Genomic DNA, 144179 nt, shown 5'->3' on the forward strand with positions numbered 1-144179 from the left:
AGCTACAAAGTGAATGGTGTGGCAGGACTTATGCAGAATTGGGTGATGACATGGAATAGGCTTTATACACTTTGAGGAAACATGCCAGGGAAAGTCAGTGTGTTTTACTGATTTCACTTCATTATTCTCCTGCGGGGATTTGGAGCCCATGGCCTAGTGACACTTTCCTAATGCCTACAAATTCCAGACATGCACTAAAGTCCACTGTAACGTGTGTGAAAAGAAGTATTCTGCAGAGTCCAAAGTCATATTTGTACTGCTTTTGGGTCATCACAAAATGTTATATTTCAGCTCATAACCAGGGCCAGGCTGGGGCAAACTCTGCCAGGCTGATTTAATGACCTTCCTCTCCAAGCCGTGGCCTCAGGTGCCCAGCCCAGCACAACAAGTATTCCAAGGGCGAGAGTCTCCACTCCGAAAGGAGAAGATGGGTAGACCTACAGGTTCATCCATAAGTAGCTGACACCTGGTACCAGGCATCAGCCCACTCTGGAGGGAAGGCAGCCTGTGGGGAAGGGGCTCTCAGACACCATGTGGCAGGAGACCCTGGACGACAATATTTTGAACAAACCCAGAGGCCTGGGCAGGAAGGAGGGAGCATGGGCAGTGAAGTGATGTGTCACTGTTTGATAGGACAGAGACTTCCTGCCAGCCCCTTCCCCAAACTTTAAAAAGTGTTTTCACAGGAAGAGACGCTCTCTCTGGGGTGTGGTCTGCTGAGGCAGAGGGCGCTGGAGCCTGACGCAATGGACAGTTGGAAGGAGGAACCCCCTGACTGTCCCAGGATCTTGAACAGCGCCAGGAGAAGAGACCAGGACCAGTGGACTGACACAGGGGTCTCTGCGCAGGGAAAAGAGAAGCCCAAGAGGAGAGTCCAGAGAAAGGCTGGTGCAGGGAGCCAGTGAAGACAGCTCCCTGCTGATTGCACACTTCTGGAGACCAGGAGGGCAAAGGAAAGTGCTCCCAGTGGCTGGGGAGTGCCACCAGGAGCAAGAAGAGGCCAGAATGAAGCCGATCTGGTGCCTAGGGGCCGAGATAAGCCCCCAGAATGTAGGCAACCTTTGACCTCTGCCAGGACCGACAACGAAGCGATTGGGGCTCCGCCGCCGTTCCAAGATGAGCCCCAGGGTGGGTCAGATCCCAGGGGCTGCCCCCACCAGAAGATAAGCCAGGGAGCACCACGGCACTCTCCGTTTAGCTGCCCACAAGGGGTGCCAGGAACCCACCCTGGCCCGACAAGACTGGATGGAGGGGAGCTCTGTTGCGCCCCCCCCCGAGAAGAAATCATGCTGGGGAGCACCATCGTGCCCGCCATGACGAATTCCCCAGGAGCCCTACTCCGGGCCCTATCTATCCAAAATCCTGCCGGGAGCACCGTCACACTCCCCGTGAAGGTTCTCAGGGGCCTGGGACCCCTTCCCGGGCCCTGATGTGCTGGCGGAGGAGGGTGTAGTGCCGTCGCACTCCCCCGAGGGCCCACTGGGCCAAAGTAAAGTCAGGGAGAGCAGTCGTGCTTCCTGTGAAAACGTGCCCAGGGGCTCGGGACCCCATCCCGGGCCCCGAAGAAGAGAGAAGGAGGGGAGCACCATTGCGCCCTCTGTGAAGGGAAGCAAGGACCACATACCCGAGCCCCGAAGAGAAGGAGATGGGAGAGTGTCGCCGCGGCCTCGAAACAGCAGAGGGAGTGCAGTCACACTCCATTGAAGAACCGCCAGGAGGTAAGCCGGCACCGTGTCTGCCCGCCAGAGCGGGCATACTGGAATGGCTTCACCGGCTTCCGTGGCCCCTCCAGAGGGTACGGACCGAACGGTGAGCCGGCCGGAGCAGCCAGAGGTGGGCTCCCGGGCTGCCCTCCAGCATGGAGAGCCTGCGGGTGTCCAGGGTGGGACCGGGACCCCGGACACGAAGAGAGGAGGTCCTAGGGGCCTGGGTGGGACAGGGCCCTCAAAGACTTACTTGGGGTCCGGGTGGGACCAGACCCTCCACCGGCAGGCAGATGCAGCCGGAGGCCCTCATCACGGCTCTCCCTGGAGCAGCGGGGGAGCCGCCGCTCTAATATGCAGAAGCGCCCATAATGCCTTGCAGGCCCGGACCGGCCTACAAGGAAAAGTCAGTCTTTTCTTTGCTTGTGGTGGCCACAGGAGTCACCACCACTTGTATACCAAGGTGCAGGGGGGAGCTGCTGTTGCAACGCAGTCTCCCCCAGCATGAAATTTGGAAGTCCCTCCCTAAGTCTCATGGGGACTTAAAAAGAATAACCTCTCAAGGACTCAGCCAAAATGTTAACTCCCTTTGGCCTGGAACCTTTGTTCTACAGCTGGAAGAGGAATGAGAAGTGTGCCAAGGGATGAAGGGCTGAATTGGGAATGTCCAGAGAAGGGCATCCCCTGGAGGTGAAGAGGTGTAATTGTACCAGAGAAATGCATTTACTAACGTTATTTCTTTTAGAGGGACTGAAGGTTACATGTGTAATGTGAAGTACCTGTGTAAGGTGATGTCATAAGCAAGGTGGGGTTATGTTGTCAGACAAGTGATGCTTAAACGTTTTCTTGCTGCTGCGCGTAGGTGAAGAACCCAGACTGCTAGCCCTTAAGACATAGGGGTCTATACTCCATTGTCAGTAAGAAATGCATAGCCAGGGTTGTGTGTCACCAGGGCAGGTGTACCTATTTTAAAATGCTTGCTAAGGTAACGGGGTGGATTGCCGCTGGGATGATTCCAGTGCGCAAGGCCCTCGCTCCAGGTTAGGTTCAACTAACTGCATTTGGGGGCAAGATGATGTGCACACATTTGAGTGGTGGTACTCGACCCCACCCCCAGCAGGAGGGGTGGAAATGTAATGCATTGTCACATAGTAATTCCAACACCTCATGTATATTTGTAAATTGGTGCATAGTATTGAGTAGTGTGTGTGTTTAATAAATGTACTCTTACTTTTATAAAGCAAAGTACAGACTGGACAATCAATTATTGAGTGTTATTGCTGTGCATCGGTAAAGGCTGTTACTAGCCACACCACCTCCCTTGAGTAAGCCTCAGACTGCTCTGCAACGCTACCCTCTGAGAGTCAGGCGCTACAATTGGGTGTTTGGTTCCCAGTGAAGAACAAATGTAGTCATGTTATTTGTGCAGGCCTCACACATACTGCCTCGTTTTCCAACAGACGCCAAGTCTACAGCAAAGCCAGGGCCGCAGTAAGAAACCAACGCATCACTTACCCATACAGTACGAAACCAATGCATCACCTCCCCACATAGTAAGAAACCGATGCATCACCTCCCCTGGAGCAAGGAACCGACCCATCACCTTCCCCGAACGTAAGGAACTGAACCATCACCTTCCCAGTGGCTGGTTGTGCTTATGATTTTGATGCATTCAAGGTACTTTGTGTTACAAGTGTTTATCTATAGTTTGCTATGGGCAGAACTGTTTTTACCTTTTAAAAGTCATATCTAGATAAATGTATGTTGGATTTTTGTCGTTTTGGTAGAGATTACTTACTTTTTTTAACTGGTTAGTGTTCATTTGTAGAGTTTCCACTGTATTACTGTATGTGTGCATAAATGCTTTACACACTGCCTCTAAGATAATCCTGTCTGCTTGTGCCAAGCTAATAGAGGGTGAGCAGGGGTTGTCTAAGGGCTTAACTCCCTTACCCTGTCTAGAAGCAAGCTCCCTACTTGGACAAAGGTGCAAACCATTGTCAATGAGAGACACCCATTTCTAACACAGAATTACACCAAGGTTTGCAAAAAGCGAAATTGTGGTCCATGAAGCGTGTATTGCTTGTGATTTGGTGTAACTTTGTTCAGTATGTTTTAGAGAAATTAAGGTTTAAAATATTTGTATATTTCAATGCCACGGATTCACTGGGACTCCACCATGGAGTATGAACTGATCTTGCCATGCTGTGATTGGCTGACCACTTCTAGACCCTACGTCCAAATTTCTAACCGCTACTAGAGGCAGGGTTGGGTGCCCTGGGGGGTTGGGCGCAGGGCCTGGCCACAAACAAGGCCTTGTCCATAACCCCACTCCGTGCACAGTGATGGACATCTTACCTGATATTAAACAACCATAGAAATCCACTGAAGTAATCCAAGGTTAAAGGAACATTAAAGTTAGGCAAAAAGTTTAGTTAAAACATACCATTAAAAAAAAAAAACACTGAAGTTCACCAGTTATATTTATCCCAAGTATCCATAACTTGTGCCTTAAATTAACTATCTCTCATGCCCACGCCATGCACTGCTAATTATCTCACATACTATATTCTTCATTGCAACATCCAAAATGACATAATTGATAACAACATTGCATGGCAGGGCAGTGAGTTATAGTTAATTTAGGGCATGAGTTCCAGTGGTTTTGTTGGTTCAAAACAGAAAGTTTTAAGTGACATTTTCACCTATCTATAACGTTCCTTTAGTTTTATTTTTTTCAGTGAAAATCAATGAATATATTCATATATAAATATACAGATAGATATAAGGCCTTGGCACCTTTCATTTAATTCATACCAAGGAAGAATACATAACGTGTAATAAGGATAGTTCATTGGAAAAACAACATGTTCATTAGAATTTGTTACAAAATACATGCCAAATGTTTCAGTGACTCTCCTTTTCTATGCAGCTAATTTTATTCCATCTGTTTGCACGTTTGAAAAGGGAGCAATGGACTTCTGCAGCTTCTATACCATCTGCCTGTGGTTTCTTGCATGTTCCAGGTTAGTACAAATTTTATGCAATGGCTTTATAGCATCCTGTTGCCAAAGGCCTTGTGTGATAAAAGAGGAGATATATTGTATCGTGTAAAGTAGCATTTAGATCAAACAATTCCACAACATGAAGTAAATCCATGAACTAAAAACATCTTAGGGATTGGGTATGAAGCATCCATTTAATAATGCTCTCCATTACTGGACCGCCCGTTCTATACCCCAGCGGATGACAGGGACCACTTCACGCCTAACCTGCATCAAATCTCCAGTTCATTATACTCATGTACCCCTTAAGCTATAAACATTTGGTATCATGCATCCTGTAAAGCACACCTGACTGGTCCGAAAACCTGTGATTATATAAATTGCTGTTCTACCCCAGTTACCTGGACCAGTACAGACCTATAAAAATAACCCAATAAAATGAAATAAAAAACATGCTTAGTGATATTTCAAAGGAAGATACTGCAGGCTTTGCCTGGATTCAAACTATGAGCAAGAAACGTTAAGAATTCATGATTACAATATGCATACAGTGGAGAAGTGTGGCTCACTGGTTAGAGGAGGCAGACCTCGAAGCAGAGGTCAGCCTGGGACCAGGGTTCAATTCCTGGCTCGGCAGGGTCTTGAGTCCTAAAATGTCCATGGACTCAACAATTCTCGCTCAGGTGCCCACTTGATTCACGGGTTCACACTCTGCAACTCTGGGCAATAGCTTGCTTAATCTCCACAACGGCCCCTCGCGGCGGGATGCCTGGCTTTCACCTTGCGGATACCCTGCTGGGGTTATCTTACAGGGGAATACCTGGACGGGTTCCCTAAGCAAGCGCTTAGAAACCAGTGGTGATTTACGCTATATAAATTCCTTTACATTTACATTTACAGTCGATACAGTGCTTGAATATGTTATGTTAGGTATTTTTATATATAGCACAACAATTAGCCAGCAGCATCTAGGCACTCCAAAGATAAAGAGGAGAGGTTGGTAGTTGAGTGTAACTACCTTGCTCTGAACTCCAGTACATTTTCTGGACCCTGATAATTCAATTCCTCTGATGTCTGAAGTCAGTAGATACAAGCGAAATAACCAAACAGTGACCCAAATGGCACTCGACCTTGGAAGTTAGAAAAAGACAGAAGTCAGACGCCGTGCTTCCAAAAGAAGAACCAATCGTTACGGAGAGAAAAGTTATAATCTTCAAGAAAAATTCAATGGTTCCATGAACTGTCTTCTTGGTTGGACATGAAAGCAATGTAGAGGTTACATAGAAAGTGGAATGACCACCCATGGAGCAGAAAAAGAACTCTTTTGTGTTCTGAATCTTGAGGAGAACCCTTAAAGACATTTTTAAGGGTTCGAAACACGTCAACAGTTTTTTTCTTTCAGCCAAACAAGTGTCCTGTACAAGTGATACCTCTGTTGCTCACTTGTAATTAAGTCAGAAATGTATAATCATTTTTGATTGACCTCAGTAGGGTCACTGTTTGGTTATTGCCCTTGTAAGAAATATGTTAAATACTCCCTGGATGGTAGTTAACAAGGGTCATTTTTTGGATTGAATAATCTTTTTGTGTACAGAACCAAAGAGAAAAAACTATTGTTACGTACTATGAAGTTATACTTGTTGTTTTTATTGTCAATGTAATCTGTTCAGTGTCGGACATATGGTAAGTTATTTGTCTGTGTATGTTCTAATGCTATTGATTATGAAAATATTTGTATAAATTAACGATTATTGAACTTTTCTCACAAAAAAATTTAAAAACTTTTTTTTAAATTCAGTTTGAATAAATTCAAATGATCATAACAATTGAAGTGTGTGATCATCGGAGGTGAATGGTAGATTGAATGGTCAGCAGTACTGGCACATGTTTGTTGATTACCAAGTATATATGTGTAATAAGCTGCTTTAATGCGTAGAGGTGACACAGCAGATGTAGCCAAGTTCTGTCTTTCAAGTTATTTATTTAGTTCTTAATATCAAAGGTAACAGCCCCACCAGGAGCAGCCTGCTAGCTGCTCAGCCCATCTTCCAACTGTCTCACTAACACCAGGCACCAAAGCATTCCACTCATGTCCATCACACCAACATTCCATACTGAACACTCACACTGGCTGAGCAGCTAGTTACAAGGTAAAGGGGAACACTATTAACATAACATGAAGATACTACAATATGGCCTAGCTTTACTGATTAAGGGCCGAACTCTATATAGGTGCAAATGGATACAAAGTATGGCATTCCTGGGCAGTAACATCTAGTTGTGCTTGCCCCACCATAAATAGTGCAGCCCATCCTTCACTGTGATCAAGATGCCTGGTGGCAGATGGGCCAACAGGTCAAGCCAACTGATCTGAGAGGCGGGGTAATGGTTAGGTTAGCCAGCAAGGCATCTGCTGTATTTTTGGCAGATGCGACACATCCCTCTTTAATGATACCCTTGGTTTTTTTCTGACTTTTTATCTTTGAAGAAGCATTTTAAGGCACCCCACATGCATGTTTTTGCTGTACAATAATGTTTGAGGGGTTTTTATTCGCCTCAGCCACCATCCCCACCAATCCACTGCTTTTACTGTGCAAATCCCTTTTTAATACAGTCCAAAGAGAAAATCAAAAAGGAATCTTGGTGGTTTTTGTATTGCTGTTTTTGTTGATTCCCATTGTTAGACTTTCTTCTTGATTCTTGCGGCTACAGGAGAAACCAAGCAATATTAAAAGTGAAACAGCTGGTTGTCCGAATAATCATGACACTGGGTGTTCAGTCTGACAGGGAAGTTTGGCCTCATATGCCTATGAGTTTGTAAAAAAGCTGTTAAGAAGAGGATATGGCGATGAGTCAGAGTACAGTACAACAAATTTATCATAGTTGCAAGAAATATATGAATGCCTATCTTGACTTGTGAATTATATGTCACAATAAAACTCAATATGTAAATACAATGCATAGTAAAAAAAAGGTCAACAGCATAAAGGTCCATAAAGTAAGTACAGAATAAAACTGTACACCAATAATATTAGTGTGATAAAACCACCTCCTGTGAATATAAATAGTATATGAACTTCAAAAATTACTTCTTATTAAGATTTAGAAAATCAGTGTACACACTATAGTAGCTCTAAAGAAAAACAAACCAAACACTGTTCAATTCTGAGCAAAAAGCCCCCACCCACCAGTGGGTGGCATGCTTTATCATTAGGACCTTTTCTGGCCCCAGTCTTAGCGAGCCTGGTGCAAAGCTGCTACCCTCATGTACTGGAGCTCATGAAGTGTTTTGAAGGTTGATATTAGGATGCAAGCTGTTTGATAAGCACTAATGGGTGTTAGATGAGGGGATATAGTGCAGAGGGGAATGGGTTTTTCTGATCATAATATCCAAGCCAAAAGGACAGCACCAAACCACATGTGGGGAAAAACCGTTAGCAGAAAGGAAATGTGGCAGCAAAAGGGCGGCTCCTTAGACTGGTTAATTCATGGCCAGGAGGAAGCATGGAGGTGGGAGGGCACTTCCGCATGCCTCTCCAAGGTGCATGTGTCATCCGTGGTGTATTGATGAGAAGAGGAAGTCCATGCCTGCCTCATGAGTAAATTACCCTAGTCCGCTGATTCCGTGCCCAAACCACAGAATTCATAACAGTCCATAAAATATGAATCTTATCTAAGGCTACAGAATAAGGGCTGATCAGTCACATATCAATGTGATCCACATGGAAATGGTAACTGTGTAAAATGGGCTGAAATTGCAGACACTAGATCATTTTAGAGCACAGGTTAGTGCTGGGCCTCTGCACATTAAAGCAGGGGCAAGTAAGTAAAAATAAAAAAGGTGGTCTAGGTAGGCATTATGGTCAGTCGACAAAATCACCTTTCTGCTCATCATCAATCACTGATATATATTTCTTGAGGCAACCCTCTTCTGATATCTGGTGAGGAGGAGATTTTCTACGTATTGTATCCACATCGCTAGACTCTGGACTCCTTGGATGGCTTCTCACCAGAGAGAAAGTGGAAAGCACTTAGATCAACATTCTAAAATCATCACAACAGAGTCCACAGATGTGTGTAACAATATTAGAGAGAGGTTACTTGAGCTGATATGTCTAAGTCTGGGTAGCTGGGGAACCCTTTCCTATTTGAAAATTAAACCAACAAGTTTGGAGCAGATTTTCCTTCCTCTGAGGGGCTTGGAGGAAGGGTGCGTCTTGCCCTTGTCTCAGAACGCATTGTGGTGGGCAACATTCAGTTGGCCAACCACAACATCCATAGGCCGGCTCGGATGACAAGGCTCAGGGGCAAGTTGTACAATGATATTTGCACAGCTGTATACTAGAAGCAGTTTTTATCTTTCAAGTCTGCAATCAATTGATCCACAATTGTAATAATAGTTAACAATTACTTAAAACTGTCTTCAGACTGATTTCCTGAGGAAAGGCGGCAGTTAAGGTATAAGTCAGATTGGGTGGTCATATTTGGGAAATTAGCATTTTTCTTTCTGGTTTACCCTACACTATTAGCAACAGCATAACTAGGAAAAAGGTAACCATACAAAATTCATAAACTTACCATGGTTAGGTCGCAACACAGTTCGCAGTGAAACTCTGCTCAATCGATTGCCAGTTGAGTTCAAGCTAGTGCAATGGGTGAAGTGAGGAAGGTGCATACCAGAGTATGTGCCAATGGCTCTTCCTCCAAGATATGATTATTGATATTCATTTCAACAGCAATCAGAACTTCTTGATTACTATCTTCAAGGGTGCTGCCTTTAATAGATCAGTTGTTTTAAACTCTACAGAGATGCCTCTCCACAATTATCTAATAACCATCAATGAGTCTCTTTGTACAATCCAAACCTGATGGCCAAGATCTATAGTCGATTTGTCAGTTTTAATGCCAGCTATGTTGGATTCCATGAACTGAATATTCCTATAATGGAAATCCATTTTAAGTTATTTTCTAAGCTGCAGGAGCTGTTTTATAAAAATAAAGATCACACAGAACACTCTCCATCGTGCCAAAGCAAGATCATGGCTTAACCAAAAATGTGGCAAAGCCAAGAGTGAACTACATCAGGCCATTAGATCCCTTTCCTGCACAGAAGTTTAAAAAGCCAGACACTAGTATAAACAGATTCTAGAGAAGGCAAAGAGAGCTTGGGAAGATAATGTTTGGCAGGATTTAGCCCATGCCGCCAGGAAGAATAATAATAAAACATTCTGGCAAATCCTGGCCCATGGAAGACTTGATAAAATTACAGCAGGGTCACACCATATCTAGCTTGATAAATGGATTGTCCTTTCAACCTCTTTGTATGCTAAGGTGTCACATGGTCGCTAGAGTCATTGTCGACATCTTTAAGTTAGCATGAGCCTGGTAGTCATAATGCTGCTTTTGCTCATGACATTGCATGTCTTTATTTTTGCGGGACTCTGTTTATGCACATGAGCACTCTTTGCAGTGCTTGTTCTCTGCCGGTTCCTGGAGTTTGGTCTGAACATTGTGAGCAAGGTCGATAAACACTGACTCTTGTTATTATCTTCTGGTCAGGCCCTAGCACATAGACAAAACATACCAATACTGCTGTTTCTGCTGGAGAGTCATACTTTGACATTAGGGGGATTCATGTTTAAGGAAGACCCACTTGGAGAGGGACCTTTCCAGGGAGAGGAGCAACCCGTACCTGTGATGTAGAAATACAATATATGGCCTGAGGCATGGGGTCTGCTGACGAAGCCCAGAGATCTTCTATTATATAATAATACTTCTACTTACAAAGGGTGGTTAGGCCTTATAGTCCTTTATCCACTGTCTTTTCAAAATGACATCTCCCTTTATGATATATGGCCTTGCTGCAATGCTACCTGTATTGATATTATGCATTATGCTGCTGGTGGTGACTCTTATACTGCATTTTAGAGCACGGTAGTTGAAATAAATATTTTAAACTATTTTCGTGTCTTTGTCAGATTTTATTGTGGACAAGAACGAGTGTGTGAGCGAAAAGGTGTGTCTTGTTAACCAGGATTCCTGATAGATCTGGGAGTGTTGTGTTATGGGGTGTCTAATCATTGGTTTCTCCATTTGTGAGTAGGAGAGCGAGTGAGACACTATAGCTAGTCGGTCCTATGCTTGTGGGCACTAGGGTGGTAGGAAGGCTTAGCCCCTATACACCGAGGTCCCATAATCCTGTGCATAGTTCTGCGTATGTGCAGAATCCCTGCAACAAAGGCTGATATCCCTAATTCCTCTCTAGGTATATGTGATACAGTCTTGTGTTGCGATGATATTCCAACCACAAATCACCTAGTAACTTTTAGCCTCTCTGATGTTAGAGGAGCCATAGCTCGCCTTAAATCGGCAAAGGCTCCCGGCCTGATAAGATCCCTGGTGGTCTGTTTAAAGCAAGCTTATATTTTGGTCCTGCTATATTAATCTCCTATCTAATGCTGTCGCAGCTGGCTGTGAAATTCCTGATACATGGAAGGGGCAGAGATTATTCTAATTTATAAGAAAGGCGATGGTGGCAATCCTTCAAAATATCGCCCATCAGCCTCTTATATAATCTCCAAAAATTCTTTACCTGGCAGATATTAGATAAAATATTCGATTGGATGAATGATTGCCATATAATGACCCCGCTGCAGACAGGATTTTGTGCTAAAACCAGTACAATTGTTTCGGTTTGCGACCCTGTACTGTAAATATGTTTGGTTGAATAAACAAAATATCTATGTAGCATTTGTTGATCTTCGCATGTCCTTTGACCTTGTCCCTCGGGACAAGCTCTGGAGTGTGCTCATAGGTATGGTAACCCCATTAGAACTGGTTGATTTTATTTCCTGACTCCATGTAGGCAACTATGGCCAAGTACGGTGGGGTGTCAATGGTGAATTGACAGAACGTATTCCGATAAACCGAGGTGTTCGCCATGGGTGTGTGCTTGCGTCCACACTCCTTTGTTTATATATTAACAACCTGGCTACTTGTTTATTGGACTAAATGAATGACTCGAATGAATGATGCTAAGATACCTATTTTACTTTTTCGTATGACTAGCTACTAAGTTTGAAGACCCCAACTGGATTACAAAATCTTATAGATCGTTTTGTTAAGTGCTGCAAACAGTGAGGGCTAGAATTGACTCCCTGTAAAACAAAATGTATGGTTTTCAGGAATTGCCAACCCAAGAAGTGTTTCATGAGGGTTGGATCCAATAAGCTGGTGCAAATTTACAGTTTTGATTATCTGGGAATCAAACTATCCGATAAGTGTGAAACTTAACAAAAATGCCTTACTTATTTGGAATAGGTCCAAAGTTATTGCACAGATGCATTTAAAACCAGTTCACATGCAATTTCTCCAGCTCAGGAAGCATATAGGGCGAAGGCCCAGAATGTTGCCCTCTACGGAGCAAATTATGGAGCCATAATGCTACACATAAACTGGCTAGCGCGGAGAACAGTTTTATTAGATCTTTAGTCACAGTTCCAACAAGTACACCTATCGTACCTCAGTTTTACGACACCAGTCTAAAAAGAATATCCAACCTTGCAAGCCTGAAACCTTTGGTCTATTGGCTGAAAGTGTGGTCAACTTTGGAGCTTGTCCATTATGGGGATTGCCTTAAGCAAATATTAAGCACATCAAGTTCACTTAAAGATTCCTGGTTCAAGCACGTTTTTATGTGGTTTTTCAAATTAGGCCTTAAAAGGTTCTGGGTGAACCCTACAACTATAAAATGAATAGATGTAGATGTCTTAAAATCACACTACTGAACCTTTGTCTATTACCCTATGACCAATATACCCTAATGTAGACAATGGTCATATAACTAATAAATATTTCGAATTTAAACATGCCCTCCAGATTGAAACATTTCTGGATAACATCATGGAGCTTTTAGCAAAAAGTTTATACATAAGATTTCTATTTTAAAGCTTGCTTCTGAAATGGCACAATGGTGTGGCACACAACACATGCCCAGCTTGTGGCCCTGCCCCTAAAACTGAGGAACTTATATTGTTTTGTTGCCCAGAATACCGTTGCTTAAGGTCTAAGTGGATTAGACCAGTGTGTTTTTCCTTAGCAATAAGGGCCCCTTGTAGTGACTTTAGAATATTGTAATCTAATAGCTCTGACACTACAGTCTTTGATGTGAGTTGTTTTCTGAGCGGGGTTTGGTACAAGAGGAGTAGGATACTAACCCAATATGAGTTACCTACTCTGGACTAAAACTGGGGAATCACGTACCATGATTTGGTTTTGTCATCCTTAACATGTTGTTCCATCTCTGGTGCCTGTCCACATTGACTGTGGATTCTGCTGCCTGTCCTAGATAGTAGGTAGTAGCAATCAATTTTTAAACCTAAGCCAGGTGCACTCTTGCATCCAGTCCATTCACAATCCAACATTTTAAAGGTGATGTTCTGATGGAGTATATATAGCTTCATTACCCTGTTAAGCACTGGAGACGTTTGTGATATTGGACATTTATGGAATATTTTAATATTTGTGTTTTAGATTTATTTTCATTGTGCAATATATTCAATGCTGATATTTTATGTTGTAATGTACATTGTATATATGTGTGTATATTTATTTTACACTTATTTACATCTTGTTTTTAAATTGCTGTATGTTGCATTTGTACTTTGATGGTTTTCTAACAATATTGTATTTTTATATGTACGCGTGAGTTCAAGCAGTACCAACTACAGTCAGGAAAACAACAAAATAACATTTCAAAACCAACTTAAAAAACATGGAGGATAACCTAAAAAGCACAAGGACACTAAAAAGATCAAAATGGAAGAGGAGAACATTTAAATATTTTTAAGGCAAAACACACCTATGGAAAGCAAATGGCCAATGTAAAATATTAGTATACAAATGACCAGGCCTAAGGATATTATCAAGCTAACAGCAATTGAGTCAAGTTTTAGCTACATCAAGTGGTTTGTACTAGTCAAGGTCCAAAGCTGAAGCTGGCAAGGGTCCCCTGAATTCAGTTACTTGGTCATCAAGTTTCCACTGACCTCATTGGCTTTGCGACCAAATTCTCTGACCAGGACAAAGCTGGATTTCATGTCTGGCAAGGTTGCTTTGCCTCTGATTTGCTACCTCACCCTAGTCAAAAGTTTAACCTTCAGACTTAGTCACTTTTTTAGTTCTCAAAATTCACCAGGAGGACGAGACAGGAAGCTGTGCAGGGTTTCACAAGGCCGTATTTCTTTAGCAGGTGGTCTTGCTGAACCAGTTTTTGGAACAGCAAAAAACTACAAGTGGGAAAAAAATGGTTTTCTTTCTGACCTATAGTGCATCCATCATGGACAATACTCAGAGCTTTGTCCAGCTCTTCTGGTGGTGGATGAAATGACTAAGTGCCTGATTTGTATTTTGCAGAGAGGGTACTCTGTCACAACGGTGATGAAGTACCTTCTCTGCCAATATAATGATATGACAGTGATAGGATTTTTTATTTTATTTTCAAAAAGAAAATTTCGTTTCAGGATTATTTTTTTTTTTTTTAACCTTTATTGTACCTTTACAAAATTACACAGCCATTGGCCTACAACCCAGAGGGCCGGCCGCAATCATTCATTGTTGGATAAATTGCACCAGGTTAAGTCCACAAATTGGTTATATTGCTTAGAAGAAAAATGTTTACAATAAGGCAAAGTGAAAGGCACTTAACTAGCGATACGTTGCTAATCAATAGAGGTTTTAGTTTTCTATTTTTTATGAAAACAACAAAAAGAAATTCAACAAAGAAATCACATTGCGGTCATCAATGAGTAATTAGTGGTATTTTAGCAGAATTTAAGGGCGATCCCATAGTACGTGCCACTGTTTATGCCCGTTGAATCAGACATGTAATGAAAGGTCGACAACGCCTATGCTTTCCTGCACGTGACATTCCAGGAGTCCCGCCCTTGTCTACCCTCAATACCTATCCTCCGGGACTCAAGCCCCTTTCCCATTCCCGATGGCCTCTTCCCTCTGCAACACCCTCAGGGCACATCAGCCTTCCTCCCCCTCTTCATCAGACTCTAACGGGTCATCCTCTGGCAGAGGATCACAGATCTCTCCTCTATACACATTCCATGGGGTCCAGATTTTGTTCCATTTCCCTGGACAAGAGCGACTCAAGTATACTGCCCTCTCTGTCACCATCACCTTATCCATATTCATGCACCTCTGGGATTTCGTTGGTAGTTCTGCCGCCCCCCAGCGCTGTGCGATATCCCGCTTGGCCACTATCATGCCCAACGTAACCCAAAGTTGGACACATCTGGACAGGTCATTTGGTCCCCACACATTTAATAGACATTTTCGCGGCTCGGGGATTAGAGAGGTTTCCAGGGTCTGTGACACAGTACGCATTATTTGTCTCCAATAGTCTTGGATGCGTGGGCAGTCCCAGATTGTGTGAAAGAAGGTACCCTCCTCCCCACAGCCACAAAGACAGTAAGGGTGTTGTGCTCTGTGTATGCGGTGCAGGTTTGTTCTTGTATAGTATACTCTGTGTAGAACCTTGAGTTGTACGAGCCTCAGCCTCGCTGAGATGCCCGCCTCTCTTGGGGATGCAAGCGCCTCATTCCATTCGTGTTCGTCCAAGGCGTCTACGTCCCCTTCCCATTTATCTTTCAATGAGGTCAGTGAGTCAGGCAAGTTAATAATGAGCTTGCAGTATGTCAATGACGTCGCTCGCTCAATCATAAAGTCCGCGAGGAGACGATCCTCCATCGGGGATGATTCTGGTATTCCCTTCCCGGGGGGGGATGGCAGCGAGTAACGCGTGACGTATCTGGACGTAACGGTAGGATTCTTGTGGTCCCAGTTCGTACAGTTCCCTCAGGCGGTCAAATGTTATAACCTCTCCCCTTTCCCGCAGGTCTCCCACCGTGGATATCCCTATGGCGTCCCAGCGAGAGAAGCCCTTGCTGTGTCTCGAATTTCCCAAGGCACGTGAGTCCCAGAGCGGGGTGAGTTTGGTTATTTTCCCCTTCCAGCCAAACGCCGCCAGCGCCGTATGCCACAGCGCTACGGTGAGTCTAGTGGGTCCCACCAATTTTCGCACTCGCCGTTGGTCATAGAGCGTGGCTAGCATACTATTGGTACCTAGTTGTGCCCTATCTGCTTGGAAAGCTGGGTCAGTCTGCGAGACATAAATCCATTGATTAATGGGCTTAAGGTGAGCCACCCAGTAGTACAATTTAAGATTCGGCAGAGCGATTCCACCGTCGTACCAACCCCTGTGCAGTTTGGCTTGCACAATACGTGCCGGGCGGTTGCCCCACAGCAAACCAGATACCACTGCTGCCACCTTTTTGAAGTATCCTGGCGCCACTGGATACGGCGTGTTCCTCTAGTATGTATAAAAAGCGGGGCAAGGACATCATTTTGTACAGCGCTGCTTTACCCAGCATTGTTAAGGGCAACCCCGCCCAGAACTTGACGTCTTGTTTAAGCCGCTCCATGGGTGGCGCCAGATTCTTTTGTACAAATTCCGTTGGGTCCATTGTAACGTAGATCCCCAAATATTTAAAGGAGGAGCCAGCTAACCTTAAGGGGCAGTCTGAGCCCAGTGCCGGGACCGGGCCGTTCAAAACATACATCTCTGATTTATTCCAGTTTATCGTATATCCCGAGACTTTGCCATGATCATCACATAGGCCTAGGAGTGCCGGCACCCCACGCTCTGGGTCTGTTAAGTACACCAGCATGTCGTCTGCATAAAGGGATAGCCGGTCCTCCCAGCCCTCCTTCCAATGTATTCCTTTAAGTAATGGCGTTTGTCTTATCAAAATTGCTAGTGGTTCTAGGGCGAGTGCAAAGAGCAATGGCGAGAGGGGGCAGCACTGGCGGGTGCCTCTCCCCAAAGGGAATGTTTGTGAGATATGGCCGTTCGCCACCACATGTGCGACCGGTTTCATATATAGTAGTCTGATCCACGAAATAAATTTCGATCCGAAGCCCATCGGGTAGATGCGCCATCAGCCGGGTAGCAAGAAGTTTGGCTAAGATTTTAACCTCCGCATTCAGCAAAGAGATAGGGCGGTATGAGGAGCAGTCCTCTTGCGGCTTCCCAGGCTTGGGAATCGCTACTATGGTAGCCATTCTCTGATCGAGCGGAAGTTCGCCCCTCTCTAAACATTCTTCGTACATGGCTAGTAGATGTGCACTTAGCTCCTCCAATGTGGCCTGATACCACTCTACTGGAATGCCATTTGGTCCGAGCGCCTTGCCAGGCTTCAGCGCTCGTATAGCCATTTGTATTTCATCCCTAGTTATGGCCTCATCTAATTCGGCTGTTGCCTCTGGTTGCTGTATCAGAGATTCTATCCTGTCCAATGCTGCCCTTGCCATGTCAGTAGATATAGCCAGGGGTGTAGACTCCTTCAAAGTGCACCGCCAGTGCTTCCACTATCTGTTCAGGGCTTGTCTGAATTTCACTGTTGCTATCCCTCACCTGCTGGATGCCCCTTGAGCTTCTCCCTCTCTTATCTAGCCAGGCTAACATCTTTCCCGCCTTATCTCCCACATCATATATCCTGTTCTGCGTATCAGTTATGTGTCCCTTCATCGCTGCCGGACGTGCTCCGTATACAGTTGTTGTTGGAGTAAAAGTGTGTGCGCCGTGTCTGGTGTAGGGTTTGTCTCATGTGAAGTTGTCATGTCGCGAAGAGCCAATTCGAGCCTAGACTGTTCGGCAGCATGTTCCCTTTTGTGGCCCGTGATCGAGCTTATGGCTTGCCCTCGCAGTACCGTCTTGTAAGCTTCCCATATAACCTCCGAAGAAGTCACGTAGGCGACATTTTCCTCGAAGTACTGAGTTGTCACCTTCCAAAGGGCTTTCCTGACTTTCGGGATTTTGAAGTATGATGCTTGAATGGGATATATATGTTTGCGAGACATTTCTTGAGTAGAGACTGTCAGGGTGATTGGAGAGTGATCTGATATGCCTCTAGGGTGGATGTCTATGGTATCAACATGTTGTATGCCGTCACCTAGTGCTAAGAAGTAGTCAATTTGTGATAGGCTGTTATGAACCGTTGAATGAAATGTGTATTGCTTATCCTGGGGTGGACATGTCCCCAGATGTCTACCAAACCCATCGCTGTTAGGAATCATTGAAAGCGGGAAGGTCCCCCAATCGGGCCTGTCACTGGGAATTTGTCAAGCTGTGTGTCTATTGTGGCGTTGAAGTCTCCCCCAAGAAGTACATCACCCTCGGGAAGGGTCAGCAAAAAGTCACTGAGCGCTGGAAGCTTTATTGAGTGAAGGGATGGCAGGATATACACCGATACCACATTAAGGAGTCGTCCCTCCCATTGTCCCTGTATGGCTGCGAAGCAACCTTGCCCGTCAGTCTTCGTGCCCAGGGGGATGAATTGCGAGGACTTCTTAATCAAAATGCCGGGACCCCGGGAGCCCGAAGTAAACACTGAGTGAACCACCATCTTATATCCCCTCCTACCTTGGGCCTTGGATGCCCCCCCCCGTTAAATGTGTTTCTTGTAATAGTGCTAGGTGAGGCTTTTGTCTCTTCAATGCAGTCAATACCAGGCCACGTTTCACCTTATCCCCCAATCCTCTTACATTCCATGACAATATTCGTAGGGGGGAGCCACGTGTCCGTGACTCGGTCTCCCCTGCACTACGTATCAGACCATCTGCCATTTCTGGTCATGCAGACGTATACAAATGTATCCAGGTGGTGGACCCGGACCCTTAATTTTACCTTATCAGCTAGAGTATTCAAACATAAAACTCCATTTCTCGACCGACGTTGTGAATTTCTAACAAACAACCAACAACCCCCCCTCTCCCTCCCCCTCCCTGCCTCCCTGCCTAACGGACCTTCAACTGCCCGCCTCCCCAACTGAGCAGAGCGCTTAACCCATCCCAAAACCAGAGTACTTGCACGTTGGGGGAGAGCGTCTCCCCGGGCAGGCGGCATCCCTGCTCCCTTCAGGGCCACCCAGGCCAGCGTCCAACCATGACTCTTGTGCAACTGTAGTCAATAAAAGAAGTCAGCGTCCATTGTTTTTGTGGGTTTTTTGCGTTATTCACCTTGGCCAGCCTCAGAAAGTTCATGTGTCGGTGACTTGCTCGCGCCTCCTCTGCCTGATCTTTGTGATCCAGTTTGGCTGCCGTCTCGGTGTCCGTGGTTTGTTCTGTTGGACCTACGCGGAGGTCCCGCGGTGCGCCAGCCCTCGAGCCAATCTCTGGCCGCCTCCGGAGAGTCAAAGAACCAGACCTTTTTGTCGGCGACCACCCTAAGCCGGGCCGGAAACAGCATTGAGTAGGGCAGCTCTTTCTCTCGCAATGTCTTTTTCACTTCTAAGAATGTCCTCCTCCGTCGCGATACCTCAGCCGTGTAGTCCGGGAAGAAAGATATCCTTGAGTTTTGAATTTGGATAGCCGGCGCCACTCTGGCCGCCTGAAGGATGGTGTTTCGATCGCGAAAGTTAAAAAGTCTTGCCAAGATCGGTCTTGGCGAGGCCCCTGGTTTCGGTTTTCTTCCTGGCACTCTATGGGCCCTTTCCACAGTGAAAAAGTTTGAGAGGCCCTTGGGGGCAAGCTGGTTCTTGATAAGGTCCTCCACATAGAGATCCATAGCACCCGTAGTTTCCGATTCCGGAACTCCCAGGATACGGACGTTGTTCCTCCGGGAGCGTCCTTCATGGTCGTCCAGCTTCTCCTTGAGTAGTTTATTATCAGCTTGCAGTTTCTCCATTTCCACCTGCAGATCCGACACATCTTCCACCAGGGATTTGGCTACCACCTCCACTTGCTTCACCCTTTCACTCATTTTCTGGAGGTCTGCCCGAATGAGGGTTACTTCCGTTGCTGTCGCCCCCACCGTCGCTTGCACTTGGGCCAGGGTGCTTAGCACATCTTCCAACGTGGCTTTCTTTGCACCGTCTCCCTCCGCCCCTTTACCCAGGGACTTGCGTTGCAGGATTTTCTTTTTGAAAAGAAAAAAATAATAGTGTTTGCTACAAGGCTCCGTTCTGACTTGGCCGTGCAGCAAACGCTAAAATCCATTCTCAGGAACCGTCATGAAGATGTTTCCTGCCAATTCCTTTATAAATAACCGCCAGCTAGACGGTCATTTATAAATCTGGAAGGCGGAGTAGTCTGAGCCTGGTGGACGTAAAGTCCTCAGCCAGGACAGTAATTAAATTGAGCCCTCAGTCTTCAGCTACTAAGAAACTTCTTCTTAGGCATTCCTGAAGCCGTTAGGTCTGCAGTGCAAGCTTTTAGGCACAAGGTCTCTCCTGCAGAGATTCCCTTAGTTTCCAGTCCTCTATGGTCAATTTTTTTACCATTTTGTACGTGACGCAGACAGACAGGGTGCCAACCACCTAGCCCCTGGAGAGCAGTTCCAGTCCCTGGTTGCCAGCAGGAGTCAAGAGTTCTTGGGTCTTCCATCTACTAGTTGTCATGCAGAGTCATTTTCATTCCAAGTTTCTACTTCTCAAGTCCAGGGATTTACTGAGGAGGTGATGTAGATGGGCGAGTTTTATCCTGTGCACTAGCCAGTGGGAGGAGGCATTTTTACACATAACTCTGACTATTCTGTTGTAATTTCCCCACCTTTTTTGAGCATTTCCTCTTTGGATACTGCAAACATGATGCATAAGATGGCTATTCCTTTCTTCTATCTGAAGTGGCTCAGTCTTTCCTTCACTACTCCCCTCTTTATTTGAGATAGCCTCCCCTCTTTGAGGGTCCAATTGGTTTTCCCTTCTTCTTGGGTTAGTAAGTCTAGGTTGACCCCTGGTGGAAATGAAAGGAACCAGGTCCTGCTACCTGTATTTGCCATCACAAAGACCAAATAAGAACCTCTAGGACTGTATATTTTCATTTCAATAGCTCCCGCCCCTTCTCCTAGATGGACTAATCCCTATTAAGTGGCCAGTTGTTGACAACACCTTTGCCCTCTGGAGGCCCAGAGGTAATGCCTCTAGAAGCAGACTCCCAGTCAAAAATGTGTATTCGGTCTCTGGGGTAGGGCTGTGAGACAAACCATTTCTAAGCCAGTTTTCTTTAATTCAGCCCAAAGTACAATTTCTTGAAGTTCATTTTCAGCAAAGTTATGATAAATCTACTTTCATCACTCAATTATATTTTTGAAGCGAAGTGAAAAATAACATCGAAGTGAAAAATAACATTAAATTATCAATATAACATTTTCCCAAATAGAGATAGAAACCCCAAACCAAAGTTCCCAAACAATAGATTCATAGTCCTTATAGCTCGACCAGATTCACCTATGTCCATGAGACACAAGAGTTACTATGCTCTACGACTTACGGATTCGTATCTTTTGATCATCTGTGTGGGTTTTTCGAATTTTAAAGACTTCACCTATATAAAGACTATGACGCTACTGTTTGGGAACTTTGGTTTGGGATCCTAAAAGTTGGGAACTGCCACTACCTTGTTATCATGTTACTTTCAACTCAAGGATTTCTCTCCAGGAAACACCTTAGGTGTATATAGATTCTTGAATCAGTGCACCCTTTAGCACATTCTGTTGTTTGATGGGATTTATCAGCATAACTCCTACTCCTAGGAAACACACTGACCACGCCCTGAAGAATTCATATTGAAAGAAATGAGTTATCTAAAGCAAAATCAGAGAAGAAAAATAAATGTTTTTAAATATAAAAATAATGAATAAACAATTTCTTTTACCAAGAAAAAGATTCTGGGCGTCTGTGCATTTTGCTGCCAATTATGAATATACAATGCTTTCATTAACTAAAATATTGATTGGGTGTTGGTGCTGAGTCACATTTTTCTTTAACAATAAACTGTGTATGATTGCCCGCTGCTATAGTTAATTTTATTCTTTATTGAAAGCATATGCCTGACGTGTTTACACACCAGCATGTTTTCTATTTATCTTGCATATTCTTATTGAGTTTGTATGTGGGTGTTTTATTGTGGATGGGTGAGTGAATGCAGGAATGAGTAAGAAGGTGGATGAATGGATGCACGAGTGCAATAATGATTGAGTGATCAACTCATCAGTGATTAAAGAGGCAATTTCAATTATGAGCCAGACCGACTGGCATTGCAGATGTTCGCTTTTCAATCAGGTCTTACATATTATTCACCAATTTCAGTGTCTGGCAGCATGTTGACCTTTATAGATTGATACAAAATGTTAATAAAATTTTCTGAATAAAGGCTCGTATCATAAAGTATTACATATCAAATATCTACTCCGTGATATGCAAATGACAAAGCCATCATTTTAACATATGCCCTTATCTTCAGGAATACATTCGCCAGTGGGGATGGCTCTGATGCACTGCCAGGATTTCAGAACCTCACAAAAGGTTACAACAAGTACCTCAGACCCAATTTTGATGGTAAGTATTTCATATTTCAGCCGCTGAGGCAAGATGCTAAAATGGATAGCAATTCAGAAATTCAACATGTTTTCATAAATATTATTGCAATTTTGAACTCCAACAATTATGTAAAACTTCTATTAATAGAAATGCTACTTCTATTGTCATTATAGTTTTTATTGTTGGTGTTATTGGTGTAATTATTAATATATTATTTTTAGAAGTATTAATATTGATGCACACACAAGATGAGAGTATAAGGCTCAAAATGAATCACGCAGGGTCACTGCCGATCACAATTAAAACAATACACACTGGAGAAGTGTCATGACATTGCTGTCACCAATAACAGTTTTCTAGCAAATTTTCTATGCATAACATTCACTTCGTCACTCCTCTAGAGCACGTAAAGGGAAGTAAATGCCCCTTTGATATGCATATTGATTGCAGCCAGGGATCTTTTATAGCAACCTGTATGTGCTATAGCCAGCTGCAACATCAGGACCCCATAACAATCCAAAACGTTTCCATGTGTACTTCCAGGGCCTGTTAACACTATAATTTCATTACTGTTATTGTAATTAATTGCAAGTATTTATTTTGAACCTATAATGCTCATTCAATATTTTTTAAACTATACAATGGTGAGATGCGTTCTTGTATTGAACAGTTCGAAGACCACACCGCAAATAATTGCTCCTGTTTCTTTCATTTAAATGTCCTTATTTCACTATTAGAATTAGTGGAAGACAAAATGCACACTTGACCCCAGGAATGGGGAGAAGCAACAAGGAGACAGTTTTTCAAACAAGCGTTGTGGATATTTAAGCCGTACGGGCAGGTAGAACTCCAGAACATTTACCAGTGCATTGTACAGCACAAAGTGCCTGCAAAATAAATATTACGCAGTCTATGATATTTTATTGTGGGAACGTGGATCTGGTAACTCTGGGGCATATTATCAAGGGGGTTTATCTCCGCTTTTTTGGCTTTAAAAGCCAAGAAAGCAGAGATAAAATTATCTCCCTATTACCTAGCTGTCGCTAACACCAGTTAGCGAAAGCTAGTAGGAGATAGCGACCATCTTGGGCCCCACTTTGCATGTCAGTGATATTTATCACTAATGATATGCAAAGTGGGCGTGCCAAGATGTTAGCGACTGAAAACAGTCACTAACATCGCTATCTCTATTACCAACTTTTGGAAATATTCGCGCTAAGCGCGAATATCTCCAAAAGCTAACACCTGCCCTGAGCAGATCTTAGCCATGTTATCCAATGGGAGGTGGATAACATGGCTAAGAGCATTAGCTTGGTAATGCATGAATATCGCTGACTTTTCAGCGATATTCATGCATTGCGGCGATTTTTATCGCATTTGTGGTAAACCTTGGTAATACCAGGGTTTATTTGCGGTAAAAATCGCCGCAGCTCAGCGGAAATTTTTTGTCTCTAACCAAGCAATAGCGATAATTATCGCTATTGCTTGTTAATATGCCCCTCTGTCTTTTCAGACTTGGGCCTTATTAAGAGTTTGGTAGTGCAGGAGCCGGACCGCCCCACTCCCGCACCACCGACTGATGTACAAACTGCCCGCCAGATCAGGAGTTTTCTCCTGCCTGGTGGGCGGTTCTTTGGAGTTCCCAGGTCAGAGCCTATGAAACATCAATGGAAGTACCTGCACGGCATGGACTGCTGCAGTCCATACTGTGCAGGTACTGGTTTGCATGCACACAGGGTGCACATTTTGTGCACCCCTTTGCGCATCCACCTGGTATGAGGCATAAGTTGGGCCTGTAAGGCCCCCTTGTTTCCTTACTGCCACACTTTTCATGGCAGTCCCACTGTCATGAAAAGTGTGGCAGTGAACACCACAGCGCCACCGCCAGGGATCTCTGATCCCTGGTATTTGCAGTGATCCCAGGGCAGCCCAACCACCCTGGTCATAATTGGGTGGTTGGGAGACCACAACCACTGCACCCCTTTTTCTCATTGACATCATTCTCCATTTCCAGCATTTTTTATATGGGATATAGGCTTGTATTGTTTACATTTTATATAGACTGGACTGTCACCAAGGACATCTTGGTGCTGAGCAAAACCAAAGGGGATGATGGACGGAGTGTTGAACATTGCAAGCACTCACCCCCAGTCAACTGATCGGGTTTAATCCATCATCATTCTTTAGCTCACGCTACTACCTCAGTTCACACATGGCCATATGCAAATCAGTTTGACCCTGTGCCTCATGGGAACAGTCCAGCCCAAACTGCCAAGCCATGTCGTCCCTGGAATGGAAACAAGCATCCTGGGACCGGTTTCTGGCTAATCAGCCTTCATCAGCCAGGCTAGCTTTAATCCAGTGGCAAAATGAGCAACGGTATGCTCAGTTTGAGTCCTGTGCTCTCCATACCACTATAGTCAAGCTATCCTGGCTGATGAGGGCTGAAAGCCCAACACCGGTCCTAGGATGCTTGTTTCCAGTCCAGGGGGGACCTGGGCTGGCAGTTTGGGCTGGACTGTTTCCATTGGGCGCAGGGTCAAAGACTGATTTGCATATGGCTGGGTCCAGAGATTTAGGCCCCGATCTCTGTACTGGGGTGAATGTTTGACATTGTTCTGCATTCTGTCCATCAATTGTTCTTTTTGGCTTAGTCACCCCGAGTGGGACGGGTATGCTCAGACGTGAGTCCCGTGCTCTCCATGCCACTGGAGTCAAGCTATCCTGGCTGATGAGGGCTAAAAGCCAGAAACCAGTCCTAGGATGCTTGTTTCCAGTCCAGAGAGGACCTGGCCTGGCAGTTTGGGCTGGACTGTTCCCATTGGGCACAGGATCAAGACTGATTTGCATATGGCTGGGTCCAAACTGGAATGGCAGGGTGAGCAAAAAAACGCTGGATTTAGGCCCACATCTCTGTACTGGGGTGAATGTATAACATTTTTCTGCATTCTGTCCATCAATTGTTATTTTTGCATTAGTCACCCCGAGTGGGATTGGTATGCTCAGACGTGAGTCCCGTGCTCTCCATGCCACTGGCGTCAAGCTATCCTGGCTGATGAGGGCTGAAAGCCTGAAACCGGTCCTAGGATGCTTGTTTCCAGTCCAGGGAGGACCTGGCCTGGCCTGGCAGTTCGGGCTGGACTGTTCTCATTAGTCGCAGGGTCAAGACTGATTTGCATATGGCTGGGTCCAAACTGGAATGGCATGGTGTGCAAAAAAACGATGGATTTAGGCCCAGATCTCAGTACTGGGGTGAATGTATGACATTGTTCTGCATTCTGTCCATCAATTGTTCTTTTTGCTTCTTGGTGCTAAGAGCACTAAAAGCTAACTGACCAAGAAAAATACCTGCCAAACTGGTCAAAATTGGAATGGTGGCAGAGCTCCAAAGGCAATGAATTCCAGATTTGAGAGCGCAGCATTCTGAAGGATCGCCCATCCATGGAGCCTACTTAAATCATGGGATCCTGAGAAGACATTGGTCATCCAATCGTGAGGATCTGCCTCAACTAACAGAGTCACAACATTTGATAGAGAAAGGATTCCAGTAAGATAGCAGCCCTCTCTACTATGCAGAGTGCCTTCATTTGTGCATATTGTATTTATAATTTTATATTATATTCAATTTTCGATGGACAAAATGGTAGAGATCCTACAGTTGCCTGACTGACAGACTTCAGAGTCTATAAACTGTATCCATGACATCGGCCAGGTGCTCCAAGTAGATGGTGTTTAAATAATCCAAGTATGAAAACCATAAATCCCCACTGCAGAGTAATGCATTGTTGAGAGGTAAAAAATGTAGCATATTGTGCAAAAGGTTAAGTTAAAAGAAATCCTGCGATGCAGACATATTGCAGCATGAAATACAAGCTCTTGATGAAACACTCTGCCCAGTTTTTTCATGGAAGCTACTGTCACAGATTATGACTGGGGCAGTCGGACTACACATAGCTGAACACTAATACTTCTATTTTGCTCCCGATCAGAGTTAGGAAGTTGCCAGTCATCCATATCTGAATAGCACGTAATCATTCAGCTACCCAATGCAATTCATATAAGACTGATGACATTGGAGTAATAACTGAGTGTTGTAATGCAAGGCCTTGAAGAGTAAGTACCACCCTAATTCCTGCAAAGGTGAACGCAGAGATTGAACAGGACAGGAGAGGGGCCAGATCCTTGGAGCACCCAACATTTGAAGTTGTCATCTGCTGATTTACGATGGGACAATTAATCTATGTGGATTCTTTAAAGTAGAAAAAATAGATATTATTATTTTGAAACTTGAAAAAATAATTAGTGCTTTGATGGCAAAATATTTGCTTAAAGGTGTCCTCCATTCTTAAGATGGTTGACTGGAGAATACATGGATATCCACCCTACTCAGTAGTTGAATATGTTATCAAAGTAACTGAAACCGAACAGTTATGCACAGGAGGAAGAAATTAAATTAAATACATAGATATAGTATTTAATATTATTTAATCTGTATTACAGGGAAGATCTGATTCAAGAGCTCATTCTGGCAGACCACAGTCTATTGAAAGTCAAGCATGAAACAGTATCAATCAATCAATCACGGCATTTGTATAGCGCGCTACTCACCCGGGAGGGTCTCAAGGCGCTGGGGGAGGGGGTAAGTTACTGCTCGAACAGCCAGGTCTTGAGCTGCTTCCTGAAGGAGAGATGGTCCTGGGTTCGCCGAAGGTGGGTGGGGAGGGAGTTCCAAGTCTTGGCTGCCAGGTAGGAGAAGGATCTTCCTCCGGTGGTGGCTCTGCGGAAGCGTGGCACGGTGGCGAGGGCGTGGCTGGTCGATCGTAGCTGGCGGGTGGGCGTGTAGAAGGTCATGCGGTCGTTGAGGTACTTGGGGCCCAGGTCGTGGAAGGCCTTGTGTGCGTGGGTGAGGAGTCTGAACGTGATTCTCTTGCTGACGGGGAGCCAGTGCAGGTCTCTCAGGTGTCCGGTGATGTCGCTGTGTCGGGGGATGTTCAGGATGAGTCGTGCGGAGGCGTTCTGGATGCGTTGGAGTCTTTTTTGAAGTTTTAGCTGTGGTTTCCGCGTAGAGGGTGTTCCCGTAGTCCAATCGGCTGGTGATGAGTGCCTGGGTGACGGTCTTTCTGGTTTCAGTGGGGATCCATCTGAAGATCTTGCGGAGCATGCGCAGGGTGTTGAAGCACGATGACGAGACGGCATTGACTTGTCTGGTCATCGACAGGGAGGAGTCCAGGATGAAGCTCAGGTTTCGTGCGTGGTCCATAGGCTTAGGAGCGGTGCCCAGGGCCGGGGGCCACCAGGAGTCGACCCATGCGGAGGGTGATGATCCCAGGATGAGGACTTCCATCTTGTCTGAGTTCAGTTTAAGGCGGCTGTTCTTCATCTAGTCGGCAACGTCTTTCATCCCTTCGTGTAGTCTGGCTCTGGCGGTGGTGGGGTCGTTGGTGAGGGAGAGGATCAGCTGGGTGTCGTCGGCATATGAGATGATGTTGAGATTGTGTTAGCGTGCGATGGCAGCGAGGGGGCTCATGTAGACGTTGAAGAGGGTTGGGCTGAGTGAAGATCCTTGTGGTACGTCGCAGATGACTTCGGTGGCTTCGGATCTGAATGGGGGGAGGCGGACTCTCTGGGTTCTTCCGGCGAGGAACGAGATGATCCACTCTAGTGCTTTCTCTCGGATTCCGATGTTGCTGAGGCATTTCACTAGGGTGCGGTGGCAGACAGTGTCGAACGCCGCAGAGAGGTCCAGGAGGACGAGGGCCGCTGTCGATCAGGGTTCTGATGTCATCGTGGCTGCGATTAGGGTGGTCTCGGTGCTGTGGTTGGCCCGAAACCCGGACTGTGAGGGGTCGAGGGAACCGTTCGTCTCAAGGAAGGCGGCGAGCTGTCTGTTGACGGTCTTCTCGATGACTTTGGCCGGAAAAGGAAGGAGCGAGATGGGATGGTAGTTCTTGAGGTCGGTGGGGTCCGCCGTTGGTTTCTTCAGGAGGGCGGTAAGCTCGGCGTGCTTCCAGCTCTCCGGGAAGGTGGCGGTGTGGAAGGAGGAGTTGATGATGTCCCGGAGATGGGGTGCGATGACAGAATTGGCCTTGTTGAAGACGTGGTGGGGGCAGGGGTCGGTTGGTGATCCGGAGTGGATGGAGTTCATCGTGCGGGTGGTGTCTTCGGTGCTGATCGGGGTCCAGTTGCAGAGGGTGGTGGTGGCGGGCGTTGGTTCGGCGGTAGGGTGCGTGGACTGTGCGTCGAAGCTGTTGTGTATGTCAGCGATCTTGCGGTGGAAGAACGAGGCGAGTGAGTTGCAGAGGTCTTGCGAGGGAGTGATGTAGTTGTTTCCGGCGCTGGGGTTGAAGAACTCTTTGACGATGCTGAAGAGTTCCTTGCTGTCGTGGGCGTTGTTGTCCAGTCGTTCTTTGAGTGCTGACTTCTTGGTGCCATGGATCAGCTGATGGTGTTTGTGGGTGGCGTGCTTGAGGGCAGTCCTGTTGTCTGTGGTCTGGTCGAGCCGCCAGGCTTTCTCGCGGGTGTGGCAGTTCTTCTTGGATTCCTTGAGTTCCTCGGTGAACCAAGGGGTTTTCTTGCTGCCGGGTCTGCTGGGAGGGTTCTTTAGTGGTGCGAGGTCATCGGCGCAGGCGGTCAGCCACTTGGTGAGGTTGCTGGCTGCTTCGTTGGGGTCCGTTGTGCTGGTGGGAGTGTTCTGGCTGAGGGAGGCAGTGAGCTGCTCCGCGGTGATCTTGCTCCAGCACCGGCGGGGAACCTGTTGCAGGTGGTGGTGGGTCGTAGTTCTACTGAAGCTGAAGTGGACGCAGCTGTGGTCGGTCCAGTGGAGTCCGTGGAGTGGCTGAAGGAGACGTGCTTGCTGGATGAGAAGACGGGGTCAAGCGTGTGGCCGGCGTAGTGGGTGGGGGTGTTCACCAGTTGCTTGAGTCCGAGGTTGGCGAGGTTGTCCAGCAGGGCGGTGGTGTTTTTGTCATTGTTGTTCTCCAGGTGGAAGTTGAGGTCCCCTAGGAGGATGTAGTCGGCGGAGGGGAGGGCGTGCGGGCTGATGAAGTAGGCGATGTCTTCGCTGAATTGTGTGCGTGGTCCCGGGGGTCTGTAGATGAGGGTGCCTTGGAGGGTGGTCTTGGGGTCGGTGTGTATCTGGAAGTGGAGGTGTTCGGCGGCGGTGAAGGTGTCGTCGGAGTTAGTCGAGATGCGGATGGTGTTCTTGTGTACGATGGCGATGCCTCCTCCCGTCTGGTTGACGCGATCCTTCCGGGTAATCTTGTATCCGTCCGGGATGGCTATGGCGATGTTGGGCGCTGAGGAGGCGTTCATCCAGGTTTCGGTGAGGAAGGCGATGTCTGGTGCAGTTGCGTCGAGCAGGTCCCAGAGTTCCACGGCGTGCCTGTGGATGGAGCGGGTGTTGAGGAGGATGCACTTCAGGTGGTTGCTGCTGGTGCTCAACTTGGCGGGGGTGGTGCAGGTCCGGAGGCAGGTGAATCGGCAACCTTTGCAGGCGAAAGGTCCATGGGTGCGTCTCGGGTTGGCTCGGTAGCAGGCGGGGTTCCGGCCAGCGTTGAGTGCGTTGAGGGTTGTACGGTCGTAAGTCCGTCGTGTAGGCTGGCGTTCTCGGGGTCCAGGGGTCCTGGTGCTGGGCGAGGTCCAGACGCGGACGGGCGCAGACTGGCTTGCCTTCAGCACACAATCGGCGCGCTCGCTGCGTGTCAACGCTGCGCGTACGTGAGGGCAGCATAAGTAGGGAGCCGGGTGGGCGGATCAGCTGGTTGGCGGGAGCGGGGCGGCGAATGGGCTGGCTGGGCCGGGGCCGCAGGGAGGCAGCGGCGGGAAGAAGCTGGTGCGGGCGGGCGGCTCAGCGGCGGCTGGGTCGCCCGATCACGAACAGGAACCTGCAGCAAGGCAGCAAGGCAAAGGCAGGAGCAGCACAGGAGCGTGGGGGCGACCAGGCCTGAACACAGGCTCTGCAGTCGCTCCCGATCAGGTGGACGCGGTCCCCTTAAGTAGGGAGCCGGGTGGGCGGATCAGCTGGTTGGCGGGAGCAGGCGGCGAATGGGCTGGCGGGGGCGGGGCCGCAGGGAGGCAGCGGCGGGAAGAAGCTGGTGCGGGCGGGCGGCTCAGCGGCGGCTGGGTCGCCCGATCACGAACAGGAAGCGGCAGCAAGGCAGCAAGGCAAAGGCAGGACCAGCACAGGAGCGTGGGGGCGACCAGGCCTGAACACTGGCTCTGCAGTCGCAGTAGTGGTTCAACGATGTCTGCAGGTGGAGTGAAACACTTCTGGTACTTTTAAACTCATAATCAACAGAGTATTGATGAAACAGAACAAATGCAAAACACAGAAATCTATTTATTTATTTATGCTATTTATTTATCCTGGGTCTAGCCAGAGGCCAAAGGAGCTCTTTACACAGACCATAACAGGGACACAGAATAATTAGTCTCAGAACCTAAATAACAAACTAAAGTCAAACAGCAAAACCATGGTAGAGTATAACAGTAAAGGAGAAAGACCAGAGAAGGATTCATACGACTTTTTCAATCTGGTAAAGACATTTTAAGGTATTTCCTAAAAGGTTTTTTTTTTTCTTTTCTTATCCTCATTTCACCGTCAGTCATAGAACCTGTCTAGGCTAAGTTGTCTAACTGGATATGCGATGCCAGACTGATATACATATTACTGTACTGATGTTACCACCCTCAGTGCAACGTTGGGGTAATCATGGGATTGTTAATGCAAATACCAAATCAAGAGGTTCACCCAGTTATTTTTAGCTCTCCTCGGATCGGCCTCTACATCTATCTGAGCGACCTGATTTTCTGCTCTGACCCAGTGGGGCCCACGTTAAACTCCTGGAGATGTTCCACTTTTTGCAAATTTCCTTAAGTGTCAACAATATCAGGTAGAGAAGCAACCATTCCTCTGTTTTATTTAATTAGCTACTAAGCCCCGGATCAGTACCAAATAAACGTATTTCTTAGCTTGACATCATGTCTAAAGACCTCAGACAGATAATTAGTCACTTGTTGTCAAAATAGAGAAAGCTTTGGACATCAATTGAAGAGGTGCCTGTAATGTATATATCCTGCTGGTGATAGGAGTTAATAACAGTAGGCAGCAGTCTACGTTTCAACCCTAGAGGTATGTAGGGTGGATCGCCCTTACAACGCAGGTCTTCCTCAGGAGAAACGGGTGAAGGGAGGTCGGGGGATTAAAAGGTTGGGCAAACCTCCTAGGGTTAGAAAGAAAATAGGAAACTCATTAGTCTCAAAGGTCTGTTGGGGAGTCCCTATGCTAGCCGTAGCGGATAGGCCACTCGGCATTTACGTTAAAAACACAAATTACACATACACTGAGGGCTGACCAGCTAATTATGAGTCATATATCCAAGAGCGCAATAGATCAACCGAGTGCGATTACCTGCCATAATAGGAAATCAGAAGGCGTCAAATGTGGCCAAAGTAGCTCCGTAGAATATCTATGTGGAAGCAAGGACTGGGTAAGAATGAGTTTATAAATATTAGAATAATGTCGGACACGCAAAAATGGCAGTGATTTACCTTATTGTCAGGAGGGAAAGAGAGGGCTGAGAAATACCGTTCAGCTACCCGTGTCTGAAAAAAGTGAAAGCGAGGGCTAGTGAATATTCCAAAGCCTTTAAAACCATTAGGATTTAAACGTGACATAGAAATCACGTGTCACACGCTTACCTATTAAACGAAAATTCGAGGTTTGTACGAGGTCCCGAAGATATCAATCATCGCGTCTCTCGTAACCAGGGAGATGCATTTATAAATTATAGTTGTCTGCCGTTTTTACAGATCAGATGCCGTCGAGTAGGACCAAACTCGTTCCGTAGTTATTCTGTGGAAGCGAGGTGACTCGTTAAGAACGGATTTATTTTGTTGGAAAGGTGTCTATCTCATTTGACAGGGCAGTATTTTACTTTATGTTCCAGAGGAGAGAAGGGCTGGGGCGGATCATTCAACTGCCCGTATCTGGAAAGAAATAGGAGGACTAGTGAATATTTAAGGGGCCTTAGGAGTCAAAAGGATTATTAAATGACACGACGGTCTCGCCTAAAACGCTTACCTTTCCAACCAAATTTCGCGGCTTGTACGAGGTCTCGAGGCAATGGATTTACGCGTCTCCCGTAACCAGGAAGTCAGAGACGGGGGGCGTGATCTCGCTCTTATCTGGTTGTTTAGAAAGTGAAAAAAGACTGCCTTAAGGCGTTGCCAGGTAACCAGAAGCGTCCTATTTTATGAAGCATTCAAATTGAACAAGCACTGAACACCAGTGTGGAACAGTTGTAGGGTGGTCGGACCGCGTATAGAGCAACAACTTGATTCTATTTGTTCATTTGTACGTGGACTCCTACCCATGGTGGTTGACCGTACGATTTTAAAGAAAAGGGGTTTAGCATATTTCCTATCTCCCAATCAAGCGGAATATACCATTTAAAGATTTGTGCCACAAGGGAGCTGAACAGAAAAAATCTGGGTGCATGAACCAGCCCAGATGGTGGTTTAAACGCATGACATTAGATCCCAATTTGCGTGATGACATAGATAAGTTCTCGGTGCGTGAACCTGCCCACATGGTGGTTTAGACGCATTGCATTGACATAGATCACAGTATACAGGATGGCGTAGATAAGTACTCGGTGCATGAACCTGCCCACATGGTGGTTTAAGACGCATCACATAACATGGCATTAATTATCATTTTGGTGATAGTTTAAACATGGTACTACAGTTGAAAAAACAGAGTCAAAAAAATCAATCCATTTAAGTTCCCTAACGTTGAGAATGGGAAACCGCATTTTTACACGTTGCTGTGTTTGTCCAACATAGATCAAATCACAGGGACAGATTATACAGTACACCACGTCCGTGGTGTTGCAATTTGTGTGTGATTTAAGTGTTATACGTTGTTGCTTGTGAACGAACTCCTTGGTCTGGATAGTTGAAGGACACGCCTTGAAACTGCAAGTGTCGCGGTTTCTGCAACACAGTAGCCGTGTTAGGTGCAAGGTACAATGGGCCCCTCTTGTCGAACATTGTACGAAGGAAAACCATTCACCTGAAAGCCTCAAGTGGGTTGTACTCGAACAGGTAAAACTTGGCCCCAGAGGTGGCAACATAGTTCCCATTCTCAACGTTAGGGAACTTAAATGGATTGATTTTTTTGACTCTGTACACAATGGCCTAAATGAATCTGAAAACAGTTTTGCTCAACTGGCTATCCTCTGAACCTTTTCTACTCTGTTTCCAGTCCTTCTCCTTCCCAATACTGTTTGTTACTGGGCGGTAACTCCTTAGTTATGTTTTTTCAACTGTAGTACCCTGTTTAAACTATCACCAAAATGGTAATTAATGGCATGTTATGTGATGCGTCTTAAACCACCATGTGGGCAGGTTCACGCACCGAGAACTTATCTATGTCATCACGCAAATTGGGATCTAATGTCATGCGTTTAAACCACCATGTGGGCTGGTTCATGCACCCAGATTTTTTCTGTTCAGCTCCCTTGTGGCACAAATCTTTCAATGGTATATTCCTTTTGATTGGGAGATAGGAAATATGCTAAACCCCTTTTCTTTAAAATCGTACGATCAACCACCATGGGTAGGAGTCCACGTACAAATGAACAAATAGAATCAAGTTGTTGCTCTATACGCGGTCCGACCACCCTACAACTGTTCCACACTTGGGTGTTCAGTGCTTGTTCAATTTGAATGCTTCATAAAATAGGACGCTTCTGGTTACCTGGCAACGCCTTATGGCAGTCTTTTTTCACTTTCTAAACAGCCAGATAAGAGCGAGACCAGGCCCCCGTCTCTGACTTCCTGGTTACGGGAGACGCGTAAATCCATTGCCTCGAGACCTCGTACAAGCCGCGAAATTTGGTCGGAAAGGTAAGCGTTTTAGGCGAGACCGTTGTGTCATTTAATAATCCTTTTGACTCCTAAGGCCCCTTAAATATTCACTAGTCCTCCTATTTCTTTCCAGATAGGGGCAGTTGAATGATCCGCCCCAGCCCTTCTCTCCTCTGGAACATATGGTAAAATACCGCCCTGTCAAATGAGATAGACACCTTTCCAACAAAATAAATCCGTTCTTAACGAGTCACCTTGCTTTCACAGAATAACTACGGAACGAGTTTGGCCCTACTCGACGGCATCTGATCTGTAAACACGGCGGAAAACTATAATTTATAAATGTATCTCCCTGGTTACGAGAGACGCGATGATTGATATCTTCGGGACCTCGTACAAACCTCGAATTTTCGTTTAATAGGTAAGCGTGTGACACGTGATTTCTATGTCACGTTTAAATCCTAATGGTTTTAAAGGCTTTGGAATATTCACTAGCCCTCGCTTTCACTTTTTTCAGACCCGGGTAGCTGAACGGTATTTCTCAGCCCTCCCTTTCCCTCCTGACAATAAGGTAAATCACTGCCATTTTTGCGTGTCCGACATTATTCTAATATTTATAAACTCATTCTTACCCAGTCCTTGCTTCCACATAGATATTCTACGGAGCTACTTTGGCCACATTTGACGCCTTCTGATTTCCTATTATGGCAGGTAATCGCACTCGGTTGATCTATTGCGCTCTTGGATATATGACTCATAATTAGCTGATCAGCCCTCAGTGTATGTGTAATTTGTGTTTTTAATGTAAATGCCGAGTGGCCTATCCGCTACGGCTATCATAGGGACTCTCCAACAGACCTTTGAGACTAATGAGTTTCCTATTTTCTTTCTAACCCTAGGAGGTTTGCCCAACCTTTTAAGTCCCCGACCTCCCTTCACCCGTTTGTCCTGATGAAGACCCGCGTTGTAAGGGCGATCCACCCTACATACCTCTAGGGTCGAAACGTAGACTGCTGCCTACTGTTATCAACTCCTATCCTCGTTAGAAGAGGTCGCTCCCCCACGCTCTCGCTCTGGCTGCCGGTATCTCAGTGTGACTGCTTCGCATTTACCTGATCACAGAAGTATCAACTGCGCGCTCGCATTTGCATAATTTGAACTGCAGATTAGTTTACTTCAAATTGTGCGCTAGCATTTGCCTAATTGAATTGCTGAGTTGTTTTTTTACCATTATTGTGCACTCGCATTTGCCTAATTTGAATAGCTGAATATTTTTATATTGATTGTGCGCTCGCATTTGCTCTAGTGTTTTGCTGTACTGTTGCAGTACTGCTGACTGCATTGTAGATCGGACTGCCCGCCTGGTTAGCTATTTGTTTATCCTACCCGGCCATTTTGTTTGTTGTGCCTCGTAGCGAGGCTCCCCAGCACGCACCCGCCTCCCAGCTGACCCTCCCTCCCACGGACTGCCTTCAGGCTGCCTCGGTGTCCATTGCTCTGTGACCTCCCTATCCTCGTGAGAAGAGGTCGCTCCCCCACGCTCTCGCTCTGGCTGCCGGTATCTCAGTATGACTGCTTCGCATTTACCTGATCACAGAAGTATCAACTGCGCGCTCGCATTTGCATAATTTGAACTGCAGATTAGTTTACTTCAAATTGTGCACTAGCATTTGCCTAATTGAATTGCTGAGTTGTTTTTTTACCATTATTGTGCACTCGCATTTGCCTAATTTGAATAGCTGAATATTTTGATATTGATTGTGCGCTCGCATTTGCTCTAGTGTTTTGCTGTACTGTTGCAGTACTGCTGACTGCATTGTAGATCGGACTGCCCGCCTGCTTAGCTATTTGTTTATCCTACCCAGCCATTTTGTTTGTTGTGCCTCGTAGCGAGGCTCCCCAGCACGCACCCGCCTCCCAGCTGACCCTCCCTCGCCCCTCCCCCCCCACTATCCACATATGACAGATGCTTCTGCGCGCAGCGGTTGCGCCGAAGGTGCGCCAAAGGTAAGGCCGTCTACGCCCGTCCGCGCCAAGCCCGCGCCCAGCACCAGACTCCCTGGCCCCGTACCACTCACCCCACCCGCATTACATACAACGCCTCCACCCTCTTAGCTCTAAACCCCGGTCGACTCCCCAACTGCGCCCAAGCCGCTCCTGGACACACCCATGGACCCTTCACATGCTACTCCTGCAAGTATGACGGCACCAAGACCAACTCCTCATCCACTATCACCAAACAGAGATCTGACACCAATCACCTAAAATGCATCCTGCTCAACACCCTCTCGGTCCACAGACACGCCATCGACCTTTGGAATCTACTAGACACCATCTCTCCGGACGTCGCCTTCCTAACAGAAACATGGATGAACGCCTCCTCCGCCCCAGACATCACCATTGCCATCCCGGAAGACTACAAGATCATCCGAAAAGACCGCACCTTCCAAACAGGAGGAGGCATCGCTATCGTCCATAAGAATTCCATCCGCATCTCAACCAGCTCAGACGTCAACCTCACTAGCGCCGAACACCTTCACTTCCAGATCTACACCGACCCCAAGACCACACTCAGAGGCACCCTCCTCTACAGGCCACCAGGACCCCGTGCACAATTCAGTGAAGACATCACTGACTTTATCACCCCACACGCCCTCCCCTCCGAGGACTACATTCTATTGGGAGACCTCAATTTTCACCTGGAAAAGAGCAACGACAGCAAGGCCACCACCCTTCTGGACAATCTCGCCAACCTCGGACTCAATCAACTTGTCAATACCCCCACTCACTATGCAGGTCACACACTCGACCCTATCTTCACCTCCAGCAAACATATCTCCTTCAGTCACACCACAGTTCTCCATTGGACGGACCACAGCTGCGTTCACTTTATCTACAATAAGACCACAACCCACAACCATCCTCAACCTACTCTGCGAAGAAACTGGAACAAAATCACCATCGACCAGATCTCCTCATCGCTTCTTCAAAACCCCCCTGCCCACTCTTCGAACCCCAACCAAGCAGCCATTAACCTCACTCAATGGCTAACCAACAGCGCCGACAACCTAGCACCTTTGAAAAAACGGCAAATCAAACTAGGCAGCAAAAACGCACCCTGGTTCAACGATGATCTTAAGAAATCCAAGAAACTCTGTCGCTCCCTTGAGAAGGCATGGAAAAAAGACCCAAACACCAGCACCAGGGACGCTTTCAAAAAACGCCACCCGCATACACCACCAACTGATCCGGACTGCCAAGAAAGCCGCATTCAAAGACCGACTAGACAACAACGCCCACAACAGCAAGGAATTATTCAACATCGTCAAAGAGTTTACCAACCCCACTGCCAACTCCAACGACATCACTCCCTCTCAAACCCTTTGCGACTCCCTAGCTTCGTTCTTCCACGACAAAATCGCAGACATCCACAACAGCTTCGACAACCAACCCGGAGACCAACCCACCCAACCTTCTGCCGTACCTTCACCCCCCTTGAACATCCTTAATGACTGGAACCCAATCTCCACTGAGGACACCATCCGCCTGATGAACTCCATCCACTCAGGATCCCCCACAGACCCATACCCTCACCACATCTTCAACAAAGCAGATTCCATCATAGTACCACACCTCCGAGACGTCATCAACTGCTCCCTCAACTCCGCCACCTTCCCGGAAAGCTGGAAACACGCCGAACTCAGCGCCCTTCTGAAAAAACCCACAGCTGACCCCATCGAACTCAAAAACTACCGCCCATCTCGCTCCTTCCATTCCCGGCCAAAGTCATCGAGAAAGCTGTCAACAACCAGCTCGCCGCCTTCCTCGAAATCAACAAATCCCTCGACTCCTCACAGTCCGGCTTCCGAGCCAAACACAGCACTGAGACCGCACTCATCGCAGCAACAGACGACATTCGAACTCTACTGGACAATGGAGACACAGTCGCCCTCATCCTCCTCGACCTCTCCGCAGCCTTCGACACAGTCTGTCATAGCACCCTGTTACAAAGCCTCAGAAACATCGGAATCCAAGGAAAAGCACTGGAATGGATCACCCCGTTCCTTGCCGGAAGAACTCAGAGAGTCCGCCTCCCACCATTCAAGTCAGAGGCCACTGAAGTCATTTGCGGCGTGCCACAAGGATCTTCACTCAGCCCCACCCTCTTCAACGTATACATGAGCCCCCTCACGGCCATCGCACGCCAACACAACCTCAACATCATCTCCTACGCTGATGACACTCAACTGATCCTCTCACTCACCAAAGACCCTAACACCGCCAAAACCAACCTACATGAAGGAATGAAAGAAGTTGCCGAGTGGATGAAGCACAGCCGTCTGAAATTGAATTCAGACAAAACAGAAGTCCTTATCTTAGGTACCTCCCCCTCCGCCTGGTACGACTCTTGGTGGCCAGAGGTCCTTGGAAAAGCACCCATCCCGACGGACCACGCACGGAACCTGGGCGTCATCCTGGACTCCTCACTTTCGATGACCAGACAAGTCAACGCCGTTTCATCATCTTGCTTCAACATTCTTCGCATGCTCAAAAAAACATTTCGCTGGATCCCCACCGAAACTAGAAAAACGGTCACCCACGCACAGGTTACAAGCCGCCTGGACTACGGAAACACCCTATACGCCGGTACCACCGCAAAACTTCAGAAAAAACTCCAACGCATCCAGAACGCATCAGCCAGACTCATACTAGACATCCCGCGTAAAGACCACATTTCTGGTCACCTGAAAAACCTCCACTGGCTCCCCGTCAATAAGAGGATAACATTCCGCCTCCTAACCCACGCACACAAAGCACTTTACGAACTTGGACCCGAATGCCTCAACACACGACTTTCCTTCTACACCCCCTCCCGCCAGCTACGCTCTTCCAACCAAGCCCTTGCCACTGTACCTCGCATCAACAAAACCACCATGGGAGGAAGATCCTTCTCCTACCTGGCGGCTAAAACCTGGAACTCACTTCCCATTCACCTTCGCCTCACTCAGAACCACCTAGCATTCAGAAAGCAACTTAAAACCTGGATATTCGACAAGTAATTCCCCTCCCTTCTTAAAGCGCCTTGAGACCCTCTGGGTATGTAGCGCGCTATATAAATTATTTGACTTGACTTAACTTGACTTGACTATCACCAGCAGGATATATACAGCCTTTTAGGAGTTTGATTATGTAAAAAACTGATTGATTTTTGCATATGTTGTGTGACCCTGAACTTTGGGGACCATTCTAAAGAATATATACATGAACTAGAATGTATGGTGTCTATTTTGCATACTAGTGAATACTAAGTCACAATTTTCTCTTAACCCTCACCCAGCACTCCCCTCCCTCCCTCTTTCCTATATGGGCACAAAAAATCATTGAAAAATTAAAATAATGTCTCTTTTTGATATGTTTAACCATATAAAGGTTGATATAAGTGCATTGTGAATAAATAACATTGCATTTGTGATTTGTTCTTCCTCTTTATTTATTTAAAAAAAAATGTGTTATACTTCATGTTGTAACATGAGCAAGTCCTGTTCCATTATGTCTATGGCAGAGGATACAATGCTGTCCAAAGAGTAAAATTCTGGATGACAGAGTTGTTAAGCCATTGTCAACTACAGAGAGAGCTTTCTCTGAATTAATACGATCAATTTCTCGTATTTGTTCTACAGTTTCCATTTGCATGACTTTCCATGCTTCATTATAAGTAGCGTATATACCGGCGTATATGAAACGTTTATGACGTGGTTTACGAGGACCTAGTAAAAAGTCTCTCAAATCAATGTCATCTTTAAGTAAAGTTAAGTGTTGTTTTATTTCTGGAAGTGTGGATTTCTGTAGCCACTCAAGGCATAGTTTTCCTACACTGTAAGTTGTTATTATTCCTGGATGTTGTCTCTGGACATATTTTGGATCTGGCCTATTTCCTGTAAACCCTTTTTTCTTGTTCAGGAATCTATCTTGATAGTTATTCGTGTCTGCGGGCCAGATTAACCATTTTTCCCAATCAGGGTTAGTTCTGTTCTGTTGTAAAATATAGTTTATGTCTACCTCCTCATCTGTAGTTCCATTACTATCAGGTGTGGGCTTAGGTATGGATGGTTTGTTTAAATCTTTTATCTTAGCCAGGCCAAGACAAGATGTCTATTGAACAGTTTCATTTAAAAACATTACTTGTTCTGGGATGAGGCAGGCTCTGAATAAGGCTTCTAAACCTTGCACCTGCCAGTCTTTTGTGCCCCAGACAGTTTTTGTCTCAATGTTGTCTTTCTAAAAGTGGAAACCTAATGTGGACAATCGAGTATAAAAGGGCGCAGAAGAAATTTGCTTAGTATTAGTCAACATACTTTTCATGCCTGTCTTATTAACATTTTGTAAAGTAAAATGTTTCTGTATTTGTGACATTAAAACCTTAGAAGTATGGACATTTTTCATAAAATGTTTTAGAGCTACCTTTTGGTGGCATCCGACAATGTTCCCATTGATTATAAGTTAAAACATTTCTAGGGTTTGCAGATTTGTGCAAAAAATGACCAAAATGATTAAAGCAATACATTTCTCATAATCTGATGAACCTTCTAAGTATTCATGTTTTGCAAATTTAGCTGACGTTTCTAAGTCTGCCATCATGTTATTAACCACATCGCTGCTTGGGATATTCCTGTGCTGTGCATCCTTAAAAACGGGTGTTGTCATGACGAGCTCAGCTCGTCATAAGCACACAAGCACTGTTCTGCATGATGAGCTGAGCTCGTCATGAGCATGGAAGGGGTTAACAGTCTCAAAGTCCCAATCATCAGAAAATTTACTGGGTGAAACAAAATCACTCAAGGAAACCTTAAATTGGTGTGGAATCTTCAACAGCTCGACCGGACCATAAATGTCATAATCAGTTCTGTCCCATGCTATACCACCGGGTAGAGGAATGGCTGTGATGTTCACTGATGACAGGTCTCTTTTTTCACGATGAGAGGATTGGTGTGGCTTCAGGAGCAAGTTGATGTTCTTACTTGCTGTGTCCATTTTACTACATTTTCCATCTATCAGTTTTCCCAAACTTAAAACAAGAATGAGCCAAAGTAGGAGAAAAACCTAACGTACAACGTACAACCTACTACGTAGAACGTACAATGTACTACCTACAACACAACGTACAACGTAGTACAACGTTCTACAACGTACAACGTACTACCTACACCAAACACTTACATTAAGCCAGTACTACTGCCTTCCCGATTGTCTGAAATTAATACTATAACGTCTGTTGATGGAATTCCCAATGACAAAATGATTTGTACCAGCTCTTTAAAACATTTTAGGTCGGGCCTATAGCAGCAGCGCACATGCCCTGCCTGCTTTGCGAGGCATACAGTATTCAGTGTGGCGTGGAAGCTCCTTGGAAGCTCCGCCCACTCTCCTCCCATCTTTTTCATTGGCTTAGTTTCTAAATGCTGCCTTCCGATTCAGTTTAGACTGGTTAGTCCCTCCTCATGACAGCCATGTTGTCATTTGTATCCTTCTATGGTTACTGGCCCCTTTACTTCGAATACTATTTTCATCCAGTGCCTCCCCCCTTCCTGCAGTCCGCGCCTTCTCTGCCCCCCGGCCCCAACACTCCAGTTTCTAATGCAATAGGTCTTGCGTAAATGCGAGTCCTATTGCATTGCAAATGCTTGTTTCATTGGGTGGCGTGCCGATGAGTAGTGTATCCTGTTGCAGCCTAGTAACCACCCCTTTTCAAACAGTAAAGACAGACTAAAGGCAAGCGGTGCCGGAGCCAGGATATAGATGTATGCTAGCTTGGTGTCTATTTTCGAAATCTCTTTAGCGCGCACACTGAACATAGAAGTGAAAAATACTAAACAATAAACAAAGAAACAAAATGAAAAAAGTGTGCTTTACAAAATGTGAGTCCAGAATTGTATTTAAAGCATTCACTATGAAAAAGAAGTTATCTCAATATTGATATAGTTTTCTAGAAATAGAATTTAAATTATTAAATCCGACCTCAGTTTCCGTTCCAATATAGTAAAACATGCAAAATATATTTTAATTAACAATAATTTTCATGTCCTAGCCTTGCGAGCGTTGAAATTATTACTCTATTTAGACATGGGCGCCGTATTTCAGGCGTGATGAGCTCCTACGTCACATCTCGACTCTTTTCTTCTTTTCTATGTCTTAACTCGCTCTGCGTGAGACCACTCTGTTGCCCTTGACTCCACCCCTTATCTCGCCCCGTCTCCCATCCGAGGAGATGTAATTCCTTATTGGCAGAGCGGTTTGCTCCTTCTCCCCGGTCTCGCCCCCTTTACCCGGTGTGTGACGCTTACCGAGAACCGGAGGACTCCTAGTTGCAGCTGGAGAGAGAGCGCACAGCTATGACCATTGGAAGGGGCACAGTGAGCGTACGCGGGCCAGCAGCGGAGGGAAGCGGCTGGCACGCAACGGTGGGTCCAACTCCGCAGCCCCATGTTCAAGCATGGTGGAACAGGCGGCACTGGAGAGCCGCCTGCAAAAGGGAGCTGCCATCTCCAACTCCTCGGGCCGGGCCACCGGGGGCAGCTCCTCTTCCAGAGGGGCCCTGACCGTTGGGCTTTTGCAGCCGGCGGGCTGGCAGGCCTTCCTCTCCTTCCCCATCCTCTTCTTGGCCTGGCTGACCGGAGTCAGCTCCAGGCTCATCGCTGTCATATGCTTCAAGAGCATCATCCTTGAGTTCGACCCTTGGTGAGTGTGGGGATGGTCTGTCTGATGGAGTAGGGTTTGTGGAGCAAGAGAGAGGGGAGTTTTAAGGCCTCTAACTTTCTTGATAGAAAATGACCAACAGAGGTCAGTAAAATATGTAAGGGTCCAAGCGTCTTCTCCACAGGAGTGCCAGGAAGCGTCGACAAGCCCAGCCCTTTCCCCCCTACACCTATTGCATCTATCAAGCACTAGAACGCAATGGTGGTATGGAGGGAAAGGAGGGAACAAAACAAGGTAAGGAAGGGTAAACACAGGACTCCTCTGGCTGGTATCCCTCAAGGTGAAGACAGGCTCTACAAGGGAATGGGTATGTTATATGCACAGTAACCACTTTCAGACAAAACAATTATTAAGCAATGTGCAGATTCTTACCTACGTGTCAGTGATAGCTAATATGTACTTAGCGAACGTGATGTGCGTGGCTCTTCTATTCCAGCAACAGGATACAAGAAGTGTATCTTTATTTAACAAGTATGAGACATTAGCTACTAGGGACGTAGATAGTACTCCAGAATTGTAATGTAAGTTTCTCTTACCAATAGTAAGAACTCTGACTGTTCAGACGAGAGACAATTTGAATGATTTAAATCTCATCTGCAAAAGGCAACATGTTCAAAGTCAAAACATACTACACTGTTATAGTGTTGGAAGATTAAATGTGGCGCTGAATAGCGCCTTACCCGGTCTTCTTGCCCAAGTACTGTAACGTTTGCCAGTCTTCTCCGATAATACCAGGGAGTCCAAAAGAAAAGGAAAGAAAACAACAAAAGAAAAGAACCTGGTGGACTACATCTCCCACAATCCCTCTATGGTTTCCAGGCAGGCGCTCCACAAGTCCGGCCGGCCGGCGGAACTACTAAGTGTCCGGCCAACGAGTGGAACCGTGAATACCCCCGCCGAGAGTCCCACGAAGGTCAGGAAGATGGCCCTCCAACACAGGAGCTTGACAGCTCTCCACTGAGGAACAGCTTTGCAATAAAGGTAAAGGAACAAGGGGACCGCCGCGGACTCAAAGTAAACACTGGGCGGTGCAATCAGGGAGCAAAACAGGGAACTGGTAGAAAGCCGGGGACCGAGGAAACGGTGGCCGGCTGAACAGAATCAGGAACGGAGAGCAGAGAGAGTGGAATCCACTTGCGTAAAGGAAGCAAACAACGGATGCGGCTCGGACGGAAGTGACGTGCTCGCTAGGAACAACAAACACTAGAACGCGAAGCCACGTAGTGCGGGGAGGTCAGGCCTTTATTTCCGACTCGTTCCCTCGCGCATGCGTGCTTGAATGCAGCGCGATCTCCACGGAGGACTGGCAGGCGTGACAAATACCAGAATCACTTTAGCATTCTCTAGATTCCAGTCCATAGAAATGATCTTCCATGAGCACCCGTAGAAAATGATATCTTTTTCAAATCATGTATTTTCAGTGATATGACCATCGAAGGCCCTGATTTTATATTAAAAACAGAGCTTTGGACTACACCATTTCCTGCTGAAAGGCAATATTTCTCTCCATGTGTTCCCATACCTGGTGTGTCACACAGTTCTGTGCTTATTTTCCCTCCATGGTAAAGAACATTAGATGTTTCAGCTCACAGGCTAATGTGCTGCATAGCTAAATACATATAAGGTCCCAAAGGCGAGACCGATTGTATTGCAAATGCTTGTTTTATTAACTACCATCAACTGTGAAAGAAGAACAAGCATCCGATGAAAGTAGGAAAAATGAAGTTTGGAAATTTATAAGGACAGCAAATGGGGAAAGTAAAACAAACTGTTTTGTGTTTCTGAACAAAATCAAAGAGCAGCCCTTATTTTTGAACCTCAGGGCTTGTAATATATATCAAAATATTGCACTTCCTGTTCTCTTCTACTGTAATTTCCTGTTTAGACTTTTGGATGCAGCTCACAAAGCATAGGACAGTCTGCATGAGAAACATAAGTACAAAACAGTTAAAAATAGTGGAGTTGGAATTACAAAACATGGCTAAATTTAAAACATATGTATCAAAGAGGAGCATATTTAATTTTTTAAAAAGGTCCACGTCCTTTTATACATATGAGTACACTGACTGTGGCTGAATAGTTTTCTCACAGTAAATGATCAATTATGTGGTTTCAGGTGTGCTTGGATCTTCGATTTTAATGAACTGTAAATTAAGTTCACTTTTTTTCACAAAATCTTTTTCAGGCAAACCTGTTCTAGTAAAAGTGTCTCTCGAGGTTGCCAGCATTACAGCCATTTCTGAAGCCAACATGGTGAGTTGTTACTTGAATGCTATGAAAGCATTGTTGATTGAAAATTGTGATGCATGCGGTTACTGGGGAATAACTAGATTGCGTTCTTTCATTTGCATAGATTCTGAGTAACCTCGCTCTACAGCATGTGCTAGTAACTTATTATAAGTTAGAAATGGTAAATATTGTCCCGTGGTTGTAATAATTAGGTAGAGGTTTGTTGCAATACTTTTTGAAAAATAAAGTGAACTCCTTCACATCTGAATATCACAGAAGTATGGTGCCTTATGAAGGAATAAAATAAATATTTGGAAACCTTGTTCTATCATTGTTGGGAAGTGGTTTATTAGTAGGGGTAAGTCGGGATTTAGGACTAGTGATAAGACCACTTTCACAACAAAAGGTTCAGTCAAGATCTCAATAAATCATTCCTTTGCTCGACCCTTGGTAGCTGGCAACAAGCAGGCAGGCTTAAATTAGGAGACAGGTTTCTAAAGCATTTAAAAACACCAAAAGATTAAGTAAGTAGGATACAACCCACAATAAAAATCCAACATCATTTTTTAAACATAAATTATATTTGTATGAATAAATAGACATCAAAATGACAAAATGACAAAAATCCAATGTAGGCAACCAGAAATATGAATTTTTTAAAGATTAAAAGTAAAACTAGCGCTTAGAAGTAAATAACGCTCAAAGGATTAGAAAAGGTCACACTGGACTGGGACTAAGTTCAGAGTTCACACCACCCAAGATGTAATACTTTTAAACTTAATTCCAGAAGTGTTTCTTGATGCATGAAAGTGTTCCACAGCACCAGCCAAGAGTTCAGATGCTCTGGTTTGCCTCTTTGAGTCTGGGACTACAACTCTCACAATGCACCTGGGGAGCTTTTTACAATATTTATTTATTTATTTGTTTGGTTTATTTATTTATTTATTTATTGAGTTTTATATAGCGCTGGCTAGACCCGTAGGTATCAGAGCGCTTTGCATGAGGATCTGTGAATTACAGGTTACAAGTTACATTTGTTACAAAGCATAATCAAACATAGGATTAAAAAGCACTGTTAAGGTGAATTTGTCAGAGGACGGGGGACGATGGAGACAAAACAGGGAGACAGGGAGAAACTGTGTCCAATGTCCGGCTGGGTAGGTGACGGCCAAGAGGAAGAACCAGGGCCAATCTCCTCTATAGCTGTCTGGCAGCTCCACCGGGCGTTGGCCATAATGCTCGGACTCCGCTGTCAAAGGGAGGGGGAGGAAGGAGACAAAACAGGTAAAACGGGGAGAAACTGTGCTCATTAACTGGCTGGGTAGGTGACGGTCAAGGGGATGAACCAGTGCCGATCTCCTCTATAGCTGACTGGCACCTGGAATCAGCCATAATGCTCAGACCCCTCTCTCAGGGGGTGGGGTGGAAGGAAAACAAAACAGGGAGATGGGGAGAGGCTGAGCCGGATGTCCAGTATAGGAGTTGGAGGGATGAGAAACCCACTGTCCAAACAAAATCCAGATGGGATATTGTTTCGGTGATTATCAGGGCGCCATCAGCAGGAGGCTCAATAGCCGGGAGAGGCAGATGCCAGAGAGCTGGAGAAGACAGCGGGCTGAACAGGGGCAGGGGGTGGCTACCATCTAAGAGTCAGGCGTTTTCCTAGCCCGATCGTACAGTAGACATCATGTCCTTGAAATACCCCCAGGATGGAGTGTCTATGTAAAGGGGGATCAGAATAGTTGCTCCAAACTTCTGGAACCTCTTCCGGAAGTTCCTCTTGTGGGCTCAAAGTGTCCAAAACACCATTCCAAGGGTCTGGAAGCTCTGAGAAGGTCCTTGGGATGTTAGCACTACAATTCCCACAGTGCACCCGGCCAAATTCTTAAAAGTCCACTGGACGCACACCAGGCTGTGGACTTCTTGGGGGAGATGGTGCAGGTGAGCTCTGTTAACCTTTTGCTGTCAGGGAGTCAATTCCTTAATCCTTGTGAAACCAGGCAAAGTCCTTAGGGCTCTAGTTCCAAATTGTGCAGCCGGTGCAGTCCTTCAGAGTGCAATCCTTTGGGTGCAGATCAGGGTTCCATCAGGTCTTTCTCCTCCTTGTTGTTTCATGCAGTAGATCTGACTTGCTATGCAGCTCTCCCATATTAATTCAGTGTTCCTGGGCATCAAGCAGGGGGGCACCCCTGACCAATGGGATGCAAGGTGCCACCCAGATGTATGACCACTTCCTCCACAGTGTGGCATATTCTTGCCCCAGACAGCACTATTCTTCCAAAATCGAGAAAATCTCATCTGAAGAGCTAGATGTGGCTAAGCCAACACTCCCCTTCCAGCCCCTTCACTAATCTAATTACAGGGCTTCTTTGTGGCTAGGGGTGCAGGATGTGGGGGTGAGCCTGTGCTGTCCTAAAGTGTCCTTTGCTCTTTGAATAAAAGTTTGGCTACTGCGCCCTCATCCTGCCTTCTGCTTATGCAGTTTCAGTTCTCTTCCCACAGGAAATCCTGTCTCTCTAGCAGGCCACTTCACACCTCATTAAGACAGCTTGGCTCAGTCTGGCAGAGGCTGGCCAATCAGGAGAGAGCATCCGGAAGCTTGATTTTTGCTTAAAGAAAAGAAAGTTCTATAACTTCTTTTCTGTCATAATTATATCAAATCTAACAATGGCAAGTTGTTGGATTTATCATAACTATCCTTTTAGTCCTTGAATTATATTTTGAGTTCACTCCTATCAGTAGTTATACTTTATTAAAATATCCCCATGTTAGCCTATGGAGCCAATGCTTTACAATGGAGAAAAACGAAATTGGCAGTTTTACCCTCATCAGGGCACATAAAACATATTTTATAATGTACCTCTTATAGTTACAAGGCAATCTACCTCTTGGGCACCTAGAGTGACTTACATGAACAATGAAGGTAATTTACTACTTTGGAAGTACCTTTAATTCCAAAGTTAAGTCTGCATATAATTCCACTTTAAAAGCAGTCTACAAAGGCAGGGTTGGGTTTTCAAATGGCAGAGGCACCACAGCAGTGCACACTCAAGTGCATTAAATCTACTGGGCCTCCAGACCTACATGCCCTACCATATACTAGAGACTTATAGGTAGGTTGTCATTACCAATTGACAGTATTCCTAATTACCATATACATCTTGTCAGAGCACAGACTCTGAGTCTGGTTAGCAAAGCCCAGGGCACATTCAGAGTCAGAAAAACAGCATTTAGTTCAAATTGGGGCACAAATTGGGAGAGGAGGGGGGCCCCTGCACAAAGCCCTGATTTGTCACAATCATCCTTATCCTAGTTATTACAGAAAATATGATCATTGGCAGCTGGCACCGAGCATAGGGGAGGTTAGTTTGCGAATAAAGTGGCATGGACTGTGCAAATCACGTGCTAGTTTTCAGGGCTCCTACACGTTTTTCTGCCTCTTGCTATGTTGTGTTGCCCACAGTGTTCCCTCTTCATACGCGACGACAAACCCTACCTGCCTTCAGAAATGCTTACTAGTGTCTAGTACACCCCCATCAACTTATCAAAAGGATTATTTTCCTGGGTGCTTTTTAACAATGTAGAGGATTTCAGTAAAAATAATCATTAACTTGCTTGCACACAACATCAGAACTACTTGTGTTTGAATAATGGCAGCACACATGTGCTCTTTTAGCTTAGAAGCATTAAAAACTTGCCATTTATTGGGCACCGAAGGGTCTTATTCAGTGCTGAATTTGTAAAAGAAAGAGTGTCAGTGCCCAAAGCTCTGCTCAGAAGCATGTGAGCGCTGCTACTAAATATCAGTCTGCCTAAAACATGGCTGCAGTGATTTGAATTCACCACAGGCCTCCTTAATCCATTGCAAGACACCCCCCCAAAAAAGAGAGCTGGTGTCCCCCACCAGCAACCACCAGCTCAAATTAAGCACTGGTCTTATCAGAAAGCAGAAGATTCATTGGTGCATGAAACCACCTCTATGATTCAGTTATTGCTCAGCTCCATCAGTAATTGCACTAAGTGGATAGCATTCTTGTGGCTTCTTATCATTAGCACAAAATGTGATCAGAATTCATGCCATTTAACCAATAATGTTCAGCCTTAGATATGAATTTATGTGCAGAAAGTGTGATTTCAGAGGCACTGTTATTCCACTGGCATTTGAACCCTCCAAAGTGTTTTAAGACATAGCTGTCTAAAAGGCAATAGCTTTCAAGACCCATGCATGACCACTCATGGGCATCTGTAAACAACTCATATGCCATAGTTATGTAGCCCTTAATCTCTCAGCTGAGTTATTGTTTGTAGGTGTGGGTATCTGCAGGCTATCTCCTCAATAAACTCCAGGTGATCCAGAATGCAACAGCTAGATTGTTACGCTGCATCTCCATGATCTTCACTGGTTACCTGTGAAAGAAAGGATGACGTTCAAATCCCTGGTGATGGTACATTCCGCCTTATCTGGTTATGGCCCGTCCTATCTGAGATCTAGATGTAGCTTGTATACACCGTCCAGGCAATTACGATCCTCAAATAAGACAATGGTGTGCACCCCTAGGGTCCTCAAACAGAGGGCTAGTGGCAGACCTTTGTCCCGGTTGGGGCAATGGCTTGGAATCAGCTCCCGACTGAGTTACGTGCTGTGAGTAATCCAAGGTTACTTAGAAAGAAACTGAAAACCATGCTCATTAAGTAAACTTTTCTGGTCCTTCTAACAGCCTAGTGGGGTATGCGCTGGTACACTCACTTTTTAAATTTATTCCAGCACATACAAAATCATTCTTACTGGCCTTCTCAACTAATGGCATTTTAATAATGAGTTTAAATGGTTCACGCATGCGCACAGTCCTTTATGCTACTTGCGCTTAAATGGTTTCCCCAAGGTTTGGTATGTGATATTTGAGCTTGATTGGGCCATTTAAACATATGGCTCTTTAATGCAAATTTTTTAGACTTCGAACTGTCCTAAATCGAAACAACAAGTTAATTTATTCCTTACAGGCAGCAGGTAAAATCCGGAGATGCATCTTGATTATGCAAAATACATACCGATGTGTAATACCACTTAGGGTATACACAAACAGAGGCATCCGCATGAGTGCTCTAGTATACATTATGAACAAGGGTTTTCTGTTGCCCGATTTATCGTATCATTTTACATTTAAATACTTTTAAGTCAGGTTATTAGATTCATATTCCTTGATTTGTTAGATGATTTTAAACATTTTTATTCTAAGAGATGAAATTTTATGTTATGAATGTATTGGTTTTTATTAACCGAACAATAAACGTGATTTATCTTACTTACATGTGTCACAGTGGCATGTTAGCATGTTTCCAGGTCGCCCTGAAAACAGGAGGAATCTCCTTCAGCACAGTGCCAGTCATAATTGACCACCCCTCCAGAATGAAGAAAGGACAATCCTGGCCCTGACACCCATAGTAGGGAAATGTTCCCTAGTTCCCAGCAGGGTGGTATCAGTGGCTTGTTTGTTACAAAACCATGAATAGAGCTGGTTTAGCCATTGACCTTTGTTCTGTCTTAATATCATTTAAAACATATATTGTGGGTCGTAAATTTCATTGCAAAAATATGTGCTGTCTAGAATATTGTTGGGCATAATATTGCAAGTAAAAATATTGTTTTACACACTCTATTTAAAAAAAAACATTTTTATTTGCATTTTATCATATACCAACAATACAATCATATCATCTTTAGTCCGCACTCCCTCCCCCTTCACCCTCCACCCCCCCCAGCATTGCATCACTAATACCATCTTGGTCATCCCGTCCTACGTTCATGTGTAGTGTGCTGTGATAAGTCTGTTGTATTCAACTTCTTATACTGCTGTTGTTTGCATTCTAGTGCTCCTGTCCCTCCCAGGTTCTTGTATCCCTGCTCATAGTCCCCCATCCAGCCCATGGTACCTTCTCCACTTGCCCCAGACCTTGCGGAATTTCTTGTGCCAGCCCTTCGCTTTGTATGTGACCCTTTCAGCGGCCATGTAAAGATCTAATCCTCTCCTCCATTCTTCCAGCCCCGACTGTGCAGCTGCTCCCCAATACTTAGCTATATCTCTCTTTGCAATTACCAATGCCAAGACCAGGAAAATCAATGATGGGCGGGCCAAATCCACGTCGTTCGTCATGCCTAGGAGGGCCAACTTAGGCTCAAGTTGGAAGGGAGTTTCCAGCACCTCGCCCAGCTCACTAAACACTCCTTGCCAGTAGCTCTGAATCATGGCGCACGACCAGATGATGTGATAAAAATTCCCCCCTGTGGCACAACATCTGAGGCATCTCGTGTCGTCAGTCCTGCCCATCTTATGCAGTCTTTCTCTGTCATAATAGGTTATGTGGAGTACGTTAAATTGGATTAGTCGCAGCCTGGATTTAATAGCTACCTCCATAGGGTTCATTAAAACCGTGGCCCAGTCAACGTCATCCATGTTTCTAACCTCACTCTCCCATTTACCCTTGAGTTTGCCCAGTTCGTTAGTCATATTGTTCATTAATGTTTTATATGTGAGTGAGACTGCTTTTTCCTGTATCTGTTCTTGTAGTAGTCTGCCCTCTAGAGGTGCGTATTCCGGTAGCGTATCCAGTTGGACCTGTTCTGCTCTCCAAGCGTGCCGCAGATGTGCATATTTAAGAAACTGGGTATGATGCAGACCAAACTCCACCCTCAGTGCCGTGAATGGTTTCAGCGCCCCCTTAGCCACTATGTCTCCCAATGTTGATATCCCTCTGTCGTCCCATCTCTGGAAGCCCTTTAACTTATTTAGTTCCGTCAGCCACGTGCAGTTCCAAATCGGCATCTGTCAAGTGGATTTTTTCCCCTATCCGATGCTTGTAGTTGCTTTGTTCCACCACCATAGGGTAAGCCCAGTGTCCGGGAGAGGCTTCCTGCCCTCTTTACCCCCGTATAAATAATACATCAGAGGCCGCGCTGACATACGGTGCCGCTCAAGGGCAAATGTAGGGTGGTCTGCCTGTACATGTAGCCAGTCGTTGATTGGAGCTATTTGTTCCGCCCAATAATGCACCTCCGGGTTCGGGAGTGATATCCCTCCGCTGTACTGAAGGCGCTGAAGGGTGCTCAGTGCCACCCTTGGTTGTTTGCCCAGCCACAGAAAGGACCTAAGTTCTGCGTTTATCCTTTCGAACACTTTTCGTGGCAAAGGGTAGTACTCATTTTGCAGTGCATATAGAAATCTGGGTAGCATGATCATCTTAAACATTGCCACTCTCCCTAGTATGGTAAGGGGGAGCTGCCTCCATCGTGTTGCGTCCTCTATAAAGTTCAATATTATTCTTTCTATATTTTGCTCATACGACTGTTTCTTGTCTAAGGTCACGTATATCCCGAGGTATTTAAACCCCTCTACTGTCGTCAGCAACTTTCCAGGCAAATTCGTCCATTGCCCCCGTCCCTTGGGGTCGTAGAGGACCGACTTGTGCCAGTTTATCTGGTATCCAGCGTATGTTCCATAGCGTTCCAGATCCGAGAACAACTCCGGGATCGTTGTCTCCGGCTGTGTGATATATAGCAGGATGTCGTCCGCGTATAGCGATATTTTCTCCTCCGTAAGGTCCTCCTCCCCCGTTCTGAATCCCTTAATGGCCTCGTTTTGGCGTATCCTGGCCGCCAGCACCTCTATTGTAAGTGCGAAGAGGAGGGGGACAGTGGGCAGCCCTGTCTAGTTCCCCTCTGGACCGGGAAGTCCCGAGACACAGTCCCATTCACTCTCACCTTGGCTCTGGGTTCCGTATAGAGCAGCCGAACCCACTTTTGGAATTTCGGGCCAAAACCAAACTTAATTAGGGTGCCCTCAAGGAAGGGCCAATGGACCGCGTTGAAGGCCTTCTCGGCATCGAGGGACAGGAACCAACGTGATTCTTCTCTCCCTTGTACCTCTTGCAGCCAGTTGTGCATGTGCCTGAGGTTAAACCTGTTGGCCCTGTCTGGGAGGAAGCCCGTCTGGTCTAGGTGGACCAGCCCTACGATCATCGCCCGAAGTCGTAGTGCCAAGATAGTCGCCAACAGCTTCACCTCTATATTCAAGAGGGAGATGGGGCGGTATGACGTGCAATCTTCCTTCGGTTTTCCTTCTTTATGTATCGGAATTATTGTTGCCATACATAGGTCTGGTGGGAGGAGGGCGTGGCTTGGATGCCGAGGAGGTAGGCAGCGTGAGCCCGGAGCTCCGCGCCCGATCCCGCATATCATCCTGATTATCTGAACGGATTCCGGCAAAACTGGGATAATCCAAAATCTGAAGTCATCACGGAGGGTGCGGCGTTCACGGTGGACGACCTAGAGCTGTTCCTGGCCCTGAAATTGGACTTTGAAGACCGGCACCGGGTGTGATGCCGTCGATCTAAGATGGCGCCCTGAGTCCGGGGTAAGGAAACGTTGGGAGCACGAGGCCGGATTCTTCTGCTGCCCTATTACTGGAGGTGTTGGATGGACTGCAGGACCCCTCTTGACCTACTCGGCGGGCACGGGTGAATTTCCCTCTAGCTGATGCTAGCTGTTGGGAATCGTGGCCATAATTAAGATCGCCAACGAAGCACTAAAATGGCGGCGGCCCTGTGACGACGGTCCCGACTATCTGAGCACAGGCTGGCATCTGAAGGCTCAACGGCAGCAGTGGACCCTAGAGTACTATACTATCTAGTGTGATTGGAGCGAAGCCCACTGCGCTAAGCACATCCAGGAACACTGATCCTATTGCCCGGGGAGTTTTCTAGTGGCGGAGCTCTGCAGTGTGGAGACAGTGAGGGTGACGAAGGGTTCCTAGAGGCCGCTACCATTTGCAGCCAAGATGGTGAAACCGAAAGGGAAGGGAGAAGGAGCGACCGACACCGAGGCGGCAGATGGAGCAGATCGTGATCAGTCTGCTCTCCAGCGCATGCAGGACCGTATATTGGAGCCATCGCGACCATGAAAGACGCCCTGCAGCAGGACATCGCCCAGGTGGCGACGGGCTTGGGTCTCCTGAAAGCTAACCATGATAAACTTAAGGATAGAGTGAAATCCATGGAAATTACTGTTCAGGAATTGGCCCCGGACCACGCAGCTGTGAAAGTGCAGATGGCGAATGCCCTAGACAGGCTGAAGGTGCTGGAGAGGAGGGCCGAGGATGCGGAAAACAGGAGTAGGCGCAATAATGTTCGCCTCGTGGGCCTACCGGAGAAAATTGAGGGCGACGATATGGTGGGCTACCTCGACAACTGGCTACGCACTGAGGTGGCACCGGAGAGACTATCTCCTTTCTTCTCCCTGGAACGGTCTCACAGGGTACCGGCTCGGCCGCCGGCCCCGGGCCTTCCACCTCGCCCGGTGGTGTTCAAGTTGCTCCATTACAGGGACCGGGACTGGCTACTACAGAGGGCGAGGGAAGCGGGACCCTTTCAAGTGGACAATAACAGAGTTACTATGTTCCCGGACTATACGTTTGAGACTCAGAAACTCCGGGCCAACTTCTTGTCCCTCAAGCGTGAGCTCCGTGGAGAGGGCATAAAATACTCCCTGCTCTTCCCAGCGAAGCTGAGAGTGGTGGTGGATGAAAAATCGCTCTTTTTTGCGACCTCGGCGGATGCCTGGGCCTGGTGGGACACCTATAAAGCTGGAACGGACGGAGCTAAAGCCAGGGCGGAGGAAGCTAGAGTGGCACAACCGATCAGGAAGTCCCAACGGATTCGAAAAAATCGTCGGAGAACTGGCAAACCGTCCATATCACAAACGGAAGCAGAGAGAAAGGCGGCCCCACAGGCGGTTGTGGACCTATCTAGCGCGGCCAGAAGCCAGTCCGGGAAGGGCACGGACTCTGATGAGCAGGGCACGGGGTCGGAGACGGGGCTCTCGGAATTTGGTGGAGCCAAGGGCCCTATAGTGACACCGCAGACTTCTGGGGAGATCCTTGAGGCATGACGCGCTGGACAAGAGGAGCGGCCTACTGATCAGACACTGGGGCGCTGTGCCCGTGAGAACAGGATACTATTATATGGGGTTTCGTGAATCTGTAATGGGGGCATCATGGGGCGGAATATGCGGGACTGATTTGCTTTGACGAACCCTCTCGACATCGACCCGCGCCCTACTGGCCCTTACGGTCATCGCAGTGGAGACTGCGAATATTAGTGCCTTCTTTTGAGGGTGGTTGGGTGTGATAGTTTGAATGGGGTTGCTTCCGATTGTGAGGGGGCCTGTCCTGGGGGGGTGGGAGCCGAGAGTAGTTGGGGTTGCTCAGGTTGTTTTGGGGGGGGGGGGTTCACTTGTTTGGAGTGGGAGGGAGGGGCAGCACGCCGTTGGCAAAAGCGCATGGTTGGTGACTTTTATTGTACTGTCTGTGTATGTAAAGGGCCATGGCTAGTACTGGGGCTCTGAAATGTGTGACCTGGAATGTGCGGGGTCTCCAGACTATGGCACGGAGGCACAAGGTGCAAGCATATCTGAAGCGTAGGGGTGTGCATATAGCGTTCCTACAAGAGACGCATCTCAACAAGCAGGAGGGGATTGCGCTGCAAAGAAGGTGGAGGGGGCAACTGTTTAACACGACTTATTCGGCCATTGCGAGAGGGACGTTGATTTGGATACGGGCGGGGGTCCCTTTCCAGGTCACCAAGTCGATAGTGGACCCGGAGGGTAGATATGTAGCGGTGGAGGGGAGATTGAGGGGCCGGGTGGTATCTCTCTGCAGCGTGTACGCCCCCAATGTGGATTTGCCCGCTTTTCTGACAACACTCTCGGGCAAACTGGCGAGTTATCTGGCAGGGCCGGTGCTCATGGGGGGGGGATTTCAACTCGGTGGTAGATGTTGACTTGGATAGATCCCATCCCCTGCTGCGCGCATCCCCAGCACACAGGGTAGCAAAACGCAGGCTGGAGTGGCAGGAGAGTTGGGCCCTGGGGGACGCCTGGAGGACACTACACCCCGCCACTAGGGACTATTCCTTCCACTCACATTTGCATGACCTACATGTTAGATTGGATGCGTTTCTGTGCTCTTCACATATGCTCACCACAGTGGGTAACGCGGAGTATCTGGCTCGCATGATGTCGGACCACAACCCCTTGTTGTTGTCCCTGAACTGGATGGTGGAAGTTAATTGTGTGCCTACATGGCGACTGCAGCCTGATACCTTGGATGACTTGCTTTTCAGGGAGGCCTTAGGGGAGCAAATAGAGCGCTACTTTGAGGAGAATAGTGGCTCCGCCTCCACTAGGGCGGTGGAGTGGGACACGTTTAAGGTGGTGGTCAGGGGGCACTGTATTGGGAGCACTGCAGGGGCACGTAGGACTTTGCTGGATGATCTTGAGAAGGCGGAGAAGCGGTTGAGGGAGAAGGAGAGGGAACGCCCAAATCACCCCGAGCTTCAGGAGGGGCTTAGTGGCGCCAGGGAGGCACTAGCGGTGGAATTGGAACGGCTGCGTAGCTTTGACCATAAAGCGTACATGACAAAGGCGCATGCGGAAGGTGATAAGGCGGGGTCGATGCTGGCGTGGCTTGCCAATCCGATCAGGCGGGGCACGCCCATCATGGCGATTCAGGCGGTGGGGGAGGGGCTGTGCCACACCCAAGCAGGGATTCTGGATAGATTCAGGGCGTATTATGAGTGTTTGTACGAGAGTGGAGAGACGGGCGGGGTGGAAGAGTTGGGCACTTTTCTAGAAGGGCTACCGCTACCGCAATTGGAGGAATTGGAGGCAGAGGAGTTGGGTCGGCCCATTACGATCGGGGAGATAGGGAGTGCTGTGAAGCAGATGGCTAGGAATAAGACTCCGGGGCTTGACGGTCTCCCGGTGGAATTTTATAGTAAATATTTGGAGTACCTAGCTCCGCAACTCCAACTGGTTTATAATGAAGCGCAATCGCGTGGTAGGCTCCCAAGCTCCATGTGTGAGGCCCTTATGATCCCATTATTAAAACCTGGCAGAGAGGGCACTGCCCTTTCATCCTACCGTCCATTGTCCATGCTCACGACGGACTACAAGATCCTGAGTAAAATCCTGGCAAATAGATTACTGGCACACATGACAATTCTGGTTCACAAAGATCAGTGCGGCTTTATCCCTACCCGTAACACTACCCACAATATCCGCAGGCTTACAAGATTGATGGGGGCCCACTGGTCGGAAGCCACTACCCCATTCGTGCTCTCCATAGACATCGAGAAGGCCTTTGATAGCCTTGAATGGGATTATCTGTACGAGGTGATGAGGCGTTTCGGGCTAGGGGATGGGTACATCAACTGGACCAAAGTCCTGTATACGGAAGCCACAGCTAGAGTCAGGGTTGGCTCCCTGATCTCGAAGCAGTACCCCGTACGACGAGGCACTAGGCAAGGGTGCTCCCTCTCTCCTCTCCTGTTTGCTTTGGCTATGGAACCCTTTGCTGCGGAAGCCAGGTCTGGCCGCCATTATGCGGGGCTGATGTACAGGGACAGGCTGCATCTTATCTCCTTGTATGCAGATGACTTACTAATGTTCCTGGCTGATGCGGAAGTAGAGCTACTGGGGGCGAGACGTTTGTTGGAGCTGTTCGGGCGACTGTTGGGCCTAAAGGTCAATTGGCCCAAATCCTGTCTATACCCCCTGAGACAGGGAGAGCCGTGCCCTCTCACGGCGCAGGAACTCCGGTGGGAACCGCATTGTCTGCCTTATCTAGGCGTTTACATTTACCATACCCCAACGGATATGCTGGATGGCAATATTAACCGTTGCATTACTGCCCTGAGGGGGAGTATGGATTTTTGGTCCACTCTTCCACTGTCACTGGCTGGTCGGGTCTCCCTGCTTAAGATGGTGGCTCTGCCCAGGCTGTTATATTATTTTAGGACGCTTCCGGTATGGATTCCGGGCTCCGTTTTCCGTCGCCTGAGATCATTGACCATAGCGTTTCTCTGGGGCACAGGAAGGCGACGAATCGCGCTGGACACTCTCTTGCGGCCCAAGGATGAGGGAGGTATGGCGGTGCCTGATTTTGAAGGATATTATCTGGCGGCTCAGCTGCAGGCTTTCACTCAGGAGGTCGCGCGGGTATATCGAGGCCCGGAGCATGCTAGGGATGAGGGCACTCCGCGGCATGTGCTGGCATACATCACGCTGCATCAGAAGCTCTTGGTTAGAGATTTGACAGTGGAGGAACAGACATTTCGACTCTGCTGGAATCGGGCGCGCAAACGAGCGGGGGTCCGCCTTATGTATGCCCCGGAGATTCCGCTGGGGATGGTTACAGCCCTCCCTCATGGAGGGGACTGGTCGTGTTTACTGGGCTGGGAGGAGGCTGGGGTTCAAATGCTGGGCGACTTGTACGAGGACGGTGTGATGCTCCCATTTCAGGAATTTCAAGAGCGGTTCGATCTCCCGCGAGGTGACTACTTGTTGCATGCGGCGGTAACAGGCGCTATGCAAGATCACTGGGGGGAGGGTTTGCAGGAACCGGGGATCTCCATGGCGTGTCAATATACGATGATGGCAGCCGGGACCTTTAAGGCGGTAACCTGTCTGTACTCCAGAATGTTGCGGGAGGCCTTGCAGCCGATCGCGGCGTTGAAGGCTAAGTGGGAGTTCGACCTCCAAATGGAGATCCCTGATACAACTTGGGGTCAGTTGCTACAACGGGCACGGAAAAGCTCGAGGAACGCCAGGTTCCAGCTCATACACTTCTACATTATTCATAGGGCATACCTCACGCCTGGGAAAATACGGCAATACTTTGGGGTGGAACAAGCGGCTTGTCCCAGGTGTAACACAGTTGGGGCGGATTTGGGTCACATGCTGTGGGACTGCCCTGTCTTGGGGGATTACTGGCAGGAAATCGGGAGGGCCCTGAATAATGCTACGGATAGGGACATACAGTACACCAAGGCAGTGGGGATCCTACATTGGTTTCCGCACACGTCTAAAACGAAAAATACCAGCCGATTTATAGACTTGGGGTTGATCCTTGCGAAGCGGGAGATAACGAGGAATTGGAAGTCGAAAGCGGGACCCACGTATAAGCGATGGTATGGTGAATGTCTGCGGTGGGCAGCGTGTGAAAGTACTTTGAGGTACCAGATGGCGAGGAGGACGGATGATGAGAAGGCTATGGAGAGGGCAACAGCTTGGGAAATGATGGTACAGGCGCTCCGAGAGGATACTGATGAGGGGGATGAGGAGGAGGAGGATTTGGTGGCAGCCGACCCCGCTCACACACCCAGGAACACACCTTAGTGAATGTTTAGGACCTTCTTACACACACTGGACCTTACTCTGACTAGGATCTTTTTACACAGCGCTGCCACGGGGGGGGGGGGGAGTTCGGGACTGTTGAGGTGGTGGGGGGAAGGTGATTGTTAGGGGTGGGGGTGGGGTGAAAATCACAAAAGCATTCCACTTTATCTTGTAAACATGATGTCGGACGTTGATTTATGCAGCAAGGAATGGACTCAGCGTAATGGCAAATTGGTCTTCTTTCTGGAGACATGCCAGACATGGTGGGGGGAACGAATTGATAATATGACTTCTTGCTATGTTTTCTAATTCTGCCAAGGAATTAATGTCTGTAAATTATTTTGGTGATGCAATAAAAACGATGTTACAAAAAAAAATAGGTCTGGTGGGAGTCTCCCTTCCAGTGTCGCTTCCTCGAATAGCCCTTTGAGATGGCTCGCCAGGAGGTCTGCCGTTCGTTGGAAAACCATTCGGGCCCGGCAACTTCCCCGTCCTTAACTTAGTCAGGGCCACCTTGATTTCGTCCAAAGTAATGTCTGCCTCTAGGCCTTGTTGGGCTTTGGAGGGCAGGGCCGGCATCTCAATTGCTGCCATATAGTGCAATGCCTCCTCACAGTTCCCGAGATCTCTGGCCCCATAAAAAAGTTCATAATGAGCAGCAAACGCCACTGCAATCTGAGTGTCCGATCTAAGCAACCTCCCCTGGGGGTCTCTGACTTGCTCCACCCACCTGGCTGCACGCTCCTTCCTACTGAGCCATGCCATTAACTTACCTGACTTGTCCCCCACGTCATACAGTCTGTGTAATGTGGCCAGCGCCTGGGTTTTAGCCTCTCCCGTGACTGCCTCTCGGTATTCCTGCTGCACGTCTGTCAGTGTTCTAAGCGTTTGTAGGTCCCAAGCCGTCAATCTTCAAGATCCCCTGCTGTTGGGAATGGTCGGATATCCCTCTCGCTTTGTATTCAGCTACATTCCCTGTCTTCAGGTTCTGTCTGGGCAGAAAAATGTAGTACAGCCTTGAATATACTCTATGGGCACCCGAGAAGGAGTAGGCCCTCCGTTCGGGGTATAGCCACCTCCATACATCTATCAGCCCCACGTTGGAGATTGTTTTGGATAGTGCGGTCTGGGTCAGGTCTCTAGAGCCCGCCCCAGTCCTGTCTAGCACTGGGTCCATTAAGTCATTAAAATCCGCCCGAGGACCTGTATGGTGTCAGCTGTGTCCAGAAGTATATCCACGACCCCCCTAAGCGTAGTGGCTTGTAGCTTCGGAGGAGCATAGACCGAAATTATCGTGTATTCTCGTCTTTTCCACATCCCCTTCACCCCAACATAGGTCCCTTGTGGGTCTGTCCATGTCTGAGCTATGCAAAACGGTGTGGTCTTCTTTATGAGTATGGCCAACCCTCTCGAGCCCATAGTGAACCCTGCATGTGCCAATACTTTATACTGGCCTCTAGCCAGGAAGGCGCAGTTTGTCCCCTTGAGGTGTGTTTCCTGCAACAGGATTATGTCAGGGTTGAGCCTTTTTATATGTGCATTCACCAGTCCTCTCTTTATCTTGCTGCCTAGCCCGTTTACGTTCCATGTTAGTACACTAAAGCCCTCCTGCTCTCGAGTATGCCCCGTGTTATCACCCGACATCCTGTCTTGTTGTCTGGATTGTGAAGCTGGTCTCTTGTGTGAGGCTGGCTTCTGAGGTACCAGATCGTGCGACCTTCATGATATGATTTCCCCTCCCCTCTCCCCCCCAACTCCCCTCTTCCCCCCAGCCCACCCTCCCCCAACTGCGTGAATCCCATTCATTCTGACTCTTTGAGCAACCCCAACTCCCCACTCCCCCACCCTACCTTCCTCCCCCTTCAGTCCCATGTTCTACCCACCGCTGCGATAGGACTTACTGGCAGGAAAAGGCCTGTCGCCCCACCAGTGCCTCTCCCCTCTACAGACCTACCGTAACTTGACTGCCTAACAACAACTACTAAGAATGTATTCCCCCAAAGTCCACAGTTCTGTGCGGTAGTTCAGTGTAAGGGAAAGAAAGAAAAAAGACAAACAAAGCACACTGTATAAGTAAGAATTGGGAGGCGTAAAATTCACTTGCGTGTTTCCAGTCCTTGAGCCGATATCTTGTCCATCCAGCTCATCTCCTGATCAGGTATTAAGGTCCTTATTCTCGCCCTACGTGTGGGTCTCTTGATTGATGGCGTCCTGTTCCATCTCGTTGATTGCCGCCACCAGAGGGTGTAGTGACTGCTCCTCCGCCTCGTCGCTTCCCGACGTGACGTCTCCTGTGTCCTCTTCTCCCTCGGAACAGTCCAGGGCTGCCAGACTGCGGAACCTAAATCCTGCTTGACTATCTTGTTGTGGAGATCCAGGGTCTTGTTGTCTCCTGGGAGTAGGGTTCTGCGGCGTCGTTTGCGTCTTCCTCTTTCCCCTTGTTCTGCATTTCCTTTGTGTTTTCACTGCCTCCCATTGGTTCCCTGATGTGGGGCTCGCAGCCGTCGCGTCTTGCTCACCGTCCTCTCACCTCCGGATTGGCGGGCATTCCTCCAGCCATTGCCATGCATCATCTGGATGTGTAAAAAAGTATGTTTTTTCTTTATAGTGGACTTTAAGTTTAGCTGGAAAGAGCAGCATATATTGGATCTTTAGGTCTCTTAATTTTGCCTTCACCGCGTCGAAAGAGCGTCTCATCTTCTGTACTTCTTGGTATAGTCTGGGAAGATCATTATTTGCGAGTTTTCTACCCGTATCTCACCCAACTTTCTAGCTTCGCGTAGAATTACGTCTCTGTCGGCAAAGTTCCGAAATCTCGCAATGACTTGTCTGGGTCTCGCCCCCACCAATGGTTTGGCGAGGAGTACTCGGTGTGCTGTTTCTATGATAAAGCAGGTAGAGAATGTCTCCTGTGGCAGTGTTTTAATGAGCCACGCTCGCAGGAACTCCGCCATGTTGGACCCTTCAATTCCTTCCCTAAATCCTACAAATCGGAGGTTGTTGCGTCTCGCCCTGTTTTCCGCATCGTCCACCTTCCATTGCAGCTGCTTGTGCGAGTCCTTAAGCTCTTTGACGTCCCTCTGTAGGGAGTGTATGACATCTTCCGCCTCGCTCAGCCTCGTCTCTGCTGTGGTGACTCTCTCCGTAAGGTTGCAGAAATCTTGGCGTAGCAAATTGACCTCCACCCCCACTTCCCCTATATTCACCTCCAGGGCTGCTCGAGAGGCTTGAATGTCTTCCCTAGACGCCTGTATCGCCCCATCAGCAATGCCGTGTCTGAGCTCGCTCCTGCGCCCTCCAGACCGTTCATTTGTGGCGACACTGCGAATTTGTCTATAGGACCTTGTCTCGAGGCCCTGGGGACTGCGTCTTTCTTCCCCATGCTGCACCGGTCCCTCGGCCCTGGGGGGGGGGGGAGAGTAGTGCTCCTGTTCTGTTTCACGCTCCTGGGTCCACCACTGCACTCCACAGCATCGCCTCTCCACTAGCCTTGTCCAGTTTTTATTAGGTCACGTGCTGTTGGGTGTACACTCTTCGCAAGGACTGAGGGCCCAGGTTCTGTTGCACCTCTACTGTCCCCCCAGGATCTGCTTGGCCTGCGATTGCCTCTTGACAGTGTTGGGATTTATATCACGGCCGAGGTTGATTCGCACCTTCCCCTAGTGTTCGCTCCATCTCCCCGGTCTAGGATGTAAGGGAAGGGGGTGGGGTTGTCTTCCGTCTCAAGCTGGACGTTTTCAGGTGCCCTCAGCTCCCGGCTTCGATGTGAGCCATCCCCGGTCTTCCCTAGGGCCCAGCTTCAGTCCAGGGACCTCTCTCGGCGCAGGGCTTATTCCCTGGGCGTCTCGCCACCTGATTCACAGGGTAGTATTAGGCAGGGGGAGGGGGCAGGGGGTCCTCCCCTTCACTCGGCGGCTCCCTCTCTCTTCGCCCAGAACGCCCCAGGTGTGTCTTAAGCCAATTGCCCCTTCTTCGTGCTCCTTTTTCGCCCCACAGGCCTTTCTCCTCCTTCTCTGCTCCCCCCCTCAGTCTGCAGGGTGTTGCAGCAGCGCAGCCGGTTACTCTCGGCAGAGGGGGGGTGTACTGCCGTAGCCTCCTGACCTTTGCCCACACCCTTATGTGCAGCTGGATCCCCGGAGGCTGGCAGGGGAGGTACATTGTCTCCTTCGCGGGGGGAAGTCTCTTCGTATTGGTGCTCCCCCCGTCCGGGTGCGTATATTGAAAGAGCGGGCCCACTCCCCGTGTAGCGCTTGTGTTCCGTGCTCCTTCCTCGGAGTCGGGGTCAGCTGCCCTGGTGCTCGCTGACCACTCGGCGGCTCCGAATCGCAGCGGTACGCTACCCTCGGGCTCTCCGGTCGATACCGGGTCTCGGCCTCCGGATCCGCTCCCGAGGCAATCAGGGCGCCGCCATCTTGATTGTGCCTCCGTCTCCGGGCGCTCAGCTCTCTCGTAAGTTTCCTCCCCTGGCCGTCCACTGAGAGGTATCTCACTCTCCCGTAGCAGGCTGCGGTCTTTCCCACACTACCTTTCGGGGCCGTTTCGGCTGCTGGATGGGTGTTAGACCTGACATCATTGGCTTGAGTCTCTCCTCCATTTTTTCTGTTTGCCTCTACTGTGTTACGATGTTTTGCTGGTATATGCTTTGGGCGCCGTGTCACTGCTGATCAGTGCCATAGCGCAAGTGCTCCCTCTGTTAAAATGATGAATCTAGTGTATCCATGTTTGGCTTATTTGGTTTACTGTCAGTCCCTAGTCTAGCGCACCAGGAGTGCCAGGGCTTGTAAATACAAATGCCGCTCGTGGGCTTGCAGCACGTGTTGTGCCACCCACAGGAGCGGCCGTGTAAAAGAATGTCTACGGGTCGGTCATTGCGAGACCCACGTGCAGTCTTGCACTGTCACGTCGGCTGCGCAGGTATACCTACTTGCCAGCCCCTCCAACCTTCCCTTAACTTCATGTTAGTCACCCCTATGGTAGGCCCATGGGCAGGGTGCATTGTAAGTGTAAGGTAGGACAAGCCTGACCAAGTTGGTCTGTCCTGATAGTGAAGTGCCGCCATCTTAGGGCTTCACTATTGCGAGGTAGCCTGCTCTCCGTTGGATAGAATGGGCCGCCGGGATTATTAACGCTATAATCCTAGCTGGCTCGGGGAGCATGGTGCAATGTCGAGTTTGGTATCCCTGAACTCGGGGTTTAATTACGCATCCGTTGGTGTGGATGGTTTTTGGACTCTGGGTTCGAGAATAGCACTTTTAGAACATGTCTATTTTCTTGTCTAACCATATCTGGTCTCTGCTGGTCTTGCGTGTGTGTGACAGGAGCTGGGTGGCTCCAAGAGGTCTGGATGAGTCAGTGTGGGATGAGTGGGACATTACGTTGAGAGTAGGGGGAGAGTAGTTGTTGATAGCCTGCCTTGCCTGATACAATGCTGGCTCCACCTCCTGCCGAGCGACTGATGGCTCTGTACCTGCCATGGACGATCCTGGCCCCACCTCCTGCCAGGAGGGCGATAGCTCTGCTCCTGCCAGTGTCAATGCTGGCTCCACCTCCTGCGGGGCGTCTGAGGACCCGGCCCGGCTCAATGAATAGGCCAGGTGCTACTGCCTAGCTCCACCCACCACAGACCCAGGGTGTTGGGAAATCCCCGGCATAGACAAAGGGATCAAAGACGAAAAGGGGTATAAGAGGAGGACCCCTGAACCACGAATTTAGATCACTTCTGACAAGGAACCCTGTAACCAAGGACAAGAAGCCTGCTGATCTAAAGGACTGCTTACCCCTTCTGCCGGTGTGCTGTTGTTGGGGGAATCCTGCAGTGCTTCTTTATTTTTGCCAAGGAACCAGGAGAGAGGAACTTTGTGTGTACTCTCACGCTTGCTAAGAAAATCTCCAAGGACTGGAAGAGTGCCAGTCTCCTGCCGAAGTCACAGGGCCAAAAGACTTCACCTGCTAAAAAGTGCTATCCGCTGGAAGCTTGAATCCAGCACCTCTGAAAAGAACAGCATCACGACGATCGGACGCTGGGCCCAACCGACGCCAGCAGCAACGCCAGTGAGTAGGAGTACGGCTCTAACTCCAGAGGACCTCGTGTATGCCCCGCTGCTGATCGCATCAACCGTGTGCCCTTCGACGCCGTGAGCGCTGCTCACTCTGTGCAACTGCATCATCGACAACGCCAGTGACCAAGTCTCCATAATCACTCTCTCTCAGATGCTTTGAATTCATTATATACAGTGGCGTAAAAAAACTAGAGGGGACCCCCCTGCAGGGTACGTGGAGGGGCCCCCTCTGAACTCAATCTGGAGCTCTGGAGCTGACATGTGGTGCTGAGGGGGCCCCTTGGAGGTTGGGGGCCCCCCGCACAGCGGGTGCCTGTGTTACACCCTTGGTTATATAGCGCTACTCATTCAACTAAAGGATGTCAGAGCACTTTGCATCATACACACTTTACACAGACAATCAATCATACTCGTGTAAATCAGTGTATAGGAAATGTTACATAAGCCAAAGGACTAAAAGTGTGGGAGTCGCATGACAACCATACTGGTAGGCAGTATAGTTTAGGAGTGCCTGGTATGAAGAAGCACAAACTCAGAGCCGAAAAAAAGAAACAGCGGGGGAGGAGCCAAGATGGCGACTGGGACTGAAGCGTAGGCTCCCGGCTCTACAAACCTCCGAGCCCCGCACGGATATCCTGCATAAAATCCTGAGACTGCGCTATAGTTTTCTGCTGATGAATGCAACCTGATACCGATCGTGTGATCCCGAGGTCTCTGCCAGCCCCACAGCTGGAGAAACGTGCGCCGGAAAGTTGCGGCCCTAGTGACCCTGGAACCGGGACCTTGAGTGAGCTACATGGCCGGACGCTGAATCAACAACAGCGGCCATCTTTGCCTGGGTAGAGTCAGTCTGCTGGAGTGCAGTGGCTGACGGCCTTAATTTCGCTGCAAACGCTCTCCGTGCTAAATGATGCGATCGGAGTGCATCCCTGATGTGATGGACCGAAGGCAAGCCTGAAAACAGTCGGCTTATCGAGGGTGAGCTGCTCCGACGTGGGCTGCAAACCTGCCCGGTTTTTGCGGACCACTCCCGAATTTCCCGTTAACGCTGGTTCGGAGCGAGGATGGCCATCACCAGAGATCGCTTATTGGATGACGGCCCCTACTGTCACCGTGCACCGGATGGTGGTCCGACCGGATTGCAAACGTCCATGGCCGACTCCCAATCTCCTCTCACGGTGGGAATGCCCGATGGCCGCCTGGAAGGGATGGAATGTGCCGTCCCGAATATCACGGTACAGCGAGGTGGGGAGTGTGCGATATCAAGCGGACCGGTGGCACAGGAGACGGGGGCTACGCTATCGTATGGTGATATTCTTGCCGCTCTTGGTGACTTTCGATCTGTCTGGGAGCATGGTTCCCTAGTGTTGGGGAGAAAGCTCAATGAGGTTGTGCTCACGCTGGAGACATCACGATTGGATGGGTCCCGGGTGAACGCAGACCTACCCCACACTGTCTTCGCGGGTGGTGTTGTGGCCGCTAATGTGTACGGAGGGGAGCTGATGTTCCCGGATTCTGCCGTGGCCCGTGGACAGACTTCCGTGGGTTTGGACTACTCTGGCGGATCCCTTTCTCGGCAACTGACGGCGGCTTGGTATATTGCACCGTCACGGACTCCTCAGGCAGTGATTAACCAACGGCTGGCTCCTGTACCTGCCCTCTCCTTTCTCGTCCTTGCCTCCTTGTTGTGGAGTACGATTCCCGGAACTGTTATTGGAAAGATGGTCGCAAGTGGTGATGACTCTGTTGGTGGCCGGCGACGTCCATTTTGTCTTTGTCTGCTGATTTCTGTGATTACTTGGACATGTTGCGTTATTACCTCGGGTGCTGAGCGAATACATCGACGGGTAGGCCAAGGGGGACTTGCAAGGACAGGCCAGGGATAATTTGTTTCCCGAAATGTCGATACTTATATGGCTGGCGGAGGTGAAGGTTGCGCGTTCTTCTGCTATAGCTATCTGCGCGGTGCATGGAAGATTCTCCCCAATTCTTACTGTATTGACTGACCTCAATTGGGCATTGTATTCGGGGGAGGGATCTGGGTTTGTTGCGGGTGGGGGTGGCCGGGAGCCAGTACGGATGGCCCTCCTCAGTTTTATAAATGTTTTTTTCTCTTTCTTTCTTTTTCTTTTCTGTAACTATATTTCGGGTACTCTTTTTACGGGCGACAGGCACGCTGCTAGGGGGGGGGGTAAGCCATAGTCTCTGCAGGGGTGCAGGGTGAGGGGTAGGGGGGGTCCCTTTTTTGTTTTCTTGTCCTTCCTTAGTTTCTATGGGTCCTTTTTCCCTCACTTATCTTTTTCTTTGTTCCTTTATCTTTTCTTCCTTTCTTGGGTCTGTATGGAGGTTAGGTACTGCGCCTCTGGTCGTATCTGTCCTCTGGGATATTGCTAACTTTGTTAAGGTGGTCTTGGGTTCATGGGGTGGGCGATGACTGGTGCGAAATGTGCTTAGAAATTCCTTTATCCTGATATGTGTAATGTAGCACTGGCACTCTGATAATGATTATTAGCTCTGTGGCCATCCTGACGCGTGCATTGCCCACTCTGTGCCCTGAGGTTGATTGTATGACAACTGTTCCTTCTTATTATATATTTTAAAATGAACCTTATCTGATCCTTTACCTCAGTGGTCACGTCTATTCGAAGTGCTTTTTGTGATATATGCAGTTTGTTGTAATGGTGGACTACTGAGGTACTTTCTGGTTGACGAACGTGCTACGAATCGATTTCGAGGCCGGCCAAGATGGTTGTAGGCCAGTAACTGTACTCATGTGATGCAAAATAAAGGTTTAAAAAAAAAAAAAGAAACAGCATAGTTGGGAGTTTTCTTTAATAATAAATTAATCCCTTTTGCAACATTAATCAATGTTCTATGATTTGCAGAGTGTATACAGTTCTTTGATGAAAGTTAATTAATACCTCACTATTTTATATTAGGACTTTAAGTTATAAATTGCAGTTAACAAAAGGATGGCTCTTTTAAAAGCAGTAACCTGCTGATCTATTTACATTAAATGCACTCTGTAATCTACTTGGTACACGTTCTTTGCAGTAGGCATATTAACCCTCTGTGCTACCTTCACAATAGTCAAGAACCTCAACTACACAAAACTCTGATCTCTGTCCAGGAAGACCATTATTCACAGGAGTTATCTTGACATTTTTGTGAGGCCCTGTAATTGCAGGAGGAAAGGAACTCCGCAGCAGGTGCTTTAAAAGCATAAAAAAGGTGCAAAGACAGTGCTTAATTTTTAAAATATGAAGTGCAGGTGCTAAAATGTTTGTTGGAGGTCACACCTACATTTCTCTGGCTCCACCCACTCCCTCCACTGGCTCCACCCACTTACTCTATTAGCTCCACCCACATCTTCAACTGGCGCTGCTAAAAATGATGAAGGTAATTTGATACAAAAGAAACACGTGGTCAGGCATGAGAAGAGTGTGGAAAGGGACCAGTAAGTATGTGCCTCAGGCAGAGCGAGAAATAACTTAAACAGAGAGGAGATGGTCTTTTGGGGATAGCATGGTCTCAGAGTACTGTCTTGCACACAGCAACATTATAGTAGAGGAATTCTCTTGTATCGTTCGGAAGGTGTGCATTTGTCTTTCAAGGCAAATAAGCGTATCTATCTGCTGAATTTAAGAGAAAACGTGGTAAGCATCTAGGGGAAGAACCTGTGGTGCTAGAAGGATCAGTAATGTTGGGTGATTTTATAATGTGGTGGGGCAGGAAAACATCCAATCAGCAGTGCTCTCAGGTGGCCATTTCAAGTGTCGACTATAGTTTCAAGTCAAGAATTGAACTTAATGCTTGTGCATTCTTTAAACTTATCAAACAAGTTGACATTTATAAGCTGGTATTCAAATCCAATGCTGCAAAAGGGTTTCCAGGTTGTCTAACTATTGTGAAGGTCTAACCAGCCGAGCATTCCAAAGGTGTTCTAGGTACATCCAGGCTAGTGCCGGATACCTGGCGCTCAATATTTCATCGGCCTCAAATCACACATGCAGTCTGGCTTAAAACATTATTGCCTAGCTGCGGGAAGGTTAGATAAGCACGACATTCTGATAATACAGTGCTCCGAATGGGATCTTACAGCCACAAGAAACTCACTAAAAGGGACACATACCACAGAAATACTCCTGAGTCCTGAAGCAGCACTCAGGTGGTGTAAAATGCACTAAGTGCATTGGGCTCAAAAAATTATAATTAACTGTACATCATGAGAAACTTTAGTTAAAAATTCCCAATGAAGTATTTGCACAAGTCATTTTAACCTCAATAACAGTGTTGGAAGCCACAACAGACCCTATTGGAGTTGAAAAGAAGATTCTTGGGGTAACAAATTCAGAGCCAGTCTGCATGTGAGCGCACAGGTTAAACTCAATGACCCTAACCAGACTTGAGGGCGATGCCGCCTCTACTACCCCGGGCGTTTTGGCAAAGCCACCTCCGTGTACAGGGCTCTCTGGGCTTGACACTGGTCTGCTATGTGGGCAATGGGCATGAACAAGGATATAGCTTCAGCACCCAATGTAGGACGCCCATCCTTACCTCGTAAGAGCCCACTACCCGCCCTATTGTTTTGTGAGCTGAATCAGTGTCAGTCTCAGAAAGAAACATGGGCGAAAAAAGATCGGAGGTGGAAACATATTTTGGTTTTATTCAAAGAGCATTTTCGGTTTGTTGATAAAAGCTCCTAAAATTTCTAACTTACTGTACACCATTTTTCTTTGTCGCTGTGCATGTTGTCAAACACCTACTCTGGCGCAGAGGCGATGAATTTCAGCTCTGTTCTAAGACAACAGTGAAGAAAAAAAGTAGACTTGTTCTTATTGGCAGCTGCTTTAGCCGGCTGTCTCTTCCTAAATTCCAGTCCGGCAGAACAACCTTGCTAACACCCCAATGCCTATGGTGACATGACACACAACACAGACATTTTTCCTCACCTTTGTGGCTAATGCCACGGACCCTGGTCTCCTTGGCCGGCCCTTTGGCGGTGACCCACGACCCCCCAGGTACTTTCTGCTCTCTCCAAATGACCTTGCCCCTTAGTTACATTTTAGTCAAACAGCAACACTTTTAGTTAACATATCTGACACTCTGGAACGCACTGCAAACACACCAGTAGTTTATCCTTAATTAGTTCAGAACCCTTTGAGGGAAGGAAGAGGGAACAAATGCTGCTGCCTGCCTATGCCTATCTTTTAGGGAAGGCCTGGGAAAGTGAAACCAAACTATGTTTTGTCGACTGGAAACTAATTAGTGCGGGGTTGCGCACCAGCTAGCACGTTTGGAGTTAAAGTGAAATATGATTTATAACCACGCAACTTAGCCCAGTGGGCGTCAAGGCGCCTAGCTCAATATCTAGCTGAGTCAACAAGGTGACGGGAACTTACTGGTAGGCTTTAATGAAACACCAAGTTTTAAGGGCTTTCCTAAAGAGATCCAAAGAGGGCTGAGATTTGATCTCCAATGGAAGTGTGTTCCATAATTGGGGTGCCAAGATGGAGAATGCCCTACTCCCCCATCTGACCTTCCTAAAACGGGGGACTACCAGCTGATTCAACTCTAGAGAGCGAAGACATCTGCTAGGCACATAACGGGTAAGCAGAGACCCAAGAGCATCAGAAGGGCCTGCCATGAGGGCACTGTAAGTGAGGCAAAGGAGTTTGAAAGAAACCCTGGAAGGAATAGGGACCCAATGAAGGCTCTTCCTTGCCATAGTAGCAGATGAAAGCCATGGAAGGGCCAACACAAACCGCGCAGCAGCATTCTGCACCACCTGCAAACGCTGCAGAAGGCACTTGTTAGCCCCAGCATAGAGTGCATTACAGTAGTCAAGCCTGGAGCCAACAAGAGCGATCACGATCTGCTTGCATACCTGGGGGGAAAGGTAATGAAGGATTCTTTTAAGGGTCCTAATGACTCCCCAACAGGTGGCAACTGTCCTATTTACCTGGAGCTCCATAGAGAGCGAGGTGTCGAAGATGACGCCAAGGTTCCTGGCAGATTGGGCGGGAGTGGGGCAGGTGCCAAGAGATGAGGGCCACCACTCGCCCGACCACACGTCCTGGTCCTTGCCAAAGACCAGGACCTCTGTTTTGTCGCCATTCAACTTTAGGGAGTTAAGGATCATCCACTCCGCAACAAGCTGCATGCAAGACCTAAAGTTGGACGCGGATGTACTCGCAGAGTGGGCCAGGAACACCATAATCTGAGTGTCGTCGGCGTACGACACCACCTCCATCCCCTGTGATCTTACTAATCTCGCGAGGGGGGCCACGTAGATATTAAACAGGGTCGGGCTCAAGGCCGACCCCTGTGGCACCCCACATTGCAACGATTTAGCAGGGGAGAGGAAATGTCCGAGCATCACTCGCTGTTCTCTCTGATGTAGGAAAGAGTTCAGGAGACTCAGAGCCGACCCTGTTACCCCTGCCTCCCTTAACCAAGATGTCAAAGTAGAGGGAGATAGGGTTTCAAACGCCGCCGTGAGATCCAACAGCACTAACACGGTAGTTTGGCCAAGATCTACTTTTCGGCGAATGTTGTCTACTACCTTGGTAAGAGCAGACTCAGTGCTGTGGAATTTCCTAAAACCATGTTGGGAGCCATCCAAAAACCCAGAGGAGTCCAGGAAGATGGATAAATGAGAGTTCATGTGAGCTTCCAACATCTTTGCTGGAGCCGGCAGCAGGGAAATGGGTCTGAAATTCTTGAGAAGACCAGGGTCCAAAGAGGGCTTTTTAAGGAGAGGCTTCACTATCGCCTTCTTCCAGACCGAAGGAAAGGTACCCTGTTCCATAGCCCCATTCATTATTTCCAGCAGAGGGGTAGGATGATGTCCCTACATTCCTTAAGTATTTTCAAAGGAACTGGGTCCAGAGGAGAAGCTGGTTTGGTTCTGTCTAGCAGTCGATTAAGACCCTCCAGGGAAAGTGCTGGAAAGTGGGTAAGGGTATGGGTAGGATCTCCAGCCCAAGATTCAAAATACGTAATTCCAGAGGAATCATTGTCATTCAAGGTGTTCCGCTGGGATTGTAGAGCAAGATAGATATCATCTATTTTTTGTAAAAGAAGTCCGAGATGTTGTTGCATAACTCTTGTGAGCTTACCACGGGGTCAGGTGCCTGGAGAGAGCAGAGGGAGTCCACGATCTTAAAAAGCTCTTTAGATGAAATGAGAGAGCTAGTCAGGTTGGTGAAATATTCCTGTTTTTCCTTAATAACTCTGCTTTTATATTCTCGCAGCTGGCACTTGTATACCTCCCGCTCTGTAGCATCCCAAGATTTGCGCCAGCCTCTCTCCTTTCTTCTACAGTTTTGTCTAAGAAGCCTCAATGATTCCGAAAACCAGGGGACTGTAGGTTTCTGTCGTGCCACGTATCTAAGAGAGGTAGGGGCTAACTCTTCAGCTGCCTTGGTGATAGAGTCTGCAAGTTCTTGTGCCGCCTCATCCGCCTCCCTCAAGGATGAAATGCTAGTGGCTCGGATATAGGGAGCAAGAGCATCATTGGAGAAGTTTCGGAAGCTTCTTTTAAGACCTTTATTAGTGGCAGCGGGATTAACCTCGGCAAGGGGAGATTCTAAATCCAGTGGTACTGTTAGATGATCTGACCATACCAGCGGCAGGGGCAAGCCAACTGATAATCTCGGATCATTGGAAAACACCCCGTCCAGAGTGTGACCGGCCCTATGAGTCGGGCAGTGCACCATTTGGACGAAGTCACAAGCTTCCAATACGTTAGTCAGGGTAGAGGTATTTTTAGATTCCAGGTCGTCTAGATGGAAATTTAAATCACCAAGAATGGTGAAATGAGATCTCCCAAAATATGGCTCCAAGGTTCTGAAGAGCTCAGGGCAGAAATTGGTTCTCGGTCCTGGGGTCTGTAGACAAGAATTCCAGAGAAGGAGACCGAAGGAGAACAAACAATACAGAAATATAAAGCCTCAAAGAGATCCAAAGGAACCGATAGAGAGTTCACAGTGCATAAGAGTGTCGCCTTGAAGAGGATTTCCAGTCCTCCTCCTCTGCGCCGCACTCTATCCTGTCTATGAAGCATATAACCTTCAGGGATAGCCAGAAGGAGATCATGACCTGAGGACTCAGAGGCCCACGTCTCGGTCACGAAGACCTAGTCTGGTTGCCTCAGTAGTTTACACTGAAGTCTGACAGACGAATAGGCAATTTTCAACCACTATGCGTTTCACTTTTCAACAGCCTTTCTGAGGTATTTCCATAATTTTATAAGCCCGGCTAGATAAACGCAAGGAAGATGTTCTTCTGTTCGCGTTCAGCAAAGGTTGCCAAAACAACACCTAGTTGTTAACTCATATCTCGTGCTATTGATTTGTCTCACCTGGTCATTCAGAAGGATTTTTTGTTGTTGGAAATTATGCAGAAAGGCTTGCTGCACTGCTTGCGTAAAATATTGTAAATGAGTTCCTATGTCTTTTAATGTTTTATATTAAATTTATATATTTTATTATTTAGTTACAATTTTAAAATTAATAGGTATTTTAAATAAGTAACATTTACAACTTCAATGCATATTTTTATGTTTCTTATAGTTATTTCAAAGTTTTATTTATTCCTTTTTTAAAGTATTTTGTGCATTGATATTTATTATCACACCATTTCTGTTAGTTGTGAATTTAAATGTTTTATTATTATTCATATTACTTGCAAAAATAATACTAATACTTAATAATAATGACAATAATAATTTATAATTAGCATGATTGATTAATAATACTGTCAAGATTTACCCTTATTATCAACACCGTTATTATTGGTACAATTATTATTGTTATGATTATTAATATTATCTAATGTAATTAATATGTCTTTGACATGATTTGATTTTTTGTTTATGTTTAGAGTGTTGGATTTTTGTGTTGCCTATTTTTTATAATTCAGGAATTTGAATAGTAAATGTGACTTTTTAAAAAAACGTTTCTGTCTTTTAATACTGCTGGTCACATTGGATTGGAAATAATATCAAAGTCCAATGCTATTCTTACTGTTGCCTAGGTTGGAGTGGGACTCATAATTTTGACCTCTCCAAAGTCTAGCACGTTACCTACATTTGCTCAGTTTGGAGTAGAATTATATATTGGCCCCTCCAAAGACCAATGCTACCCCTACTGTTTTTCATCAAGTAATCGAGTTCAACTAAGAATAAGTACTTTGAATGTTTTGTGTAGGCAGCCACATGTAAGGGCTGAAATAATCATCTCAGCTACAGGATTTGTCAGGGTAGCCAGTAGATTGCAAATGACTACACCTGAGATGCATTTCGAATAGTCATTATCACAAAGCAATTACTGTTTTGTTAACATCCATTTTCCTATTGACTACAGCGGCAGGACATGGAACTTTAGTGTCACAACCACAGAGGGCACATAAGGTCATGCTTCTAGCATATACCCCATAGAGTCAATGAAAGATAAATTATCCTATACAAAAACATCCAGTGTGAACTGGTGTTTTCTTGCTTATTTTCTACATTGTCGACATCATTCACAATTTTGTTTATTCTGAATTCTCTACAATCCATTTATAAGAAAATGTAGTTTCTAAAGGCATCATCAATAGAAACTGATAACTATATATTGCCTTTTCTTGTCTCACATGGCACACCTCTCTCATTTGAAAAGGATTACACGGCTACCATATTTCTACGCCAGCGATGGACCGATGAACGTCTGGTTTTTGATGGCAACAAGAGTTATAGTTTGGATGCCCGGTTGGTTCAGTTGCTGTGGGTGCCAGACACATACATTGTGGACTCCAAGAAGTCTTTTCTTCATGACATCACGGTGGAGAATCGTCTTATCAGGCTGTTCGCAAATGGCACTGTTCTGTATGCCATCAGGTAACCATTTCAATGGCGACAAAGCTGGTGTAGCGTTGTTGAAAAAGATGTAATTTCCACCCTGTATTTGTTTCAACACAGTTGATAATATGAACCAACTGCAATTTCCTTGGAAATTTTTTCCTAGAGCACCATTGCTCACCCAAAAAGACTTCCGCAAATGTACAGTTTGAATGGTAAACCAATAGTAAACCTCCAAGCTCACATACTCTGCTTTTGGGGTCCCTCCATTAGCAACACCACACTGCCTAAACACCTCGGCCTCAGCCGCCAGGAGCCTGCAGCGCTAGAGGTCTTCCGATTGCCGTATCACAAGTTTACCACAGTGCCCACAGTGTGGCTGTAGTGATTTTGCAGTGCTGGTGATTAATTTTCCATATGTATTTTGACTGCATAGGTTTCGAGTGCACACATATGCATGATACATTTGGAAAAATACCACCTACCCATTGCCAGAGTCTTGGCCATATGTGGGCCATCCATGCAATGAGTATGTGGTATAAAAAGGACTCACCTGTACATTGCCACAAACAGGGTCATAATCCTCGGGGTGAAGACACTGATGTGAAGAGGGGCCTGGACTAAGGGATCCATGTCCAACTCTGACGGGAATAACAAAAAGGAGTAAATATGCACCCCAAATCCTTTGTTTCCACTGACTTGAAGGTGTCAGTCTCACCACCTTTGTCAGCTCATGGAAAAGCCAACTCACAATACGGATGGCGGTGAAACTTTCCTTTACCGCCGTATGGCAGCTGCTAGTCTCTGACCACTGCTCCGCTGGTATGCGTTGTGCTGCCTGTGTCAGCGTTTTAGCCACAGTCTTTGCAATAGCAATCCACACATCTCGTTCAGACTGTGGGTACAACGGTTCATGGACCGCCAAATTCATAATAAGGCCCGGAGACATAAATATAGACTAATGTCAAATAATGTCTAATGAGATCCATAAAATAAGTTGACATGCAGTGTTTTCTTCCATACTATATTAATAAAATATAAACTTAAAGATTTGAAACTTTGACTAAGAGGAATGTCTTTCATCGAGGGGCTCTAAGTGACATTAGCCAGACAAAGAGAGAGAAACTTAAGTTGTCCATGATGTCACTCAGAACCCTTCAAGGTGAAAATCATTCTCATTTTTCACGGTTTAGCAGTCTAAAATGGGTATGTTATATTTGGCCTCCAAAATTATCGGCCTCTGCTTCCAACATATAAACCAGCAGAGGTGTAACATATGAGCCATACATAACATGGCTGGTACTCCAATTGCTAAAAAAGTGTCCTCTTTGCCACCCACTCCCACCACCCTCGATGCAGATCCTTTACCATCCCCCAAACTTAAAACGAAATACCTGGTCCTCATGCCCCATAACTTCCTCACCCTTAGATGATAACTCTCCATCACCCAAATCCAGACTGTGAAAAGACATACTTGGCCTCCTTCCACCGTTCACCCTCTGTGCCTTACCACTCCCTCTCTACCCAAATGTTGTAGCTTTGCACTGACAGCAGCTTTGTAGGAGACTCAGGGAAGCAGAGTCTGCTTTCTCCTGCCAGTTCAGGTCTGCAGAGCCCCGTGCTGACAGGAAGACCAGAAGGAGGCAGATGCAATTACCAACCAACATTTCCCCGCCACTTTTAGGTCTCAAGGTAATGGAGCAAAGGGAGGGGAGCATTTCCCCTGGCAACATCATGACAGTCGGTAGCCACTTTTATTACCCTTTGTTGTTACATTACAGTAGTAAATAATTGGATTTCAATCCAGTTGCCCATTACGATAGAGGCTTCCAATGAAAGCCTATATAACAAATAGGTAAATGGAAATGCTGTTCACACTATGCTAAGGACTGAGCAGTTCCATGGACGGTTGTTGGACATTCTAGGTTACACTGTTGCTTTCACACCGTAGCAGTAAGCACCTACATATTGCCTTTAATTTTATTAAGTTAACCGCTTTAAACAATAATTAACAAATATTTTAAATAGATAATTACGTGTATCATTTGTAATGTAAATTTATATATTACAATAACATTGTTTGTAGTAGGAGACATGCATTGAGGTTTAAGATTGACAAACATCGACACAGTCAATAGGTTTTTTTGTAGATTGAATGCATTGAGACAAGGAATGAGGCACCCAATTTTCAGAGGCAGTTGCACCTTTGCACACACACATGGATGTAGATTAGCACAGCTACAGCCACCCTAGCACATAAAGACCAACATAGACACCCATGGTCACAGAAGAAAATAAATCTAGGCCCATAGACTTAGAAAGCACAGGCAATAAATACAAAAGTCACAAAGACTAACTAATATATATAAACACATCCATACATGATGGACTGATGTTAAAACAAGCAAACAGACTTATTTTTGTTTACTGCTCACAAAGGATTTAGGGCCCGATGTAGGTGGCCAAATACCAGTTGGTAATGGTGAAAATCTTTACATATCACTGTTACCGACTGGTATTTAGCCATTCCTGATGTAGGGAAGGAATCGGTAATAAGGAGTCAATAAATACTGATTCCTTAATACCGATTCCTTATTGGCCTTGCATTTAAGGAATCGGTAATACCGATTCCTCAAATGCAATGTAGAAAGCACATAAAAGAGGGCTTTTGTGCCTTAAGGAATTGGTAATTACCAAATTCCTTTAAAAAAGCACTTTCTTGCTTTTTTTGAAGTGCCATGTGGCACACATCCTTACCCTTAGGGCATGCATGTGGGCCACATGTGCACACATGCACATTTCAGGGGTGCAACAGAGTGTCCTTTGGACACCCTGGCACCCTTAAAATACCTTCCGGTATTACCGATTGTCTTCACATTCATTCCTATGGGCCTCCAAAATTCGGTATTTCACTATTACCTACATGTGGCCCTTAGAGTTGCCTTTGCTGATATGTTTGCTACAGGTTGTGTTACAATAGCAATTATAAAATGTAGTTTAGTTGTTCTTGGTTTTGGGAGGGTTGGGGCTAGCCATCATGACCTGAGGACATTACCGGCGTGAGCAAATCCCCAGCCATCAGCGACCACTGCAGGTGTCACGCTCCACTCCGGAAAATGCCCCTGAGTAGTTGTAGCCTCAGCACAGCCTGTGAGTGCATCCCCCCAGGATGGTTAGGGAAGCAGGGGGCCGGCAGCCGAGGATGGTGAGCACCTTTTCTGGCCACATGAAATGGTGGTCCTGCATCTTTCACAGGAAACGCCCTTCTACTTCACTCGGCCGGTGGAGACGGTGCTTCTCGTCCCTGGGCCTAGAGGAGCTCTGGTGAGCCTTGGGGTCATGAGGGAACAGGGGGTGCCAAGGGCAAGATCACCGTGCTTTGTGATGCTGGGGACAGATTCGGTTATTCAGCATTCATTAGACCAGATTGCGACTCCGTGGGATTAGCGAGAGTACACTGAATCTGTCCCTGAGCAGGGAACAAACTAGAAGAATGGCTGCCACATGCACGAAATTGTGAGTTCTCTTGTGGGGGAGGGCCTGCATTACTGTGGATTTCTGTTTGTGGGAGCCCTGGAGACCACCCAGCTGCTCCGCTGGGTACCACACGCTGGGCAGGACTAGTGCCAGGGCCCGAAGCCCCCTTGTGACAATTGGGGATACTACAGATTGTCAGCCCCGTTATTTGTAAGTGGCTGGTGGGGGATGCTCAGAGTGACTGGAGAGAAGGGAGAAATCTGCACCCTCATCCTCAGAGATTAAACTAATGTTTCCCACCGTGGGGGATGCAGGTGCTTTTACTTGTGTGCTGGCAGGGGCCAGACAGGTCCCAGGTTCCGATCCCTTGCGCTCTGCTGATGCCTTCTTACTTGGGGCCTGATGGTGATGGTGCCAGGTCTGCTGCTACTCCCTAGAACCCTGGAATCCTGACTTGTGGCCAGCTCTGCAGTGGCATGATGTTCTACCCAGTTGCTACTGAGACACTATAGGGGGTCTACACTGCACTGGGCCTCTGCTGCTGAGTGGTGTTGTCTGGCTAGTCTTTCTCCTTGTGCCCAGAGTCTGCGATCCTGCCTTTACTGTTGGGACTATCATCGGGCGCACTCGGGCCCTAGGTATGATGCATCTCTGAGCACCCTCCAGGAGGGGATCAAGCAGGGCAACTGTAGCGGTAACATGTAATCATCAACAGTAAATTTGAGAAGCTTCTGACTGTGATTGATGCTTTTGGGGATAGACTGGAGGGTAAGATTGACTCTATTGCATTTGGATCTTGGCCTTATCCGAGAGGACTCCCGGGAGGTGTCTGAGAGTGCTGTCCTTGGGGCTGACTGTTCAGTCCACTGATCGCCATCTTACAGTACTGGAGGCCCAAACAAAGCACCTGACTACCCGGCTTGATGGCCAGGATTGGAGGGCCCAGCAGAATAATGTACGCTTTGTGGGACTTTCGCAATGCGTCGAAGGTGACTCAATGCTGGTGTTCCTGGAAGATTGGCTGCAGGAAGTGATGGCCACAGGCTGTTGTTTAAATTCTGTCTTGGAGCAGACTCATTGTGTACCCCCGTAGTCATCCTGGGGCCCCACCTTGCCTAGTAGTTGCCCGCCTCCTGCATTTTTGTTACAGAGATTAATTTTTACAGCTGACCTGTGCTCATGGCCCCTCTGCAGTAGAAAATGCCAGTGTGTCCTTGTATCCTGACTTCACCCTCAAGTTTCAGAGCCAGAGTTTGTTACAGTTAAGAAAATGATGTGTGAACTGGGTTTACTCTACTCCTTGCTGTTCCCAGCCCAGCTTAGAACGCAAACGGAGGATTAGGTGCACTTCTTCGCAGATACGGCTGCGGCATGGGACTAGCTTGAGTTATACGATAAGAGCACTGTACAACCAGAATCTCTGGAATGTCACCAGACTCCTTGCACCCAAAATAGCAGATCCTGGTTTAGGGAATCATATCGACCCACCAGGTCCCAGGTGGCACTGGAGCAGATGAGTCTGATGGAGAGCACTGTGTCTCTCGAAATGGGGAGCACTCTCCGCAGTGAACATTTCTGGCCTATCATAGTTCTGCTTCCGACTCAGAGGAGTGGTGCTGGGCATGGAGGATATTCTTCCAGGGGTTACACCGGGCATAGCTGACAACCTTGTGTGATGATTGGCTACATGGTGGTAGCTCTGGATATCACTGTGGTGACTGCGTCTTTCATAATATTGCTGATTTCTTCTGTTATCCCACTTTTTAATTTCTATGGGAGGGCGGAGCTGGTCAGAAGTGGTGGCTTGTGGGGGGTGTACAATTATGTTGGATAGCACTTTTGCTCTGCTCTTTCCCCTCTTTGGAAGGCAGCTCCGGTTCTCCACTCATGTCTCTCCATTATGGAACTGATTTGTCCTCTTCTGCATTTATTTGCCTCCTAGGTGGGCTCAAATGTTTTGTCATTTGGACAGGAGGTTTTAATGTTGCAGTCCTTCAGGGGTGGTGGGGAAGTATAGTTTAGTTTTGATGTTTGTTTCTTCATATTGTTTTCTTCCAGTGGGGTGTGTATGGATGCTTCACATTGTGAATGAGGGTGGTTGTCCAGAGCGGCTGGAGGCGGCTATGAGAGGGACCCCAGGGGCTCTTAGTTTGACTGCTCTTGATGGCGGCCCAGATTCAGTTGGTTATGTGAAATGTGCGGGGCTGAGGTTTGTCCCTTCTTGGACCTCCAGAAAATGCACAGCCTCCCAGTGGGGCAGTTTTTGCTACATGGCGCCCTTCTACATGGGATCGGTGACTGGTGGGATCATGGAGCTGCAGAACTGCCAGAACATGAATGTTTGCATTACCTGTTTCTCATCACAGGCCAGACTATAGTGGTTATGCTGCTCTACAGCTCTGAATGGGGCACAGTTGGACTTGGTGCACTTCCTTCAGTGCTGGGTGGAGGATCTGGAGGTGCCATTGTCAGATTCGGCTTAGAAGAGGACACTGAAGCACAACCCTAGAGTGTCTAGGAATACGATTTTGAAGCTTATTCAGTTCTTCTACTTGCACTGGGCTTATCTCACTCCCCGGCGAGTACATGCCATGTTTCCCAACGTGAGATGATTCAGATTTCTTCCATATGGTGTGGTCCTCCCAAACACTGCTCCAAAAATGGACCACTGTAGTTTCCAGGTCTACTGATCGGGACCTTGTATTTACCCCTCATGAATGAATTCTGGGCCTGCCTGAGCCTAGCGTAGCAAGGAAGGTGACAGATAGATTTATGGAACTAGCACTGATTCTAGCACACAGACAACTGATTATGAGTTGCGAATCAACTTGCGGCCCTGATGTATACAGATGGGGAAGGGAATTAGTTAAATGGGCAGAATGTAAAAGAGACACAAATAGAAGAGAGTAGGGTAGGCAAGTACAGAAAGTACCGATTGTGCCCGCTTGGGATGACGTATTGATGGCTTGCCTCAGGTTGAACCTGGATGAGTGAATCTTAGAAGATTGACCGCTTTCAGGGGCTGAGTCCTCAGATACTGTGACGCAGGGAGTAATCCAAGACGTGGGGGACCAAACACGTGTGAGTCCGAGTGTGTGTGAGTGGGACAGGCCACAAGCTTTTGGATGGGTTTGGATGCAGGAAGGGTGGAGTGTGATCTTGGATTGTGGAGTTAGAAAGCTATTCTCAAATATTCGTGTTGTAAATGGATACTGCCAACGGAGTCCCTGTGGCCCTTCTTTTGTAATTATATATGCTTTATTTGTCGAACACTGTGTCTCTGGTCCTCCTCATATTATGTGTATTTCTGTTGTATAGCATACTGTCTACCTGCATCTCTCTGCTGCAATATGCATTGTTTGATTACATTGTAAAATATTTACTTTTCCGACTTGCTTTGGTGATGAACCTATCTTAAGCAAATAGTTAACATTCCTCTCCACAATACAAAAACCCACAATCACATTTTGTACTACTGAAACTTTATTGATAAAACACAGTTCTCAAATTGGATTATCAATAAAGTGGAACAATCTTTTCATCTAATCAAATAGTAATAACAAGGGTCTCCTCTCTGTCAAGGATTGTATGACAATACAATGCATGCCTTTACTACGCATGTCTTTTCCACACAGTCTTTTTTTCATACATGTCTTTGCCATGCATTGAAAGTATAATAAGGTAAGTGAAACTTGCATCTATATAGTTACAGTTAGGTGATATTTCTCTTAAAACATACCATTTTAAACAAACAAAACCAATTTTAATATTATTTTTTTCTTTTGGAGGGTAGCCCCAAAACCCCTCTTTTTAAAAATGTACTTATAAGCTGACCTTACAACTACAGCCCCTAAACCCTAAAATCCCACTTACCACCCTTCACCGCTACTCATCAATAAAACCTAAATGTATCCTTCCCACCCTCAAGCCTTAAAAATACCTTTACCATCCTTTACCACTACCCACCCCAAACCCTAAATTTACCCTTACCACTCTTTATCACCACCCACCCCTAAACTATAAAATTACCCTTATCACACTTTACCACTACTCATCCCTAAACCCTAAAACTACCTTTACTATGCCTAAACCCTAAAAATAACCTTACCACTCTTTACCATTAACCACCACTAAACTCTAAAATGGCCCTTACCAACCTTTGCCACTACCCACACCTAAACCCTAAAATTACCCTTACCACTGTTTACCACAAACCATACTTAATCCCTAAAATTACCCTTTATAGCCCTAAACCCTAAAATTGTCTTACCACCCTTTACCACTACCCACCACTAAACCGTACAATTACCCTTACCACCCTTTACCACTACCCATCCCATAACCCTAAAACTCCCCTTACTACTTACTCCTAAACCCTCAAATTAACCTTACAACGCTTTACCATTACTCACCACTAAACCCTCAAATTACTCTCACCATCACCCTTTACCATTACCCACCCCTAAACCCTAAAGTTACTCTTACCACCCCTAAACCCTAAAGGTACCCTTACCACTCCTTACCACTAACCATCCCTAAACAATGAAATTCCCCTTTCCAGCACTAAACCTCAAAATTAATTTTACCACACTTTACCATTACCCACCCCTAATCCCGAAATTTACCCTTACCACACTTCACCATTACCCACCCCTAAACCATATATATGTGTGCATATTTATATATATATAGACACACATATATACTTACCTTATCTGTACTTACCATGCATGTTAAAGGCACAAAAACATACCTGTGTGGTAAAGACAGCATTGTAAAGGCTATTTTCCTCCGTGAAGCTATGTGATTTCATGGCAAGACCGGAGGCTAGTTACCCAATATAAATGTTATCAGAGTATCAATAACTCTGGACCAGCCAATATTAATAAATCCCAACGAACTGCTTCCAACTTGTGTGGTCAGTCAGTGATGTAGTATTATAAGTGGTGTTATGTTATTGATTGAAATATTTGACTCAACATATGCTGCTAGATTTCATCGCTATTGAGGCCTACCACTGCCTGCACATTTCAGAGCAATTAAATATAAACTGTAATAGATTTCATGAGCTTCAGCCATGTCTCCAAGGAATTTATCAGGGCAGACACTGGGCACTGTCAAATGCCTTCAAACGCCTTCAAAGTTTAGAGTTCGCCACTGAGTAATAAAAACACAGGGTCCAACGTTAAAAATGCAGTTCATGGAAGTTTACATACTGGAATTCCTCAATGTAGGCAATTCTAAGTAATCAAGAGCCATAACGTATAGTTAATTAAGAAGATTCCGTGCATACTAAGACAAATGAGATAAGCATGCAGGTCAAGAGACTGAAACAGAATATAGCCCTATAGCCTGCAATAGCTGACTATATCAGCCATTAAACGTCCCCTCCAGTATTAAAGACCGAGCAGAAGGCGAGAGCCGGTAACAAGGTAGAGGGATGTTAATGCCAGTATAGTCCAGCTATGGGTGGCAATAAGGCTATTAGAACATTCCGCCACGAGAGGGCAGAATGTTCTAACAAATAATATAAATCCCTCACTGAGCCAGAGAGGATTGAAATCCCCTCAAGGTCCATGAGGCCTTTGTTCACAGCAACAGCTATGAACGACAATATTGGAATATTGGAGCTCCGGGATTCTAATGTCCATTAGAGTCCGGGAGCATTCCATTGTTGTCAATTAAGCTCCCCGCATTCCAATGTGCTAATGAAAGTTAGCAGCACAAATGTGGAACTTTCTATCTCTTAACAAAATTGTTTTTAGGAGTAACAATTAAAAAAATGTTTTACCTCATTTAATGAAGTAAACAAAACACTCATCCACGACGTGACGTCAAATACAGTGACAAGAATTCTAAAGTCAATTTCCTAAATCTCTAACTGTAAGCAAACAACCTATATTTGGTCATGGTTTATATAATAAAACCACAAGATTGTTAGGTTTTGCCCACTAGACAGTGCATGTGCTGTCTGTTGAGAGGCATATTGTGGCTTACCAAGACCATAGAGAGACTTAGAGCCTGCCTATTGCTTACCATTGGTTGTCTTTCATTGTCACTCTCATGTGCCTTCTTCTTATTGGTTTCCCAGGTTGTCAATCTTGTTATATACCTGAGAAGGAGCACTGCCTCTTTATAATGTATTTGAAACGCTGGCATCACTGTTTGCTTTTGAAACACATTTTTTTTTTTTGTGCAAAGCACTCCACTAAAGTGTATGTGTTTTTGAGCCATCTCTATCATGTACATCTCTCCCTCTGCACTCTGTGCTGCTGTCTGTTGCCAACTGCTTTTCCCCATTCCCTACCTATTGCACTTAGTCGTGTGCTTCTCACCATTGCTTTCCCTCTTCCGTGCACTGCAGTGTTACTTTCCCACCGCCGTCCATGTTTCTTTCGCTCCCGCCCTCCCAAAGTTGCTTTGGCGTCCCCTCCAGGCCTCATATTGATTTCACATTCCGCCGCTTGTTAATTCTCCACTCACCTGCCGCTGTGTTGCTTCCGTCCCCCCCACCTATACACTTTAAAAAATAAATGTTTTTGCAAGTTTTTAATTTCTTTTTAGTTACCAATCCAGCTCAGATTGGTAACTAAAACATGCATGCCTACCAAATGGTATGGGCATCCATGTTTTTGTTTTTAAATTTAATAAAGCTGCACAACATCACTGATGCTGTGCAGCGTGGATAAAAAGCATTGGCAAAGCCAATAGGGCACAAAGGCTTGCTAATGACGAACATAGGTGTGTTCTTCTACAGGGGAAACATTTCTTTTCACAGTGTATAGATTAATACTATGCAATTTTTAACTGAAGTAGAAAGCATGCTATTTCACAGGGAAGACATTGGCACATTTACAAAACAGCATTGGCAAAGCCAAAAGGTCTCGTTTTAATTTTCTAACATATGCAAAGAAAGGCATGCACCAACACCATTTGCATATGTTGCATGCATAAGACTGTTTATATTATTAAAGCCAGACATATTTGCTTTGCCAGCAAAGAAGAAAGTGTGGTGATGAAGTTTATTTTTCCTATGTAAAATAATCTCTCAAAAATTCTAATGGAAGTACTTTTTGAAGTTGGAATGATGCACAATATCATGAGGTAAGTGAGAAAAAAACTCATGTGGATGCAGACTCAGCCTTGGCTAAAAGACTGGCACTAAAACCTTTTGAAACTATTAAAACAATCTACCAAGCTATAACAGTTTCCACCGCCTCCTACCGGGCAGGTGTTTGGGGTATGGCAGCTGTCACTTCTCTTCAAAGCCTGGAAGATAGCTTCTTCAAAGGTTTAGCCACTCTCCCTAAGTCCTCTACAAACTATAAATGTCATTTAGAGCTTAGCGTGCCCTACCTGACTGATAGTATTAAAAAGGTGCCAATCAACTTATGGCATTCGGCATGGTGTAGGGATACAGTGAACCTTACACAGATCATAAAATAATTCTTTAGACTAGATAACTGACACAAAATAGCGTGGCTACATTATGTGGAAAAGACCCTTACTGACATCGGGTACGAGATACTGTTTGGCTTGCAAGAACATTTCTAAGTGTGACATTAAGACATCTTACTTGAAAAAGGCCGCCATTGATCGTTATGAATCGAATCATCATGAATCGAATCATCTAAAGAAATTGGCGATTTTATACCAACAATCATGGAGGGAGGTTATTCGTACTTAGGAATTGCGAATAATTCCCAACATAGATTCATTCTAATCAGATTCCAAATTAACTTAATTCCGTTGATGTTGGGCTTTCCTGCTAATGAGTGTACCTATTCTGACCTATCACCTTGCCCCTGTGGTATCATATCGAAGAAGTCTGATCTTCATATTGTTTTATTTTGCACTTTTTATAAATTGGCTCGAGCAAAGTATATTTTCCCAATTCTAAAAAGCCTTAAATTTAGAAAATCGCGAGTAGCATTATATTTTTTTAAATCTCTCCCAGACCCTTTTATATGCTGCTTAGTTGCTGCGTTTTTATGGGCCTGCATGAGCATTAGGAAGACCCTACACTTTAGTACTGTCAGATAGTGACATGGCCCTCAGGTTCAAGAGTATTTTACCTGGCCTTGCCTCTCCACACTTTTAGGTTCTGTCAAAATGCTGAAGTCTTTTTTATCTTCTATCCTTATCCTATTCACTTGATTGAATTTCTGCTTGTACTTTTAATGTTATTATTATACAAAACGAGGGAAACCCAGAAGGTATGCCATAGGGACCTTGGGCATGTTTTAGAGAACAGTTGTCCCTATTTTGGAAGGAAAAATGGACAACCACAATAATCATACGCTTAAATAGATCGTATGTCTTTCGTCCAGCCGGACAAGAATTTGTTTTTCTATAAGTTCAGTTGATTGTGATTCAGAACATTAAATGACAAGTGGGCACAGCCGAACCCACAGAACACAAGACAAACCAACAAGAAACAGAATGGCCAAAGGCAGGGTATAAGATGGGTCTGTTTGTTTGTAATCACTATGACAGACTTAAATATCCATTTTCAGACCATTGATCATTACAATATTATAAAATCATATTGCATATGGTGCTTTTAGTGTCGACGACGTTTCAATGCTATTCACAACAATATAAAGCATCATCTTCACGACAAGGGATAGTTCATTGTTGTCTTAAGCTTATTCACATAATTTGCCTAAATCGCATTACTGTATCAACATTTAAAAGGGAATAAAAGGGGGGAGAAAAATACAAAAAATAGAGATAAGTAAAACTAAACTGCTAGGCATCTGATTGGTGACTTCTGTGAGGGTGAATTGATGTGCGACACAAAGAAGGGGACATCCGCTTCAGGACTAGAGTCTAGTTGCACAGTACTCATGCGGCTTGTGCCCGAGATGTCAGTGAAGGTTGAAGGCGCAGTGGTTTAAGGTGTTAAAACGGCAATGTCAGTGAAGGTTGAAGGCGCAGTGGTTTAAGGTGAAAAAACGGTGATGGATGAAACTACAAAAATGGGGAGGAACCATTGGGATAAAGGCGTATCATAGTTGTTCATGGGATGTGAATCACAAGGGGTGGTGGCGGGCGACGCGATGCACGTGCGGTGAATTTTTAAAAAAACGATAGTGCCGTTGTATTTAAATTGTGGCTTTAATTTCTCGAAGCAAGCATTAGTATTACGTTGCTGGTGTTGATCATTATTGTATTGTATTGTATTGGTAACAATAGTTCAGTATACAACTGTTCTGTCATATCAGACCTAATAACACAACTTTTATAAGTAAGATAATGCTACTATTATTTTCAAAGGAAGGTGTACTAGTGTAGAAATATATCGAATTCATTGTCCTTGAAATAGAAAATGTTAAGTATTCTCTGGGCCACTGGAATTATGTGGCAGGAAAAGGCAAATTATGCGGCACATTTTGCGAAAATATCACTTCAACAATTTGTCATTTGTAAACTTTTTTAGGACTGCAACTCACTAGAACCAGTTTAACACGGAAACACAGTAATAAGCTACACAAAGGTGACCAGTCAAACTTTGCAAAGGTCCTTTCACTGCACAGCAAACCGTGTCACTACGTCTTTAGTAACTTCTGAACCATTTGAGCTAGAAACATTTGTTTGTTAAACTCCGCAGATTATGCAGTAGATGATAGATTTTGTGGCAAATCCATAATTATGTGAAAATCGCCAAGTCCGCACAATAGCCTAATTCCTGTGACGTTGTGTATACTTTGTCACTGTACTTATAGTGCCTTTAGCTGCTTAAGTTGCATTGCTGCTATCTAAAAAAAAAAAATGATTTAGGATGTGTCCAGTTCTGTGGTGAATGCAATACTCATTGCAAAACTCGTGTATCTTTAATTAATTTTTTGGGTAATTCTGCTCATCTATTTCTTCCAAAGAATTACAACTACTGTTTCCTGTAACATGGACCTGGCAAAATATCCCATGGACAAACAGACCTGTAAACTGCAGTTGGAAAGCTGTAAGTATGACATTCTACAGAAACGTGAAAATATTCGACCATTCTGAAGTTTTCTATTTGCTCTCAACATAATTAATCTTTTGCAAATATTGACTGTTCCTGCTTACTCTGCCTTATCGAGCGAATTGCCTTGTGTGTTTTTTGGACGAAAAAGGTAGCTAGAAAAACAGGTTTTTAAATTTGACTAACTCTGGACTGGTATAGGGAAGTTTTAATCAGTAATAAGTACCCGCGATTGTATGACCCAGTGCTTTACGAAAAAACACATTACTGTTAGGTTGTCTGTGTGGCATTAAAAGGATATCTTGATCATCATAAATAGATTCCCAAAAGTCAGGTATAAACAGTTGGAAATGTAGTCTAGTTGACTGACTGCTTATACAATGTAGCCTTATTAATTTATGGCTAATATGTCCCGACATTTCTAACTGTTGGTGTATGCCAAAGGGTTCAGACAATTCTTATAGTAAACTGTGACTTTACCAGATTCCCAAAAATCGGTGTGTGCATAAACATTTTTTCAAGCAGTGATGGAGCATACAGAAATGTTTTACACAATTTCATTTACACGTAAAAAATGTTTCATGTATTTCATGTATTTCAAAAGTGTGAATATATATTTACTCTTTCGTCCCACTTTTTATACTGACTTGCTCCTTGACAGCAGTACATCTCTGACATATAAAGGGTGATAATGTGCCTTCTAGAAATGTGTGAATTTCAAAGTAGCTACAAGTTACAGCCTTGCAAATTTGCAGGTATTTACCAGCAGCGGCTCCTGGAGGGAGTGCTGCCTGGCGGTGATGCAGGGCGGGGGAGGAGAGGGGGGGATAGTAAACTCCGGATTATGGCCGAACGGAGGTAAGTATACAAATAAATAAATAAAACTAATTTCATTGCACGCGCTGCATCGCATTTGAGGCCAAACAGGAATTTCTACCTGCTTCTATTAAAAGTTAACTCTTATTAAATGTAATAAGGTAACCCAGTGTTATCCTAAAGGGAGAAGTAGGCCTTACAGTAGTGAAAAACACATTTAGGTGTTTTTCAGTACCAGGATATGTAAAACCAAAAGACACAGGTCAAACTTTTTATATACAATGCACCGTGTCCTGGCTGTTTAGAGCCTATCCTAGTTATATGTATTGAAAAGTGAGGTTTATGCCTGGCAAACAGTTTATTTTTCCAGGTTGATTTGGCAGTTTAAAGCTTCACACAGGCTGCAATGGCAGCACTGTGACATGTTGTAAAGGGCTACTTAAGTGGGTGGCACAATAAGTACAGCAGTCCCACTAGTCCCATTCATTTTACAGGCCCTGGGTACATGTAGTACCACTTTATCAGGGACTTACATGTAAATTAAATGTGCCAATTGGGTGTAAGTCAATTTTACTTTGTGTGAAGGAGAGAGCACAAGCACTCAAGCACTGGTTAGCATTGGTAAAATACACAGAATTCTAAAAGCCAACAAAAACGGGTTCAGAAACCAGAAGGGGTGAAGGCAAAAGGTTTGGGGGTGACCCTGCAGAGAGGCAACGTTCAACAGTTTTATCAATTGTTTTGGTTCAATGGTTGCAAACTGTAAAGCCACACTTGATTAATAGGTATGCTGCAAAAATGAATCAATGTATAGATTTCTAAAGCATTGAATGCTGCGTGCAAGTGCCCAACACGTAGATTACATAGCTTCTGAATATGCTGAATGTCTCATCATAATCAACTGAAACACTACACTGTTAGGGAAAAATCTGACAACATGACTCATGCCATAACACTTACCTCCAGCAACCTAGCTCTAAATAAATCAACACATGCTTTTTCTGTTTGTCCATCCTTTCTCACTTTCAGCCTGGGACAGGTCTGTGCTGCGCTGCACCTGTAACTGGTTGCGGCAGTTACAGACCAGTAGAGTTCAGCCTAATACTACAAATTCACTTTTCCTATTGGTGATTCGGGCCTGTGCCCGCAGTGGGAACACAAGGCATTTGTGAAAGGCGTGTTAGATGATTAAAGCTACCAATATGCATTGTACTGAAGGCAGAGACCAAGCTTCTGTTTCAAAGGGGGACAAAGATTGTATACACCCAGCTGTAGAGGGAACCCCTGTGCGCCCATCACAAGGTGCACCCTCGAGAGGTGGACTGACTGTGTGCCATCTCTGTGTGATGCACAGTCGGTGCATCTCGTGCCATCTCTGCGCCCGGATATGTAATATGGAACTTGCACAAAGGCAAAGCATTCCCTAATTTGTATGGAGCTGTGCCCCCATACAAATGAGCACATGTCCCTTGGGATTGTGCGAGTGCACAATTAGCACCGGCCAATTCCTATTACAGAAGGGGCTGGAAGGACCTCTGGCCCCATCTGAAATACCAGGGTGCTTCAGGTATGCTAAAAGCAGGACCAAATGTCATTGCGCCCTATATACAATACTGCTTAGGTGTTTTTCTTTGATTAAATCATTCTGTAATAACTACTATTCATCATGAATGTGGAATTGTTCTCATCTGCTTTGCTGATTGATAACGCTTTCTGTTTCAAAACGGAAAGCCATATCACACAGGCATAAGCTACTGTATGTATGAAATGATATCCAAAATAATCAATCATTGCAGGACAGATAAAAACGACTTAACAACTGGTAAATGTCAGCATCCTCTGAAGTAGTTTATGCTTCTTTTCAGAATTCTGCCTTGAACGAGCACCATTGATGCTAAAGCCCTAACAAAAGTTAAAAGGCAGCCTGTAAATTGTATTGCCTCTTCTCCTGGGAAAGATACATTCAAGTGTTGGTGGAAATAACACTGCATAAAATATTTCACTCTTATTAACTAAGGTATTTTTTTTTACCTTGTAATAACATATTGGTGATCATTTATTACCCAGTACGAAAATCCTCATGTATGAGGGCCATGTTCGAAAATGGCAATGTTGCATGTTGATTGAACGAGCATTGAGTAAATAACATTCTTTTATGGCTACTGTACTGGGAAGTAACATTGATAAAGCTCATTTTCTAAACTGCTGGAAAATGATTAAATTTTCCGCTACTTATAATACTTTGCACAACTCATGCCGAGTGCATTTCTGTTCATATCTACTTCGGTAACATCATATTGAATGAATTCAAGATTAGATCAACGTGTTAATAATGAAAACGTGTTTTTAATATAGCGGTTCGTAGCCCGCGTCTGCATTCTCTAAGTACTGCTACCTGTATTCAATGGAAGGGCACTCAATGTTTCAACCGTCGAAGGATGGAAGGTTGAGTTGGCCTTGCTGGGATCGGTACTAGTGACATTCTAATCACGGAAGATACCAACTATGACGGTCTAACTCTTGCAAAAAATATCTCTAATGACTAATTCCCACTCCCTTTAGCCAATGACCTTTGAGACCAACGGACTCAAAGGAAAAAGTCACTTGTGAATCCACTTAACTAGAGAAAATGTCTTCAGAATCATTTTCCTTACCACTTACGCCTGTGATTCTGTCTTAGGGGGCTACACCATGGAAGACTTGGCTTACAACTGGCTGAGAGGGAACGACTCTGTGCGTGGCATGGATTCTCTCCGTCTGTCGCAGTACACAGTGGAACGGTACTACACTCTCGTCTCTACAGGGAAGTACGAAACAGGTAAACTGCGAAACACACAGATAGCAGTATTTCAAGTACCCATGTCTTCTTATTCTGACTGACCTACAACACTCAAGATTGCGCCATTCTGCCTTTCCCTCTTTTCTCCATAGCAGCTGACACCCAGCGCGCAACACCCATTGGAATCAAAGGGCTTCAGCCCCCCCGTCGTGTGTGGCAACCCGGGCTCAGACAGCTCCCGAGCACACACACAGCCTCACCCGAGCACTTCATAGGTCTTTAAAAGACCATGTGCATGTTAAAGAGGCTTTGTTGATGTTTCACCCCTTCTAAGAGCTCTGCAGCGCCACTCTACTTACTGCTTAAAGTTTCAGCTTCCCCCCGAACTTTTTTCTTAGCCCCCCCCCGAAATGTGGCTCTAGTTGCGCCTCTGGCTGACACCTGGTGAGCGACCCATCCTTCTTTGTGCAAGATTACAATTCCATAAGGCCTGTTTAATTTCCCTTCCCCTTCTCTTACAGATTGTTGTTTTACTTACTGTTGCTTGACACCATTGCTATCGCTACACTGACTATCCCGTCTTTCCTTCTCTATCGCATCAGTCACACTTAAAACACTGAATTTTAAACCCACCAGGCTGGGAGGCAGTCCTATGAACCTTGCAGTCCCTTCTGCAGTTTTTCCTTAAGTCTTTCTTCAGTTAGTCATGGAAAATAGAGAAGCAATTAGGTCTGAGCACTGAAGCAAAATGAGGTTCTCTCAATAGGCAGAGTTGAAGTGAATTTGGAGAAAATGCACAGCAACCCCCTTTTTACATTGTGGCCGATCGGTTTAGGACTTCAGAGCCTCCAGGTGAAGCTACATTGATCATCTTCCCCATCCTTTCAGCTCTCTCCACCGACATGTCCTACCAGCAAGATGCAGGCAATTCTCCATAGGAGCATGTGGAGAAGAAGGTGGTTTGATAAGAGAAGGAGGAGAGAAGCAACCCAGGCCCACTGTCAAAGAATGAAACAAATAAGTCTTATCCCCGCTCATTGTTTCAAAAGCATGTTTTCTACTCCAGATGATAAGCCCCCCTTGTTCCCCTTGGTTCAGTTAGCACTGGAGATGGACAAATGGAAAAGGGCGGTTTGGAGCCTTCTGAAACCTCTGCTTCCTGGAAGTACATTCCAGCCAGGTGTCACCAAGTGAACTAAGGGATTAATTTCATCCTTGAAAGATCAACATTAAACAAAAGGGGATCCAGGATTGAGGAGAGAATAGTGTACTCTTTATCAAACCCTAACTGGTATAACCCATAACTTTAGTTATTCGCCAAAGCTACAATCCTTGGAGCCATCTCATGATGATTTGCTGTCAATACCAGAGTCCAAAAAGGCAAAAATCACTAACCTAGAAAAGGAACTGAAGAAGGTTAGATTTGATTTGATTTGATTGTAGGATTTATATAGTGCACAAATGCCCAGGGGCATCAAGGCGCTCTTTGGAGGAGAATTTTTTTAATCTGTGTGCACCCTGAAATTGGTGAGATCAATGGTAAAATAAAGAATATCATTTAACCCACCATTAGACGGGGAACCCGGCAGGGATGCCCATTATCCCCTTACTATTTGCCCTCCCAATTGAAATAGTGGTGTGCGAGATCCAACAGAAAGGGGAGATACGAGGGTTTCAAATTACGCCGACTGATGTGGGGGAAGAAAAGATCTCGCTTTATGCAGACGATATTTTGTTATATGTTACCCACCCGGATGATACGATCCCAGCACTGTTCGAGCTCTTGGGCAGGTATGACTCCTTCTCGGGCTGTGCTATAAACTGGCATAAATCGGTCCTATATAGCCCACAGGTCAGGGAGACATGGCCTCCTCTCCCAGGGGCACTTCAGATAAGTATTCAAAGCGGGATTCAAGTATCTGGGGATCTACCTTACCACAAATAGAAACCTCTCATATCAACACAATATTCAGAGGGTCATAACGAACTTTGCAGCTGACACCCAGAGATGGAAAGCGTTCCGCCTCACGTTCCTGGGCCGAGCTGCGATTTTCAAAATGATCACCTTGCCCCGCTTTCTGTACACCCTCCAGAATGAGTATTACCCCCTCCCCAGACTGACATTCCGGGTGATAGATGCGGATTTACGTTCCCTGGTGTTTCTGGGGAAACAACCAAGGATCGCTCTGGGAACACTGCAGTGGAACCAATATAATGAAGGGATATCCCTACCTGACATTGAGGCCTATTACTGAGAGGAGCATCTGGCACCGGTGAATGACTGGATCCACGTTCCCACGAATCACCCATCCTATACGCTAGAGAAAGATACCATTGCACACCGCTCCTGCTTACATTTTCTGTATGGGGGTCAGGGTAGGAGACGCCTCCTCCCAACCACGCAAATAACACTGGAAGTCTGGGACAAGGCGACTAAGACAATGGGCAGTTTGCCTCTCTGGTTCATGGAATGGGGAAGATGGTGTGTCTACGGGGGCGTGTGGTATGTGGGTGTTTTGACACGATTGTGGCTAATTGTGATATGATGGCTGTTTTGTATTGGTTGAAAATGCAAATAAAAATTATTTTTTTTTTAAAAGAATATCATTTAAGCAGACTGACAGAGTGCCCCAATGCAGAGCAAACACCCATCTCCCACCTCTGAGATGCAATGTCAATCCCACTGGCAGAAATGATGAGCCCAAATGACATAAGAAAAGCCAGAAAACTGTGTATACATTTCTCTAGAGATGGGGGCCAATTTACGAACTTGTCACCCAGTGCACCGCAGCGAGTCACCGTGCTGCACTGTACCGCCTGACAGGGAAAGGGCAGGGATGCGCTATATTTAAGTCAATGCAGCACATTCTTGCACTTTCTCCTGTGCTGGCACACTTTTGGCAGTCTAGCGCCAACGCAGTATCCCTTCCATCATGCATTACTCTACTACGAAGGCGTTCCATGTGCATTGGGTGGGTTTCCCCACACAGCTCCCATGGTTTTTAACACCTTTCCAGATGATATGAACTTGTAAACCTGGGAATGTGCCAAAATCATATACACCTTCCCAGGGGAGGAGTAACAAGGAGAAAGATCTCTATTTCTCCTTGTTTCTTTTTTTTCTATTTGTACTGCCTTCTGCAGCAAACATATAAAGAGAAATATGCCTCCAGGATTGATTTTGTGCAGGAAGTGCCCCTTCCTTCAGAAAAGCAATCCAGTATGCAACACAGGCATCCTTGAACAATGGTGCAAGGGTGCCTACCTGGGTGCTAGGCAGCCAAAAGGGTGCATGGGAAAGGACAGGAATGCACCATATTGCCTTATATACGGTGCATTTCTGCCCTTTTACTGTCACCCAGCGCAGCGAGGTGACTTGTCACCAAATATGAGGGTGTTCCCTCACTTTGCCAATTTTGATGCTAGATCAAGTGCTGACATTTTCAGGGTGGGGAAATGACTCTAAATGTTGTATCAACTAACTTTGTGACTCATGATTTTAGAGTGGATGTCCTCTATCAGGAACAGAATAGCAAATTTTTAACTTTTAGTGGCAAAATCCTCCCTGATACTCTGGCTATTTCCACCTGTGGATTAGGACAGAATGCAGTATAATTGATTAGGTATTCATTAGAGTTAATTGTTGGTGTTACCTGACGTCTAGAAGGTTAAATAAAGCATAACGCATTTAATATCGGCTTTAGGCCTGCTATTAGTTATTCATGGGTTGACCACAGAGGTTTTGCACAGAAAGCTGAGGGAGTGTCTCTGAGGCAGTCAGAGATAACTTAGATGTGTTAAAGACATTTTCAAATGTGTGTCCTGCAAATCTCCCATTTATGTGGGAAGGAGTGGAGTCACAGCCACAGGGTGAGAACTGAACGATAGTCATGGGAGAGTTTTTGATGACAGTCATGAGGGGTCAGTAGTAGGTGCAACTGTTGCAGGGGTGGGGAAGCGATAGGTACAACAGTCAAAGGGGCAGGGGAGAAGATTAAAGGTGGTCGAGAGAGGCTTGCCAGGTCTATGGGCAGTCCTGATTTTGGGACACATCAGCCACAACACAAATTCCACCCACTTAAGATCCCATCACGGAGAAAAGAGCAGCTGTAGATGATAAATATTCATCAATGTAGTGTGAAATCAATGAGGTTTGATCAGGAGCCTCCAATGTGATGCCACTAAACCCTGAAGGTTTGGCGGCTAGGCCTTCAAGCTCTAAAGCTGAAATATTGCAAAGTCCACAATAGTGGCCTTTTCAATATTAACCCCCTTATTAAATGAAAAGTATCTCAATCAGCAATCATTATTTTGATAGGCTTTTCATCGCATTTTAGGAAGTGCTTTAGATCTGTATTAACAGCTGTCACTATGTGGGCTTCAGTGCTTTCATGGGCACAATATCTCTCGTGCCCTCTATAAAGGGAAACAAAGGCCTTGATTCCTAGTTAGGTGATACATTCTGATCCCTCCGCAAAATGGACTTGTTTTTTCCCCTCATGGTTTTTGGCAGGTGGAACCTGTTGACATTTGTTAGTGTAATATGCTGTAAAAAGGCAAAACGTTGATTTCGGTGCAATAAAGACTGAATTTGCAAATTATGCCTCACTTTAAGGACCAAAACTTGCTCCCATTGAGATACCCCGACTCAGGGCATTGATATTTACTGGGTGCAGTAAACACCTCCCCCATTGCAACATTCTTGGAATCAGTGCTTTACTAAACAGACATGAATAGTTGTGCGCCTTTGAATTGTCTCACCATACATAGACCATCTCCATATAATTCAAATAATTCAATTTGGATCAGATATGTTTCAATCATAGGCACATTACGTTGTAATAGATTGAGTGTAAGATTAGGGAGGGTCATCACCCATTGCCATGGAGCATGTGTCAAAATTATCAAATCAAGCACTCAAATGTTAAAAAAATGACTTCAAAAGTGTACTGAAAATTTAAATCTAAAAACCTAAAAGTTCACCAGAACTGCATAAGCCTCTACGAGAATTGTCAGAGCTTAACATACTCTACCTGAATGTTTACCATGAAATGTATTTTTGTTTCTTAAGCAGGTGAATACCCAAGATTGGTTTTGTGCTTTGAGCTCCGAAGAAACATCCTTTACTTCATTTTTGAAACCTACATTCCCTCGACATTGCTGGTCGTCCTTTCCTGGGTTTCATTCTGGCTGTCCATGGCTTCAGTCCCTGCACGCACATGCATTGGTAAGATGTTGCCCTTACTCAATAGAATTAAAACATCGAAAGGTGGTCTTTAATAGGTTCCAAAACGGAGCCACGTGAGCACATTACTGAGGGCGTCCCCTGGAAAACTAACCATTTACTTATTCACAATACGCCTGAATGTTCTTGCATTTCTGCCTTAGATTCTCTGTCATCGGTTTGTAAATCTGATAAAAGGTGCTTCCCTGCAACTTTATTTATCACTTCAAGTATTTCTTTTAAAAGCTATATATTTTGTGTTGAAGGTACCCATTTGTATGTAACTGAGCTGACAAACTCCTCGGATTCATCACAACACACACACACATATATATAGAACATTCTCCACCACATTTACTGAGGAGGGAGGGCCTGACACACACACACACACATATATATATATATATATATATATATATATATATATATATATATATATATATATATATATATATATATATATATATATATATATATATATATATATATATATATATATATATATATATATATATATATATATATATATATATATATATATATATATATATATATATATATATATATATATATATATATATATATATATATATATATATATATATATATATATATATATACACAAATCCAGCCCATCTTCACAAGTGCTTGCCGCACAGAAAGGCACACAGACAGCACAATTAGCACTCCAAGGCGAAGTCTGATATTCAACTGCTAGTATTTATTGTGCAACATGTGGGTAAAAAGCTGCCATCAGAAGCGTTTCGGGCACGTCCGTGCCCTTGCTCACTGATAGTTGACGGTTAGTGTGAGCACACTTTTAAAATCACCACAATTGTGCGATTTCGCACCATGAAAAATCATAGACATGATGGAAGGACTAATCATCTGCATGCACTGTTTACGGGCTGCAATTGTGGGCGCCATTTTATAACATATATCTTACATGCCAAATACAACGGAAATTTCAATAATGGACCTCGTATCTATACATATGCTATTACTATGCATAATTTATGATGTTATATAGTGACCGTTTAGGCCATGCTTTTATCTAGCACAAATGCCAAACTTATGCATAAATTCGATGTTAAAACATAAATGTCGAACTGAACCACTGCAGTGACGTTATTGAAATTGCATGCCCACTAATGCTCCCACAACATGCATGTCAGCATGTAAAACCAAGATATATTTATATTTCATCATAATTGTAAACACGGGAACATGATCCCATATACCCGTGATATCAATAGCAATACAGTTGATCAAGGGAAGAAAAATATCTTTAAAAACATCAATGCTAAAAGTTATACTTTGTGCAAATACATAAACGTATAAAATTCTCAATGCTATGGTTAGAAAATGAACATCTTGCATAACACTCTGTAAACATGCTATTCACAAATGATTATAATAATCATTATATCCCATAGATAATATACAAGCAAAGGTTCTCAACTTAAAATCCCTTAAGATGGCAATGTATACTCATGCTAGACAACAACAAGGTGTCACAATGCTGCCTTCTCCACTTACTATGTCTATGATATAAACTTTGTGTGTGACTAAATTGCATTGTGTGTGTCGCGCAAAGCTGAGTGCTCTAATGGTGAATGGACTATTTGATTAAGGAAAATTACTTAAAAATAATAATTAAAGTGCAAAAGTGCTAGTGCAATTAAATGTGAGAAATTCACTATCTCAACTGTGGGGGTGTTCGGATCATCTCACATTTTTTATCATATATACACGGAACAACGTTGCTGCAATGGCTCTGAAACTGAATTATATACGGTTGGTATAACTCACTCGCAACTGCGATCAATTATTAAATTCAGCTCATAGAAAGTTATGAAGGTCTTCCCCCATGTTGAGATCCCCAGGGCTCTTGCTGTTGAGAAGAACTATGTAGCGTGATTCTAATTGCCGAAGCTGTTTCTCATAGTCACCACCTCTTTTGTTGGTGGCTACAGCGTCTATGACGAAATATTTCAAATCCGCCAAATTCTTGTTATGTGCGGATTGAAAATGTCGGGCTACAGGGTAGCTCTGATCTGCATGCAAAATGGCACGTAAGTGCTGCAATATGCGTTGATGCACAGGTAGCTTTGTGCTGCCAACATATTGTAAATTGCAGCTACAGGTGAGGACATAGACTGCTAGTTCGGTGCGGCAAGTGAAATGGTCACGTAAGGGTATGGGGTTGACTTCAAAAGGAGTCACATACGTTCTAGTGTTGGCTCCGAACTTACAAGCTCTACACGAGCTGCAGCGGAAGAATCCCTTGCGGGGGGACAGCCAGTTGCTGGCCTTGTTGGTCTCAGGACTACTCTTCACCAAATCATTTCTCATAGCATATGCACGTCTGAATGTGACGGTTGGCATTGTAGGCATAATGTCTCTGAGAACTTGGTCTGTCAAAATGATAGGCTATTGTTGTTTAATGATCTTGGTTACTTGTCTAGATTGACGGCTGTAGCCAGTGATGAATCTGAGGGCATTGTTATCCCCTGGCTGCGTGGCTATGGAGTTTTGCTCCCTATTGGGATTCAATAAATCAAATCTACACAGTTGGTTTGCTTTCCTCATTGCTGAATCCAGCAAAGCCATATATATATATATATATATATATATATATATATATATATATATATATATATATATATATATGTTCACTTAAAAAACCATAGGTTTCAGGCCTTATATAGTTAGGAACTAGCATTTAAAAAACCATTGAAATTGCTCCTATATAGTTAGTTGTACTAACTATATTTCGCGCACCCGCAATCCACTGCTGATGATGTCACATATTACATCATTCATGACATGGTCAGTGACATCATTCATGACATCACTGATGACATCTCAAATGACATCACTCCTCCACTCCACATCTCCTGAAAAACAAGATGGTGGCCAACACTTCCTGGTTTGGACAGTTTGGAATGTTGACAGCCGACTGCCAGCCAATCAGAAACTCTCTCGCGCACGTAAGGGTACGCGCACGTACGCGTACGGTACGCATACGGTACGCATACCGTACACGAACAGTGCGCGTACGGTGAGCGCATATAGATATATAATTTGCTCAAATTCAATGTTCTCAACAACTACTGGAGGGATTTTCACCAAATATAGAAAATGCACTACTGCATACCTGTCCCTACCATTTTGCCAAGTTTGGTGTAATTCCGTTCAGCCGTTCAGGCTGTAGCCGTGTCTAAAGGTCCCATAGAAAATGCCATTTGAAAAATTTCAAATTCTGTTTTCTCAAAAACTACTTGAGGGATTTTCACCAAACATAGCAAAGGCACATCTGCATACCAGGCTCTACCATTTTGCCAAGTTTGGTGTAATTCCATTCAGCCGTTCGGGATGTAGCCGTGTCTAAAGGTCGCTATGGAAATTAACATGTGGAAAACACGTTTTGGGACCTCCTTTCGGCCCCCACTTGATGAATCCCCCCAAAACTTTCAGGGAAGGAGCGGAGCGCAGCGAGGAAAATTTAAGGAAAATCCGGTGATATATCTATATATATATATATATATATACATACTCACTCATCAATATATGTATACATATGTCAGACACTCCCTCATAAGAAAATGTCATAGTGCAGGATGTTCTAGGCACTAACAATAACCTTAATCCGGTGGCTACGAGAAGAGCAGGCATAAGGTGTTGAGCAATGACTGCAGCATTTCAAAAAAGGCAATAGCTCAAAGTAATGCACATGCAATGGTCTGAGGAGATCGCTTTGATTACAGAAGTAGGTTCCGGAAGTCACCATGCTAAAGACGGTGAAGAACAAGCTGCATATGAATGAGGCACCTTGAGAAAACAATGCCGCTGTAAACATTTTTGAATTTTGTGACGGTTTTGTCCACATAATGTGCTCGGGAGAGCGAGTTTTCATTGGAAGTAGCAAAACATGTTAGAAATTGTGTGTCTCAAAGTGTATTCTACATGGCTTTCAGTTGGTTTACCTAATCCTGGACGTCAAATAGTCATAGTGCTTCTGTAATCACAACTGATTAGGTGATATGGCACCCCATATTAGACAAAATGCCTTCATTGTCCTTGAAAGTGTGAATACATTTTCATGTGCTTCAGGTAGTTTTTTCATCCCTCATACGTTGGTTCTTTTGAATACATATATCGCCTTTATTAGAGTCAACATCAACCTCTTCCTAGCATACGTTGGCTTGCTTTGAGCAGGGATAACATAGTCTTGGGGTCTGACTCAGAACTGACAGCAGGACCATCTTCTGTGATGTATTCATGAATCCACAGCTGCAAATTCTGCTACAATATGTTCATGCATCTGGAGATGTGGCACAGTTGAGAGGGGTTCAGATGTCAGGCAGTTTCTATTGTATTTTCTAATCCACATGTGCCATAGGCTGCCATTCTATATGAAATATTATGCCTACTTCACAGCTGCATTCTGAATGTAACTGTCACGATTGACTTCTCCTCGGGATCAGGGTGATGCTGAAAGGGGTCCACCTCCTGATTTCCCCACACTCTGACTATACAACAACACAGAGCATAGAGGTAATCAAGCGAGGGATAAGTCAGGAAGGGTAAGGGAAGGAACAGGAACGGAAGGGATAGCTGAAACGACAAGAAGAAAGGATTATTGCATCAAGTCTCACTACTCTCAGTTAATTCTCGCTAGTGAACCGGTACATACCACAACAATCAGGAGGTGACCTCTTTCCTCTTTACATCAATAGATACTTCTCTATAAATTAGTGCTTCCTGTAAGAAAACCAATAATTACTAGTGATTCAACAACACATCAAAACACCTCAAGAATCATTCAGGCAACACACGTACCCTTATCTCCCTTCCTTTAAACTCATAACATCGCTCTCCAGTAATCCCCTATGGGTTTTCTTGCCAAGGCTCAGTATTCATCCAAAACACTGGAGAAGAAGGATTCTGTAAGTCTTTTAAAACAACAAGAGTTCAATCCAAGGAAAAAATAGTATACCAATTAGCATTCCTAGCTGGGCCCAACTAAATATGGAATACTAAAAAATAGGAAACAATAAAGTCAACCTCCTCCGAGGCTTACCAGCTTTTCTTAGTTCTTCAAAGCACTTATAAAGGTTTTCGAGTAGTGTGCTTCCTTGCTCTCCTTAATCCAATCGTTTTGTACGGAGGCAGAGATTTCCTTCCTCGCGGCAGCCGCACGCGGGAAGAACAAAAAGGCACCAGTGATAAAACCCCGATGCGGGTTTACTTTCTCTCCACTGAAACGCCAACAATCCAGTACTGCATCCAAAGCGGGAAACCCTTCCTCGCGGCAGCCGCTCGCGATAGGGTGAAATGACAAGGAACGCCCTTGCCGGTTCACGGTCGTTCAACACGGATTCTCGGCTGAGACCCGTTTCCTCTTTCCTCGCTGCAGCCGCACGCGGGTGAACAAGATGACGAGAGGAGTCTTTTTCCTTCGTTTTCCGATATGTAGTTCTTGGTTCTCAGAGAAGCCCTCGATAGCACAGCCTTCTATTCTTAGATCCTGCAAGCAGTCCCAAAACACGGACTCGAATACTAACACAGCCAGGTTCCAAAAAGTAATCACATACAAAGCCCCCTAGTGGACACCGGGAATATATAGACACAGTACTGCCCTCTTTCCTTCTCCTTCTGGGAGATGTAGTCATGCAGGCGCAAGTAAGGCAGATCATGACAGTATATCCTCCCCCCCTAGCGCCTCCTAGCGCCAGGCTTCCCCGGATTCCGGGCATGGAAAAGACATACAGCACGAGGGGCATGCACACCAGTGCATGGTTCCCAGGAATCATCCTCCGAGGTGTACCCTTTCCACGAAATCAGGTACCACAGCTGTCCCCTTCGATACCGCGAATCCAGGATACGCCGTACTTCAAACTCCAACTGTCCATCTCTCATTACAGGAGGAACCTCTTTACGACGACCAGATTTCGCCGGCTTCAACAAACTACAATGAAAGACTGGATGGATCCGTAAGGTTGCGGGCAACTTCAGCTTGTATGCCACCGGATTCACTACCCTGAGTATCTCTTATGGTCCGATGAAACGTGGATGGAAGATACTGCGGTAGCGAAACCGAATGTTTTTCGTTGAAAGCCACACCTTGTCCCCAACACTATACACCGGTCCCTCACGACGACGCCGATCTTCCCACTTTTTATACGATGTCTTCGCCTTCTTCAAATGCAACTGCACTCAACGGTGAATTTTCAACAGTGCTTTCATTTGGGCAGCAACAGTTGGATGATTCTGCACATCACTAGGGACTGTAATTGGCAAGGTATCCACATTATATCCCGTATATGCTCTGAATGGTGATTCCCCAGTTGAACAGTGCCAAGCATTGTTGTACGATAGCTCGGCCAACCACAGCAGAGACACCCATGAGTCTTCTGCCTCTTCGGCGTAGCATCGCAAATATTTTTTAAGAGTTTGGTTCAGTCTCTCCGTTTGTCCATCCGACTGGGGATGAAAACTGGTAGACAACGCATCCTTCATGTGTAAGGCCTTACACCAGGTGTGCCAAAACCTGGCGACGAATTGCGGGCCACGATCAGAAATAATGACTTTGGGTATTCCATGCAACCTTCCCATCTGAGCAATAGCTGAGCTGTTTGGGCAGCCGTAGGAAGATTCCGACATGGAATAAAATGTCCCATTTTTGTCATGCTGTCCACCACCACCAGAACGGCGTCACAACCTTTATCCAAGGGCAAGCCCAACACAAAGTCCTTACTAATCACCTGCCATGGCCTTCATGGAGTAGGCAGCGGCATCAGCAACCCTTTGCTCTTGGACTGTTCATTCTTGGCTCTGGCACATGTCTCACACTGATCTATCCACTCCTTCACTTCACGTGACATTCCCTCCCACCAGAAATGTCTTTGTAAGGCCTGGATGGTTTTCTGATGGCCCGGATGTCCAGCAACCATCGCATTATGGCACCAGTTGAACGCCATCAATCGTAGTTCATGCGTGGGAAGGAACAGAGAGTTATTCCGCATGGGTAACCCATGCTTCAGTGTGCGAGATTTCTCCTTCTCAGCCCACTTCTGCCATTGAGCTAAAGTGCGTTGAGTACGGACTTCCTCAAAGAACTGGTCTACTGTGGTGGAACATATCACCATCTCTGGAGAAAGAATGGACAACTGTTCTCTTTTCATGGATGATTCAGAATCCACTTGGCGAGATAATGAATCTGCCTTTCTGATATCAGCCCCAGGTCGAAAGGTGATGGTAAAATCGTACTCCGCGAAAAACAACATCCAGCGCATTTGCCGTTGCGAGAGGTGCCTGGCCGTTTTCATAAATTGTAAATTTCGGTGGTCCGAATACACGGTGACCGGATGTTGACCCCCCCACAGGTATGGCCTCCACTCCTGAAACACTTTCTTCACGGCCAACAGTTCTTTTTCAGCCACCGTATAATTCACTTCTGCCGGATTCAGTTTTTTGGACAGAAATGCGACAGGATGCAGGTGACCGGTCTGTTTATCTCTTTGCGACAGGACTGCACCAATCGCCACGTCCGAAGCATCGGCTTTTACCACAAACGGGACATCAGATTGCGGATGTCTCAATATGGGAGCTGTGCAAAAGGCCTGTTTCAATTGTTCAAACACTTCCCCAGCTTCAGGTGTCCAACAGAAAGCAACACCCTTTCTTAACAACCGGGTTACTGGAGAGGCTAGCTGCGAAAAATGGGATATGAATCTCCTAAAATAATTGGAGAAACCCAAAAAGCATTGCATGTCTTTCACACTCCTTGGGGTGGGCCTCTTTTGCACTGCCTTCACTTTTCTGTCTGCCATTCTAAAACCCTGGGGATTCAGAACCACACCCAAAAATTCCACTTCCGTCACACCAAACTCGCACTTACTGAGTTTACAGTACAAGCAGTGTTCCTGTAGCTTTTGGAGGATCAGAATAACCTGTTTAACATGCTGTGCAGGATTGTCTGAATAAATCAAAATATCATCGATATAGATGACTACAAAATGATCGATGTATTCTTTCATTATGTCGTTGAGAAAGTATTGGAATGCCGCAGGGGCATTGCAAAGCCCAAACGGCATCACCAAATACTCAAACAAACCAAAACGTGTCTTAAACGCCGTCTTCCACTCATCCCCTGCCTGTATACGCACCAAATGGTATGCCCCGCGCAGGTCCAACCGGGTGTAGATGTTGGCCTCCTTTACCTGGTCCAACAGGACGGGAATGAGCGGAAGAGGGTAACGGTTTTTTATCGTGATTTTGTTCAACTGTCTGAAGTCTATGCATGCTCGCAACTCCCCATTGGCCTTTGAGATAAAAAAAAAGGGGTGAGGCCGCTGGAGAATGCGAAGGGCGAATGAACCCCAAAGAACAGAGACGTTCCAGGTAGGCTTTCAGATATTTTGTTTCTGAATCAGACAACGCATAGACCCTGCATGTGGGAATTTTAGCCCCTTCCACCAAATCGATTCTGCAATCATAGTCGCGATGTGGTGGGAGTCTCTCAGCCTCCACTTCACTAAACACTGCTTGATACTGCTGGTATTCTACAGGTAACGCCACCACTTTCTCTTCTGCTGTCGCCACATGAAACACCCGAGCTAATGACAGAGAGTGTGCTGCACTATCCTTCCGTAAACATTGGGACCCACATAATTCTGATGTGAACTGGATGGTCTTTAACTTCCAGTCCATTAGTGGGTTGTGTTGCCACAAACAAGGCATTCCTAGGATAATTTCGTATTGAGGTGCCTCTATCATGTTTAACACAATGTACTCTACATGATCCCAAGGCTGTCCCCGAAGAGACAATTCTAACACCTCTGTGTGTTCTACTATAGGTCCTGACTTCAGCGGGGTACCGTCCACTGCCAGCACCAGCTCAGGTTTGGGTGTGGGCACCTTCTTAAGTCCCAACCGCTCCACCAACCCATAGTCAATGAAGTTTCCAGTAGCCCCTGAATCTACCATAGTGTTCACTGGATGCTGTTGCTGTCCTGAACCCAGAAACATGGCCAAAACTACATGGGATACTGCCTCTGCACTCTCAACCACCCCCAAAGAAGGTATCCTCCATTCCCTTGCGGGTGTTTGTTGATTCACCGAGCTTTCGCTTATTTCCTGACTCTCAGAAACTCCTTCAGTCACTACTGCCACCACCTTTTTTGTAGGGAAATAAGAACTTCTCTTCTGAGGTTTCATTGTACAATCCCGCACATAGTGCCCTTTTTTTACCGCAGTACATGCATAAACCTTGAGCACGTCTGCTTTCTCTTTCTGCCTTGGTTAAGGGAGGACGAACTGCCCCTATCTCCATAGCCTCAGGTCCTGCTTCTTTCTTGTGTGAGGAGTTTTCCAACTCATAACCACTCCCCGGTCTACCACCACGCCTACGCTCCCCTCCCCTCTCAGAGAGACGATGATCCAACCTCAACGTAAGGTTAATCAACCCTACACAACAAGTGGGCTGAGGGTCTATTTGCGCCAAGACATCCTTAATTTCCTCGTTTAGCCCCTGATAATAAAGCGCCATCCTTTTTTCCTCCGGCCACGCCGTTTCCCCTATAAGTCTATTAAACGTGGTCATGTATGACACAAGGTCTTTTCTTCCTTGTCGTAAACCCAATAGATCGCGATCTGCACTGAGGGTGGTAGCCCGCCTATCAAACACCCTCTCGAATTCCCTTCGGAAGGCCACCCAATCCGTTAACAAGGGGTCATCATTACGAACTAAAGGAACCACCCAATTCGCTGCATCTCCCGTTAAGTATGAAATAGCAAAGGCCACTCTAGAGTGATTTGTGGGAAAAGATGCTGGCCTACATGAGAAGTGTAAGGTTATTTGGGTTATGAACATTTGAATCTTAAGAGGGTCCCCTGCGTACCTCTCTGGGCTAGCCAATGGTATCGGCGGGGGCACCGTAACTTGTATCTGTGAGTCTCCCACTGAAGCATCAAAAGGGTTTCGAATTTGCCTGTCCAACCTCTCTTTTAGGGCCGCTGTTTCGGCCCGTGAATTAACCAACTCTTGTTGAACAACCACTAAGGCTTGCAGTACATCTTCCAAAGTGGTCATCTTTCAGCACACCCTGACCGGGAGGGACAATATACTTGGGTATGTGATTCTGTCACGATTGACTTCTCCTCGGGATCAGGGTGATGCTGAAAGGGGTCCACCTCCTGATTTCCCCACACTCTGACTATACAACAACACAGAGCATAGAGGTAATCAAGCGAGGGATAAGTCAGGAAGGGTAAGGGAAGGAACAGGAATGGAAGGGATAGCTGAAACAACAAGAAGAAAGGATTATTGCATCAAGTCTCACTACTCTCAGTTAATTCTCGCTAGTGAACCGGTACATTCCACAACAATCAGGAGGTGACCTCTTTCCTCTTTACATCAATAGATACTTCTCTATAAATGAGTGCTTCCTGTAAGAAAACCAATAATTACTAGTGATTCAACAACACATCAAAACACCTCAAGAATCATTCAGGCAACACACGTACCCTTATCTCCCTTCCTTTAAACTCATAACATCTCTCTCCAGTAACCCCCTATGGGTTTTCTTTCCAAGGCTCAGTATTCATCCAAAACACTGGAGAAGAAGGATTCTGTAAGTCTTTTAAAACGACAAGAGTTCAATCCAAGGAAAAAATAGTATACCAATTAGCATTCCTAGCTGGGCCCAACTAAATATGGAATACTAAAAAATAGGAAACAATAAAGTCAACCTCCTCCGAGGCTTACCAGCTTTTCTTAGTTCTTCAAAGCACTTATAAATGTTTTCGAGTAGTGTGCTTCCTTGCTCTCCTTAATCCAATCGTTTTGTACGGAGGCAGAGATTTCCTTCCTCGCGGCAGCCGCACGCGGGAAGAACAAAAAGGCACCAGTGATAAAACCCCGAAATGGGTTTACTTTCTCTCCACTGAAACGCCAACAATCCAGTACTGCATCCAAAGCGGGAAACCCTTCCTCGCGGCAGCCGCTCGCGAAAGGGTGAAATGACAAGGAACGCCCTTGCCGGTTCACGGTCGTTCAACACGGATTCTCGGCTGAGACCCACTTCCTCTTTCCTCGTGGCAGCCGCACGCGGGTGAACAAGATGACGAGAGGAGTCTTTTTCCTTCGTTTTCCGATATGTAGTTCTTGGTTCTCAGAGAAGCCCTCGATAGCACAGGCTTCTATTCTTAGATCCTGCAAGCAGTCCCAAAACACGGACTCGAATACTAACACAGCCAGGTTCCAAAAAGTAATCACATACAAAGCCCCCTAGTGGACACCGGGAATATATAGACACAGTACTGCCCTCTTTCCTTCTCCTTCTGGGAGATGTAGTCATGCAGGCGCAAGTAAGGCAGATCATGACAGTAACGTGTCTTTCTGCTGTTTCCATGTAATGTTTTGACCAGGCCACTAGGGGGGCAGAATCATTCAGATTATTTTGAGTGTCTACTACTTCTCCTTGGACGATTAACTTTTATTCCGAAGAGTTAGTTGTCACTTGTTTCCTCTAATGATAAAGTCTAGAGGAAGGCTAGTAGCATCTTTTGTCTTGGTTGTCGAAACCCTGGCTCAGAAATGGACCAAAAAAGAATTTAGTGACTGTATTTAGTCAGAATGAGTTCACTGATCTGATTTATCTGGTTAAATTGGTTAATTCCTTTGCACTCATGGGAATAGAGAAGTCATTTTTTGGCGTGTACCTACATTCTTTATGAGAACACTGAAACACTAACAGTATGGCCCGCCATTCATGACCCGGTTGGAAACAGTCTTTCTAGGCGAATTAGGTAGGAATCACAGCAACTGCATAAATAACCCATTCCCACTATTCCACATGGACATTTCGCCACCCACAAGCTGAAGAATTTTTCAGGTAGCATTGGGGAAAAATGAGTAATTATTGTATGTTCAAAGGTACAGTGTTCCCACTTCTCTCAGAAATTCATATTTTCTCAAGGGATCCCAAAATCCTGTGGAGTTCCTGCATCCGAAAACTACCGATACCTGCAGCATCAGTAATTTCAAGTGCAGAAATGCCGATGTGATATTCCCAAACTATTTGGAATGGAAGGTAATCCATTCATGTATAATTACTCTCAAATAAACTAGCTCTTTGACTCATCTAATGATCAATAATCGTTTTAACGGCACATTGCTTAATTCTACTGAACGTGAATGCTGGTACAATTAAGAAAAATATTTTTGGAAAATGAATCCTTGATGTATGGCTTGGTGTGAATCTTAATTGGAGTAAATGTTACAATAATTACCATAAAGGATCGCCTTTTGTTTCTGCACGATCTATTTCATAGCCATAATGTTTGGCTTCGGAGATTGTATAGTAGAATTCCTTACTGTTCTTAAGTACCCTGTGTGCCTGCTGCTCGCAGTGCATATAATATGAGACAGCAGTCTACTGTACCAGTCTATAGACATTAACATTGGCCAATTTCAGGGAGTTGAGGCATAGTTAACCACGAACATATTAGAACCGTTGCTTTGTACAGGATATATATGCACTCTAAAACATTAAATACAGTATGCATTTAACTCACATAGTTCAAAAGTGGTAGTTTTACTGGCGTACACCCTGAATATTGACCCCAGAATATCAATGGGACACAACACGGAGGACAAAGTATCCCAAACAAATATTGACCGGTAAGTAAGTCCAGATTTTCTCTACTAATTCCACATGTATGTACCTAAGTGGAACATATATAATAAAAGCACACAGATAAGGGAATAGTAAATCTGTACTTCCTTATATGCACTTACCATTCGATATTTTGTCCCTCAGTAAGTTATCCTCATTATTCTTGTACCGCAATATTCGGTTGGTCGATATTCAGTAGTACAATAACATCACTGTGATGTAGTAAAGTAAAGCACAATGTAAGGTACAACATTTATCTCATGCTAGAAGACAACATTCACAACCCAGTGTTGGTTAGTCTACCTAATTACAACAATATTAGATGTAAATGAAACGCTAACATTCATTTCAGATATATGAAGTATCAAATCCACATTGGCATTCCACCTTGTTTGTAAATGTGATGATTTCTGACAATCTATTAAATGATCAAATGTTGTTTAATTCATAGGAGTCACAACAGTGCTATCGATGACAACTTTAATGATGGGGTCTCGCTCCTCCCTACCCTCAACCAATGGCTTTATTAAAGCTATTGATGTTTACCTTGGCATCTGCTTCAGCTTCATTTTTGGTGCCTTGCTTGAATATGCAGTAGGACACTACTGCGCGGAACAAATGGCGGTGTCAAATAAACTCAAAAAGGTAAGCACTCATTTCTCTTGCAGCTAGACACACTATGACAAACTCTAAAAAGTAGCTGCAATTATGTGTGTATAGCCCCACAAGGTAGACTTTCATGTGGTCTGGCTACCTCCCTGAGCAGACTTAAATTCTCATTTGAGGTTTCTTGGTGGCAACATTTCGGATCTTTCTAGCTTAACAAAACACAAGATCCTATGAGGTGCAATCTGCCTGGGTTAGTCCCTCAGATATGAGTCTTGGCTTTACACTTGTTTTCAGATCTTCAGTGAGTCTTCCTGTAGCTTTTTGTACAGGATTAGACCTTCAACCCAGTTGCATCGGCCCTGATACAAATGAGTGTGACATAGGACGTGCTTTGCCAGTCAGTGTTTAGCTTGAAAGTGACGTATTAGTGCTGAATTTATGTTAAGTGGAGAATGAGATACCATATTACATTCCCCCCATTTGCCTCGACATGTTCTGTATTCGGATTTAAACAAAAAGTGCACAAAAGGCCTGCAGGTCGCTTCCCTACGAAAGCAAAATACTAGTATATTTGTATTATCTCTTTGGGCTTTGATATTTAGAGGGTAAGGAGATATGCGCATATTTTGTTCCACAAAAAAATTGACCTTTTGAAAAAATTGCTCTTAAAAATATATTTTAACAAAACTCAAAGTGGTGGGAAGCTCGGTCGGGCTCCTTGGCAGGAGGGGTCATTGGGATGTAAACAATTCCTTACACACTGTAGTTCAAGTTCTCTCCTCTGGCTGGCAGCTGCATTCGTCGTTGATTTAGAATAGCAGGATAACAACGACCTTCTCATCAAGTAAAGTTTACAATCTTGTTCGACTTCTGTAGGAGTTTTGTATGTTAACCTGACAATCCCAAACCTAATCCTTTGAGAGTTTAGGACTTCCTCGCTACTGAAAAGGGAGGTTTCGGCAAGCTTAGTGGAAGTAGATTGGTGCTCGTAAGGCTTAAAAAACGTCATGACAAAGGTTGGGGATTTTAATCTTACACATGTTCATATCAACCTATGTTCACTAAACTCTTTATTTTTATAACACATTTTATTAAATTTCATTTTATCAACAACATCAATAAAAACTCCAAATTAACGCCCGGTGTGCCACAGATAAAGCACCAAGCAGTGTGTGTAGAATACTGAAAGTCAAACACAGCTACAGGAGTGGCCAAGATCAACAGCATAATAGCATGGATACAGTATACATCAGGCTATCACCGTGATGCAAATGTTCACTATTCTTGATCAGTTTTGGAGATGAAGGAACACAACAATTTCCCAAAAATATAGATTTTCCAAAAATATAGCACCTGTCCCTCCGAGACCGTAAATTTTGACTTGTCTTTCAGAGCTGGTAAAGCCAGCTCTTTGATGTACTTGCAGCATTAGTGCTTTGTTATTGCACGTTACTATCACTTGTATAGAATATTTCTGTACGTTGTTTGGCTTTCTAGTGCTTTCCCAGTCTTGCTATCCTTGTCGCATTCTCTGGGATTTCTCAGCCAATGTTATCCTTTGGGGGATGTAGGGATTGCAGTAGTGGAAAACAAATTTAAGAGTTCTTCAATGTCATGACACGTAAATATTAGAGTACATGTCCAACTTTTAAATAACGGCACCCTGCCCTATGGGCTTTTCAGGGCCTATCCAATGCATTAAAAGGAAGGTTTAGACCGGGCAAAAAGTTTAATTATGCCAAATTGCCAATTTTAACCTGCCCACATAGGCTGCAATGGCAGGCCTGAGACTTGTTTCAAAGGCTACTTAAGTGGGTGGCACAATGAGTGCTGCAGTCCCACTAGTCAGTGTTATGACTAAAACTAAAACGTTTGTGAACATGGGATAATACTATATATATAAAAATAATGGTTTGCTGGGACATTAATCATTAATGTCCCAGCGAACCATTGTTTTTCTATATGCAGCCCTACTACTATCATTTATTTATTGGCCTTGGGAACATGTAGTGCCACTTTACTAGGGTCTTACAAGTAAATTATATCTGCCAATTGGGTGTAAGGCAATTGTGCCACGTTTATAGTAGAGACCACGAGCACTTTAGCACAGGTTAGGAGTGGTCAAATGCACAAAGTCCTAAAAGCCAACAAAAGCGGATTTGGAACACAGGAGGATTAAGGCAAAAAGTTTGGGAATGAATGTACAGAGAGAACCCAGCATGCCTAACATATATGTTCAACTGTATATGTTTATTTGGTGTGTTTTGCTTATTTATATACTTAGGTGTTTGTAAGCCTCTGAATTGTTATAATACAGGCTGCCATATGCGATGGTATTAAAGAAAGGGCAAATAGTCACCTGGTTGAATATTTAAGAAAGAGGTGCACTAGAGAAGTTCCAAAAGCTATTATATGATCTTGAGTGTTATCAGTTTTTTTTCTCCTCTAAGAAGAAGAAAATGGAAATGGGGTGATATGTGCCTGGGTAGTGATGCTGCATATCAAGTCCCTGCCTGTCACAAACAGAGATATTGGAACTAAACTCCCTGATACTACTATTTCCAATATCAGTAGTTTGTCTGATGATATACACAGCGAGTGAATCCTGGCAGACTAACTCTCCCATTATGTATTTACAGATTATCAAGCTATAACACCAAATTGGTGCTGGATGTATATATTTGATATCTTTAGCATGCTAAGTGTGTGCAGCTATATGGTATAAAAGAAGTGGTATCAGCGAGTTTAGTTCCTTGGTCGTGAAGAAAAGCCATGGGGTACAGCTTGAAACATGTAGGCCCTTAGAAACTCAGGGACATTATCACCTTGACTTTCACTATCCCCACTTTTAATCACACCTCCACAGGTTCGAATAAATAAGATTTTATCTACAAGGCAGGTATTTTTAATTCTCACACATATCACTTAGAATACCCCACTCCTATTTGTTCTATATTTTTCAACATCTATATACAGCTGCAAGTGCTCCCAAATAGTTTGTAGGTCGCAGCACACCCTGTTTTGAAGTGGTACGGGATGGACCCAATGATGAAGCCACCAGGGGAAAACCCTTTTGGGTGAGGGTTATCTAAGAAAAAATCATATTTTCCTATACATGTGAAGGTTTAGGCCATACGTAGCAGACAGGCTCTTTTTGGATTTTTGACATATTTTAGAAGGAGAACGAGCCCCTCTGGTCTCTCTTTTTCCTCTGTCTCCACTTTTTTCTTCTGGAAGTGCAATCCTAGATAGCCATCTCAAATGCACATTTATCTGCAGCTTCTATTATGGAATGGCTATAAAAATGGCCACTACAGATGTACCTACATACATGGTAAAGATCTTTGAATTAGTTTTGTTTTATTTTAACAAAATGCCATTCCAAGATGGCACCATGGATGCGTGCCCCTCGTAGCACCCAGTTTTGAATAGGATATGCTAAAATATAATAAATCTATTTGCACGCGTCTGCTGCACATCGGTGCAGTTCCCACATGTGGGAAGACATCTTGGCATGGTCAGAAAAACAAAATATTTTAAGATGGCATTCCACTGATAGCAAGTGGATAGCAAATAAGTGAGTGAAGGGGGTGAGAGAACAGTGGAGCATGGGGAGGATGGAGAGAGATAAGAAAAGAAAATAGTCCCAGAGTGGAAAGATACATGATCCTATCAGAACACTGTGAGACTGCAATGCCTCTGGATGAGACAAATACAATAATAGGGAGGAAAAACTTTAAATCACAATCAGGGACATGAGATAGACAACAAGGCCATCTAATCTTGAGCAGTGGAGGGGGATGAACCAAAGCCTAATCCTAAGTAGATATATTGTATTGGAAACATAGGTCTGTTTGTAGAAAATGGCATTAATTGTAGACATGTGAATCCTTTTACAAAATGAGGTCAATAAGATATGTGTTTCTTTGTCGTTTAGAATGCTGCTGAAGAACTGGAAGAAATTAAAATCTCAAGTGTCCTCAACAGTTCTCTGCCCAGCTTCAAGAGAAGAAAAAGCCTCATCCAAAAAGACGCACTGGAATGTGGAGACTGTGATCAGAAGGATTTAGAAAGAAATGATACAAGGTTTAAATACTTGCTGCAGACCAAACAGAGAATGAACCGATGCCTTCGTTTATTCATGGTGGAAAACCCAGCCAACGTTGATCGTTATGCAAGGATAGTGTTCCCTTTGACCTTCTTGATAGTCAATGTGTTTTATTGGGCATACTATTTGTTTTTCTAGAGAAAGGATCTACGTTTGTTTCTATGCTGGTTGCCTCTTGGTTTTATACACATCATACCACATCATGACCCAAAACAGAGATGTGCTGATCTGGATTTTGTCTTGCTGGTGCGCACTAGGACGACCAAATCATGTGATAACATTGTATGAAAATTACTTCTTGAACACAGACATGTCTGTAACCTACTTCTACAGATCAAGAACAGGAAGTCTCAAGTACACTGGGTGACCACGATGTCTACCCGGCAAGAGTTCCTCCACCGATCTGCAATCTATAGGCAAGGACATATTAGATACAGAACGAGGCTGATAGATATTTACATTTTAGTATGTAAGCACATGAGGTGGGTGGTAATGGAAAATTCTCCAAGTTCTGGTGGAAATGGTAAATCCAGAAGAAAACAGGTGGAATTTCCTCAGTTATGTTATCCCTGTGGTGAACAAAATTGTACCAGTGGATTTGCCCCCATATTTAGCATTTACCACAGAAAGTGGAACATTTCACTTTACTGTTTCAGACGTGAAAAATAGTCAATTTAGGTGTTTTATTATCATTCATAATATTTATCAAGAAAGAAAAATGTTACTGGCATCAATCGTAGAAATCAGTTTACCCAATCCCTACCAATCCACAGTCTACCTCCTGGAAATGATGAATTACAGTAGTTGTGTTTTTCCGTTAAAAGACCAAAAGAATAATACAACTTCAATTGTGATTGGTAAATGCATTACAGCTTGCACTAATATGTAAATTCCCTATGAAGGGAGATAAAAACAATACCACAGCTTGACACCTAAAGCACATTCTAAAATAGTGAAATAACTTTACAGATAAAATTTTCAGTCTATAATACTGCGTACATCGTTGTCTAAGTGCAAAATGTGTGGCTCTGTCTCCATAAAGCAAATGATATCTCCAGTGCTTTCAGCATTAGTGGTTGCACGTGCCAAGAGATTATTGTCAGATTATCCCCCCCGCCCCCCAAAAAAAAAAGAAATCCAGGGGCCTTATCAGAGATTTTCATTGGACCAACATAGTTAGTGAATATTGAAGGTCCAAGGTGCTTATAACAGCTGATATAACATTAACACATCTAGGAGGTATCAAAACCAAATGCCTCTTTGAAACAGGCACTAAGAAGAAATGTTTTAATTTCTCAGAAACAGCACAGATTACCTGTCTACTGGAGTTCAAAACCTATGTTTGTCTAGACAACAAAGGAATTAGTACTGACAGGGTATCCTTTCTGTACAAAGTCTATGCTAGACAACACATATTTATCTCTGCACAGAGGAGTAAGGCCAAGCCGGCCAATCCTAATCTATATGGCTCTTTGCTGTATTTTTCCTGTTGCACAACTCAAGGCAGCAAATATGGTTGCTGCGAAGTTTGTGTTAATAAAAATCTGCCTCTAAGATTGAAATGGAATCACAAATAGTTTGCACAAATGTCTACTTTTTGCTGCTATTCATGCTTCTAATGCAAATCTCTGACCTCCATTTGGGAAAATGTGGGGCCTCATCAAAATCCAAAGCTCGCACTCAACTTAACCATTTGAAGTCGTAAATGAGTGCATTAAAGCTTTTTTTTATCACATTCTGCATTAACAGCATCCAAGCACACAATGTCGTTGTTGTGATTATTCATATTTGTACGGAATGCTCTAATGTGTGCAAGTTGACGTTAATGTTTTTTTTCAAATATTTTTCTATTTATGTGAGTCTTATAATAAATATTTTGTAATACATTCTTTAATGTTTATTGATTTGTTTACTGCCAGTCCTGGGATTTCAAACTTGCCTTTAAAAACCTAAAAAATATGTGATTCGGTTTCCCGTTTTCAATGCCTTGCACGTGCGCGCAGAACCATCCTTTCTGGGTGGAAGCACAAAGGTGAAGATGCAGCACTGCAGACCACATGTGGCAAGTAACATTCACCTTCAACTGTGGAGCAGTCGAAACAAATGACAGAATATTATGTTTTCATCACCTTTATGCTCTAATATTCTGGTGTTATTTAATTAGGTAACAGGATCACGATTGAGAAAAGGTAACTACTAGATGTGCAGGGCACAATAGTTAACACTAACTTAAATTCCTAACGTATATATTTTTATGATGATATCGTATTTTCAAACCTTTATAGCATTGCCACCTGCCTTCCAGAGCATGCCATACCTGTATGGTTTATGTAAGCTGCAATAAATATATATCCATTACCAATAATGGGGTAACCCTGTGTCCCTCAGAACCTGGGTATGTATGATATGTAAAGAAGTGAGAGTTACAATTCCCAGTCTACTTCCTCTCCTGCATGAATAGGGCATGTCTCTTCTTATCGTAACGATCGCTTGAGGGCGGCGTTGGCAAAATTACTGTTTATCACGTCTCCAACCGGGTGGTGGAGCACGCTTGAAATAACATCATTTCGTCAGACCATAACCTCCTGGTGTAGGTCTACAAGCTCTTCAAAATCGGAATCAATTCAGATCCCAATCCACCGACTCAATAGGATCCGCGGCATTTATTCCTTGGGCTTGTCAACACTTGCTTCACTACCCCCAATCCTGATGAAGACACGCCTCTGACGCATATTAAGCTGGGCTTCTGCCTAGGGTCGAAAAGTCGACGTTGCAGTAACATTAGTCCATGCAGCTTTCCTGACCCTATTATAAAGTCACGCTTGGGTCGTGTATTCATGCTTGTAGGAATGGGCAGTTCAACATAACTGTTTTTTGTATTGTCGTATATGTTACCCATTTGTATAGTATATGCATAGCACTTTTTCACCTATCACCACAAGTCACCTTTTCTGCACTTCAATTACTTCATCGCCGTGTGTTGTATTGCTTTATTGACAGCCATATGCATTGATATGTATACATAATATTCATACTGTACAATTGTCATTTTTGACCAAAAATGTTGTCTTTATGATGTGTTCCATTTATCCCAATTTAGTTCTTGAAAAGTGTTGTTGAACCATTTTCAAAATTTTTTACATTAATTTTGTAATATTTGCTATTGAAAATTTCAAATTCAAGATGTATTACATACATTGAACAAAGGCATTGTCACTCTCCCGACAGAACCACTTATTTAAGTATCATAAATATATATCCAAGCAAACTGCAATGGTGAACACTGGGAAAGGAGACTGATTGAAACATTACCTAAAATAAAGGTGACACATCGCTCTCTGGGCCCTCGCTCCCTTGCCAATGGTCCTCTGATGTCCCCGACTGAGAGGTGATGGGAGTTGACATCATATCAATCAATTTCGCAATGAACAGTATAGCCCATTTGGCAACACAATAAGGACCATGAATCAATAACTGTGGTTAAGAAGGTTTATTGAAATTTAAGAATCAAGTTAAGATTTACGACTCTTAGCACCATTTCATAAATATACAGAATAACAACAGGAAAGCCTAATCTCCTCAAGGCCATATTACACCCAGAGGATTAAAATACTCTAGGGACCAGAAACAAAAAATTCTATCCCTAATGGATCCCTGCTTTATCTCTTGAGTGGGACACACATATTTGTATGGTATGTTTTTTGTATGTTTTATATTGATGTGATGAAATCTAATCTAATACCATGTCTTCATTTATGTCATGTCATTGAGTTGTCATAAGATGCATGTTTAAACTGTAGGATTAGTTAAATGTACACACGTTATATGTGATTCAAAAAAAGCTTTTGATAAAATCTGATTGGATCAAAAAATACATAGAACATCAATTAATAATTGTCTTATAGACTGTTTTTGTCCATGTCCACACAGATGTTGATATGGGATGTGGGATACACATATACAACAAAAAGTCTAATAAAAGGGTAAAGCAGAAGAAAAACGAATGTCCTGAGTTAGAAAACAGGGGCATAAATTGAACCCTGGGACGTGCATAGGTTATACGGCCCTGGAAGTACTTCCAAACACATTTATGGTATAGGGGGTACTTTTGTTGTTTACTCACTTTCTACAAGTGACATTTCCAAAATTATTATTTAAAATCCAATGTCACCATAAGTTAGGAATGTTCATTACAATGTCAAAGACAGCAAACAAGAGCTGGTGACCTGCTTGCATTTGGAAAATACAGCTTATTAAATGCAATAAGGTAACCCTAATGTTGTCCTATGGGAGAGGAATACCTTTCAATAGTGAAAAACGAATTTAAGAGTTTTTCACAGCAGGACTTATAAAACTTCAAAGTATATGCTCTGCTTTTTAAATATACTTTACCCTGCCCTGTGGGCTGTTTCGGGCCTACATGAATTAAAGATGAAGGTTGATCCTGGCAAAAGGTTTATTTTGCCAGGTCTCTGCTTCCTGTTTAGTATCCCCCTGGTGTCTGCCTTGGTTCCAAGAACTAATGAAAAATGGACTGTCGCCCCCCTGCTGAAGATGTCTTATCAGGATCCCTTAGGCCTTACACATTTTTATCCTATATCCCTTCTGCCTTATTTATGCAAACTACCAGAAGAAACTGTGGCTTTCCTGTTCCAGACCTTTGTACAGACCAATAACATTCTTGATCCTGCACAAGCAGATTTTCAGCTGGGCCACAATACTGAACATACTGCCCTGTCTGCCTTAGATGATGTACAGAGATGTGACATATGAAGAGTATGAGCTTTAGTTCTAATCTATCTATCTAGCACCTTCAACACCATTGAACCAGCAGTTCCTCTCCAAAATAATGGATTATAAAATGTTGTGCTTACCTAATTTTCACCTTCTTCAAGTTTCTTGTAATGGGTGTCTCCCCAAGGTGCCCGTTTCTAACCCCTCTTTTTCGAGATTTAAATATTACCTCTTGCTTGTTTCCTGCATTCCATTGGTGCTAACTTCTATATCTATGCAGATGACACTCAAATCTTTTTCAATCTCACCCAACTTCTGGGTTCACCTCACCCCTGTGTTTCAGTGGTACAATGGTGGATGTCCTCAAACGTTTTTAGACCAAAGTCCATCTGCCACTGGGATACTATTAACCAAGGCATCATTTTGAATGAAAAGCTCTATTTGAAGCTCCAGTTTTCCACACTTACTATTTCCTGTTTTTTTCCATCAAATGTTTTTTGTATTCTGACTTTTTTGGAATCACAGCTTGATGTACAAATTAGCTATGCCTTGATTCAATCTATGTTATACTATGGTCAGAACATTATTTGCAATCCCTCAATTATTTGCAGCTAGTACAAAATAGAGCTACTAGACAGCTTACATGCTGCAATAAACACTATACCCAATAGGTCTCGCCTTTGTGATTTATTGTCTTTGTCAATACATTTCAGAGATGTTGTTCTGCAACCCTGGTGCTGTGTAATATGGCTTAAGATGGATTTTCTTAGAAAAAGCCTATGACTTGCTCTAAGGCCACTGTAAGGAAACAATAGGTCTACTTGCAAATGCGGCTTGCGTTGTCTGCCAGATGAGACATGAAAGTCCAGGAAAGAGGAGAACAGAAAAAACCAAGAAATAATTTTGTGGGCTTCTGAGTCTAGTTTTTCAGTGCTCAGCCCCTGCTCACATACAGGACACCTCAGAAAAAATAAATTACGCCTTGTCCATGATTTGTAGAATCTGGGAGTCTGTAGATGGGCAAGTGACCATCACATCCACCTGCACATTTACTGCTCCACACAGGAAGCACGTTCTGAATGTAGCTGGGTGTCCCTGCATTTGTCTGAAAGTTGGCATTCTGCTCCAGGACACAGCCAGTGTAGGGGGTGCAAATTAAGAAATATACACTCAATATTTGTCTACCACATAATTATTAAATGCTTTGGTTTTTGACGATCAATAATAAGGGTTTACTACTGTACAATAGAATCAATTTCATCAACTTTCGAATAATGACAGTGAGAATTAAAACCTGAATGGACGAGGGGCGTAGCATAGGCCCCCGCATCCACCGCTGTGCAGGGGGGCCCCAAGGTCCAGGGGGCCCTATAAGCGCACTGCAGACTGGCTTGACTTTGGGACCAATTACCTTCCATATTAACGTGCAGTCACTGGCACGGCATGCACCGGCTGGGCACGGTCTCCGGGGCAGAGGAGCATTTTAATCATAATAATGGCCTGCCACCCATGCACCGCAAAGGCTGGCTCTGTGCACGCATTGCAGCGTGAAACTAGAAGCATATGCTTACTTACAGGGGCCTTTACTTGAGGTGGACGTGTTCCTGCCTCTGGGTTAACTATTGTGGGCACCGGAAATATTTCTGAACATACAGAAATCTGAATCGTTACTGGGCTAGTTGGGAATAACAGGTCCTTGCAAGGTAATCAGTCAGTCTCCTCCAAATCACAAATAGGGGAGAAGACATTTGCAGTTTCAAAATTGTATTCTGCGCACATTGGGTGTCTGTGTGAAACAATCTTGAGGCTGGCTAAAAAAAACTAAGAGAAAGAGTCCTTATGCTATCAACTGTTGTGAGAGTTGGCTGCAACTATGTAGGATGTGACTAACAACAATAGGGTTCCTAAAATGTATCACTATACAACCCCCCCCTTACTTTTTTTTGTCTTAAACCCACCAAAGGCACTTCTCTGGCCATGATGATCGAGCCTGTTGCCATAGTGTTGGTTAAACCGATGCCTCACTATTATCCTTCTTTTTTGTCAGCGGAGAATCGTATGTTTGCTGGTTTTCAGACGTAACAGGTAAACAGTCATGAAATATGCTGTGATTGTTTATAGGCCTCTGAGCCCTGTCAGGTCTAATGGCAGAGCTCAGAACACCTGGGGGCGGGGGGATGTCAGAAGCATTAGTGAGGGGTGGAGGCTCAGGAACTGAAGTGGAGTGGCTAAGATGTTCTATACTACTTTTAAACTGCCTAATAAAAATTTCCTGAACAAAAAAAAGATGTTGTTGTGCTTCTAGCCTCTCATGTACCAAGGTAATCTCAGAGTTTATCACACCCATCGCAGTGGTAAGAAAATTAGTGAATCAAGATGCTGATTTAGAGTTCTTAACCGGGGGTTATTTGATTTCCTCTAATCCATTTCGTCAGTTATAAACAGTTTCTCCAATGACTGCCACAGGGAGACAGCTGACTTAAATTTCCTATTGCATTACAAAGAGGGATGGGCCAGCCCAGCTTCCTCCGGACTCTGACAGGCACCGATAGCCCCGCTCCCGGTCAAGCCTTTACACGGGCCGTGCCTGGGTGCATCTCGTGCGCATCCCGCACTGGAGGAGTAGCGCTGGTGCTCCTCCCTGCAGGCCACCTTCAGTAACACCCACGGAATTCTAGAGGCTGCAGTCGCCCTGGGTTAGCAGCACTCGGGTGCCTGGTGCTGTGGGAGTGAGGACAGTGCTATAAGCGCTGGTCAGGGGCGTAACACAAGCCCCCACACCCCACGCGGTGCGGAGGGGGGGGGCCTCTAGCTCCAAGGGGCCCCCTCGGCACTGAACTCTGGCCGGGAGAGCTCCTGATTGAGCGGGGGGGGGGGGGGGGGGGGGATCGGGGGCCCTAAGTACCGTGCTGGGAGGCCCCTTCACTTTTCTCTACGCCAGTGGCGCTGGTGCGGGTGTTCCTCCATACAGCCTGTCTTAAGGTCTTAAGGAACACCCAAGAACTCAGTTGCGTAACACAGCCCCCCTCCCCCCCGCAGCTCCCAAGGTGCAGGAGGTGAGCCCCCTCTGGAGAGCTCCTTTCTGAATCCGGAGGGGGGCCCTCCACGTACCTTGCAGGGGGGCCACCTCACGATTCTTTATGCCACTGGTATGGACTGCAACTTGTTTTATACAGTGTTAACGGCCCAAAGGTATTTGAGCGCCAGTTATGTTACACATTTATTGTATATATAGGCATGGGGAGATTATGTGATTTGCCCAGAATCACAGGCTGTTGAGCCAACACCGAGACTCGAACCCAATTCCCCAGCTCCAAAGTCGTCAGCTCTGGAGGTGACTCCAAATCTTCTCTCCGCTTGAGCCTTCTAGGTTAGTAGCAGTTCTTTGCAGATGGCGCAAAACCCACTGAGACACTTTACAAAGATTATGACTTGCATGTTACACAATGATTTCTTCCAGAAATGTAGTAGGTATGGGATTAGTGAACCTCCTCCGCTGTACCAGCTCAACTTGTAAACTGCGTCCAAACAGATTGCGTGCGCGCCCTCTGTAATTAAGTGTGAATGTTATTTATAATGTTGTGTTTCACGGACAGAGACAATGTGCTGTCATATAAACGTGCACACATTTTCCCTCACAGGATTACTTAGCTAAAAGTAAGCACATAGTAGAGGCACATGACCCCCCCCCCTTTGTTTTAATCTGTTTGACAAATATATTTATGTTGGACTAGCACCAGAATTCTGCTTTTAAAATGGACGAAAAGCAGAATTCTGGTGCTAGTAAAAAATACATTTCATGTTTTGAAGGAAGAAAGCCTTTGGGAAAAAATGTGTGAATTCTTATATGATAGCACTTTGTCTCTGGCCATGAAACACATGAGAATAATGACAGAGGGTATGCGTGCAGTCTGTTTGGTCACAGGTTTATGGGTTGAGGTAGACCAGCTGAGCCGATTCCTTTGCTCAGCGCATTACCAATTCCATAACCTTGAGAGGGTTATAGGGGCACTGGTGAGGGCAAAAATGTCTGCGTGGGTAAAAATGTATAAAACATAAAGATTGGACAGTAAAGTGAAATGCAGATACAAGCCACTCATAGATGTAATGCCCAGAGTCAGTTAGCATTCTAGTGCTAACCCTGTAATTACACAGAACACCCACCCACCACTGATGTCACTGGTCAGGTGACACAGCTTCAATAAAAGAGGCCGAGCCCACATGCTCTGGGCCAGTTGCACCATACAGCCAGTGTGTCTGTGTCAGTGATTGCGAGCATGAGGGCCTAGGGCCCACACAACTTTACAATGGCGACGAGGGTGGGATCCTAGCCACGCGTGCCGCAGCTAAAAGAAAACTTGATGGGAAAGAAGAAGAGAGCTGCCTGCAGCAAAGGCACACCCCCCTACGACGATCGGGAGTCGACCCTGCACCTCATGTGCCCGTGCCTGGTGAGGAAGTGCTGACCACGTGGAGCCCATCCACGGTGGTCGCAACCAGGTGCCACACCGGAAGAAGTGGACCGACCAGAGCCCACCTGTATCGGCCGCAAGTAAGCCTGAAGATAAGCGGACCGACCGGAGCCCACCCGTGTCGGCCGCCACTGACCCCGCCACGGAGAGTCCAGGCGGAGCCCACCCGCACGAGGAAAAGGCCCGTAGGCTGAAGGTGAGCCTGTGGCAGTGACCGGTATCGAAAGCAGAGCCCACCCGCAACGGTCACAACAGTAACAATGGCGTCGCCAGCTAGCGCCGCCGAGAATACATACAAAGCGGAGCCCACCCGCTATAAACATTAACTGTGCCCCAACAGTGCCAGCGGCGCCAGCTATTGCCCCGTAATAAAGCAAGACTCGCGGAGCCCATCCGCAGCCTACCTGCAGCGACCCCCGCCGCGCAGCGTGTGTGAAGTGTGGCGGCGGGGCAAATAACTTCAAAAGAGAGCGCCCGCAGAGTGAGGAGAGCTGCCGGGCGCCCAGACAACGAAAGCGGAGCTCATCCGCGATAAGCCAAGCCGAGCGGAGCCCACGCGCATTGGCAGCACCAGAGGACCTCACAAAATAGAGACCCACACGGTGCCCACCAGCGTAGGAGTCAAAGCCTGCCAGCCTGCTGAGACCCTTGCAGAGTTACAACATGCCCTCTCGCAGGCTCTAACACTACCCAAAAGCGGAGCCCACCCGCATTATCGTAAAGCCCCCTCATTCCACTGACAATCTTAACTACCGGCACCCGCGAAGATGAAAGAGACTCACCGGAGCACGGGGGACCCTCCAGTGATGGCTGTTACTGCCCCAGCACTGCGAGCGGATAAAGCAGCGGCCCCCCTGGGTGGGCGTGCGACCATAAAAGCGTTGGCACCCTCCCCCGCCGCGCATGAAGAGTCAAGCTGCAGCGGGGAGGTGTAAGGAGCACGGAGGCAGCATCCGGCCTAATGACAAGCGGAGCCCCCCGCGCCTCCCTATGCCTCAATACAGCAGGCAGCCGGCGGCCAATCAGAGCCGCATTTGAAGGCCAGACAGTACATAGAGGACAAGAAATCGGAGGCTTACCGGGAGATCAGTGCCCAGAGTCCATCGGGGGAACCTTTGCCTCCCAGCTTCAGAAGGGTGTCGAGGCCCTGCAGGGATAGCGTTGAAACAAGCCCTAGATAGAAGGGAAGACTGCTGTGGGGTGTGAGAAAAACAATACTGCCATCTAATGGCCACTAGCGGAAACTGCAGGGAATTAACACAAACAAGCCTACAACAAGCAAACTAAACGCGAAGCCCAGCCAGCACAAGAGCCCCCACAAGTGATGCCCAGAGACGGATAGAGAACCACCTGCTGGCAGGTGGCTACTCTCCCTAAGACAAGCCTGCAGCAACTTGACGCACAGAGACTGCAACAAGGCAAAGGACATTGGGTCACAAAGAAAGTGGACGCCCAGCAGAGGAACACAAGCTGGAAAGCGTTCAAAGGACAAAACAAAGTTCAAGCCAGTGCTACCAGACACGCCAGTGGCACCGCGCCACCACTGGACTTCAGAGCACAGAGAGTGGCACTGCGCCGCGCCACGCCAGCACCACAAGATACACACAGTAACGCCAGACTGGCGCAGGAACGCCACACAGCGACAAGGAAGCCCGACCAAAGACGCTGCACAGCGACACGCCAGCGCCACCAGGACAGCATAGCACTGCGCACGGCGGCGCAAGGAGTGAAGGAACTCCGCACCAGGTGACTGCGCAACAACGCCAGGAGAAACTGACCAAGCTCAAGAACACTGTTACACCCGAACGCCACCAAGCCACCACACAGCCTGAGAAGATACAAGGGGACGGCACAGGTGCGCGCCAGAAGCACAAGAAAGCGACAAAACCCCAGAAACGCTCCAGAAGCGCGTCAGGAGTGCAGCAACTCCTCAGAGGACACTCAAAAGCACGTGACAAGTGCTCCCAAAGAAGTTCACAAGGATCGCAACAAACAAAAGAAGCAAGACCAGAAGGACGTCAACAGAGTGGTGACGCAACCCTCCAAAAGTAACACTCCAGAAGCACCTACGCCACGACAGAAGAGAACACAGCGATGCCTAGTGGCCACAGGTCATCGTTGCAGCAGTATGGCAAAAGCAGGAGCACCCCTCACGAACCAACAATGGTTCTAGAACCCTGCAACAGGAAGTGCAAAGCCGCATGACACAAATGCACAGCAGTGCAGACAGCACTAGCCCAAAGCAGCAAACCACAAGGGAACACCCGGAGAACGCACCCAGATGCGCACCAAAGCAATCAAACTGCGAAGAAAGAAAATGTTTGCGCAGACAACCCGCAGCATGCAAGACTCAACACAAGAGCAACCTGACCACTCAGCCTGGTCACAAAGCACGAATCCGACCAGCCAGATTGTCGCACCACAAAGCCTACCTGCCGGACATCGGCAGAAGGGACCAGCACGAGGTCCAAGAAGCGCAGCACCATGAATCCTACCTGCCGGACATCGGCAGAAAGGACCAGCACGAGGTCCAAGAAGCTCAGCACCACGAATCCTACCTGCCAGACATCGGCAGAAGGGACCAGCATGAGGTCCAAGTAGCTCAGCACCACGAAGCCTACCTGCCGGACATCGGCAGAAGGGACCAGCACGAGGTCCAAGAAGCTCAGCACCACGAAGCCTACCTGCCAGTGATCGGCAGAAGGGACCCGCACAAAGGTCCAAGAAGTTCGCCAAGGCGCGGTCCATGGACATGGATCAACAAACTTCACCTAAAGTTCAGCCAAGGCACGGTCCACGAACATGGACCAATGAACTGCAACTTCACAAATAATGGAAGCGACTGAAAGAAGAGGTGAAGGTTGCGATGCTAACCCTGGGAGTTAATTGACAAGAAGACAGGGTCCTTGGATTAGGACAAGACCAGGAAGACCTGTGTGGAGTGTGTGCGCTGCATGGGGAAGCCTGGCCAGAGAAGATGAAGAAGAGGGGACCAGGGTACGTTGCGAACACTGCCATTTCAAGAAGGAAGAAAGAACAGAGTGGCCACCGCCACTAAGAAAAGAAGAAAGGAGAAGTCAGAGTGGCACGCGGCCACTGCAAGAAGAAGCCGCCCCTGCGGAAAGAAGGAAGGTGACAGGCACTGGAACACCTGGGTGCAATGGAAGACAAGACCTGGCACGAGCATCGGCAGCGCAGACTAAAGACATCTACCTACGAGCCATCCATCCACATGGCGAACGCAGAAGAAAGCAAGCTAGACTGTTGGTGACATCCACCTCTGAGGTTGAGCGGAAGATTGGATGGCGAGAGTGCTCACACATCCCGCTGAGGAACTGACCACTCCACACCGACCCGTGGCAACCAAAGAAGCAGAGGCCTCAAGGGACTCTGGTGGCAGCAAGTCCAGCATGAGAAACAGGTCTACAGAAGCGTGTCTGCAGGACCCAAGGGGATGAAAGCCTCGCGGTCAATGAAGAGTGTCAACAACTCAACCTTCAGGTGGAACTAGGACACAACGGTGAGGCTCGTGGAGCGCCCTGCTCACAGCCTGAAGGCCATGGAGGAGCAACACGACCGAAAACACCAGTCCAGTGGAAACCTGGCAAAGAGGTCCTCCCGGACATCTGGTGAGAGAGGAATACCGGCAAGAGGGACATCCTAGTGAGAGGGATGTTTGCACCTACTCTATTCACCTGCCAAGAGTCAACACTAAAGCCTACCCGGAAACATCACAAAGCCAGAAGACAGAACAAAACCAGAAGACTGTTGACACCCGTGTCATCCATCTATCTCTCATCACCAACGGAGCGAAGCAAAGGCAGGGCTGAAAACAGCATACAGACAGCACAGACAAAGAATGAACCCGCCGAACAACTGCGAACCGTGCCACCGAGAACTGTTAGTCCTGAATGCAAGAACTGTACTGCCTGCGGCTTGCAAGCAGCCAAAGAGACCCGTTTGGAAAACACAAGTCCAATGGTATATTTCTGTGTTTTCTTTCCCCCACTGGTTTTTGGACTTTTTCCGTTTGGTTTAATTTTTAACCAATTTTTTGAGGGATGTAATGCCCAGAGTCAGTTAGCATTCTAGTGCTAACCCAGTAATTACACCGAACACCCACCCACCACTGATGTCACTGGTCAGGTGACACAGCTTCAATAAAAGAGGCCGAGCCCACGTGGTCTGGGCCAGTTGCACCATACAGCCAGTGTGTCTGTGTCAGTGATTGCGATCATGAGGGCCTAGGGCCCACACAACTTTACAATAAACAAAACACAAAATGACAATTGCCGATATGAAATTAAAAAAAACCTTGATGCAAAAAATAAATTTGTCATAAGCACAGCGCATGCTGATGGTAAAGAAACTAAAACAATGGCAAAACAGATAAACATGCTGATTGGAAAAAAAATACTACATAGAAAAAAATGACGAATGGCATCACAAGACAAATAACATGTTGTATTAAAAAAACTTCTCTAAGCAAAGTATATGCAGATCATAAACAAAATTAAACAATGGTGAAACAAAACAACAAGTAGGAGAAACAGAGGAAAAGAAATAGGACCTCAATACCAGCCCAAGCACCAGATGGAGGTTAGTCAACAGGAATTCATCTGTACATCGTCCAAGCACCATAAAATCGAAACAGACAGTGTATCTTTGGGGGGTTGGGGGGGGGGGGGGGTTGGGGTGTTACACCCCTCCCCCCATTTAATGTACTTTTAGATGAATGGTTGGGTTCTGGTGCTTTCAGTAGGGTATGGTGAGGTGTCTGTCGGATTTCACCTGTGATTTTTGCATACACACACTGACAATAACACACACACACACTCTCTTTCATCTGTTTTGGAAGCCCTACATTATTTTTATTTTGCATAATATTGTAATTCTCTCATTTAGTACTCCTATTAATCCATATTCCTCTCCCTTTCCACTGCTTCTTAAGCCCCTCTCATGTGCCCTGCTTGTCATATAATGTATTTAAACATTATATGCCAGTGGGATGGTTGGGAAATCTGATGCTGATTACCCTTCTCACCCCCCAATGACCAAGCTATAACCCTGGAAACAGGAAGCGGCACATGGCGTGCACTGATCAATCAGGAACCACTAAAGAAGAATGACAATAGAGCCAACGAATGGGAAGCAAAGGTGGTCTTCAAGCCTTTTATTGTAAACAATACCCCTTGCAAGCACAGCGCATGCACTGTTTAGGTGAAACCTAAAAATAAGAGGCCATATCCCAACATCATCTGCAGTAGTTACCAGACAGCAAACAAATACAATCTAACAATTGTTCGTAAAGAGGCATGGTCTATCTCCACCATTACTGGCCTCTTATTGTAGTTTGCATACTCCTTGTTCTTTAAACTCATCATATCAATATTGTCTTCAAGTTCTGTACGCTCACGTCGGTGACAAAGCCTTTTCTGTGATAACTGCTAGGGTTTGGAACTCTCTTCCAGTGTACTTGCAATATGAATCTTCTCTTCTCCCAGTCCAGCAAACTGAAGTAAGAGCAGCAGAGTGGTGATTGTTAGTGTTTAGGCCAGCTGCCGTATCTTCAGAAGAAGTGTCAGACAATGTTGTGGGTGGCCTACGCACAGCAAAAGTTTGGCCATGCTGTGCCTAAAACAGCCTCCAATGACTCGTAGCCATCCAGTCATCTCAGCCGCTTGCTAGTTCTGCTGAGGGCGACTGTACGCCCCATCTTCACCACCTCAGCAGGCACTAAGCACTGCCTCTGCAGGCCTTCGCTGCATACCTGACACTATCACACCACTGAGGGCAGAGTTCAAAGAGTGATTGTACCATTGTGCAGCACCATGTTAAAATGCAATACACAAGCACATTGTTTTAGCTTTTATGGTGGTGCTGCCACAGGGTAGGCAACAGCATCTCGATTCCAAAGCTGTCAGGGCCAGTCAATTCATGACATTGTACATTCACACATGTGCTGTGCTCATGAACAATAGGAAGGATTAGCACATTCTGGTGCGGGACCGCATGCTTTGATGGGCCAGAGTCTGTGCTTTTCTTTTCTCCTCTATAGCATACTTAAACTGATCCCACTCATGTCCTCACATGAGTAGTACTTCATGTACCCATCAATTCCCCTCAGCTTGGCCAGATGCCGGTCAATGCTTCTGTGGTCCAGCTACAGCCCAAATAAACAGCCTGCGAAAGTTGGCTGTACTCTTACCAGCATTGAAATGTACAGTGCTTAATATGCACACACTGTTATGTTATGTTATTGGGTGTCTTATAAAGCGTTCGACTACTCGGGCAGAGTGTCCTGGCGCTATACAGATCTGTAGAGGAGTGGCCAGAGAAACGCAGACAGAATATAGGCCAAAAAGCCAAGTCTTCAGTCCTTTCCTAAAGGACAACAGATTATCTAGTTTCCTAAGGGAAAGAGGAAGTTTGTTCCAGAGTTGAGGGGCCAGCAATCTGTATGAACGGCCACCAATGCACGCGCGTTTGGTGGCTGGGACAATAGCCAATGCTTGCGAGGCCGAGCGAAGAGATCTAGAGGAAAAACACTGTCCGCTCTTACGGATTTTTTGACGGAAGTAAAATTCGTTTTTTTTTTTCAATCGGTAGATAGAATGTCACAGTTCCTTTTTGAAACAATGCCAGCTCCTTGACAGTTGTTTTTAGGTTTCGCCTGCACAGCACTTGCACTGTGCTTGTGAAATCTATTGTAGTTAATATAAATCTTAAAAGGGGCTTACATCCCGCCCTTATGTTTCATTTGTTTGTGTGCTTGCCACTTACTTTTCCTCTGTTTTGATTGGTTGTAGCATACTATTTCCTGGTGTTCTTCAAGTGTTTTTCTTATCATTAGACCACGCCCAAGTACTCCTTTTAATTCGCTTTTGCCGAACTTCTTTTTTTAGGCTTTGCCTGCACAGCGCTTGTGCTGTGCTTGTTTTGTTTGTCCTCTGCCCTTTACCTGATCTCCCTGTGACTGCTCGTATTCCAAGTGTTCTAGTCAGCTGATTGTTTTTTTTTATGTCTTCTTTGTTCTGGAAAGGAAGCTGTCACTATTGGACCTAATTAGATTTGAATGGCGATGAGAAACCATCACCAAAGTATTTATGGCTGTGCTTGATTTTATAGCACTCTGGGAAGCAGCGCAGTCCTGAAGAAATTTCTAGGATCATTCCATTGACTTCAAACAGTGCTAGCTAAAAGCCTCTATTGTTCTGCTCTGCAACAAACACACTTATCAACTATCACAGGAGGTTTCATATGTATTTAGATTCAAATGATATTAGCAAATAATATGAACGCACTGGGCGGCGCACATACTAGTTTTAGAAAAGATTTCCTCAAATGTGTCAATTTTTATACAATTCTACGTTGGACTGGGATCCAGCAAGAATGTATTATTGCATATTTAATGGTATTTATATACTCACTATCTCTTTTTTTTGTTGCCATTGAGAACTTCACGCTAGTGCATCTCTAGGCCGTCTTACCTCCACCATGGCGCTGTTCCCACCTTTTTCCTGCTATGAGCACTTGTGTACTCTAACCTCTTCTTCAAACTGACCCTCACCCCGTGCTATCTGTTTTCTTCCAAACCGCCTCCCATGTCAGTTGTTTTCCCACCCTCATCTTGTGTCCACCTTTGTCCATATTCAATTTATCAGCTCCCCTGCCCCCTCCTTCCACTGTCCATTTCTCTCCACCTCTGACTCCCCCCACCCCGACCTTCTCCATCTGTTTTTGCCTGGTGCCCGGAAGTTTGTGATCTCAGTGATCAGAGAACGGGCTTAATGCATTTTTAGTTTGAAGTTATTGCTGTGAGAACCAGCCTTGCCTGCCTTAAAGCTTATTGCATAAGCCCCACAGAACCTAAAGCTTGCCCTCTCTATTCCCAATGACCACTGCTGTCAAGAGGAGACCTGCCAGTCCAGCCTCAGGCGAGATGTTGAATTTTGTAGTTAAGCTGCTGAAAACAAGTCAATTGATCTGTCCTTCTGCGTGAATGCCCAAGCACTAGTTGGCCGTTTCCTGCTGTTTGAGACCACTGTACATGACCCAGCACTAGTAATCTGGCAAATGTGCACCTGGAAGCCATAGTGCCTCCCCATGATATGCATGCTGTACTGTGGACTTTTTAATTCCGCTAAAGGGAGTTGGGGCTGCAAAGTACTATACAGCAAATAACCCCGTGCTAGCTTTGAGATTGTTGAATCGGCCTTCGCGGAGAACCACTGATGAATACCTGGCTCCTCCTATAGAAAACTCAGACCGCGGCTGTGGCTCTTTCCCTGAGGCACAGCACTGATGGACTCGTCAGTTTACTAGTTTGCTGACCTTGATGGCGGTATTCCAAACTAAGCGATTTCAGCGCGTTTGACGACGTATTCCGCCCATTTTTTAATTACCTTGTGTTCTTCCATTCCGCATTGGTGCCGGCTGACCCTAGATTTCATGTGATTTCCATGAATAACCTGCCCCGCCACATCCCCTGCGTCCTGATGAAGACCCCGTCTTAAGGTTCTACGTGTACCTAACCCTATGTTTTGGGGTCGAAACGTCGACAGACATAACCCCGCACCAGCTTGCGCGACCAGAATTCAGAATAGTAACACATGTGCTGACAGCATGGTTCCTAACTAAATCAATTGATGAGCATTAATTGCTCTACTTCGTAACCTGGCTCTTTGTTGAAGCCAGAGTGAATTTTTGTTCATGTCTTTTCATGTTTTGAACTTATTTCCTGCACTATGTTCAATTTTGCTCATCCCTTTTGTCTCACTTAACACCTCATCACACCTTTCCAATCCCTGGGGCACTAATGCATTTTTATGGTGTAAAATTATGTATGCAGTTTACGACATATTGTGATTAAATAACAGTATGTAAACTTGGTACTATTCATGCATCGGTTTCTATATTTGTGTTAAGTTTTGTTTTAATTAGCTACTATGTACTGGGACCACTCTCTTTGTGTACCATATAGCACCCAGGTCCCAGTGACTTTAATGGGTAAACCCCATTCTTTTGTAAAATAGGCTTTAAGATTAAACACTGTATTTCAGTGCCTTGGACAGAACTCGAGGCACTGACCGCGAAACATTAAATGCAACTATAGCTGCTTAAAGAATTTTTTTGACACCAGCCCTTAGAGTAACTTTTCTCCCATTCTGGCTTCCTGTAGCCCAATGTCTTCCCTTTGCTCCTACATATGTGGGTCCATCACATTTGAAGATTTACTGGGTTTTAACCAGTTTTGACGTTTATGTATTTTTTTACTTAGTTGTCTTTTGAAGGTAATGGTCTGTATTCACAGCCCTTGATGTGTTAGGCATTGTGCTGTTGTTCTATACTGTATCTCAAGCCCCTCCCCCATCGCCTGCCATTTTTTATCATTGTCCTCTGACATCGGAGCCATGGTGAATGAAGGAAGCAGAGAAGGCAGGATGAGCCTTGACATAACGGCTTACACAATACCAAGTGCCTATTTTGGTACTTTCTAGTTCTCTCAGCACTACCCTGACTGGCAGCGCAGACCCAAACTATGACAATACCTACCATCAAAAAAGTGCCCTCAACTAGGGCAACAGCGCCCGGGTTCAACAAAAGGGCTTCCAGACCCAGACTAGGTGCTTCCAAACCAGAACAAGTGTGTGCAACTCCAGGTTAGAATGTCAAGAACCCAGGCGAGGGACCATAAACGCAGTCCGAGGCCTTAGGTACAGGCAGTACATCCTGAAACCCGAACACAGACATTAAAATCTATATATGGCCCCAGAAACTCAGAAGAGGGTACCTCCAAATCAGGATGGAGCACTGTGAAGCCCTCTAGTGGCCAACAAGCCCAGGTGGTTAATGAGCTACACACAGATGAGGTATGTGTAGATTTTCGCCAAACTGTGATCTTTTTTTAAGGAGAATTTCCAGGTTCAAAAGTGAAACTGTCTGGTAGCCCCACTAACCAAAGCGCAGGGACAGTGTGGTGTACAAATGTTACCCAGGGCTCCCTCGGGCTCCCTGACACTCCAGGGGTGTGTTCAAGCAGCAAAGGTGTACTTGGAGGCGGGTTTGCAATTCTTGTTTTCAAGTACAACGTAACACATTAGTTAACATGCTCAATAAGGGCCAATGTCCAGTTTAATGCATTTTAAGAGTTATATACATGATCAACATAGCTGCTAATGGAAGTACTCCAAACCTACCTCACTACACCCAATGGTTCCCTCTAGGCCAATCAGCAAACAACATGCTTCAATCATATACCAATTATTGCCATGGGAGCTGACGAATATCCTGATGCTTCCATAACCCAATCCAGGCAATGAAGAGCTAAAACACGGCATTTGTAAAGCGTAAACTAATCACCCGAAAGGGTCTGAAGGCCCTGGGGGCCGTCTGGGAGATCAAGTGAGCTATTGTCCAGAGTTACATGATGCTGAGCTGTTCTGCTTTCAGCACTGGGGATTGAACCTGGAGCACAGCGCTCCGGAATCAGTCACCCTGGCTGCTGCACCACACCTAGCTGTATAAGTTGCTAGAGTGTTAGGAACCAGGTTCAGGGAGTAGAGCTTCAAATAAAAAAGAAGTTACTGAGATAACTGTACCATGGCTGTAACATTAATAGCATGCTTTAGATCAGCCAGTGTCGAACATCGGTGTGCATTATGGATGCTTGTACCTCAGTGAGGATTTTTAGGCGTGAATTCGATGCAAGGAGCTTTGCCCTGGTTTCCCGTCTTTGCATTCCTAACTTCTATGATTCCAAAGACCTAAATAAATGCAAAACCAATTCAAATGCATGAACAATGCAATCCACCCCGCCCTTCTCGTGCACACCTCTAGCAGCAGCAGTGGGTTTGGTTACAGTCAAAATGGCACAGATAATTACGATCCCTTCTTTGAGTGATTAAGTGCCTCTTTCTGAAATAAAGGCTTTTGGACTGCAGCTGCGCTATCGTTTAACCTCTTAGCTGCTAAGGTTCCCACACTAGTCCTTTCCACCCAAGGGTGCCAGGCCCTTTTTTGGATGTTAGGGGAAACTCATGTTTAAGCCTTCATAGCTTTTTTGCCACAAATGTGTGTCCTTTTTTTTGCAACATTTTGTGTACTCTAAAGGTACTCAGGGTTTGTGGATTTCCCAGGAGGGAACAGAGGAAATAGCCCAAATATAGTTCAATTTTGGCTTGTTTGGGAAAAATGGGAAAAAAGCGATGCCCAAGAAAGAATATGTTTTGTCTAAACATTACATCAACAAAAGGTTTGATGTGCTTAGATCACCATCTTCTAAACTTTCAGGGACAAGCTGGGACTCCCATTGACCCTGCTCCAGGCACTAGGCCCAGCCACAAGAGTGTGGGAGCATTTTTATTGATACAAGTGGGGGAATGCTGAGCGGTAGGACATTTGTGGCTCCTTGCATATTCTGGAAGTTTACATTGGATAAATACAAGGAAAATGTGTGATTTTCTGTAAAGTTTGAGGTTTGCAGTGCTTTGTGGGTAAGAGATGTAGTGGGATCCACGTGAAGCACATCACCCTGGAATCCCACGGGTGAATAGCTTTCGGAAATGTCTGGGTTTGGTAGGTTTCTCTGGGCCTGGGCCCAATTACCACAGCTACAACTATTGCCAAATGATGTCAGTTTTTGGACAGTGTTTGGACAGGAAATGTTGATGTCTATATGTTATGTTTTGGGGATTTTCCTGTTGTAACAGTTCGGCCAACCCAAACAAGTAGGATAGCGTTTTTTTAGGACAAGCTGGGGAACACTGAGCAGTAGGTATTTTGTGGTTCCCTGTGTATACCTGGAATGTATGTTACAGAAATTCAGGGAAAATTCATGATTGTAACCAAAGTATGACGTAAGCAGGGCATTGTTGGTAAAAGCATGTGGGATCGAAGTGAGCCACACTTTCATATTCTCCTCCTGGTGTCTTGTTTTCAGAAATGTTTGGATTTAGGAAGTTTCCCTAGGTGGCAGCAGAGCCAAGGCCCATTGACGCAGCTAACCATATTGCTGATATTGCAACATTGTGTTTTGGTGACTTTGCAGGCCCTATGCCGAGCTACATAAGTGAGGTGGAAAATGGGTGATTTTAGGCAGAGTGTGAGGTTCGTAGAGCATCATGAGTATGAAAACGTCAGGGTATCTATGTAAGGTACATCACCCTGGACTTCCCTCGATGTCTAGTTTTCAGATATGTCTTGGTCTAGTAAGTGTCCCCAGGTGGTAGCTGACCCAAGCCCAAAAAATGCAGCCATTTAACAGGGAGGTGGGATGCTATTGGGATTTAGCCACACTATTGTGGACCATATGTAAAAGCAACACCCAAAAAAATAAATTTTTCCGCTCGGTTGCCATTGGTACAGGGATACGTTAGTCTCCTGGGGAGCTGAGACACTGTTGAGACTTTAAGGGTGAGTTGGGGCCTGATGTCAAAATGGGCTAGATCCCATCTCATTATTTTATGATAAAAAATTATTACTACAACAACAAAGAAGCTTGAAGGTCTGGAAGGTTGAGCAAAAGAAGTAGCCACAAAGAAGAGTCACACTTCACAGTCACAACTAACGGTGAGGGACCATCAGATGTAGAGAAGTCCTATCAGCCCACCCATGTGGCGGAACATCGTCATCTAGGACCTTGTCAACAGGTTCATATGTGGCTAAGCCCAAGGGTAGTGGCTTGGTGCCAGTAGATCCTGATTCCGAAAAAAGATGTGTCCTCACCGCAAGTGGTGCTGATAGGGTGCAGTGCTCAAAAAGATACGTGATAGTGATTTAAAATGACGGTCAAGGTAAAAAAATATGTTTATTGGTATCTACCAAGACGTCAAATGTAAAAACAGTGTGATGACAGTGTGAAAATATCACTGTACAGTAAGTTTGTAAAATTTGAGCCAACATGTTTCTGCCGTTATGGTATCAGTTTACCGGCATTCTTCAGGGCCAAGCTGAATTTTTTGCTACTGCATCATCCACCATAGTTAGTGTGAGAAATAATAATTTAATCAAGAAAACATAATTATCACAGAGAATAAATGGTGTGGCCAGATAGACCACCCTACCGTTTCCTCGTAAGTAACTGGGTAACGAGGAGTCCTTTCCCAGCTTTGTGTGGGAAGTAAGCCTCACCTCACCCGGCAACGGCTCGGATACTGAGGCCCCGCTCTGTCCGTCGGTACCTCCAGGAGTGTTCCTGAACCGAAGGTTCAGGGGACTAGATAGGACTGAGGGGTGGGCTGATAGGACTTCTCTACATCTGATGGTCCCTCACCGTTAGTTGTGACTGTGAAGTGTGACTCTTCTTTGTGGCTACTTCTTTTGCTCAACCTTCCAGACCTTCAAGCTTCTTTGTTGTTGTAGCATAGTTCATAAGGGGTATGAGCTTGATAGGTCGGTAAATCTAGTCCCCAGGACCCTCATTTGACAGTTGTTTTCCCAAAAATTATTACTGCCATCCAGTAACCTTTCTGTCCTAAGAGGAGCGGGGGGGGGGCAGAAAGACTGGTATGCCCCTTTTGGGGTGGGGGTATGGCCCAATGCCAGAGAAAGGAATTTTGACCCCTTTCCTGTGCCCCTAATGCTAAATCTCTGGTGTCTAGTGGTCTTTCTATCCCCCGGTGGAGCGGATTTGATGATACTACTGAAATTGGAAGACAATCCTGCTGTCAGCCCCCAAGGGGTAGAATTACACTTTTGCACCTTTTCTGGTGAGGATATGGCTTGATGTCAGGGTTGGATGCCCCATTCTTTTGTTTGTTTTAATATCATTTTGAAGCCACGGATGTCTAGAGGGTTTCCTCCCCCTCCCCAGGGGCTAATTAAGGGAAAGCCCTCTCATTACCCTCCTTTCCCCTTTCAGAAAGAGAGGTTTGACTATGGCCAGTGCCAGTAGGATGCCCACCCCTCCTTTTTTTGCCCCAAATGCTAAATCCCTGGTATTTAGTGGGCTTTTCAAAAATTATTCAGAGGTATATTTCACAATCTACCACCCAAGGGGAGTAAGATAACTGTACTTCCTTTCCTGGGGTGTGGGCATGACCTTGTCTTTATTTTTTTGTATTTACCCCTGGTCCCTAGTGAACATTATTGCCTGCACTCGGGGAGCAGGTTGGGGACAAACTTCCAATTCGACTACCAGGGTCAGAAATACTGTTATACCTTTTTTGGGTGGTAGCCCCAGCCTTTCATTTTCCTCTTTTTTAGAATCTGTGGTGTCTAGTGGGCATTCTGTCCCCCATAGAGGCATATAGGGGAAAATTACCCAATCTGCCAAACGAGGGAGCAGAAAGGCTGTACTGTCTATTTTAGGGTGGGGGCATGGCCCTGTACATAGTAGGTGGCCACCACCCCTTACTTTTATGTTTTTTAATTCCCCCATAAGACTAGTGAGCTTTCTGCGCACTCCCAAGGGGAGGTGGGAGTGAGGGGCAAAAAACTGTAATGCAGCTTTTGAGATGGAGGCTTGGCAGCTCAAGATGGGCAAAAAAAGTTTGCATGCCGGTGTAACAAATGTCCCTTGCTGAAGTATTATTGCCTCACACATTCATGTTTCAAGGAAGCCCTTGGATGCCAAGTCTTAAAATGAGGCAAGTGATCAGCCTCTAGTCTGGCAGCCACGAGTAGACTGGAGACAATGAAAACATTATTTCTGAAAGGTTCAAGGAATACTTTTAGTACTACATCTCATGAAAACTCCAAGTATACCATACCTTATTGCATTATTATGCATGAGTGCAAGGCAACTCCAGACTTGGCACCCTGTTTTACTTCTTTAAGAGCATAGTTCTTCTTTCTGTTTGGCTAGCAAGGTTTCTACATAATATAACGTGTATTTATAGAGTGTGCATTCAGCCGTAGGTAACTTGGCACTGAGTAACAGATATTTATTGTTGCCCGACTCAATGGTACTCATTTTATTGACCTCAGAAGCATGAAAGACTGGGCGGACCAACCAGGATTTGAATCTGTGACCATGAGGTCAAACACAGACCCCTGCAGTGGACGCATCAGTTCACTAAGCCACCAGACCGGGATATACCCAGGATCTATACTTCAAATGCTACTAGTGAGCTGCAGAACTGGTTGTGCCACCCACAGAAGTAGCCATTCAAACCTGTCCCATGACTGCCACTGCAGTGCCTGTATGTGCAGTTTATTGCCAGATCAAACTGGCATTTAAAACAACTTGCCAAGCCTTAAACTCCCCTTTTATGACATATAAGTCACCCCTAAGGTAGGCCCTAAGTAACCCTAAGGGTAGGGTGCCATGTATGTAAAAGGTAGGACATGTACCTGTATGTTTTACATGTTCTGGTTGTGATAAACAGCCTATTTTATTTTTCACTACTGTGAGGCCTACCCCCCTCATAGGCCAGCATTAGGAATTTCTTAATATACTTTCAAGCTGTAATTCCTGATCAGAGAGGAGTAGCTTTTTCATGTTTGATATGTTTGGAATTGTAATGATAAATCCTTCTTACAGGTGAAGTTGGATTTAACATTACTGTATTAGAAATGCCACTTTTAGAAAGAGGACATTTCTCTGTACTTTCTGCTCTTTGTGCCTGACAGCCTGTCTTCAATACACATCAGGGTTGGGTGACAGCTACACTTTATGCAGTCTGTCTAGACAGCCACAAACACCGGAAGGTGAGGCTCATCTGCATTCTGAGCACTCATATGCATTCAAATGGGTCTTCCTGGGCAGGGGGGAATGGGTGGGATGGACACACTTCAATTGTTGGTGTCCTGTCTGCACACATATCACTGATTTACCCTTCAGGGTTAGCCTGGCAGACAGGGCTGCGTTGAAAGATATCCTTGTGCACTTCAGATAGATCTCTTGAAGTCACCCCTGTAGTAACTCCTCATACAGATTGGTAATAAATCTTCTTTATTCAGATAAATGTACAGGTAGATATAAAGGGTGCTGCCAGCTGCAAGTATAACGGAGAGCTGCCGGCTCACCAAGAATGCAGAATAGAATACACACACATAAGCTTCTACATTCTACAGGCTACATTCTAAACCTCACAACCTACCAGTTACCACACATCTCCCTTCCAAAATAAAAAAATAAAATAAAATAATATGAAGTATTACCATAACAGTCTAACATTACTTACAAACAAACTCTTGTAAAAATCTAGGTGTAATAACTTGTCTTCCACTCCTGGTGAAAACTTGTTGTTCTGCATTTGCAACATCAGCAGAACTCTCTATAACAGAACCATGTGAAGACTGATCAGAACTAACTTCACAACTCAGGTTCTCATGAGCATCTATACCTGGGGGTGAGAATGATCATTTAACAGTTGAACACAACTTCCTTCCAAAGTTTTAACTAGACTCAACCACCAGAAATCATCCAAACCACCAAAACTCACAGGCCCATCCTCCTCTTTGAAATTGTCACGTGATGACCTGGCCAAAGCAATCTTACTCATGTGATGTACAGTCCCATCATCTAACATGACTGTATTGCGCATTACTTTAGTGATCGTTCTGGGATCAGAAAATCTTGGTTGAAGTTTCCCAACTTTCTTTGATAATTTGACTCTCACTAATTGACCAATTTCAACTTGTGTTTCCTTGGTTCCATGTTTCATGTCATAATACCTCTTGTTCCTATTTTGGGATTTTGCAATATTTTCCCTTATATTCTTTGCATTCCAACTATACTTTCTACTTCTGCCCATCCACACTGGGTTTATTTTGCAATAAGGAAATCTGCCTCTCATTAACCCAAACGGACTCTCACCACATGTATCATGAACAGTTATTCATTACGACCACAACATTTTATCTAACTCACAACGCCAATCCTTTCCACATTTGTTGGCCAATTGTAGCATTCCTTTAACAACTCTGTTTACCCTCTCCACAACAGAATTGCCTTGGGGATGGTACAATGCAGAACATTTTTGCTTAACACCGGTAGATTCCAAAAAACCTTTCATGGCATCAGATTTGAACTGCACTCCATTATCAGTCAAAATGGACGTAGGTAGACCCTCTCTGATGAAGCACTCATCCAAAAATCCGATGACTGTCACTGTATTAATCTTATCCACAACCTTTAATTCTATCCATCCAGAGAATAAGTCAACTAGAACTAAAATATACTTCAAAGATTCATCCTGCCATGTTATTGGTCCCATAATGTCCAATGCTATATCCTCCCACGATAGCTTGGGACAACCCAATGAAGACATCGGAGGATTTAATGTTTTTTTTACTTTTGTTAGAGCATTCACAACTGATACAGTCCCTAACAGATCTTTCAATCTCCAAGTCAATTCCCGGCCACCAATACAAGGCTTTGATGTTCTTCTTAGATCTGGATATGCCTGGATGACCCTCGTGTCCCAAAGTAATGATTTTCGAACGAATGCCCTTTGGCGGAACTAGCTTATCACCCCGGCACCAAATGACTCATCCATACTCAGTTCGTTTCTAACCTCCCAAAACGGTTTGAATTTGGGATCAGTTTTTACTTGAGTGTGCCATCCATTAGTAATTTCTTCCTTGACTCTTTCAAGCACCTCATCTTTTGCACATTCACTTTCCCAATCATCTTTAGACAAAGCATGTGAGTCAGAAAATACATCAGCCACACAGCAATCATTCCAGGAATTATGGTCAATTTCCCTCAAAGACAATGATAATCTGTTCAAGAAATCAGCAACGACATTCTTCACTCCTGGTACATATTCCATATTATACACAAAATCCTGAAGTCGCATAGACAACCTGGCAATCCTGGCTGATGCTCTGCATAGACCTTCAGTAGTTAACAGTTTTGTTAATGGTTTATGATCCGAATGGAGTGTAAACCTTTTGCCCCAAATAAACTTACGAAAGTGTTCCATTGCCCAAACACAGGCCAAAGTTTCCTGTTCAATGACGGAGTACTTTTCCTCACATGGTGACAAAGAATGTGATGCAAATGCAATAACAACTTCCACTCCTTGGATGGACATTTGAGTGAGTACACTACCCAAACCGGTCCCACTAGCATCAGTGGTAAGGAAAGTATCAGCAGTAGGATCAAATCCTTGCAGCATTGGAGCATTGCAAATTGCTACTTTAATGTCTTGAAATGCTTTTTTACAACTTTCATTCCATACAAATGGAGACTTGTTCTTCATTAAAACCCTCATCTCATACGTATTCTGTGAAAACTGATTAACAAATTTCGAATAAAATTCTGCTAAACCCAAGAATGACCTGAGGTCATCCTTGGATTTGGTTTCAGGTGAATTAACAATCGCCTCAACAAGCTTTGCCTTTGGTTTGATACCTCCATCACATATCTCATGACCAAGATATGTGACAGATTTTCCTGAAAATTTACATTTACTCAACTCTGCAACCAAACCATTATCCGAAAGAATCCTAAGAACCTCTCTAAGTATTGAGTCGTGATGAGATTTGCTCTTCCCCATTATTAAAATGTCATCTTGAAAGAAAATTACCTCTTGCAAATGACCAAACAATCTAGACATTAACCTCTGAAATACGGCCACCGCTGAGGCTAAGCCGAAAGGCATCCTTTTAAACCTGAAACAGCCAAACGGTGTGCAAAATGTAGTCAGGTGTCTGCTGTCAGGATCTAGAACTATCTGGTGATATGCCGCCGATAGGTCCAAGGTAGAAAACCACTTAGTTCCTCTAGTTAAAGATAACATCTCGTCTATGCGGGGAAGAGGATATTGGTCCACTAGTATTTGACTGTCCAAATATCTCAAATCCACACACAAGCGGGCTTTTCTGTTGGCCTTACGTGCGACGACCAACGGAGAAACCCACTCTGCTGCCTCTACCGTCTCGATGATCTTAGAGTTTAACAACTTGTCCAATTCAGACCTAACTTCATCTTTTATGATCATTGAAATATTCCTAGGTTTGTGAATCCAAGGGATTGCCCCTTCTTTCAATCGGATATGGTGGCTAAATCCTTTCAATCTTCCCATTCCTTCAGAAAAAACAGAGGGAAATTCATCAAGCACCCACTTCTTTGTGTCTTCACCCTGACAAGAACCCAAAACGTGTTCCTTGTTATTTGGATCCGGAATAATATCCAAACTTTTCTGCTCCTTCCACCCTAAAACGGATGGCCCATCCTTCGAAATGTATAACTTACAAGTGGCATGTCTTCCTTTAAATCTAAATTCCAACACCCTGAAGCCCACAATGTCAATGCTCTCTCCTGTGTAACTTTCAGGAGCAATGTCAGACGGTTCTAACCCCCCTCCCATCTGGGGAACAAATTGCTCTTCCAAAATATGTTGAGCTATGATGGTGAAGGGGGAACATGAATCAGCAGTCAATTGGGTAAGAACTCCACCCAAAGATACATGGCACAAAGGTTTATCAGACGAACCAGAGATGTTCAAAACTACTTTTTTCTTTTGAACAATTTGTACTTGAACACTCTCATCACCAGATGAAGAACTGCATACTAGTTCAATTTTTTGAATACATGCAACTCTACTTTTGTAATTCTTATTCATTTTTCTCCTGCAAACTTTAGCAAAATGCCCTACAATACCGCATACCAAACATTTTGTCGTTCTTGCAGGACACTTAGTATAATGAGAAGAATGAGCGTGACTGCCACATCTATAGCAAACTAACTCTGAGGGCTTTTTTGTTTCCAGATTTTCTTTTTTAAAACTAGTTTTATCTCTATTCCCTTTATAATTGCTCTTATCAGAAATTTTACTAACGACTTCAGCATCCTTTCTTTCATTAGCTAAAGATGCTTTTGCACATCTTTCAGATAATTCGGCTTTTTTTACCATAGCAATAATCTCTTTCAGAGAATTGTCCCATCAACCCATAGTTTATGCTGAATAGATTTGTTTTTAGCATACATCACTACCTGATCACGCACCAACTCATCATGAAGCTGACAAATTTACATTTGATAGCTAATTTCCTTAATGCAGACACATAATCATCAACCGACTCATTCTTGTCCTGCTTTCATTGGAAAAATGCGTGTCTAGTTACAGCAATACAGACACTCGGAGAAAAATGTTCATCCAGGTCAAGCAAAGCTGCTTTGAAAACATCAATGTCTCCACTGTCTCAGTCTTGTTTGTTCTGGTTGTAAATTCGCAATCCTTCAGGACCAAGACCTAATAACAAAATTATTTTCTTCTTTTCAGGTGAAAATGACCCTCCAACATCCTCCATGTTAGCAATGTAATTAAGGAAAT

The 144179-nt window shown here is 45.3% G+C and overlaps 1 protein-coding gene across 4 annotated transcripts; it reads left to right on the forward strand.

The window, feature by feature from the left end:
• The first annotated feature begins 3195 nt into the window (after positions 1–3195).
• Positions 3196–115854, forward strand: GABRP (gamma-aminobutyric acid type A receptor subunit pi). 4 transcript variants are annotated; one of them, XM_086931433.1, is made up of 10 exons: positions 3196–3317; positions 4671–4729; positions 22019–22113; positions 44906–44973; positions 74901–75118; positions 88438–88520; positions 92020–92157; positions 97190–97345; positions 110480–110673; positions 114575–115854. In XM_086931433.1, the coding sequence occupies exons 2-10, from the start codon at positions 4677–4679 to the stop codon at positions 114881–114883; spliced, it is 1314 nt and encodes a 437-aa protein (XP_086787559.1). In that variant the 5' UTR covers positions 3196–3317; positions 4671–4676; the 3' UTR covers positions 114884–115854. The 4 variants fall into 4 exon arrangements, with proteins under 4 accessions (XP_086787559.1, XP_086787558.1, XP_086787557.1 ...); XM_086931432.1 differs by having other exon boundaries at positions 3224–3317; positions 4636–4729; XM_086931431.1 differs by having other exon boundaries at positions 3242–3380; positions 4636–4729.
• Positions 115855–144179: the final 28325 nt, after the last annotated feature.

This window comes from Lissotriton vulgaris, chromosome 7 (genome assembly GCF_964263255.1).
Source record: "Lissotriton vulgaris chromosome 7, aLisVul1.2, whole genome shotgun sequence".
Classification (NCBI taxonomy): Eukaryota; Metazoa; Chordata; class Amphibia; order Caudata; family Salamandridae; genus Lissotriton; species Lissotriton vulgaris.

What these genes read in the sequence shown, in the direction of transcription:
- GABRP (XM_086931433.1), top strand. Translation starts at nt 4,677, where the DNA reads ATGGACTTCTGCAGCTTCTATACCATCTGCCTGTGGTTTCTTGCATGT. An exon ending in CCATTTCTGAAGCCAACATG is followed by an intron (nt 44,974 to 74,900) that starts GTGAGTTGTTAC and finishes TCATTTGAAAAG; the next exon opens with GATTACACGGCTACCATATT. An exon ending in TAAACTGCAGTTGGAAAGCT is followed by an intron (nt 88,521 to 92,019) that starts GTAAGTATGACA and finishes ATTCTGTCTTAG; the next exon opens with GGGGCTACACCATGGAAGAC.